This window comes from Boleophthalmus pectinirostris, unplaced genomic scaffold (assembly GCF_026225935.1).
Source record: "Boleophthalmus pectinirostris isolate CB_2022bp ecotype Guang Dong unplaced genomic scaffold, ASM2622593v1 HiC_scaffold_20, whole genome shotgun sequence".
In the NCBI taxonomy this organism is placed as follows: Eukaryota; Metazoa; Chordata; class Actinopteri; order Gobiiformes; family Gobiidae; genus Boleophthalmus; species Boleophthalmus pectinirostris.
The window spans coordinates 24,962,021-25,106,199 of NW_026571153.1; the positions used below are offsets into that span (position 1 = coordinate 24,962,021).

The 144,179-nt window shown below is 40.7% G+C and overlaps 2 protein-coding genes and 1 pseudogene across 2 annotated transcripts; 2 read left to right on the forward strand and 1 right to left on the reverse strand.

Moving 5' to 3' along the window:
- The first annotated feature begins 28,974 nt into the window (after positions 1-28,974).
- Positions 28,975-85,765, forward strand: htr2cl1 (5-hydroxytryptamine (serotonin) receptor 2C, G protein-coupled-like 1). Its single transcript, XM_055156199.1, is given in 7 exon segments — positions 28,975-29,380; positions 53,389-53,589; positions 68,169-68,332; positions 70,604-70,748; positions 80,754-80,992; positions 85,188-85,500; positions 85,503-85,765. Coding segments are annotated over 7 exon segments (1,731 nt in total).
- LOC129409964 (5S ribosomal RNA) lies at positions 56,780-56,897 on the reverse strand (annotated as a pseudogene).
- Positions 85,766-114,974: 29,209 nt separating the features above from the next.
- Positions 114,975-137,646, forward strand: zgc:109889 (uncharacterized protein LOC553542 homolog). Its single transcript, XM_055156279.1, has 10 exons — positions 114,975-115,107; positions 116,615-116,749; positions 127,701-127,854; positions 128,801-128,918; positions 131,172-131,240; positions 132,530-132,574; positions 133,136-133,312; positions 134,496-134,716; positions 135,362-135,744; positions 137,489-137,646. Exons 1-10 carry the CDS (start codon positions 114,975-114,977, stop codon positions 137,644-137,646), a joined length of 1,593 nt encoding a protein of 530 aa, XP_055012254.1.
- Positions 137,647-144,179: the final 6,533 nt, after the last annotated feature.

Consider the following 144,179-nt stretch of genomic DNA (forward strand, 5'->3'; position numbering starts at 1 on the left):
ACACACTCAGAGAAACTATGATGATAATTGTAAAACTGAGAACGTTTGTTATTTCACAAGAGTGTATCAAACTGTAGCCCTTCGTATGACTCAGTGCCGATGAAGTAGCTCTCAGTTTCAAAAAGGTTGGTGACCCCTGAAATAATCAGATCCAGTCCACAAAACCGCACTGTTAATCCAGTTTCAAAGTAAAAAGGTGAGAGTAGTTCCTCACGTGTGTCTGTTTATATCCACGCAGTGATAGTGACTCTACTTCCTGTGTACTTTATCACCAACCTTTTATGCTTTAAAAATCATGTATCTTTACCAAATTTCACAAGAAATAATAACACAGTTTTGACAGTTTTTCTTATCTAAACTAGACATACAGAGCTCTGATCTTTTGAACACTTCTCTAGTCTCAAAGTGAGTGGTTTTACTGTAGACAGGAAACAGCTGACGTGATCCCTCCACAACTTTATATCCTGTGGTCCGCACACATATCCCACTGCAGTCTTGGCGATTGGAGATTTTAAGTTTAATAAGATTCTCCTCGAGTCTGTGATGTTCACTGTTTGTCGCATGTTTAAAACCGAAAAGTCCTTTACTGTAGTGCGTGGCGGCTCACTGCGTAACATCAGAAACGTGCAGATTTGACTAATCAGAATTAGCACTGTGACTTAAAACTGTTCCCAACACTAGGGGGATCGATCTTGATTTAGGGACAAAATAGTCAGTGTTGGGAAGGTTACTTTTAAAATGTAATCCCCTACAGATTACAGATTACACACCCCAAAATGTAGTTTGTAACGTAATCCATTAAATTACTTAAAGTGAGTAACGTAATCTGATTACTTTGGATTACTTGATATTGTCATGTTTTTTTAAACGACATGAATGTAGCAACCACATCCTGAAAATTCTTGTTTGTTGTCTTCAAATTGTCTGAGCCCAAATCTCCATGAATAAACAACTGTTTACTGTAGAGAAACAAAGACCACGAGATCTTAATATAAGAGGTTTTGTCTGTTAAAAGACAATAACAAGATCAGTCTTTCCTTCACCATATTAAAAAATATTATTGATAGAGAAATTATTTTTTATATGAGATCACCTTAAATTATGTCAACCTACTGTTAGGGTGTCATGTTGTTTTAGTCCTGGTTTAGTCCTGGTGTTAGTTCTGGTTTAGAGGCGCACAGGGGGAAGCGCGGTTTACGCGAGAAAACACGTTCCTCACGCGGCGCACGAGACGGCGGTGTCCGCGCTGTAACTACGGAAGGAGACGTGGTTCGCGGGTTCTCAGGTTGATGACGATGATGAAGTGTGTGTGTGTGTGTGTGTGTGTGTGTTGTGTGTGTGTTTGTGTGTGTTTGTGTGTGTGTGTTTGTGTGTGTTTGTGTGCGTGTCCCTCATGTGGCAGGTCACTATAGGACAGTAGTGCAGATATTATGAGTCTATGCAGGTTGTTTTCACCAGTGCCAGTAGCTCCTGTTTCACATTTAAGTTGTAGGCGATTTTATATTTGTTTTTTTTTATATATTTATCTCACATCGGGAGAAGAATTTCCAAGACACAAATGCGTTTTTACCAATGCACTGCTGCTTCCACTGTGTGACTGACACCGCCAACTTTAACATGACGTTTACATCGCTCTTACTGTCGCGTTCTGTTTGGGCTTTCAGGCAATGAGTGGAATTACCTGAAATAAAAAAATTTATAATTGCGAGGTAGCACAAAATGTGAAAACAGGAAAATACCGCCTCATTGAAACAGTAACTGTAACTGAATACAGTTACTCATAATTTGTACTCTGATTACGTAACGGCGGTACATGTAATCTGTTACTCCCCAACACTGAAAATAGTGAAATAAAAACACCAGGATCATGTAGAGCGGGGTAATACGAATATTTTAAAACCAAAATGATGAGCCTAACAACAGCAGTTACAAAGAGAGGGGCAACGTTTTTTTCAATAGAAAGTGAAATGGAGCCAGAGTCAGTGGAGCCAAATCTTGCCCATATTCACTTCCTATATGGAACAAGGCGGCTAGCGGGTTAGCTATGTCCATTTATATATACAGTCTATGCTTTTGGGACAGATTTTGTTTAAACACTTGGAAAAAATAAGGTAGAGGCCCTTTACTAAAGTGAATAAACCTGCATGATCAGTGCTTTTGTGCTTCAGCTGTGGTTGTGGACACGTGGCTCTGGTCCTGGTTCAGCCCCGGAGCCAAACTTTTGTAACATCAGGCAGAAAATGGTCTAATCATAGCAAACCTTTGAAATGTGATTGCTCTAAAACGTGATGCAGGCTCAGATCTGATGAAAAGAGTTTGAGGAATTATAGGGGGAAAAAAAGAAAAAAGCCTCGGATCATTTCATTCTGGTGTCTTCTGATTTGGTCTTGGTTTAGTCTAGCTACAATTCTACTTTACCCCTGGTTCCAATTTTGTTTAGTCCTTGTTTAGTCCTGGTTCAGTCCTTGTTTAGTCCTGGTTTAGTCCTTGTTTAGTCCTGGTTTAGTTCTTGTTTAGTCCTGGTTTAGTCCTTGTTTAGTTCTTGTTGAGTTGTTTAGTCCTTGTTTAGTCCTTGTTTAATCCTGGTTTAGTCCTGGTTTAGTCTGTGTTTAGTCCTTGTTTAGTCCTGGTTTAGTCTGTGTTTAGTTTAGTCCTTGTTTAGTCCTGTTTAGTCCTGGTTTAGTCCCCCAGTCCTTTAGTCCTGTTTAGTCCTTGGTTTAGTCCTTGGTTTAGTCCTTGTTTAGTCCTGTTTAGTTTGTTTAGTCCTTGTTTAGTCCTGGTTTAGTCCTTGTTTAGTCCTGGTCTAGTTCTTGTTTAGTCCTGGTTTAGTCCTGGTTTAGTCCTTGTTTAGTCGTTTAGTCCTTAGTTTTAGTCCTGGTTTAGTCCTGGTTTAGTCCTTGTTTAGTCCTTGTTTAGTCCTGGTTTAGTCCTGGTTTAGTCCTGGTTTAGTCCTTGTTTAGTCCTGGTTTAGTCCTGGTTTAGTCCTTGTTTAGTCCTGGTTTAGTCCTTGTTTAGTCCTGGTTTTAGTTTAGTCCTGGTTTAGTCCTTGTTTAGTCCTTGTTTAGTCCCTGTTTAGTTGTTTAGTCCTGGTTTAGTCCTTGTTTAGTCCTGTTTAGTCCTTGTTTAGTCCTGGTTTAGTTCTTAGTTTTAGTCCTGGTTTAGTCCTGGTTTAGTTTAGTCCTTGTTTAGTCCTGGTTTAGTCCTGGTTTAGTTTAGTCCTTGTTTAGTCCTGGTTTAGTCCTGGTTTAGTTCTTGTTTAGTCCTGGTTTAGTCTCTGCTCGTCGTGACAAATATTTCAGAGGGATTATAATTACCATGTTTTTGCACCTCGTTTTAAAAAGCTGTATTTGGTGCATTGGAGCGTCCAGAACCGGCTCAGACCAGAATCCAGCCGACAGTTCAATTCTCCTCTGTATTCTGCTGCTGTGCCCTTGAGCAAGACATGAATCCATCTTGCCTAATAGGATATGCCATTGGTAAAATAGGTTTAATAATATTTATTAATAATTTAGTCCTGGTTTAGTACTAGGCATGTGTACTTTACTGAAATGGATACTTTTTTACTTTTACTTCACCACATTTAAGAGCACGTATCTGTACTTTCTATTTTACTATGTATTTCTTTATACATTTTTGTTATTATTGTGTGAGACCTGCTGAAAAGGCTGAGGGTTTATTTTTAACACCGTCGTAATCTGAGCAAATGAAATCAAACTGAAATAAAAAATGCAAAAAAAAAAAAAAAGATAGACTTAGTTGTTTCTGTTGAACAAAATCCAGCAAAAATCCAGTACTTTTTACTCATTAAGCACTTTTAGTTAAGTAGATTTTTTCATGTGATACTTTCATTTGAGTATTTTTTGCTCTGGTATCTGTACTTTTACTTAAGTAGCAAAATGTAGTACTTCTTCCTCTACTGCTGGGAACCACACTGAGCTCAGCTGAAGATTGTGTAATTAAACCAACTGCACTTTGAGTCCAATTAAGTCAAACGGCCGCCCGGAGGCAGCTCTATAAACATCTTACGCCATATTTCTGCGTAATAACAGACCAATCCAGACACGGTTTTCTCTCAATATATTCTCCTGCTAGTGTTAGCAACAGGTTGATTGACAGCCTTGTTGCTAAGCGCCTGCTCCCTGCTGAAGTAACAGTGTGTGTGTGTGTGTGTGTGTGTGTGTGTGTGTGTGTGTGTGTGTGTGTGTGTGTGTGTGTGTGTGTGTGTGTGTGTGTGAAATGCAACTTAACATTATGGGTGGTGACATCACTCTTAGTGCACCTTCACACCGCACACCGGAAAATGAACCAAAATTGGTCCGACTGATGTATATCCAAGACTCCTGCTCACAGTGGGTCGACTGCATGTTGCTCGGGGATGCTGAGGCTCACCCGCATGCCAGACCTCTTGGAAGACTTTCCCACAGAGCTCCTCCGCAGGGCACAAACAGTGTGGGCCAGTCCCAATTCCTTCCTTAAGCGCCGGGGCCCACTGGCCTGGTGCACACACAGGACGACCTGGTTGATCTGCCAGTAGCAGATGCTTGTCTCAAAGATTAAGCCGTGCAGGTCTAAGTCCACACGGCCACTACAGGAAAACTGCAAATGGCTCATTAAATCAGCTCTGGTTCCTTTGATCACTCTATCGTTACTTGGACCACGTTCTTGGGCCACAGTTCCAGGTTCGCCCCATGTCTTCTTCACTCACTACAAACAGGAAATGAAATATTTAGTGTCCCCTCCCATGATGCAGTTGGAATAGTTGGTTTGAACCCAAGTTTGTGTTCTTACCAGACGGTAAGAACACACCAGAGACTCTGGTGTGGAGTCAAGCGGACTGAGACCACCTCTTTATTGAGGTCTCTAGTGTAGATTCGAGTGTGATTGAAGCTTTCACATCAATGAAAACAAATCAAACTAAGAGCTCCTGAATGGAACATTTGGTGCACACCAACTGCTGTCGCTGTGAAGGCACCCTAAAGTTCTATTATGCAGTCTTTGAACCCACAAACTGGTTTTGTCTTGGTTTAATCCTTTCATGGTGAATTATCTTGTGTTACAGCTGACGGCAATTACTCTGAGCTGGTTTAGTCCCAGATGGGTCCTGGTTTAGTCCTGGTCTAAAGGATTGTAGACTGGAGATCACTTCAAAGGCTTTGTTGATTCCTGGTTTGTTCCTGGTTTAGTCCCACACCTACACTGTATATAACCCACTAGCCACCGCGTTCCACACAGGAAGTGAGTACGGTCACCCTTCTGGCTCCATTGACTTTGGTTCCAATTCACTTTGTATTGAAAAAACATCTCCTCTCTCTCTGTAACTCTGTCGCTGCTGTCACTCTTGTCATTTATGGTCTTAAAATGTTTGTATTAACTCACTCTACATGATCCTGGTGTTTTTATTTCGCTGTTTTGTCAGTAAATAAATTAAGAACTGTCCAAGCACCACAGGAAGGAGCCCGTGCACCACAGTTTGAGAAACACTGGTCTAGGACATTCCTCTTCCTCCTACATTTGGCATTATACATTTTATACCAGTGTATTTTTGTTGCTGTACCCTGAGAGCTGTTTTGAGCCTCTTGTTTACAGAATACACTCTTAGCTTTGTAATCCTTTGAAACACGCCTCACCTTCTCCCACAATGCCACAGCGTCTCTCCCAAAATGCGGTTTTCTGAAATGTTTTATTTTTTGACGTTTTGGGCCAAACTTGCTCCAAACGGCACAAAAACTCAGCGATTTCATCATATCTTTATCTCCTCACCGATGACGCTCACAGTGAGAGTTTCGGTGTTGTTGAGCAAGTCTACAAGTGACAGAAACCTCATGTGACAATATGAAATGATTTGAACATTTGTGTTTCTTGCACCGCTCCTTCACATAAGATTTAGTTTATTCCATTTTTGTCTTTCCTTTTTGAAAATATCAGATTAGTGCTTTGTTTAACTACTCTGTACTTCTACTTTAATGTTATTTTGAAGTAACTTAGCTCTTACTTAAAGGTGCACTGTGTAACTTTTCTTGTGGAGATGTCTACTGTGTGTTCGTCTTAATGAAGATGCTATTGCTTTGCCTGGAATGTTCCACAGTAAGGCTTTAACTCTTTCCCCCATGAAGACGACATTTGGCGACCCCCCTGTTCCCTTAATGATGTGTTTTGACTCCTCCGCTGTTTCACTAAAGACGTGATTTGACGACCATTAGAAACAGCTCGGTTTTTCACATGTAAACAGAGACTGTGATCGGTGGAGCCACTACAACCCACACTAGGACTGACCAATAGGATTCAAGGATACGTTTTCACAGTTTTTTTCCGAAGTTAATCGAAGTAGTGATGGTGGTAGCTTCCGGAAAAAACACAACACGAAACACGTGCAATGGAAAGATCGCGGTGCTGCGGCGCACAGTTTTAGAAATAATGAGGAGCAGGTGTATTTTATGGATAAGTTTAGAGAAAGTGACTTTTATAGATTTGAAAGTGATGATGAAGTTGATTATAAAGTGGAAAACAGAGATAGAGACGGACTTTCAGATAGTGAATCTTACGAAGACGAGAATGCCAGCTAATGCGTCTATATGGAGTCCTGCGATATCCCAACAAACTATCTGGGACTTTATACTCGATTATGAACCAAAATTGCCTTGAAATCTAGATGTTGCCCTGGCTAGTCCTTTAAAATATTTCAGTTGTTTTTTCCAAAATGTGATGTATGACAGAATCACTACAGAAACAAACACTTATGCGGAGCTCTGCGCACGAGAAAGTGACCAAGATGACAAATACTGGACACCCACTGACGGGGAAGAGTTTTATTATTATATTATTATATTTTTAATAAGCTGAATGAGTTCAATAAGTTAAATGAGTTGAATAAATTAAATAAGCTGAATAAGCTAAATGAGTTGACTAAGTTAAATGGAAAAAATGAATTAGGTCCACATAGTTGAACAACAAGTAAAAACAGGTGCACACTTGGCTATATTGTATCTGGTGATATGAAATCTGTTTAAATACTTTGACAAAGTATATTTTAATTTTTTTTTTTTTTATGAATATAATACTCAGAACATGCAGATATCAGATGCTGAATGTAGTTTTTTGTTTTCAATTTTGCACCTGACAAGGTAAACTCTCCTTTTCAGTGAGCTATTATACACCTATAAATGAGTTGAATCACATTTAAACATCCATAAATGAAGAGTTCAGAGTCTAAGGTTTCCAGAGATACAAATATGTCTGTGTTACAATGACTTAATGAGCAGTGATGTTTATGCTTTAAATGACCTTGAAACATAGGTATTCTTGCTGTGTTCGGGGTCGCCTCTTCACTGATCTGACCAGTAACGTGGCCGGGTGACATCATTGAGATAGTAAGTTTAATGCAATACTGTGGGACATTCTCTGCAAACCGATAACATATTTTTGGAGACAAGCGGGTGATGGACCCTCTGCCAGAAACATTACCCTGTGCATTTTTAAATATGCACTGTGTCACTTTTCTGGTGGAACGTCTGCCACATGCTTGTTTCCATGGAGATGTTGACGACTGTAGGCCAAAACTCATCAATCTCCAGAAACAAACAACGGTAAGAATATATGTTTTTTATGTAGTTTAGTTATACAACATTTATAATTGACTAAATGCAAGATGGGTTTAATGCTGTATTGTGGAACATTCCATGCAAACAATAACATCTCAAAATGGTTGAGTTCTCCTTAACAAAAACATTACATCATACACCTTTATCTTATCATAACTTATATCTTTACCAAGTACTTTCTTTGGCTACTTACTTACTAACTACTACTACTTTTACTACTACTGACTACTACTACTACTACTACTACTACTACTACTACTACTACTACTACTACTACTACTACTACTTACTACTACTACTACTACTACTTACTACTACTACTACTACTACTTACTACTACTACTACTACTACTACTACTACTACTACTACTACTACTACTACTACTACTACTACTACTACTACTACTACTACTACTACTACTACTACTACTACTACTACTACTACTACTACTTACTACTACTACTACTACTACTACTACTACTACTACTACTACTACTACTACTACTACTACTACTACTACTTACTACTTACTTACTACTACTACTACTACTACTACTACTACTACTACTACTACTACTACTACTACTACTACTACTACTTACTACTACTACTACTACTACTACTACTTACTACTACTACTACTACTACTACTACTTACTACTACTACTACTACTTACTACTACTACTACTACTACTACTACTACTACTACTACTACTACTACTACTACTTACTACTACTACTACTACTACTACTACTACTACTACTACTACTACTACTACTACTACTACTACTACTACTACTACTACTACTACTACTACTACTACTACTACTACTACTACTACTACTACTACTACTACTACTACTACTACTACTACTACTACTACTACTACTACTACTACTACTACTACTACTACTACTACTACTACTACTACTACTACTACTACTACTACTACTACTACTACTACTACTACTACTACTACTACTACTACTACTACTACTACTACTACTACTACTACTACTACTACTACTACTACTACTACTACTACTACTACTACTACTACTGTACTACTACTACTACTACTACTACTACTACTACTACTACTACTACTACTACTACTACTACTACTACTACTACTACTACTACTACTACTACTACTACTACTACTACTACTACTACTACTACTACTACTACTACTACTACTACTACTACTACTACTACTACTACTACTACTACTACTACTACTACTACTACTACTACTACTACTACTACTACTACTACTACTACTACTACTACTACTACTACTACTACTACTACTACTACTACTACTACTACTACTACTACTACTACTACTACTACTACTACTACTACTACTACTACTACTACTACTACTACTACTACTACTACTACTACTACTACTACTACTACTACTACTACTACTACTACTACTACTACTACTACTACTACTACTACTACTACTACTACTACTACTACTACTACTACTACTACTACTACTACTACTACTACTACTACTACTACTACTACTACTACTACTACTACTACTACTGCTACTACTTATTACTACTACTACTGCTACTACTTACTTACTACTACTTACTACTACTTACTACTACTAACTACTACAGCTACTACTACTGCTTACTGTTACTGAATGAAGCCCACACAGAACATAACAGGAAATTTTTTTTTATTTTATTTTATTTTTTTATATTTTATCGATTCCCTAACCCTAACCCAGCCCAAGGTTTCATTTGTTTTCATCCCTGACAGCTTGGACTGCTCAGTAGTGCTTTTCCTCAGAGTGGTCATCATGTGATCACAGAAGGCCACTAGTGTCAGGAATGAACACAAAATCAACCTTGGTGTGAAAAAAGATTGTGTTATAATAAACGATGGGGAGACCACATGAACGTCTTTGGACTGAATCATAATTGGCCTTGATTAGGGTTAGTTAAACTGTGATCATGAGCCGCTCTTATTATCACAAGTGGAAGTTACTTCAAACTGATTTCATCAAATGAGTCCAATTATGGTAAAAAATAAACCTCTTCACATGCGGGTGAGCGCTTTGATAATTGACAATGTTTTTCTAAACGTAGGCACTAAAACAGGAGAGCTTTTATGAACAAAAAGTGTTTTCTTAAAGGATGGACATTTTAAAAGTGCATTTTGTAGCAGACCAAGCTGACTGTGTTGTGATGTCACTCTGAAGGGGGAGGGACTTCGAAACTGATTAAAAATGTTAATATAATCATTATTTTTTTCTACAAATTTCTAGTTTTTAAAATAAAAATTGTGATGTAAACAGTGTTGGGGAGTAACAGATTACATGTACCGGAGTTACGTAATCAGAGTACAAATTATGAGTGTTCAGCCCCGGAGCCAAACTTTTGTATTATAACTGTATTCAGTTACAGTTACTGTTTCAGTGAGTGGTAATTGGATTACAGTTACTTTATTGAAATAAATGGATTAGACGGCGGTATTTTCCTGTTTCCTTTTTTCACATTTTGGGCTATATCCCCTTTTGTTTTTTCTTCTTTTTTTGTTTTTTTTGTTTGTTGTTGTTTTTTTTCGGTAATTCCAATCATTGCCAGAACCAAGTCTAAACTTCAGCTAAACCAGGTCTAAAACCAGGTTTACAATCAGGACTAAAACAGGACTAAACCAGGATTAAATCAGGACTAGAACAGGTCTAAACCAGGACTAAACCAGCTCTAAAACAGGTCCAAAACAGATCTAAAACAGATCTAAAACCAGGTCTAAAACCAGGACTAAACCAGGACTAAAACCAGGTCTAAACTAGATCTAAACTAGATCTAAACCGGGTCTAAACTAGATCTAAACTAGATCTAAACCAGGTCTAAACCAGGTCTAAACCAGGTTTAAACCAGGTCTAAAACAGATCTAAAACCAGGTCTAAAACCAGGACTAAACCAGGACTAAAACCAGGTCTAAACTAGATCTAAACTAGATCTAAACCAGGTCTAAACCAGGTCTAAACCAGGTTTAAACCAGGTCTAAACCAGATCTAAAACCAGGTCTAAACCATGACTAAAACAGGATTTAACAGGACTAAACCATGCTGCGTGGACGTGTCTCCTCCACTTCTATCAGTCATATTTTTAATACGGCAAATCAAGTAATCCAAAGTATTCAGATTACGTTACTCACTTTAAGTAATTTAATGGATTACGTTACAAACTACATTTTGGGGTATGTAATCTGTAATCTGTAGGGGAATACATTTTTAAAGTCACCTTCCCAACACTGGATGTAAATATATTATAATAGCAGTTAATACTCCATACACGTGTAATAGCGCGTCTTTAAAGTGGTGTTACTCTGTGTACTCCTCTTTCCTGTGTATTTGTTTCTTTATAACCCAGATTACTGTGACTTTAACCTGCTGCTGTGCTCTTTAATCCCAGACTCTCTCCTGCTGTTTCTCATAATGTTTAATGGCCTCGTTATTGTGAATTAATACAGTATGCATGTGGTGGGTCCTGGTTTAGTCCTGGTTTAGTCCTGATTTAGTCCTGGTTTTGTACTGATTGTGCTGATTTTAATGGAAAGCATTTTGGTCACCTTGAGAGTTGTAAAGAGCTCTAACTAAATACTGATTGGATTAGTCCTGGTTTAGTCCTGGTTTAGTCCTAGATTGGTCCTGGAGTTGTCATGGTTTAATCCTTTAGCGGCGAATAGCAGACTACAGTTACTTTTTTGAGCGCTGGTTTAGTCTCTGCTTACACGAGAACACTTACGAGTAAAAACGACAAAATATTTTATCGGAAGTAACAGCGTTTTCGGAGCTTAAAAACACGAAAATCTGAAACCACCCTCCAGAGTGGAAAAGTTGAATATGCTCCGCTGTAGTGTCTCCGTCTACACTGCCCAAGACTCAAAACACGGTAGGGTAAACAGAAACAAACATGTCGGATCATTTCCATGCGTCAGACCTTCAAATTGCTCTGGCAGCTCTAATAAACTTAAAGGAGGCATCGCAACAAATGTACAGAATATGCAGAGATACTATTAGTGAACAGAGAAGGATCTGCAATCACCTCTGTCAAACTCTGGATGCACAAGTTGGTCACAGGTGAGACAGATGGATATGGATGAAACCTGGAAGAACCAGTCGATAAGTTTGTTAAAGGAGTAGCTGATGAAAATGCGTGGTGTGAAAACTTCCGTACGTCCAAAGATGCCCTTGAAGCTTTAAGTACAAGCATACACAAAGGAACTCCACACACTTTTGCGTCACCGTATGCACGCAGATTTCCTCCCGAAAACGCTCGTCTGAAATAAATAAACAGTGAAGACGCTGCACCACTTTTGCGTCTTCTGTTCAGACCGTCATCATATAAACGTAGCCTTAGTCTCAGATGAGTCCTGGTTTAGTTCAGGTTTAGTCTTGAGAGACTTAATCTTTAATCCTGGATTAGCCTTAATTTAGTCCTGTTTTAGTCCTTGTTTATTCCCGGTTTAATTCTTGGTTTAATGGATTGCAGACAGCAGATTATTACAGTGGCTTTGAGCCCTGCAGAAACCGAGGGACCTGACGCAAAACAGCTGCGCAAATATGAGAGTAAAGTAAACATCATGCATAATTTGCGCTGGATATTTTGCAGATTGGCCTCCCCCACGCTGCTGCGCCACTAAACCAGAACTAAACCAGGTAGGTCTAAAACAGGTCTAAAACTAACAGGTACCGGCTCCTCCCATACGCAAACCTTTGCAAATATGCGGGCGGAAGCGGGACAAAATATCGCAGATGCGGGTGGAAGCGGGACCGAAAATTACAATTCTTTGCAGGAGCAGGACTGCACAATGCGGGAGTGGGACTGAAAATTCTGTCCCGCGCAGACCTCTAATCCCTGGTTCATTCCTAGTTTAGTCCTGGTTTAGTACTGGTTTGGTTCTGGTTTAGTCCTGGTTTGGTCCTGGTTTAGTTCTGGTTTAGTCCCACCCATAGACTTTATATGTTAATGGACAGAGCTAGCATAACATTGCGTATAAGAAGTGAGCCCAGGCGCGATTCTTCTCCATCAACTCCAATTCAACTCCAATTCACTTTATATTGAAAAACGTTCATCCGTGTCTCTGTAACTGCTGCTGTCCGACTCGTTATTTTGTCTTGAAACGTTCATATGAACTCGCTCTACATGATCCTTTTTATTTGGCTATTTTACCCTTAAGTTAAGATATGAACATTAATAACAGACAGATCAGGCTCCTTTTTCGCCAAGGTCACTCCCACTAACATTACAACAGGTCTGACTGACAGCCTTGCTCTTGATTTCCTCTTCGGTTGCTATGATACTCGCATTCAGAATTCCAACTTGGCTCCGAATTTGCCTCTATAACCGCAAGCCTCGATGAGCTTCATTTGACTGGAGCTGAACGTTATGGGTGACGTCACACTCCCTTAGTCCACGTTTGAACACAGTCTGTGGGCCCGTGTTCTGGTCTGGTCGCAGTGTAATCCTTCAGTGTTATAATATCAGATTAGAGCGCTGGGTCAGAGGGTGTGGGTGCTCATCATTCGCACTTGTCTCTCGTCAGATTTATTCATTTGTCTAATGACTGTCGTCTGTATGAAAGCAGCTGGCCGCTCTCAAATGTCCTTCAGGGTTAAAAGTTTTTCTGTCTGTTTAATCTGAATGTAAAATAATGCTGTGTTTTTGCTGTGTTTTGTGTTTCCAGGCAGATAATGTATGGGAGAGGAGCAGCAGACTGATCCGAGACGAAGGGGAGAGAAGAGGGGCAAAGAGATACGTGAAGTGAGTCATTTCAGTTTTTCATTTCAGTTTCTTAATATAAAATAACATCAGTAATACAGTGTCTGTAGTCCTGGTTTAGCTCTGGTCAGTATAGCATTTTTAAAGGTCCTATGTGAGCTTTAAACCATGTTAGAATGATATTAGCTACCCAAAAAGGTACCTGGAATTGTCTTTTGTTTCATTCCCACATGTTTGAGTAACTCTTTATTATTAATCTGTCTACGTTTTTACACTTGTGGGTAAAAACGACAAAATATTTTATCGGAAGTGCCTTTCGTTTAGACGGTGACGGCGTTTTTGGGGCTCAAAAATGCAAAAATCTGAAACACCCTTCAGAGTGGAAAAGTTGAAAACGCTCTGCTGTAGTGTTTCTGTCTACACTGCCCAAGACGCAAAACTCTGGTCAGATCTGCTCACGTCACGTACGAATTTTCATCATATGCATGCAGTACACAGAAACAAACACAATGGATGACATGCATAACCCACTGAATTCCACACAGTTTCGCGTCACCGTCTGCACGCAGATTTCCTCCCGAAAATGCTCGTCTAAATGCGAAATAAAAAGCAACCCCGCCTTTGCATCTTCTGTTCAGGCCTACATCTCCAAAGCTCAATATGCTCTGTTCCACCCTGTGATGTCATGAAGTGGTAGTTTTCAAGTTAAAAGCTTCTTTTACCTTTAGACCCCACTTACACTGAAAGGAATTTGCGTATTGCGGGATCCCTGTATCCGAAACGATCTGCGTCTACACACGTCATTTCTGTGTCCGCAATCCTTCCCTATCCACACAGCTTTGAGCATATTTGTTTACGTTTTACAGAAATGAAACTTAAAACCGCATGGCTTATTTGCATAAACTGCGCTCAAAACAGCTCACTATTGTGCGCTGATGTGGTTCAGCTTCTGTCGGACTAAAGGACACGACTCAGTGGAATATGAGTGTTTTTTCTGTGACAGAGGGGTGTTCTGCTGATGGTGAGTCTGTTCTGTGCTTCTACCGCGTTGGAGATGATTCATGTTAAACTTTTCAGAGATTATACGCCTGCAGGTCGTACACATTAACCGTAAATATGAATATATGATAGCCTGTTAGCGTTTTGGCGGTGAATTAGCGACTTAGCGGCACGTAGACCTACATCAGTATCAGCATTTTCAGGCGTCCACATAGTGCTGGATCAGATCTGTACTCAGATGAATTCGTGAGAGCTGGCGACACCAGATCGTTCCGTCTCTGGAGCCGTTTTCAGTCGGATTAATGTGGACGAACACTGCATCTGCAACGAATACGACTTGAATACATACTAGTGTGGATGGGGCCTTAGTTCAGCAGAGTTTCACAATTCCAGTGCCGAAATTGTGTGAAAGTGAATGTGTATGAAGCTTAAAAACACAGTGGAGCACTTCTTGTATCACCGCATGACATCACAAGGTGGAACAGTGTTTTCTGGGAGAAGTACTCAGCCTAAATGTGCAGGGTTTGTGTGTTAAACATGTGTGAATGAAACAAATCACAACTCCAGGTCTGTTTGTGATGAGGAAACAACATTAGAACATAGATCAGAAAAGAGTGTAATACCGGCATTTGAAATAAAAATGTCCAAAAGAGTAAGTTTATTCTTTTTAAATTGTTTACTTGATTGATTTTTAAAGCATACACAGAATTTTAGAGTGAATTACTAACACACACACTCTTGTACTTTCCATGTCTTTGTCTAATGAGGTGTTTTTTGTGGTGGTGCATGAGCTGCTGATTTATGGAGATTTTCATTTTGTTTTCCTTTTTATTTCTTTTTTATAGCAATTGTGAGAGCTAGTTGGAAGAAAGTGTGATTTGGGATTTTGAGAAACAGGAAAAATCACCTCATATTGCTGTCATTGAGGAGAGCAGTTTTGAGAGCTCCTTCATGACTCCAGAGCAGAAGCACCTGCGCAAAGCCAATATGAATCAATGAGATATATAAGGAACGAGAGACACCGTCGCCATGGAAACCCATAGTAAAGACTGTCCAGCTCCAGCAGACATGTTGTGAGTGTAGAATTCAAGTACTCAGACAAACAAACTACTTTATCAAATCCCCATGTTGTTCCAAATGAATGTGAACAAATATTAAAGAAAACAGACCTTGTGATGTCATGTGGTAAAACAGGAATCGCTCCACTGTGTTTTTAAACTCCATATTCCTTCATTAGAATCATTTGGAGGATTTCAGCCCTGGAATTGCCAATCTCTACTGAACTTAAGGTAAAACGTAGTTGTTCATTTGAAAACGACCATTACATTTTGAGCTTTGGAGATGTAAACAGACAAACAATAACTCAGACATGAATGAAACATGTGTGAATGAAACAAAACACAACTCCAGGTCTGTTTTTGACGAGGTTACAACATTATAACAGGACTTAAAGCTCCCAAGTCAATTTTGTGTAATATAGGACCTTTAAACACTTGAATGAATGAATTCTGGCCTTGTTTTTACATTATTTTCAGTCTGAATTTGCCTCTTTTTTTCCACTCACAAGATGGCCACCACATTTGCCACGAAGTTAACCTCACGAAGTTAAGCGCGGCCTTTAAGTCCTGGTATCAGCAACTATTTACGGGTACTTGACCCGGTGCAAGACTCTGCTACAGCGCGTAACCTCTCCCTTCCTTCAGCATGTCCAAAAGTCCAACTTTTTGTGCGATGGTTTGCATCTTCCTCTGCCTTTTGGGTGCAACCGCAGGAGTTTTTGTCGATGCAGAACGTTTCGTCGACATTGTGGGTTTTCTCGGGGAGAAAATTTTCAAACATACAGCACTTCAGAATCACACTGCTAGAGATCGAACACTTATGTAAATCTGGCTGAACACATTCTGTACTGTACAGGAGACAGGAGTCCCTTAGCCAATCAGGACGCAGCGAGAGGAACGCAATACGCATTCATACACTGTAAAAAAAAGCATGCAAAATTCCTCTTTAAAAAATTCGCAAAACAGCGAGCCCGCGATATTGATACTGTATCATCACATTAAACCATATTATATATCGATATTCCGATATTTTTGCACATCCTTGATACATGATACATAAGCCACGATACAATACATACCTCGATACAGTGCTCTTTTGAACTGATACGATATATTTCAAATCGATTCGATACAGTTCAGTAAAGAGTAAAGGCTAAATCGTGGCTGTGATACTAAAAGTCTTGAGCAAAGTTCATATGAAACACACACATTTTAATCATCAAAACAGTGAAAATGTCAAATGTGTTGTATAACCGAGTTTCCTTCCTCTAACAACAACAGAACTGTAGAACTGTAACAAAATAATTTAATAAAGTATACCAAAAAAATACTCTTGGCAATATATCGATACAGCAGCCCACAATATCAATACTGTATCATCACATTCAACTATACAATATATTGATATATTAATACTTTTGCACTCCCCTTGTCTCGATTAAATCCTGGATTAGCCCCAATTTAGTTTTGTTCTAGTCCTGGTTTAATGGATTGCAGACTACACATCTTTTCAGTGGCTTTGGTCAGTCCAGGTTCATTTTTTGTTTAGTCCTGCTTTAGTCCTGCTTTAGTCCCGAGTTAGTTCTGGCTTAGTCCTTGTTTAGTCCTGCTTTAGTCCTGGTTTAATCCTGGTTTAGTCCTGCTTTAGTCCTGCTTTAATCCTGCTTTAGTCCTGGTTTAGTCCTGGTTTAGTCCTGCTTTAGTCCTGCTTTAGTCCCGAGTTAGTTCTGGCTTAGTCCTGGTTTAGTCCTGGTTTAGTCCTGCTGCTTTAATCCTGCTTTAGTTCCAGTTTAGTCCTGCTTTAGTCCTGCTTTAGTCCTGGTTTAGTCCCAAGCTTTAGTTGCTTTAGTCCTGCTTTAGTCCTGCTTTAGTCCTGCTTTAGTTTTCCAGCTTTAGTCCTGCTTTAGTCCTGCTTTAGTCCTGGTTTAGTCCCGAGTTAGTTCTGGCTTAGTCCTGCTTTGTCCTGCTTTAGTCCTGCTTTAGTTCTGCAGTTTAGTCCTGCTTTTAGTCCTGCTTTAGTCCTGGTTTAGTCCTGCTTTAGTCCTGGTTTAGTCCTGCTTTAGTCCTGCTTTAGTCCTGCTTTAGTCCTGGTTTAGTCCCGAGTTAGTTCTGCTTTAGTCCTGCTTTAGTCCTGCTTTAGTCCTGCTTTAGTCCTGCTTTAGTCCTGGTTTAGTCCTGGTTTAGTCCCACACATAGACTACACATGGACATAGCAAACCTGCTGCTGCCCAAGATCTCACAGTTTTAATCATAAAAATCTGCATTTCCACAATATTATTTATAGCTGCCCACATCTGTGTTAAATATTATTGACCTCACACAACATTTCACGCAAAATATTTACAAAAGGAAAAAATGCATTCCACAGAAATCACCTGAATAGAGAAAAAAAAAAAACCCTGCTTCATCGCCATGGCAACAGAAGCGTACTGTATTCTGTCAGTGAGCGACGAAATGACCTTGGACACGTAACAAAGTGTAAATTCTAATTCAGGATTTTAAAACTGAATTGGAAATGCACCGTGACTCCTCTTTCTCTGTATGCACATCATCATCTCTCTCTCTCCTTATCTCCTCTTCTCATCCCTCTCTCTCCTCCTTCATTTGTTTCTTTCGTTCCTCCTATTTTTCTCTCTCTCCTTCTTGCTCTGCCCCTCCTCCTTCGACGTCTCTGCCCAGTCTCCTTTTCTCTCTCTCCTCTATCTTTCCCCTTCATCTCTCTCTCCTTTTTCACCTTCCTCATCTCATTTTATGTCTCTCTCTCCTCTCCGTACCCATGTTTTCCTTCTCTCTCTCCACTCTCCCCCTCTTGTTTCCATCTTCTCTCCCCTTCGCTCTCATCTTTCTCTCCCTTCCTTCTACCCCACATGATGATCTCTCTCTCTCCATCTTTTCTTTTTCTCTCTATCCATCCATTTCGCCTCTTCGTACCCCTCACTCTCCTCCTTTCTTCTTCTCTTCTCTTTTATCTCTCTTCCTCTCCCTCTCTCTTCCTCTTGCTCTCACCCTCCTCCTTCGACGTCTCTTTCCAATCTCCTCCTTTCTATCTCTTCTCCTCCTCTCGTCGCACCTTATTTTTCTCTCTCCTCTTCATACCTATGTCCCTCCTTTCTTCTTTTCTTTTTTTTTCTCTCCTCTCTCTCACCACCTCATCTCTTTTCCCTCTTATCTCCTCTTTTCACCTTCCTCCTCTCCCTTTATGTTTCTCCTCTCTCCGATTCTTTTCCCAATCTTCTCTTCCCCCTCGTTCTCATCTTTCTCTCTCCTTCCACCCTTCTACCCCTTGTTCTGATCTCTCTCTCTCCATCTTTTCTCTTTTTCTCTATCTCCCCCCCTCTCCTTTTTGTCTCTTCATACCCCTCACTCCCCTCCTTTCTTCTTTCCTTTGTCCCTCTATCTCTCCCCCACTCTTCTTCTTCTCGCTCCCACTCTCCTCCTTCTTCCCTCCTTTCTTCTTTTCTCTCTCTTTCCTCTCTCTCTTCGCCTCATCTCTTTTCCCTCTTCTCCTCTTTTCACCTTCCTCCTCTCCCTTAAAGCCTCTCTCTTTCTCTCCCCCTCTTTTCCCTATCTTCTCTTCTCCTCGTTCTCATCTTTCTCTCTCCTTCCACCCTTCTACCCCTTGTTCTGATCTCTCTCTCTCCATCTTTTCTCTTCCTCTCTATCTCTTCCCCCCCTCTCTCCTTTTCACCTCTTCATACCCCTCACTCTCTTCCTTTCTTCTTCTCTCTCCTTCTTGCTCTCACCCTCCTCCTTCAGCTTCTCTTTCCAATCTCCTCTTTTCTATCTCTCCCCCTCCTTTCCCCCTCTTTTTCATCTTTCTCTCTCCTTGGCGCTCCCCCTCACCCCTTCTCCTTCCATCTCTCTCCATTTTTTCTCTCACTCTCTCTTCATACCCCCGCTCCCTTCTTTCTTTCCTTTTTCTCTCTCTCCTTCTTGCTCTCTCCTTCAACATCTGTCCGAATTTTCCTCTCCTCTACCTCTCTCTCCTATCCTTCTTACCTTTCTCTCTCATTTCCCTCCTTTCTCTCTCTTCCATTTCTCCCCCTCTTTCACCAGTCTTCTTTCCTCCCTGAAAAGTCCACATTTTGCAGAATAGGTCTGTGGTCATCCCGACTCCTCACCTCCCACTGTGCAGCAGAGCAGGCCTTATCTTCCTCATCTCCTCCTCCTCCTCTCTCTACCTCCTCCCCCTCTTGTCTTCCTCTTGTTCGAAAGCGTTTTATCTCTGCTCCTAAATGATTCCCGCGGTGCTGTGAGGGTTCAAGTCTGATACTGTCTCGGAGTCGTGGAGATAGACCAGTGTTCTCTCCCCGCTCGGACACCGCCTATTAACGCCCTTTGGTTCGCTCTTAAAGGTTGAACCAGACCTGATTCTTTCTTCTCCTAAGACGTGAAAAACAGAACATTCGTTTTAAAGCTCCTACATTACGCGAAACTAGGGATGGGCATTCGATTCGATTTTCTTAAATCGATCGTCGGGAGAATTAACGAACATTTTTATATTAAATTTATCATCATTATTATTACTATCTGCACTACTAATCTGCATAAATAAACTCAACTTTACGACATATAAACCGTAACCACTCTAGAGCCACATCAGCCCGTTTGACATTATAATGTGTTTAATGCAGCTTTGCACAAGTCTCACAGAAACAAAACTTAAAGGTTGTATAGAGGATTTTCCAAGGAACGAGAAATCCAGCGACTGTTTGTCCTTTTTCAAATGTTGCGCATGCGTGAAACCACCCCCCTCCCCTACAGCTCCTACGTAGAAACACCTCCTCCTTATGCCAGAAACAGGTTTGTTTCTAGAAAACAAGTACTCAGGGAGAAGAGCGAAACGGGGAGCAGGGAGAGGAGCAGAGAAGGGTGCGCGGAGATTCAGTGTGAATGAAGCTACTACTACAACACGCAGCAGCAAGCGGACTCTTTCTTTGCATTGAAAATTACGTTTTCAGACATAGGATATCACATTTGTGTCTTGAAAAACGTTTGTCTAGCTCTTGGAAATAAAGTACGTTTTCAAAATAAGCAGAAGTTTCCTGTCCAGGAGTAATTTGGCGACCAACGCGTCAGTCTTTAGACCCTTCGTCTGCTTCAGTCGCGCCATCGCTGGAATGAATCTTCAAGAATCACCTTAGTTTGGCTTCGCTGCTTTTCCCCTTGTCTTCTTCTTTCAGCGACCTCAAAAATGGACTTTCTTTTGCGGCGAACTGCTCCTGGATTCTTGTCGCCATTGCAACAAACTTTGTGCAAACTGCGAGGAAGATATAGGTCAAAAAAAGCCGCTAAGAACTGTTGCGTTGGTGGAGTAAACAGCGTCTGTGCGTCTGTGGACTGCGTGACAGTCGTACGTAAACCACGTACCGGCGGCGCGCAGGCAAGTCAGTTACGCTAGAAACGTAGGGAGATTGATTGACAGCCTGTCAGCTAACAGACAATGAGGCAATGTTGTTATCTATTGGCAAATGTTTAGCCCCACCACGTCCAGAGTTGATGAATTTTTATTCTTTTTTTTTTGGTCATCATAATTACAAGGCTACTGCATCTCTATAATCCATCATTGACAACTTGAAACAAAAAAAATCCTCCATACAACCTTTAAAACCACATGGTGAATTTGTGAAGAAAAACACAGCTCTTGTGCGCTGATGCGGTCAACTTCTGTCGGACTAAAGGACATGACTCAGTGGAATAGGTTAGGGTGACCATATTTTCGTGTTTGAAAACCAGGACACTGTACGGGGGGTGGGATCATATGGGGCCTCCTCATCGACATTGAGCTACTCTCACCTGGCAAAGCTTTTTCATGTTTTTCGGTGAACTCTGAGGTCCCTGGCACCACCACTGGACACCCGAAACATATGTGCTGTTTTGTACACTGTGCACATGGTCTCACACTTGTCCCAACCTGTACAGAAACTGGAGAATTTCTTGTACAAGTCATCGTTAAATGGGCATTTGCGCTTCGGCATGTTGCAGGCTGACCGACTGTTTGTGTCTGCTTGCTCCTTCTGAGTTACAGACGCTACGAGAGATGCTCAGTTTAATGGCCCAATGAAAGGTAATGAAAACCCGAACATTTGCATAACTTTATAAAAAAAAAAACCCAAACTGACATGCCCGAGGAAAAACGTCACCCTACGCTACGCACAGCAACTTACATTCGGTTTGTCGATTAAAAATGAACGTAATCGATGAAATTCTTAATGATCAATTATCGATTAATCAACTAATCATGCCCATCCCTATGCTAAACTGACTCTTTTGTGTAACTTTTCTGGTGGAGGGTCCGTCAAACCCTTTTCTCCATGGAGGTATTGGAGGTTATATCTTTGTCTGGAATGTTTCACAGTATGGTATTAAACTTTACTATCTTCATGGAGACCAAACCAGACAAGTTACAGGTCAGATCTGTGGAGAGGCGATCTCACTCACAGTCAAAATGTCTGTTTTTCTAGGTATTTTTGAGCTGTAAAACCACCTGTGATTGAATAAACATATAAGGTAGAGCTGTTTAATGTCACACTGTGGAATATTCCAGAAATTTCAGCAGAGAAATCTCCACAGAAATAAGCAAGTGACAGACACCGTACCAGAAAAGTTCCACAATGCACCTATATGCAATATTATAATGTTGTTACTGATGAGAACAAGCTTTTCCTCGCATGTTCGTTAGTTTCTGCTTGAAACAGAAATAAAGTCCCGATAATTTACTTATTCGAAAGTCATACTTGTACAAGGAGTCTGTGCTGACATTCCCATGCAGAGACTGAATATTTACACCTATACAATGATTGTTATATGCAAACTATAGTGGGAGGCGACCGTGGTTTAGACTTAGTGCCTCTTCGTTGGTCAGCCAGGCGTCTTTGCACGTTGCACAATCTTCTCCGATTGTGACAAGGATCCCCCAGTTCATCTCACTGCCCTTACAGGAGCGTCTTGCTGGTCTGATCAGGGTGATGAGTCGTGAGTCACCATATCTCTGTCAATAAGTCCTTGCCCTATTTAGTTAATTGATTAGACATATAGATAGAAATAGAATATCTTGTACATGAACTGAACCTATCTCTGCATCCCTCAGCTGTAATCTAGTCCCTGTTTTCTGGGTCATTGTATCGTGAATTATAATAGTACAATAATAAAATATAGCAGTACAATAACTGTAGAGCAGCACATCAGTTACATCATAGAAGTAGTTATACACCACCTAAGCTGAGTTATTTATCCTGACATTACCTCCTCAAAAACATACCTGGAGTTGTGTTTTGTTTCTTTCACGCATGTTTGTTTAATCCTGTATTATTATTATCATCCCTATGTGACCTGTATCTGATCTTAATGACTGAATTTTTCAAATGCGACCCAGTGCTCCTAAACCGATACATATCTGATCTTTTGACATGCGACTTCAGTCTGAACGGCCAGGTCGCATTCATCCCACCTACACATCACAAATGTACACAAATGTTCTTCTTGTCATCCGAAAATTGTGTATGAACTCTGTGTGAGTGAAGCAGTGAAGCACATATTAATCCCACCACTCTTGGCTACGACTCTGCACGCACACGTTCTTTTCTACGGACGTTGCTGCCACTGCCCCACAAAACGCCACGGCCAAAAACCTCATCCTTCTCCTTTTCAGGATCGTCCTTATGTTCCGGCTCCTGTACGACAACAACTTTAAAATCATGCATTTAAATTTCACACTGGAGATCATGTACAAGTCAGATTTAATTGGAAATGTGAAGGATCTTGCAAAAAAAATCAGAACTGAGCATTAAGTCCTGCATTCTGAACCCCAAACCTCAAAATGCTCTGTTCCCCCTTGTGATGTCATGAAGTGGTAGTTTTCAAGTTAACAGCTCCATTTTAGATTTAGTTCAGTAGAGATCAGCAATTCCAGGGCTGAAATTATCCACATGATTCTAGTGAAGGTGTATGGAATTTAGAATAACTCTAGGTTTTATTTGGCACGTTTTACTTTCATCAGACTCTTAAGCGTACTTGGTTTCGACAGCTCCTTTTTATTTCTTCCGTTTGTGCTTTAATTTGTCGCTCGTAACGCCAGTATAAAGCTCTCCCCGGTTTATTTTTGGTTCCTTTTTGGTTTATTTAGTCTCCTTTGGTCCCACTGCGCAGGTACACAACAGGTACAGGGACTTAATGAAGCCGATCTCTTTCATATGAATCACTGGAGTCATCTCTGTCTCCACACTCTGCCTCTGGATACATGCACGCTTTAATTATACTATTCATTTACACAAACAAAACACACACAAGAACGTTAAGGTAAGAAGCATGAGTCAGTCTCTCTGTGTGCGCTGTAAAAGACGGAGTATCTAGTTACCGTCATGTACAAAGGTGGTAGAGCAATCAAAAGCAAAACAAAACAAAAAAAAAGTATGAGCAGCTGTGGAGAAAGTACTGAATTAATAAAGTACGCAATTACGAGTACAAGCACTGCTGCTAAAACTGTATTCAAGTAAAAATAGAAAGTACGCAAGAAAAATACAGCTTGTTTCTAGTTTCTTTTTAACACCATTTTAGAAGCATTTTAGATCAGGCTTTTATATCAAGCATGATCAGTCTAAAAATGCCAAACTGAATCGTTATAAACCTCAATCTGCCAATCAGAGCTAACAAGGCTCTGTGGGTCACTCTGATTTGACCTCAACGTGATATTCCTGCTTTCAATTATCCTTCCGAATAGGTTTTACGAGGAAGTTGCCTAGCGACACACGAGACACACCCTTTTTCCTGGGACGGCGTGACTCGGACCTCAGTGGCAGAAAAAGTCGACCGAACAAGGATTCCGAGTTAGAATCCAAGATGACTGCGCTCATTTGTGACATGTTAATACAAAGTGTTTTCATTGTGTTTGGACACTTTGGTGGTTTAAATGACAATTTCACTCACTTGAATTACTGCAATACCTTACTGCGTCTGTATCACTGCCTGTGGGTTTGGTAGTCAGTGTTGTGGTGAGGTCAATATTGAACAAATACTTGATTTAATGGGTGTTAATGTCCCTAAGGTTGTAACGGAAGAGAACTCTTAACATAAAATGAAGTGCAAATTTCAAAAATCGAATTAATTAAAGAAGCAGCGTTTTCATAAGATGAGGGAATAGTCATAATCATAATCCACGCAGTCCGACATGCGAAACATAATAATACAATTCAAGCTCAGATGTGACGTCAAATCCGAGGTCCAAGTGGGACTTGAAAGATAAGAGAACACAGAGTATCTATCTGGGATGACTCTCACTGAAAACATTCAGAAAACACTGTATGCAGTGATGATTATTTGAATCTGATTGGTCTTTCGGCGTTGCCATGTTTATTTCGGTCTGTTTGGGCGCTTCAAACCTCAGTGCTGCTCTGTGATTGGTCCACAGCTCAAACTATCCTTTCGGAGTGCACTACAAGACAAATCCTTGTCAGTTTGTGAACTCAATAGGCTCTGTTCGCTCTTACGTCACAAACCAGGAAGATGTTTGGAAACATGCGATGACAGCTTCTGGAGGGCTTTGTTCATGATAGCAAGTCTAAGGCTACGTTCACACTGCAGACTGAAGTTCCCAAATCTGATTTTTTGGCCCCTTTGTGACCTGTATCTGATCTTTTAATGACAGTCTGAACAACACAGATCCGATTTTTCAAATGCGACCCAGGCCCCTTGCATATGTGCTCCTAAAACTGATACATATCTGATCTTTTGACATGCCACTTCAGTCTGAACGGCCAGGTCACGTTCATCCCGCCTACACGTTATCAACAAGCGACAAATGTACACAAACGTTCTTCTCGTCATATTGTTAATGTTAATGAACTCCGTGTCACTGAAGCGAAGCAACTCGCTGTCCCACCACTCTTGGCTACGTCTCCACATCCACACGTTCCTTTCAGCGGACTGTCCCACAAAACACCATGGCCAAAAATGTTGTCCTTCTCCTTCTCAATCTCCTCCTTAAAACAAGTAAGTTGTTCATGTTCTGGCTCTGGTACAAGAGGAACTTTACAATCTTCAGGTGCTCAATGCTCGCGTCCATGTTTGGACAACTTTCGTAAACACAGAGCACGCTCACTGAGGTTGACGTCGTCGTGTCTCCAGTGCACATGCCGGACACTTTTGGGCCATTTAATGTTCACACTGGAGTCACATACAAGTCGCATTTAATTGGAAATGTGAACGACCTCGCAAAAACATCGGATTTCACAAAAAAAATATAAAAATCTGAATTGAGCGTTAAGCCCTGCAGTCTGAACATAGTGTAAATCTAGAAAAATGGGAAAATGGTCCAGTTTTCTTCATCTCCATGTCACGGTCAACAATTACAACCACACCTCAGTTTTCCACACTGACACACAACACTGAGCGCACTGGGTACATGCGATTAAAGAGATGAGGCACCAAATTCAAGATGATTCCAAACAGCACATACGTATACAGTCTTCATTTTACCTCTGATCACATTTACTTCAGTGGGTTTTATCACAGTCGGTCAGTGAGCCCAGTGTCAGGAACTACACCAACAAGTTCTCACCACATGTTTCCAAACTTCTTCCTGGTTTGTGACATAAGTGTGAGTACAACTTATAACTGTGTGGATGTATAAGATCAAAACATTAAATAATGCATAAAATCTTATATTTTGAAAGGAAATCAAGTCAGCAAATCTGCAATCTGACAGCAAAGATACAAAGAGTTCTGACCTGTCTCCAGCTCGGGTTAAACTACAGAAACTCTACAGCGATTTGATGTCCTGTGAACACAAACTGCTTTGATTTTCCTTCTGTAGAAAACCCCTTCTGTCAGTGTAATATCTGTATTTTTGTCTGGATCTCCCCTTCACTCGTGTCCCTGTGGTCTTTCTCAGCTGCTGCTCTCACTTTCACTGTTCTGGAGTCTTCCTCAAACTTTCGCCCACTCGTTTATCACAAGAGTCTGTTTGGTTTTCACAGTCTCCTGCTGATTCAACACTCAGAAACTAAAAACATATGCACCAACTGTGAGAGACAATATGACTGCTCTGGTCCAAATGGCGTTATCCTTGTACAACTTTTGACAAAGAATACATTATCAAAGGACCTATAGACGCTGATTGTGATTTATGTTATATTGTTTCCTCATCAAAAGCATACTCTACCTGCACACACCTTCACTAGAATAATTTGGATGATTTCAGATCTGTAATTGTCAATCTCTACTGAATTAGACAGACAGAATAATAATAAAGGTTTACTCAAACATAGGGCTGTGCAAAAATATTGAAATATCGGTACAGTGGTGCCCCGTTTATCGTGGGGGTTACATTCTAAAAATAGGCAAAATCCACAAAGTAGTCATCCTTATGTTTCTGTTCTGTTTCTATCTGTTTTAAGGACAGTTACAACCCTTTTTGCATCCTTCTTAAAACGTATTGCTGCTGTCGTCCTTATGTTATTTTTCTCCTTCTTTATGTAACGAATTGAAGATTAATTTATTCCGTAATGGAGCCCTTCAGCGCAGGGTCCTGGACAGGTCCATTTTTGGATTATATCAAAGTTAAACCCGCCCGGACCCATTAACATTCCACCTTTTACCCACTCGTGCCCATGATAAATCACAGACAGATTAAAAGCATTCTAACTGAAGCATCCATCAGAAAAGTTACGACTTCAAGAATTACAATCACGAAATGAATTGAAAGGGTTACGCTTTCTTCAGTACGAATATGAATTCACAGACGTGACTCTAATGTCATCATTTCACAGGCACTTTTGCGCCGCACATGCCACGGACTAAACTAAGACTAACCCAGGACTAACCCAGGATTGATTCCAGGACTGAAAATTGTACAAAAAAGAATCAGTGAGGTTGTGAAAGGTGAACCGTGTTATAGTGAGGGACGAATGTTTATCGTATAGTTTAATTTGATGATACAGTATCGATATCGTGGGCTGCTGTATTGATATATCCACCAAGAGCATTTTTAGGTACAGTATATTTTACTAAATGATTTTGCGTAAGAGCTACAATTGTGTTGACATTTTCACTGTTTTGTTGAGTAAAATGGGTGTTTTTCATATGAACACTGCAGAAACTTAGTGGACTTAATAGACTTTTAGTATCACAGCTTTGATTTAGTTTAGACTTTTGTTTTTCCAGGGTAGCCGCGGGGTCTTAAAAGTCTTTTAAAAAAGTCTTAAATTGCATGATCCTAAATTAAGGCCTTAAAAAGTCTTAAATGATGTTGTCCAAGTCTTATGTTTTTCACAAAGATCCAAAATTTCATTAGACTATTTTTTGTAAACTCAACCGGACTGCAGTGCAATGTTAAACGGAGGGAAAAAAAAAAAACAACTACATGAAATTAGGTAACGTGAATGAACATCTAATTTGGAGTAAACAATACTTTGGTTTCTGGTTCCGGCGGCAACGAGTAAACGATCAGTAGAGTGGAGGAAGATGTTGGAGGGATCATGGGGAAGTGTAGGTTTAGTCCACAGTGGCTCTTAGATTGTATACATATATATGTATAGTACCGGTTGTTGTTTGGTCATTATTAGAATTGAATTTGTTTTGTTTTCTTCACCCACATAATGGGCACGATGTTGGTCTTAATTTTCATGTAAGTGGTCTTAAAAAAGTCTTTAAATAGTCTTAAATTTGGCGTAGTCAAACCTGGGGATACCCTGTTTTCACTGAACATTATTAAATCAATTTGAAATATATCATATCGAATCCTACTGACTCAAAAGAGCCATGTATCGAAAAGCGTATCGTATTATGGCCTATGTTTCAAGGTATGTATCATATCGGCAACGTCGTAAACATGCCCATCTCTACGCAAACGTGTGTGAATGAAACAAAACACAACGTCCAACATTAAAACACGACTTAAAGGTCACACGAGTCAATTTTGCGATTCATATGACCCTTAACACACACTTTTGTTTTGTTTGTGTGTTTCAGATTTTCCCCGTCACCTCGGAGACGACCTTTGCTTTTTATTTGAATCTACCATTTCGTCTCCTCGTTTATATAAATCTACAGTCTGTGTGAAATAAACCAGCCTTTCTGTCAGATGATGGATATGACTCACTCTGTCTCCCGATGCAAACTCCAACCTATTCTGCCCACCACAACTTCACTGTGAGAGACTTCCAGGTCAGAAAACCAAGAAATCACTCGTCTACAATGCAAGAACTACTGCAACTGCAAGAAACAGGACTATTACAACATAAGAGACAATGTACAATTAAGTTCAGCTAGCAACTCTTCACTGGAGTAAAAATACGATCGCGAAAGTTGGGGTTAAGACTTGATACATGCTTCACAGATTTTAACTTTCTAAATGCTATGAAGACCGAGAACCAACAAGCAAAAAGTCCATCACAAAACACAAAACTGCTTCTAATTCTTCCTACTTTTGATATTTTTTGTTAGAAATCAAATTAAATGTTGCTAAATGCATTTGACATCCACTTCTTTCTTATATAACCCAAATATTCGTAGTGAAATTGTCGAAGAGTTGAGCTCCAGAGACGGGGGCAGGTGTTGACGATGCGTGGCCCAGCTCGAGCCCTCATGGCTGGGTACGGCACCACCACGTCGTCCCTGGAGATGGACGGGAGATTGGTCTGGCCCCCGAACAGCACTTTGGACCTGAACCAGACCAGGCCGGGTTGGGTGAGCCCGGAGATCTCTGTGGCAGCTTTCGGAGAGGCTTTCGATAATTTCACGCAGGAGGCGGTGACGAGCAGCGCGCTGAAAGAGAAAAACTGGCCGGCCCTGCTGATCCTCGTCATCATCGCGCTGACGATCGGAGGGAATATTCTGGTGATTTTGGCGGTTTCGTTGGAGAAAAAACTACAGAACGCCACTAACTTCTTCCTGAGGTCGCTGGCGGTGGCGGACATGTTGGTCGGGATCCTGGTGATGCCCATCTCCCTCATCAACATCCTCTACGGTCAGTCAAAAATATGTTATCCTTTATTTCACCCAAATTGAACTGAGTACTGGGGGATTTCAGATGACATCACAACATTTTATAGGCGCATATTATTTAATACAGGGGGGCAGCTAAAATATTGTATTTTCCGGGCTATTAGACGCGCTCTTAAGCCTCCAAACCCATCAAAAAACGATTGCGCGCCTTGCAATCCAGAGCGCCCGATACACGAATCCACTCGGGTGTCCCAGCACGACTTCAGTAAACTACAAAGCCGCGCCACCCGCAGCGCACGCAAACACACACGGAGCAGACAGCGACCGTGCAACGAAAAACACCCGCAGCCACACTCATCACTCCACGCGGACGAGGAACGGAACGAAGGAACGAACCAAAAAAGCGAGTGCAATGTGCCACTTCTAGACACAACAGAACAACTGAGTCACTGCGAACACGCCGACAATCCAGCGGTCCCAGACAGCACCCTCCCTACACGCCACAACTGAACAAAGCCCAGAGTCACCGTGAACGCACCAAACAAAACCACTCACCCATCCAACTGTTGTGTTTTGTTTAAAGTCCGGTGCGGTTTATTTATGAGTGCGCCTTATAATCCAGAGTGCCTAATAGCCCGGAAAATACGGTAAATGTTGCTATAATTTTGTTTTTATTGCAATATAGAGCATTCATAGCTCTGAGTGCAGGTTTTTTGAGTATCCCAAATAAGTCAGTTATAAGTCAATACTAACCCGGTTTCTCATAACTGGGAAACTGTAGCTGCGATATTCCGACAGTAACTGGGATACTGTGGCATGTATGTGCAGTATCCTGACTACTGCTACATAAAGTTGAGTGTGCATGCGTCCAAAAGACAAACACTATCTAGACTTTTCATTACAATGGTAGCTGACATAAATAAAGTGACCAACATAAATAAAGTGATCGACATAAAAAAGTGACCATACATGAAATGAGTTAAATAAAGAGCTGCAATGAACCTGCACACGTACAATCTGCCTGCGTATGACCTGCACACGTATGATCTCTGAAAAGCTTAACATGAACCATCTCCAACGCGATACACACACAGAACAGACTCACCATCAGCAGCATATCTCTCTGTCACAGAAAGAACACTCATATTCCACTGAATTGTGTCCTTTAGTCCGACAGAAGCTGACAGCATCAGGGCACAAGGAGTTTTTTTCAGCGCTTATAGATTATTAGCCATGTGGTTTAAAGTTTTGTTTCTGTAAAATGTAAACAAATGTGATCAAAACTGAGTTATATTATCAAACGGGCTGATGTGGTTTTATAGTGGTTATGGTTTATATGTTGTGAAGTTGAGTTTATTTATGTTGAGTTTATTTATTTATATTTAAGATTTTAATTAAGAATCTGCTGCAGTGTAGAACTTGTACTATAGTATTTGGAAACTTTGGGTTTGATCGGCGCAGTGGATTGTGGGATACCTCATAGCTCCTTACCACTGACCAGGAAACTCTCGAGCCTCCTACACTAAAGGAGCTCATGGTTGTTTGTATTTTTCTTGATTTATTAAATATATATCTTTTGGGCATTTGTAAGGTTGTGTCAGGAAACTGGTATATTACATTTGATCATGTACACAGGGATATCACCGGTTTCTCAGTGCGCATGTAAACCTCATTTCCCAAACACGGCCATAACCGGGATATGGATAATAACCGGGCTACTGATGTGCATGTAAACACACTCACTGTTAGAAATGATCAGGTTTAACTTTTGTGTTTTTACCTTTCGAATTAGAACAGATTCTAGATTGTGATGATGCTCTCCTCCCAGATGGAGGCAAGAGACAGTTTTATTTATTTTTTTCCTATAGATTACTCTGTACTCTTCCATGAAATATACAAAAGGTAAATTCCCAAAGATGGAATCTGATCATTTCTACCTGATGCAATTGCTGGTTTCAGATGACATCACAATGTTGTATAGGTCAATATTTAATACAGATGGGGGCGGGTAAAATGAATAGTTTTCCCACTCTTTTTCACTGACAAACTTTTCCATGACTTTTTCATGACCTAAAATGAATTTTCCATGACTTTACAGCACATTACATGTGTAGAATTGATCAGACTTTTCGTGCTAAATATGAAATGTGAACCCTTTCCACTCACCTTATGGTTTGGTAGTATAGTTTTTTAACATTCAAAATACTGTCAGTGTGTTTATTGTCGTCTCTTTTAAACAAATGATGCTCAGATGTTCGGAAATAATCATAATAGCCTAACGATAACTTCACAGAACACTGTGGTTGCGTGAAAGAGATACTAAAATTCCATGACTTTTCCAAAACTTGACAAAAATGAACAAAATTCCATGACTTTTCCAGGCCTGGAAAATGACATTTTCAATTTCCATGACTTTTCCAGGATTTCCATGACTGTGGGAACCCTGAATATTGTTCAGCTGCAAATTTTTATTGTAATACACCATGCGCTTGAGTTTAGTCAATAAGAAAAACAATCAGGTTCCATATTTGGGAATTTACTTTTCCAATAATGGAACTTGACTCCAAATTCCTCCGTTAACTGGTCGCCTTGACTGGCTTCACTGGACTGGAGCCAGATGCTATGGGTGATTTCTTTATATAGTCTACAGTTGAACCTGATCATTTTTACTGGTGACTAGACCCAAGAGCTCACTGTTTTACAACACAAATCTACATTTGAACAACACAGCTGCCCTCATCTGTATGAACTCTGACAGGACAATAGTGTGTTGATGAACCCGCCTGAAACCCAGTGTTTTAAATGTGCATGGATCTGTGTATCTATCTCTCCTCCCTCTCTCCTTCCTCACACTCTCCCCCTTTCTTTCTCCCCTTCCTCTGCCCCTTTTCCTTTTTCTCATCTTCCTATCTCTTTCTACAATCATAAAGCAACCCCCCCCCCCCTTCTCTTTTTAATTCTGTCTCTCTCTTTCCATCTCTCTCTCATTAATGTCTTCTAACCCCCTTTTTCTTAGTAATTCCCTTTCTTTCTTTCTTTCTTTCTCCCCTTTCATTTATGTCCTATTGTTTTTCCTGTATATTTCAGGCTCCACTCTCGTTCTCGATAACACGGGATAATTAACGCGACTCTGAAGTGTAGCTGTGCGCGTTCAGCATTAGCGCCCACGTTAGGCTAACAGGAGCCTAAAGTGTGTAAACATTTTCATCACAAAGCTACAAACACATCACGCTCCACCTGAAAATGCCACACTGCGGAACATTTCCAGGAGGCGCAGATAAGCAGATGGTTTGGATGATATAGGCGTACATGACATTTCATTTCAAAGAGTTTTCGATTTAAAGAACTTAAAATGCAGACCTCAAAAACAGCTATGGGGGTTTGTTTGGGATTAGCATAACAATAATCAGATATTTTTGCCTGTAAATGTCTTGAACTTTGTTTGGAAGTTTACATCTGCTATAAACTATTCTTGGAGCATTTGGAAATACTCCTTATGGACAGTACTTATAGGCTGTAAGCAGGACCAGACTGGCAATCTGTGTGTTCTAGAAAAGTCCAGAACGCCCGTCAACTCTTCCAACAGCAAATGGCTCTAATATGATCATCTGACCATTTGTCAAGCATAAATTGCATAGGCCTAAAAGACGACAAAGAAGTGTGGTTACTCGTTGGTTTTAACACATGTCAACAGTGTTGGGGAGTAACAGATTACATGTACTGGAGTTACGTAATCAGAGTACAAATTATGAGTAACTGTATTCAGTTACAGTTACTGTTTCAGTGAGTGGTAATGGGATTACAGTTACTTTGTTGTCATGTTTTCACATTTTGGGCTAAACCAGGACTAAACCAGGACTAAATCCAGGACTAAACCAGGACTAAACCAGAACTAAACCAGGACTAAACCAGAACTAAACCAGGACTAACCAGAACTAAACCAGGACTATACCAGAACTAAACCAGGACTAAACCAGAACTAAACCAGGACTATACCAGAACTAAACCAGGACTAAACCAGAACTAAACCAGGACTATACCAGAACTAAACCAGGACTATACCAGAACTAAACCAGGACTAAACCAGAACTAAACCAGGACTATACCAGAACTAAACCAGGACTATACCAGAACTAAACCAGGACTAAACCAGAACTAAACCAGAACTAAACCAGGACTAAACCAGGACTATACCAGAACTAAACCAGGACTAAACCAGAACTAAACCAGGACTAAACCAGAACTAAACCAGAACTAAACCAGAACTATACCAGGACTATACCAGAACTAAACCAGGACTAAACCAGAACTAAACCAGGACTATAAACCAGAACTAAACCAGGACTAAACCAGGACTAAACCAGAACCAGAACTAAACCAGGACTAAACCAGAACTAAACCAGGACTAAACCAGAACTAAACCAGGACTAAACCAGAACTAAACCAGGTCTAAACCAGGGCCAATTTGAAGAGAACAAACATGAATTTTCAGGATGTGGTTGTTACATTCATGCAGTTTTAAAAAACATGACAATATCAAGTAATCCAAAGTATTCAGATTACGTTACTGAGCTGAAGTAATTTAATAGATTACGTTACAAACTACATTTTGGGATATGTAATCTGTAGGGGAATACATTTTAAAAGTCACCTTCCCAACACTGCACGTCAAAGATGTCGATCAGAAAACATAAGGAGGAAGGTGGATGGGAAAAGGTTAAAGACAAAAAAGCTAAGTCATTTCAAAATGAAGTGATTGAGGTGTTTTTGTTAATAAACAATCAGAAGTAGTTCATCTTTCTGTGTTTTCTTCAATTACTTCAATCCAATCCACTTTTCAATTTCTATCCAATTTAATTTAATATAACACATTTTACAAACATGACACTTTCCAAAGAGCTGCACAGACAAATTAATACAACAAAAGACAGTAAATCATAATTAAAAACAATAAATAATAAGTGTTAAAATGCATAAAGCTAAAAGTTATAAAACAATGAATAAAATAAAACGGTAACACTTTATAATAACTACACCTTATTTAGCATTAATAAAGCATGAACAAAGGCTTAATTAATAATGATTCACGCTTAGTAACTACTTAATTACTACCTTAATTAGCACTTGCACTTAATTTGCCTGTGCTGTAAATAGTTACTCATAATTATTTCATACTTAATTACTCATGAACTAACCATTTGAGCATTTATTAATCATTAAGTAAGCAATGAGAGAATGATTTACTAATAATGCAATACAATGATAATTCAGGCAGCTGTTATCTGTTAGTTAAGTCTTTCTGAGAGCTTTTCTAAAGTGAAGAATAATTATCCTTTATTAAACATTTACTAAGCATGAATCATTATTAATTAAGTCTTTGTTCATTTTTAATTAAGCCTTTGTTCATGCTTTATTAAGGATAAATAAGGTGTAGTTATTATAAAGTGTTACCAATAAAACAAATAAAAGACACAGAGGATCACACAACTCATGCGGTGTTAAAAGCCAGTGAATAAAAGTGGGTCTTAAGACGAGACTTAAAACACTCCACTGTGGGGGCTGTATTTCATTATTGATTTAATGAAATCATTAAATATTAATTATTTAAATATCAAAATCCCTCCCTCATGGTAGGCCTATTTGTGGGGGAAAAGTCCAGGGCTGTTTTTTTTTTTTTTTTTTTTGGTTCCAGTCTGTTCCTGGCTGTAAACCTGCCATGAAACAAGCAAAGAATAGCAAGAATACAGAATACGTACAGAATACAAGGTGTTTTTGAGCAACTACCTTTGTTATTAAATATCTTCAAAATGGATTAACTCCTTGGAGATAATGCCATACTCTATCACAAAGCCATAACATCTCTACGGAGACAAGGTATATTTATCAGGAAACTTTGGCGTTTTCTGGGTACATTGACCTGGCCAGTATCTCTAGAATAACAGAATAATCACTGCAGATTTTGGTGTGTGTTTAACTTTACAGAACAAGAGAAACCTGATCTTCAAAAACACACACTTTAGTGAATCAGTTGTTTCGAAGACAAAGTACAATAGATTTTAAAATAACTCTTTAATATTCTCTCTTTCATTTCTGTATTTGCTACATTAGTTTGCCCTTTTTGCATAATTGTCCTTGTCAAAACCTGCTCAGGCTTGAACAATCTGAGAGATCAGATCACTCACATCAGATTAACTGTTTACCTGACATGGCATAATCTGATAACTCCAGAAATCAGATTATGATCAGAGTTTTGGTGTATCTGAACAAAGCCAATGTGGGCGAAACTTTAAATCCCCTGTTCCTTGGATATTTACATATGCGTGCACTATTTAACAATGATTTTCAGATAAATGACATTACCCATTTGCATTTTGGTTTCATCATGGTTTCCACGGTGAATATTTCTGCAGGTAATACATTATCAGTGTGTCCATTGTTCACAGGGACATTAGCACAGAGCCAGATCTAAATGACGACAGTGTGCTTTCACATTTAGATCATTTGTTATGTTAAAAATGTTTGACCAAAGGAGATAAACTACAGGGAGATATGAGAACTCCCATAAATCAGGAGGTTAGTGTGGGACAGCGCCGCTCTGAGCTGCATTCATAATGAGGATGTGTCTTAAATAAGTAAAAAACAGAACTAGTGCATTTAAAAAGGTCTGCAGTGGTCCGAAGTTATTCCTTATGCGTTCTGGGCATTCACTGAGATGAGTTTATAAAAGCTTTCCACAAGTTTCAGAGACCAAACTCTAATAATCAGGTTCAACGTTTGCGAATTTTCCTGTTGGATAGAGTGACCAGGCGTCCCCATTTACTCAGGACAGTCCCAGTTTTGAGCCCCGTGTCCCCTGTCCCAGCAGATTTATCCAAAACCAGTGATTTGTCCCAGTTTTGTACAAGAAATGTCCCAGGTGTCCCTATTTTTAACCAATTTGATCCTTGCCAATGGTAAAGAGAGGCAGAAATTGTCATTTGTTTTGGTAAAATACAGACAAGCTGCTTAAAAACGACAAAAACTCAAAGAAAATGTGACTATACTGACTCACATAGTAGTCGTGAATAAGTCATGACTTGGCTAAGTGCATAACAATTTTATTATTATCAACCACTCCAAACCAGGGGTGTCCCAGTTTGTGATTTTGACAATCTGGTCACTCTACTCTTTCATGGCAAAGTACAATGTCATGAATATCAAAAACTGTCTCTTGTCTCCAGCTGACATGAATTCATAAATCTGATACAATACAATAGAATACAAGCTACAGTATTTGTTTGCACGTGTGTTGTTGAACCTGATTATTTATTGGTTTGTTCCGACACCAATACTGGTAAAGGCAGTAGCTCAGATCCTGCACATGTCTCAGGTATCAGTGTCGGCGAGTTCTCCGACCAAATCACCGTTCCGACACTACTCTGTATTTTCCAGAATGAAGACCAGCAGATGTGAGCAACGGCTGTTAACATCTGAGGGTAATATCAACACTAGCGTAAATACAGACTGTGGAGGCTCTGCGGACATTTAAAATAGGTTAATAATGACAGAAAAGACATTTATGTAGGGTCAGACAGACATCCCTACTACCCGGGACAGTCTCAGGTTTGAGCCCTGTGTCCCCTGTCCCAGCACATTTATACAAAACAGTGATTTGTCCCAGTTTTATACAAGAAATGTCCCAGTTGCCCCTACGTTTGACCAATCTGATCCCTGCCAACAGTAAAGAGAGGCAGAAATGATCATGTTTTTATGTAAAATACAGAAAAGCAGCTTAAAAATGACAAAAACACAAAGAAAATGTGGCAATACTAACACACGTTTGTCACGAATGGGTTGAGTGCAGAACAATTTTCCTTTATGCATTTGTTTCACAATTTTATTATTACCAACCACCACAAAACTGAGGATGTCCCAGTTTTTTATTTTGAAAATCTGGTCACCCTACATTTGTGTTAACATTTTGAAGCCTTCATTTAGCCTTTAGTGTTGATGTTCAACTTAGAGCCTGTCCACACGAAACAGTGAAGTTTGTATTTGTTTCGTCCACACGAAGCCGGCATTTTGGGTCGGCGAAAACTGTGTTGATTGAGAACGGGTTCCAGAGTGGAGAAATCTGAGAACGGTCGCGTTGCGTTGTCGTGTGAACAAGCAAACCGCAATTTTTGGAAAACAATGACGTAGCGACCCTGTCATCTCCAGGGTCCTCCGATGCAGCAGAACTAGAACTAGCCAAAGCGTTGCCGCAGCTCGTTGGGGCAGCTTGTATCTTACGGACCCACTCCCATCACCCGGCAAACGAGACACGTTGTTAGCACTAATGCTAACAACACACACTACACAGATTATGCACACGGATCAATAACAAAGATTACACACAAGTAATTAAACTGTTGGATTTAGAGACCAAGTTATTCTAATAATTCTCATCCAAATCTTGTGGCATATGTATTACATCGTTTTCACTCAGTGCTCTGTTGTCGTCTGGACATGAATATTTATTGATGCGACACGTGTGGACGCACATTTTTTTCAGCCCGTAAAAAAACAAAATCCAGGAGTGTTGTCGTGGGGACGTATCCTTAGTAAAATAAGTCCAACAACAGCACAAACACCATAGACTGAATAAAGAAGTGGACTAAGTGAGTGTGACGTCCTCCATAGCATTTGGCTCCAGTCAAGTGAAGCTCACGATGCTTGAACGGTTACAGGAGCAAATTTGCAACCAGGCTCTATATTTACAGATAAGACTTTTTTAATGGACAAAATAGCGAAATAAAAACACCAGGATTATGCAGAACAGGTTAATACAAACATTTTAAGGCCAATATGACAAGGCTCACTGCAGTTACATTGGAATACTGTGGCCCCCTCTCTCTGTACGTCTATGGGAGTCAGGGCCATGCTCACTTCCTGTTTGGAACGCGGCGGTTAGTGCGTTATCTATGTCCATTTATATACACAGTCTGTAGACTAACACAGACTCTGTTTACTCTGTGTAATTAGCTATGTGCTCTGAGCGTCCTTTTACAGGCCTCACTGTTGTTTTTGTTGTCAAAGCTCTGTGGTAAAAGTGACAAAGGAAAAAGTAAAAGGGTTTAAATCAGCACATCTCATCATCAAGACCATTATGCATTTGACTAATACCTTAGTCCTCAAAATCTCTTTAATTCTTTTAAATTTTCCTTAGAGATAGCCTTTTATAACAGCTATTTTTTGCTTTTAACGGTCTACTTCTTCACACTATGAGGTATCAAAACAACACTAATTATTTCTATTAGTGACCACATCCAAGAACTCAGTGTATTACAACAAAAATCTGTGCAGTTTTCATTTTAGCTGCTCCCACCTATATTAAATATTACTGGCCTATAGAATGTGATGTCATCTGACACCCAGCTATAGGATTTTCTATAGGATTTGTTCTTTCTATAAATCCTGTGTGCGCAGTGGTGAAGTGTTGTAGAGAATCCTATAAAATCCTGTCACATGTTCTTGAGCTTTGGATGATGTTTGGACGACCTCCAGGTCAACTCAATCACACATATCTCCTCTATCAACACACCAGGCCCTGTGTGAGGGAAGGGGGAGGTACAGAGGGAGAGGAATGTACAGAGAGAGGGGGCTGTACAGAGAGAGTCCCATTCACACTCATGATAATATAATGAGATAACACAATTACACAATGAAGGTTATTAGTATGTGGCATTTAGCTGAGACATATTGAATGTCTTGAGTTTTTTCCAATGGCAGTGGAAACTGAAATTAATAACTTAAAGGTCCTATGTTAAACAAAATTGACTCTTGTGAGCATGTTATAATGCTGTTACCTCCTCAAAAACACACCTGGAATTGTATGTTATTAGGTTCTTTTTTCAGACCAAGAGTTTTGTTTTCATACATGATAGTTTCAACTGCTCACTAGCAGCACAGACACGATGTCAAAAAATGTCAGGTATGAAAACAAACTCTTAGCCTGATTAATCAGCCGATTTCCATGAAGCCGGTTTCCACCCCCTGGACGGTGGGCAGGTACTTTTTGTATTTAACCAATCACTGCTATTTGGTAGTGACATATGTAATGCGCCAAACCCCATAAGAAGAAGGGCAATAACGTCTTTCCAGTGATAAAATTCATCAAACATTCTCTTTGTTCCAGCTTTAAATCCTCGATTTCGGGACTCGTTGCCAACACAGAATGTATGGCTTCATCTACATCCATCTCACGCTTGAGTTTGATGTCATGTGTTTACAGCTCTTCGCGGATTGGGCGGTGCGTGGTCTACAACTTCCGGGGTTCTTGCAAACCGTCTAGTGTATTCTGATTTCTGACCTAGTCACTGGAGAGAAATTAAACTGAGTGGAGGCACTAGGTGGCGTCAGCCTGGATAACAAAGTTTTGGTTTGAAAAAAAGAACCTGATAATATAAAATATCAGAAGACCAAATGAACCTCATTGGACTATACCTGGAGTTGTGTTTAGTTTCAGTCACACGTTTGAGTAATCCTTTATTTTGAGTCTGTCTGAATCTCCTAAGCTCAAAATGCTCTGCTTCACCTTGTGATGTCTTGGAGTGGCAGTTTTCAAATGAAGAGCTCCTTTTACCTTTAGTTCATTAGAGATTAAATTGAATTGCAGGGCTGAAATTATCCAATGATTCTAATGAAGGTGTATGGAGTTTAATAACACAGTGGAGCACTTTCTGTATTACCACTTGACATCACAAGGTGGAACAGTGTTTTCTGTTTGAGAGAAAAAGTCAGCCTAAATATACATGATTTGTGTGTTACACATGTGAATGAAACAAAACACAACTCCAGGTCTGTTTGTGACATAGATGAGATAACATAGATGAGAAAATAGCGTAATTAAAGTTGCTCTGTGTCTGATTCAGGGTCCACTACCTGCTTGTATTCACAGTCGTTTTATTGCTTTACCTCAAAATATTCACACTATAGCATTAAAGACATACAGTATATCTTACATTTATTACATTTTCAAAGAGGAGGTATTACGCAAAATCGACTTTCTGAAGCTTTCCACCATGTTATAACATTGTTTTCTCATCAAAAACATGCCTGAAGAGGTTTAAGATGCCATCCATGCATGTTTGAGTAATTTAGCGATCTCTCTTGAGCCCTCCTTACAGTTAGGTGTAAGATTCTGCACAAGGCTCCTCCCCCACAAGCCTACATCACGCATGCTGCCATACAACAAGTCTCCAGAAATATACAAAAACGTTAAACAAAACTATAGACTACAACTTCACAAACCTGATGCTATGTGCAGTATAGTCTCATTAGCAGGATGCACGCTGACTGTGTTGTGACAGCGCTCTGAAGGGGGAGTAGAGCAGAATCTTTGTCCTTTCCTCGTCTTTGTGGAGGCAGATAAGTTTAATCCTGTACTTTATCACAATGTCAAATTAAAGTTATAACAGATTGTATAACTTCATATCATCTTTCTTGGCTCTGCTCCATCGGGTTAGTGAGAAAACCATTCTAAAAATCCTCACTTCCATCATTTACATTTGAAAGTGACTCCGTTTAAAGCACAGAGCAGAATTAGAGTCATTTTCAATTTGGGCTCAATGGGTCTCACGCTGTGTAAGAGAATAAACCATAAATGTTAGAGCCATTTTAGGAACAAACTGAGCAAAATTATGCACTTATGCTAATTCCATTTTAAAGGAAAGTCAAACAAATTGTAAAAGTGGGACTCTTGCGTACAGATCCAGTGTAAAAAGGTTATTTTAAAAGTGCATTAATGCTGCTCTGTTGCTTTGATTTGAATGTTTTTAGCTCCAGTCAAATGAAGCTCATCGAGGCTTGCCGTTGTAGGAGTGAATTTAGAGCCGAGTTTATTTGGAATTCCGACTGTGACCGTCCTAGCAACCAAAGAGCCAGTCAGGGGCGTGGTTGTTGAAGGTAATTCCCATTCCCGGCAGGCGCTTAGCAACGGTGTCAATCAAACCTGTTGCTAACTCTAGCGGGAGTGACCTCAGGAAAGTAGGTGCCCGATTTATTTGTTTTTAATTCTTGATTTATGGACAATATGATGAAATAAAAACACCAGGATGTAGAGTGGGTTATACCAACTAGGGGTGGGACTTGAAAGGTTGTATAGAGGATTTTTGACACCACCTTCTTCCTTCACAGCTCCTTCAGTAGAAACATCTTCTCTCACCTCCTTACTCTAGAAATCACGCTTGTTTACAGCCAGTGCGTGTTCAGAATTACTGTTGAAGTGACCTGTCTAGAAGTAATTTAGCAACCGATGCATTAGTTTTTAGACCTTATGTCTGCTTCATTCGCGCCATCGCTGGAAGGAATCTCCAAGAATCACCTCAGTTTGGCTTTGCTCCTTTTCCCCTTCTCTTCTTTTTTCAGCGACCTCAAAAACTTTCTTTGGCGGCGAACTGGTTGTGGATTCTCGTCCGCCATCTCAACAAACTTTGTGCGAAATGTGAGGAAGTTACAGTTCGAAAAAGCCTCTAAGAATCGCTGCATAAACCACGTAATTCCCACACGCCACCAAGTCAGTTACACTAGGGAGTTTGATTGACAACCTAACAGCCAATAGAAAATGAGGTAGCCTTGTTTTCTATTGACTGATGTTTGTCTGGCCTCACTATGTCCACAGTTGATAAATTTTCATTCTTTTTTTTATTTTTTTGGTCATCATAATTACAACGCTGCTGCATCTCTGTAATGGTATTTCAAACTTTCATTGACAATTTGAAACAAACAACAACAAAAAAATCCTACATACAACCTTTAATTAAAGTGTTAAACGATTAATTAATAACAAAGAAAATAATGCATTAAAAATATTAACACATTTTGTCACAGTTTGCATGCCAAACAACAGGGAACATTTGTCAGTGCACCATGTTGTGGCACACCAATTATACTGACACACACAGTTTTGACTATCCTAGAGCATGGCATGAAAGTATGCTGGGTGTGCTGGACGGTACATTTCCATTCAAAAAACTACTTGAGATCGATTTGACAAAGGCGTCGTTTATTGCAAACTGTGCAGAAAAGAGTTTGCATATCACAGACGCACCTCAACCCTACGATACCATTTAAATGCAAAACATGTCACACACGAGCACAGAAACTGCTGGAGCTGCTGGCGGTGGCAGTTCTGGTTCAAAAACAAACCAGAGGTGTCAGCAGCCCAAACTCAAACAAATGACTGGCTGCAGGAACAAAATTAATAAATGAGTAAGGCAAATATGGTTACACGATTAATTGAGATTAATTCATTACAAAGCCTGTAATTAATTCAAATTCTTTCTTTATTTATTTTTTTTATCAATTCCGACCCCTAATACCAACATTTTAAAACCAAAACATGAGGCTCACTGCACAAGTTACAGAGAGAGGGGGTGGCATTTATTTCAACACAAAGTGAATTGGAGCCAGAGGTGCTGGAACCACAAGCATGCCCGTGCTCACTTCCTATTTGGAACACAGCGGCTAGGGGGTTAACTATGTCCATTTATATATACAGTCTATTAGTATGACATTAAACTTACCTATCTCCATCAGTGTGGGGAGTAATGCATTATAATAGTAACAATTTACAGTAATGCATTACTTTTTGCTGTAACGCAGTAATGTTCGGCATTACAAGGGAAAAAATAGTAATATTTTACTCGGTACAAATGTAACTAACGCGCGTTACAATGTTTTTTTTACCTGGATTGAAGTGGTGGGTTTTTCTTCATACAAATTCGCTAAAATCACCTCGATATCAGCAGCGGTGAAACGCCGGAGATGCGCCTCGTAGACCTTCAGGTAACCGCGGGCAAAAGGACTGACAAAGAACTCCACGCTGTTTAGACCTGGTTTAGACTTGGGTCAGTTCTGGTTTAGACCTGGTTTACACTCGTCCCTCCCTCTATCGCAGTTCACTTTTCGCGGTCTCGTTGTTCAGCAGATTTTTATTTTTTTTTGTGCAATTTTGCATGCCCTTTTTTTTTTTACATTGTATGAATGCGTATTGCGTTCCTTCCGCTGCGTCCTGACTGGTCAAGGGACTCCTGTCTCCTGTACAGTACAGTACAGAATGTGTTCAGCTGCCAAATTTAAATACATGTTCAATCTCTAGCAGTGTGATTCTGAAGTGCTGTACGGTTGCAAGTTTTCTCCCCAACGAAACCCACAACGTCGACGAAACATTCTGCACCGACAAAGGCTCCTGCGCTCGCACCCAAAAGGCAGAGGAAGATGCAAACCATCACACAAAAAGTTGGACTTCTGGACACGTTGAAGGAAGGTAGAAGTTACGTGCTGTAACAGACTCTTGCACCGGCTCGGGTACCTGCAAATAGTTGCTGAAATCAGGGCCGTGAGCCCGAGCAGCAGGGTCCATAAAGAGCGATCGGCGACAGCCGCTCTTACCTCCATGAGGTGCGGAGCAGAGCCGCTCCTTTCTCCTGCGGTCACCTTCGAGCCCGTCCCTACAGTGAGTCCTGTTTTAGTCCTAGTTCAGTTCTGGTTCAGTCCATATACAGAGCAAAAGTTATTTTGATGAGAATAACTTAAAGTAATGCAATAGTAATGTAATGCCTTACATTTACTGTACAAATACAGTAATATTGTAATGTAACAAATTACTTTGAAATGACAGTAATAGGTAATAAATAACACATTACAGTTTCAGAGTAACTTGCCCAACAGTGATCTCCATGGAGACAAATGGGTTTTTAAAGGTCTTTTACATACAGAAACACCTGCAAATGAATAAATGAAAAGTTTAATGTCGTAATATTGGAATATTTCAGGCAAAGCAGTAACATCTCCATGAATACAAGCTGGTTGTGAACCCAATCCCATTTATAGACGTGCCCTTGAGCATAACAATGACAAGCTCTCTAATCATTAAAGCTAGACTATGTAAATTTTTGTGGGGGATCTGCTGTCTGCTTGTCTCCATAGCATGTTTATTGCTTTGCCTGGAATATTCCAGAATACATTAACGTTGTCTTGTGTTTTTGTACGTAAAAAATCAGCGGCGGGGCGTCAGGGCCTTCAAGACCTTCTCTGCTGCCCTAAAAAATATCTGAATCACAGACTGTTGTTAATGATATTATTATTAAATAATTCCAAAATGGTCTGTCTGCTTCCTGTCAGAGCTTTTCCGATGGTTGTGCTGCTTCCACACATGCATTTTCATATTAAAGCATTTGACCAATCACATTTCAGCCGTCACTTGCTGCCAGGCAGAGTCAGAGTCAAAGAAGTGTCCCTGAGGCCTTCCCAATCCATTCTGCAGGTCCTCAAACACAAAATAAATGTCCATGAAACTGTTGCTTCAACCAATCAGATTTTGAGTTGATATCGCCAGGGCCTGCTAGCACGCGTACGACCACGTCACCAGATTCAGACCCGTTGATTGGACAGTCAGAGGACTGACTGTCCAATCAGAACTTAATCAGGACTAATCTTGGACTTGAGAGAGAGCGAGAGAGAGAACAAGCGTGTAGCACCGTGCGGAGCCGACCCGACCGATGGCAAGGAGCCGAGCTCCGTGCAGCACAGTGGAGCAATGGCACTGGAGCGGTCCTTTCGTCTGTCGTCACCCGACAGTCTACGCGGGCGTACCTTCGGGTCAGTCCCGATGAACAATCCTGGTTTAGTTCTCATTTAGTCCTGGTTTAGTTCTGGTTTAGTCTTGGTTTAGCACTCCAGTGTTCCTCACTTCTTCTCCATGCACCGTGCACTCCCCTCTGCTCACTTCTCTGTGCACAGAATCTCCATGGCTCTTTATACTGTGTTTCTATATGATAAAATGCTTTTATAACCATAAAATATTATTGAGGAGTGGATTGTTTCAGACTGAGCATTACTGAAGGCCGAGGTGTGAAATGCACGCTCTGCCACAGGTAAAAATATGCCAAAAAAACATGCATTCTTACTGTGAGTGGATAAATGCAAGATAGATTAGTGAAATGCTGTACTTTGGAACATTCCTGGCAAAGCTATACCTGTAGAACCGAGTGTCAGACCCTCCACCAGAAAAGTTACATATTGCACCTTTAATATATTTGTACAATCAATGCCAGATTTTGAAATGGAGGGCATCTGATGTTAAAAAAAAAAAAAGCACTATTGGCTGAATGTACCCTATAGGACTCCAGATGAGTTTTGCAGTGGTGTATATGAAGGTCCAGCGTTGGTTTAGGTGCACTTGTTTTGTTGACCCCTGGGGCGAGTTTCATTTTGTGTCTCTGCTCCGTGAGGGGTCAAAGGTCAGAGATGGTGTGAATTTGGGATGGCGGTTCGAGCTGTGGCCCCACGGTGGACATAAGGGAGCGAGGAAATGCATTCTAGGAAGGGGGAAAAGAGAAGGAGACATGTGGCAGATTAGTGTTTCGAGGTACAAGATTCTGCATTATTAGATTTTTTTTTTCTTTTTAATATGATGCCAACAAAATAATAGCATGAGCAATAAAAAAATAAAAAATAAATTTATGCCATGTGTTAAAACAGGAAGTGCTCCACTGTGTTTTTAAACTCCATACACCTGCACTAGAATCAGCTGGATCATTTCAGCCCTGGAACTGCCGATCTCTTCTCAACAAAAAATAAAAAGTAGCCGTTTACTTGAAAACGACCACTTCATGACATCACAAGGTGGAACAGATTATTTTCAGCTTTGGAGATATGGACAGAGGGTTACTCAAACATGTGTGAATGAAACAAAAAACAACTCCAGGTCTGTTTTTGAGGAGGTGTGGCTTAGTTTAGTTTAGTCTTTATTTGAAGGGACATGATTATATAGTTTCCATCTGCAGTCCCTGATTTACAGAAATAAATTATACAATGAAATTATAGCTCACAAAGCTTAACGCACACAAGAGTAAATTTTTTGTAATATAGGACCTTTAACCATTTTCATTGTTCCCATCTATATTACAATATTAGAATGGAGTGATTTCATCTGAAATCCAGCAATAGGGAAAGGAAATAAATGCTTGTTTTCAGTCTCTGCTTTGGCATCATTCAATATCGATGTATCAATATTGATGTATCAAAACTTAAAGGTATAATATCGAAATCAGTATCAGAACTAAAAAACCTGCTCTGCGCAATTGAAATGCAGTTTTGATTTATAATGATGTAGCTTATTATAAAAGCTCTTAAAAGTCTATTTAAAGATGCATTCTGTAGCATTTCTGTTGGAAAGTCCGTCAAATGTCTCCATGTAGATGTTATTACTTGATTACTTTTTCTGGAATGTTTCACAGATGGTATTATACCTTTTCTATCTTCATGAGACCAGACCAAATCAAGTTACAGATCAAATCTGTGGAGAGGCGACCCTGCTCACAGTCAGAATGTCAGTTTTTTCTAGGTATTTTGGAGCAAAAAATAAATAAACACACACACACACACCTGTAATTGAATAAATATAAAGAAGAGGTATTTAATGTCATACTGTGGAACATTCCAGGTAAAGCAATGACATATCCATAGAAACAAGCAGCTGACGGACCCTCCACCAGAAAAGTTACACAAGTCACCTATAAAGGCTATAGCAGGGGCACTGCATGGACCATACCCCCTCCCACAGGTCCCCCTCCTCACACCACACGGATCGTCCCCCATCCCGTATGTTAAGAGGTCTAAAAACATTTCTAAAAACAGGTCTAAAAACAGATCTAAAACAGGTCTAAAAACAGATCTAAAAACAGGTCTAAAAACAGATCTAAAACAGGTCTAAAAACAGGTCCAAAACAGGTCTAAAACAGGTCTAAAACAGGTCTAAAACAGATCTAAAACAGGTCTAAAAACAGGTCTCTAAAACAGGTCTAAAACAGATCTAAAACAGGTCTAAAAACAGGTCCAAAACAGTCTAAAACAGGTCTAAAACAGATCTAAAACAGATCTAAAACAGGTCTAAAAAGAGATCTAAAAACAGATCTAAAACAGGTCTAAAACAGATCTAAAACAGGTCTAAAAACAGGTCCAAAACAGGTCTATCTAAAACAGGTCTAAAACAATCTAAAACAGGTCTAAAACAGGTCTAAAAACAGGTCTAAAACAGATCTAAAACAGGTCTAAAACAGATCTAAAACAGGTCTAAAACAGGTCTAAAACAGATCTAAAACAGGTCTAAAACAGGTCTAAAACAGATCTAAAACAGGTCTAAAAACAGGTCTAAAACAGGTAAAAACAGGTCTAAAAACAGGTCTAAAACAGGTCCAAAACAGGTCTAAAACAGATCTAAAACAGATCTAAAACAGGTATAAAACTGGTCTAAAAACTCCCTCCGGTCTGTGAAATATTGTCTGACATAAAACTAGTCTGTGGCTCAAAAAGATTTGGGGATCACTGGGCTACAGTATCCAACAAAATGTGGATCTGTGCAATTGAAATCCAACTTTGTTTAAGTTTATAATGAAGGACCGTTATTATAAAAGCTGATAAAAGTCTATGTATATAATATGTGCCCTTTAAACGGTAATGCCCAGTGCAATTAAAGTGCTCTGCTCCGTGTGTAGGCTCCATTCATGATTAAAGCACATGTCCTTTCACAGATCCTCATGTGGCCTTGTTTCACACTGGCTCTGATGTACTATGCAAACGGACTGCAGCATCCCATCTTAATATTTTATCACGTCCTTTATCTTTAATTATCTGTTTATTAATCCATTACAGCCAGGGCATCTGATTTATTGATACTTGCATCGGATGTCATCAACGTTCTATGGCGGTGTGATGCTAACTGTAGGTACTGCTCTCTCTGAGGCTTGTTAGACTTTAATCTAGGCTTTGTTTTAGCATAATCTGGGTAGAAAAAAACTGACTTATAAGTGGAACTACAACACGTGCGTATCTTTTTTTTTTGTAAGGTTGTTCACATGTCCAGTTAAATGCGACTTGTACATGATCTCCAGTGTGAGTGTCCCACATAGGCACTGGGGGACACGATGATGACACACGCAGCGAGTTTGCTCAGTGTTTACGGAAGTCGCCTAAACATGGACACAGCATTGAGCGCCTGGAGATTTTAAAGTTGCTGTAGGAGCGAGAACATGTACAGCTTATTTGTTTTAAGGAGGAGATTGAGAAGGAGCCATGGCGTTTTGTGGGACAACGGGAGCAATGTCCGTAGAAAGGAACATGTGGGTGTGGAGTGGTGGGATTGCGATGTGCTTCACTGCTTCACTCACACAGAGTTCATATACAATTTTCTCATGACAAGAAGAGCGTTTGTGTACATTTGTGACGTGTAGGTGGGATGAAAGTGACCTGGCTGTTCAGACTGAAGTCGCATGTCAAAAGATCGGATATGTATCGGTTTCAGGAGCTCATATCCAAGTGGCCTGGGTCGTATTTGAAAAAAATCGGATCCGTGTCGTTCAGACTGTCATTAAAAGATCAGATACAGGTCACATAAGGATGAAAAAATCAGATTTGCGTCACTTCAGGCTGCAGTTTGAACGTAGCCTTAGTCACTCTCACCTTTTTATTGAAAATCAAACTCCTAAACAGAACCATGAACGTGTGTATTCATCATAGTCTCCTGAAAATGTGCTGTTTGAATCCATTTTGTATTTTGAGTATATGAGTTGTCAGACAATTTTTTTTTTTTTGCAGTGTTTGCTAATGTGTCCACTTTGTCACCATGGCAACTGCTGAAGATTCCACAATGCACATGCAGTACACGCAGAACACCCATAGTATGATGCACCGTATTTTCCGCACTATAGGGCGCTCTGGATTATAAGACGCACTGTCACTGAATGGTCTTTTCAAACTTTTTTCACAAATAAACCGCACCAGACTTTAAACAAAACACAACACTTCGATGGGTCAGTGGGACTTTGTTTGGCACGTTCACGGTGACTCTGGGCTTTGTTCAGTTGTGGCGTGTAGGGAGGGTGCTGTCTGGGACCAATGGATTGTCGGCGTGTTCGTAGTGACTCAGTTGTTCAGTTGTGTCTAGAAGTGGCACATTGCACTCGCTTTTTTGGTGTTTGTGTGTGCTGCAGGTGGTGCGGCTTTATAGTTTACTGAAGTCGTGCTGGGACACCCGAGTGGGTCCGTGTATAGGTTGCTCTGGATTGCGGGGCATGCGCTTTTTTGATGGGGTTGGAGGCTTAAGAGCTCGCCCTATAGTGAGGAAAATATGGCAACTGCAAAGTATCAATTTAACATCGAAAAGAAGAGATTGTTTAAACAATTACTGTAGATACAATTGCACAATTTTTTTTTAATTTCTAACCTCTGTTCCACCTTGTGATGTCATGTGGTAATACAGGAAGTGCTCCATTGTGTTTTTAAACTCCACAGTAGAAGTTCAGTAGAACCATTAAGACCAAACTTTACTCAACTAAAGATAAAAGTAACTTGAAAACTACCACTACATGACATCACAAGGTGGAGCAGAGCAATTTGAGCTTTGGAGATATACACAGACTAATAATGCAAGATTACCCAAACATGTGTGGAGAAACAAAACACAACTCAGCTAAAAGCTCACAAGAGTCAGTTTTGTGTAATATAGAAATTTTAATTAATAATGATTCTTTTTATTGTTGCGCATCCACAAATGAATTCTTGCTTTAGACATTTTGTATGCCTCTTCCGTAACATCTCATCATTTAATCTCCGTATGTTAATTCCCGCTTTATCTTTTATCGCTATAGTAACACATTTCTACACTCATCTTTACCTGATTACCCTGGGGACCTTGGGAGCCTCCTGTGCATTTGATGTGTGTTTTTTTAATTAAAGCCCTGGTCCCTGGAACAGACCGGGCTTTCTGTACTGATGCGTTCAATGCACACAACTAAAAATAGACACCGACTCAAGGTAATGGCTAATTTTCATTCAATGTGTTAATTGCAATTGATTTTTAATGGTCCTTGGCTGAAGCAGAGTGAGGCTTGTATATAGAGCCAGTGTCCAATTAAAATGTTTAATCAAACCAATTAAGCTAAGCCAAGTTGAGTGTCCACTGCACCATGAGTATCTAGTTACAAGTTTTTGTTTTTGTTTTTTGGTCATAAACACATGCTCTTGAATAAAAGATAAATGGATATGTTTAATGACATACTGTAAAACATTCCAGGTGAAGCATCTCTTAAAATCTTCATGGGGACAATCAGACTTTCACCAGAAAAGTTACATAATGCATCTTTAACTGACAGAAATACTATAATTAACATTGTGTTCTAGAGGGAAAAATTAGGAAAGTTTTTATTGCAAGTTTTGGTAAATTTTTCACTTCAGTCACAGTTGCCTGGGGTTGAGTTCGGGGAGGCGTGACCCAACTTTGTGATTTCGTGGGCGATTTGGAGTATAAGGAGCAGAAGGAGTTACGGACACAGAGGCCCAAGATACAAACTCAGGAAATAGTGAAAATAATTATTACTCACCTCCTGAAAAGTTGTAAATTTAAATGGCCCATCTCATGCGAACTCTTTTCACATTGTATCTTCTGCACATGTACAAGCACAATTTGGGTTTTGGAACATCCATTACACAATAGTTATGAAATCTTACTGATTTCTTGGAGGCATCACAGACCAGGAACTATGAAAGGCCGACTATTGCTCATCCCCCAAGCCCGTCCTAACACAGGCTCCACCCTCCAAACGTGACGTAGGCTCTGAGTGAGCCGCCCTTCCTCCGCCCATCTCAGGGAGGGAGGGGGAGACAGACGTGCACCCTGATAGCGGCAGGAATAAACTTTTATTCATCATGGTGATACAGCACGTTCAGCCGCATGTGTTGGACCCAGAATTGGACGAGAACTTTTGAGGTTCATGAAGAGCAAGTTCCGCGTCGACATCAACTGAACATTACTGTAAAGTATTAATAAACACTAGTAGATAAACGTTTTATATCGTGTACACTGCAGTGTAGAACAATGAGCTTATGCTGTCGCTTTTGTTTAGGTGTTCATGTGGAAATTGTCAGCCGATGCAGAGTGGAGGCGGTGGAGCGGGGGAGGGGGGTGGGTGCAAAGTGCTTTCTGTTACGTCAAACGTGTCATAGATGTAGCTGCCGCGTCATCGTTGTAGCAGCTTTAGTTTGTTGTCACGTGGGAGGGTGGCAGAAATATGCTGCAGTTTGTAAAAATTGCAGCAAAAAACACATATACAACATATACAAGGCCCACACATCACTCTTAGAAGGTAGAAAGCTTTGAAAAGTTGATTTTGCATAAGATGGGCCCTTTAAACTGCAGGGTCTCATCCACATGATCCATAGAATTTGTCCTCTATAATAATGGCATCTAGTCCACAAAACCTCTTCAAATGTAAAAAGACAAAATTAGTTCCTCAAGTGTGTGTGTTTAGCGTACGGATCAAGGTGAAGCTGCAGATTAGCGATAAAACTCTACTTACTATGACCTTTAACGTCAACCTTCTGTGCATAAAAAATCATGTATCTGAAGTATTGCACCACATTTAAGTCATAATCATCAACAAAGTTTGACTTGTATCTAAACTAGAAGTGCAGTGCTCTGATCTTTTGAACACTAAAAGGGCCCATCTCATGCAAAATCAACTTTTCAGAGGTTTCTACCTTCTAAGAGTGATGTGTGGGCCTTGTATATGTCGCCAAAGTCGTTTTTAGATTGATTCAGCGTTTTTAACAAATTTCAGCATATTTCTGCCACCCTCCCACGTGACAACGAACTAAAGCTGCTACAACGATGACACGGCAGCTACACCTATGATGTTTTTGACGTAGCAGAAAGCGCTTCGCACCCACCCCCCTCCCCCGCTCCACCGCTTCCACCCTGCATCGGCTGACAATTCCCACATGAACACCTAAACCAAAGTGACAGCATAAGCTCATTGTTCTACACTGCAGTGTACACGATGTAATAAATTTATCTACTAGTGTTTATTAATACTTTACCAATCAGTAATGTTCAGCTGATGTGGACGTGGTGCTTGAGCTTCGTGCACCTCAAAGTCCTCGTCTGATTCCGGGTCCAACACATGCGGCTGAACGCGCCGTATCACCATGATGAATAAAAGTTTATTCCTACCACTATCAGGGTGCACGTCTGTCTCCCCCTCCCTCCCTGAGATGGGCGGAGGAAGGGCGGCTCACTCAGAGTCTACGTCACGTTTGGAGGGCGGAGCCTGTGCTTTCTCAGGACGGGCGGGGGGATGAGCAATAGTCGGACTTTCATAGTTCCTCGTCTGTGTCTGTCTCCAAGAAATCAGTAAGATTTCATAACTATTGTGTAATGGATGTTCCAAAACCCAAATTGTGCTTGTACATGTGCAGAAGATACAATGTGAAAAGAGTTATGTTGCATGAGATGGGCACTTTAAGAGTCTCAAAGCGAGTGGTTTTACTGTAGACAGGAGCTGATACAAGATGTGCTCACAGTTTTAGACTGTTTTACGCAGCCGTATCACTCAGCAGTCTTTGTGATTAGAGATTTAAAATATCATGCAATTCTCCTTATGTCTGTGTTGCACATTTAAAAATTAGTTTAAGAGTGAGAAATCCTGTATTGTGTGGCAGCCTTAAGACTTTAATCTGATCTTTGTATTAACACAATCTGATCATAAAGAATTGACTGATTTGTGTTTGTAAAATAAGTCATAAAAATACAATCACTCATTCACGCAGTCATCCATACATACAATCACATAACAGTCATTCATTCACACACTGAGAGTGGTAGCAGGGTACAGTAGCTCCAAATAATTTCTCTTGTGGATCAATAAAATTTGTCTAAGTCTAATCACAAGCTAGTATTAGACAACAGTTTTTCAGTTAGTCACTTTCACCTTTTTGTTGAAAATCAAACTCTAAACAGGACCATTAACGCTCACATTGATCACAGGCTCCACTGTGGTTTAAATCCATTTTGTATTTGTTCATACATTTCCAGACTATTGTTTTTGTCTGTTTCCTCTTCTCCTCACTCGTTTCTCTCTCTCAGACTACACCTGGCCCATCTCGCTTTCTTTCTCCACCTCTCCTCACCTGTTCTTTCTCTCTCTCCTCACTTGTTTCTCTCTCTTTCCACAGATTACGCCTGGCCCCTCCCACTCTCTCTCTGTCCCATCTGGATCTACCTGGACGTGCTCTTCTCCACGGCGTCCATCATGCACCTGTGCGCCATCTCCCTCGATCGCTATGTGGCCATCAGGAACCCCATTGAGCACAGCCGCTTCAACTCCAGGACCAAAGCCATGCTCAAGATCGCAGCAGTGTGGACCATCAGCATAGGTAAGACCAGAACCAGACCAGGACTAAACCAGGACTAAAACAGGACTAAAACAGGACTAAAGCCATGCTCAAGATCCTATATGTATAGTCACAGCTGTGTGGAGATGGTCCAGACGGCTGTGACTATACCAGGACTATACCATGTTTAGTCCTGGTATAGTCCTGGAATAAACCAGGGGACTTCAAAGAGATTCACTTGGTCTTCCAATATAATTTCCAAATAAAGGCTCATTTTGATGGACCAGTGTGCTGTTTACACATACTTTGACATGTTTTCAATTGCAAGTCATCATTACGGTGATTACGGTCCTTGAAAGTTGACTCCCTCGTCCCTGTTTACTGCCCTGTGTGCTTGTTTCAGGAGCTCAGTAATCTCCTTAATCCAGGTCTAAACCAGGACTAAAGCCATACCATGGCTGTACCAGCTTGTCAAAGCCTCATTTCATCAGACCTCAGAAGTTAAGCAGGGCTGGGCCTGGTTCATTTTTGGATGGAAGACCACTGGAAAACCATGTGCCACAGTGGGGCACCAGTGCTCCCTATATAAATCCATTGATTCATTAATTAATGATTAACGCTCAAGACTGCAGCAGTCTGGAAAGATCAGATCTCTCTCTATCTCTCTCTCTCTCTGTCTCTCTCTCTCTTCTCCTCTCTCTCTCTCCCTCTCTCTCTCTCTCTCTCTCTCTCTCTCTCTTTCTTTCTTTTCCCCATTGATCCTAAAGTTACAAACTTCTTGAGCCTGTTGAAGGCCTGCCAAGATAATTACTATATTTTTTGCCATTTTTGTGTAAGAAGAAGATCTGAGCTGTAGAGTTGAATAAATCACTTCTATGGCTAATTATCGGTTCAGGCTTTTTAATGAGACTGTCTATTTAAAAAGTGGTTTACTGGGATTATCCCGCTTTGTGTCACTGTCATAAAGTGTTTTCACTATTATAGTTTAACACAGTATCTCTGTGTAGTAATATATAATATGTGCTTTCATGACAAGCCTATGTGGGTTTGTTCAGGTTCAAAGTAGAGGTCAAACAGCTTTACAACTACATAAAACCACCTGCGCCAATACTTTTCTCTCCATTGATCTTAAAGGCACAATCTCCCTCCTTAAGCCTTGGGTAGATTATACGTCTCAGATCGGTCAATAGGCTCTTGTGCACACCAGCTCCTATAGCTCGCCCACTGTGTCTCCAAGATAGGTTTTATCAAAGCGTAATATATGTACTAAACTACCCATTAAAATACAAATTACTCAAAGGTGCACTGTGTAACTTTTCTGGTGGAGGGTCTGACACCTGCTCGTCTCTTTGGAGATGTTGTTGCTTTGTATGGAATGTTCCGGTATGGCATTAAACCATCTTGCATTTACTCACTAACATGGGTTTTTATTGACTTAAAAACTTGCATTCTTACTGTGAGTGGGCTCGTCTCTCCACAGATCTGCCATGTAATTTCGCCCTGTGATGTCAGCTGTAGTCTCTGTAGAGATAAACGTAATTTCATACTGTGGAACACTGCAGGCAATATCTCCACAGAAAGACAACAAGTGTTGGATCGTTCACCAGAAAGGTTACACAGTGCACCTTTAATGTATAGACTACCAGAGTATTTGTATAAATATAATAAGTTTGTGGTGTTGTTTTAATATTTAATATGCTTAAAAACCATAGACTAAAGAAGTGGACTAAGGCAGTGTGACATCACCCATAGCGTTCTCTCCAGTCAAATGAAGCTCATCGAGGTATGTAGTTATAGGAGTGAATTTGGAGCTGAGTTCCATATTAGGAATTAAAACACAAAACATGTAGATCAGATTAATACATTTTTAAGACCAAAATGACAAGCCTGACCGCAGCAATTACAGGGTCTGTTTACAGGAGAATGCTTGCGGGTAAAAACGACAAATATTTTATCAGTGTAACAAACAGGCTGGTTTGTTACCCTAGAACCACACTTAGCACCTTCACCCTTCACTAGAGCACTTTAAAACACTGCACTTTCCTAGCACACAGCACTTTTAACATATTTGCACATCACAAAATAAATTGCACACAATTGGTTTTAAAAAATATTTATTGGCTTTCCTTTAACCATTTTTTATTCCTGAGGCACAGCACTTTAATTGGAAGTTGCTTGTCCCTGGAGGAAAAGGGAGACAATAACAAATTACATTTTAAATTGACGTTGTGCAATAAATATGGTGCAATATCTGTTTTAGAATGTTTTAAGTGTTGATGTGTTTAGTGTATTTTATTGTGTTTTAATGAATGGTGTGAATCTGCTTTTACTTACCTCCTCCTTTTATCTTCTGTCCAGGTGGGAAAAGAGTCCCCCGGAAATGAGCTCCCTCTTTTATGGTTCCGGGCTGGACCACGTGTAACATTTTGTACAGGGGTTTTAGGTTAGGTGTTTTATTGGTTTATGGGTTTTAACATTTAATTGGTGTAATGGTTTTAGGGTTTTATGTATATAGTTGGTGGTTTTAATAGTTATCTGGGTTTTGGGTTGTTTTATGGAGGTTTAGGTTTTAATTTTACGCTAATGATAATTTTAACCATCCCTGTTTTAGCATAGTGGTTTTATCCAATCAGTAGGACCAGCATAAAAGGCGCCTTCAAGATCAGTCTGTGTTCTGCTGCTGGAGAGGAAACTGCTGCCTGCCTTCGTTTTGCACCCTGCACTTTTTGCACTTGCACTTTTGTAATCATTGAAAAAACAAAAGTAAACTGTGGACCACAAGTACCGGTCTGTGTCTGGATTTGTTTTTTACCTTGCTCACTGAACCCCAAGCTGCTCACGGTCAACCTACGTTACAATCAGAAATGCCTTTCGTTTAGACGGTGATGGCGTTTTGGGGCTTAAAAACACAAAAATCTGAAACTACCCTCCAGAGTGGAAAAGTTGAATATGCTCTGCTGTAGTATTTCCATCTACACTGCCCACGACTCAAAACTCTGGTCAGATCAGCTCACATCGCGTACATGTTTATGTCACATACATCATCACCTCACTCTACACCTGGTTGTGGTAAACTACTATTGTAGCCACAGCTGCCCTGGGGCAGACTGACAGAAGCACAGCTGCCATGCCAATCGTCGCCATCAGTCAGGCACACACCACTTTCATACTAGGCAATGTGGGGTGAAGTGTCTTGCCTAAGGACACAACAACAGTTATTACCACTGACGCCCCACTGTGGCACCTGATTTTTCCAGTGGTCTCCCATCCAAGTACTAACCAGGCCCGGCACTGCTTAGCTTCTGAGATCTAACGGGATCAGGGTTTTACAAGCCCGTATGACCACAAGCAGGCGACGCCATCAGTTACAGGTTAGATCCAAAAAGAGCAGACTCTCCTTGGTATTTTGTAGCAATAAAAACACCTGCAATTGAATAAAAGCAAAACCCATCACCAGAAATGACATAGAGAGAGTACCTTTAAAAATAATTGTTCTAACATTTAATGGAATAAACTCTGACGTTTTTTTTTTTTTGTCTCAGAAACCTGAAAAACAGAACTAGTCCTTTTTAACCATTTTGTAGTGGTCCAAAGTTATTCTTCACTTACCTTATGCATTCAGAGCATCCTAATTATTCACTGTGAAATGTATAAGCATGTTTTACCATCAAAGCAACAATAAAGTGTATGCTAACATCGCATCAGTGCTACTTCCTGATTTGCGGACAATAAAATCCTTTTATAAATAGACATAGATTGTACACAACTTATCTTTACCTCTGGAGCTGCTTATGCAATACATCTGTACGGGGCAAGACATGTTTTTTTTTGCATCTTTCTTTCTCGGGGCCCAAACCCAGTGGCCTGTGGTGTGAGACAGCCTCTTAATGACTTGTGGGGCCCCCTGCTGTTTCGGAAAGGTCTCTGCGTGTGGCGCGTTCAGGGATTGTGGAAAACGTGGCTTATAACACTCCAGCTGTCCCGGAGCTGCTTAAACTCAGGTCAAGTGAGGACTCATGAAAATATATGCAAAGTAATAGGAAGTAGTAATTATACTGATTGTGATTAAATCTGTTCCCCTCCAGGTACTACTGCTACTACAACAACTATAACTATTAAAACTCGTACTATTTATATTGCTGTTACTACTACTGAACCACTTACTACCTATACTACTACTGTTTCACATGTATCACCACTACTACTACTACTACTACTACTACTACTACTACTACTACTACTACTACTACTGCTGCTGCTGCTGCTGCTGCTGCTGCTACACATTTTTTTTTTTTAGTATTCGTATTTTTACTGTACCTACAGCTTCCTCTACTACCCTTTCTCCTAATATTACTACTACCACAACTAGTACTATTATTAAAACTCTTCTACTACTATACTATATACTATATACAATATACTATACTACTACTGCCACTACTACTTGTGCACTGACTATCAATTGTACTACTGCATTTGATATACAACCACTATATTGTATATTGAAGCACAACATCTGCTACTACTACTACTACTACTACTTCCACTATTACTACATCTGCTGTCACTACTATTACTACTACATCCGCTACGACTACTACTACTACTACTACTACTACTACTGCTACTACTACCACTACTACTATGTCTGCTACTACTATTACTACAATTATATTTACTATTACAACTACTACTACTACTACAACTGCAACTATTAGAACTAATACTATATATATATATCGCTTCTACTATGCAGCTTTTACCAATTATATTTCTACCACTTCACTACTTGTGCTGCCACTCCTTTTTGTATTGGGGTTGTCCACTGTATCTACCACTAGTACTACTACTTCTACTACTACCACTACTGCTATTACAACTAGAACTATTAGAACTAGAACTATTTATATCGCTACTACTAAACGACTTACTACTATTTGTACTACTATTGTTTCACTAGTATCACAACAACAACAACTACTACTACTACTACTACTACTACTACTACTACTATTACTGAAACACATTTTTTTTGTATTCGTGTTTCTATTGTACCTACTGCTTCCCCTACTACTCTTTATATATGTTACTACTACCACAGTTAGTACTACTTTTAAAACTCATACTACTACTGTTACTACTACTTCTGCACTTACTATCAGTTGTAGTACTGAAGTTGATATACAGCCACTATATTGTGTACTGAGGCTTCTAATATCCAAGGCTTACACTACTACGACTACTATTGCTACTACTACCACTACTACTACCGTCTGCTACTACTATTACTACAACTATATTTACTATTACTACTTTTGCTGCTACTACTGCTATTACTACTACTACAACTACAACTATTAGAACTAGTACTATTTATATTGCTACTACTATACAGTTTCTACCAATCATACTTCTACTACTTCTACTGCCACATATTTTTTTAGTATTCGTGTTTCTACTGTACTACACTTTCTAGTAATGTTACTACTACCACAACTAGTACTACTTTTAAAAATCAATACTACTACTACTACTGCTACTACTACTGCTGCTGCTACTACATCCTACTGTTAGCTCTTCTTACATACTACTTTCATCCAATATGTACATGGGAAAAAGTCAACATTTCTGCACTCAAATTGACTTTTCATTAGTGTTTGAAAGTACACAGCTCAAAGGTTAAAACTGTACTCCAAATCTCCATCTGATATTAAAGAGTTCATATTAAAACCAGAGGCAGAGCAGCACCAGGAGGAAGTGGAGGAGAAGTAAGAGGAGGAGGAGAAGGAGGAGGGAGAGAAGGAGAAGGAGGAGGAGTGGATGATTTTATCTCCGCTGAGTTAATTACGCTTTATGGCCTTAAACAAAAACAGAGAGATATTAAACAGAGATAAGCACTCATATTATTACTGTCTGTGAGGGCATTATTGGTCCTTCTATCGTCATGTGAAGAAGCGGAGGAGGAACCAGAGAAGTACTTGAAGAACTGTGTATCCTGTAGCTTCTTATTGTAAAAAAAAAAGTAGTAGAATCCCAACTGAACCTGTGTCACCAGAGCCTTAACTTGCAGACAGACGTCACATACAGGTTTGTCTCCTTTTAAGTATGAACATTTGACTTTATTTGAGTAGATTTAACTTGACAAGTCAAATGATCTAACAATGAATAAGTGTGTTTTTTCTTCATTCAAGCAACATTAGACTAAGTTTCTAATTGTAAATGCACATTTTCTTATCTGATGACGGTCTGAACAGGAGATACAAAAGTGGCATCGCGTCTTCGCTTTTTATTCCGCGTTTAGACGAGCGTTTTCGGGAGGAAATCTGCGTGCATACAGTGACGCAAAAGTGTGTGGAATTGGATTGGTTATACACGCCAGGCGACTCGGCGGTGACACTAGGTGGTGATGTATGTGACGTAAATGCGTACATGACTTGAGCAGATCTGACCAGAGTTTTGCGTCTTGGGCAGTGTAGACAGAAACGCTACATGGGAGCGTATTCAACTTTTCCACTCTGGGGGATGGTTTCAGATTTTTGCGTTTTTAAGCCCCAAAAACTCCATTACTGTCTAAACAAAAGGCACTTCCAATAAATTATTTTGTCATTTTTACTCTTGTTCTCAGATATACAGGCCCTTAAGTGTAGAATATTTTAGTATATACAATTATTACAAGTATTTTCATATTTTAAGTACAAAAAGTCTAGTTCCATTGACGTGAAATTGACAGAAATCATGTTAAAACTTTGTTAATTCAAGTAATCTTAACTTGGGTATGTTGTAGTTGTTGCAGTGTGGACAGACCAGGCCTCATGTGAAAGCTCAGAACTTCCAGAATTCCCTCCCTGAGCTGCAGAGGCTGCACTAGCACTGACTCATGTTTGGCTGTAGGTGCTGAGGTTTAGGTAGAGCCCATTCAGATCAGAGAGAGACATTTAGATTTAAACACACTGGATTTCAGCACTGACCCTGGCAGTACAAATGAGAAAATTCATGTGAGGCTCATTCTGCTTTCTGATTGGATAATCATCTTGAACCAAAACACCAAATTATAACATAAACAACTCAGCATCATGTCCAATGTTTTTGTAATTAAGAATAAATTTGCATTACAATTGTTATCAGTAAAAACTATGTTTGATTTTAACATGGGGACAGGTCAAGATTATGAAATTCAAAGTCTAAATGTTGCCTACAGTTACATTAAAGGTGCAGTTTGTAACTTTTTGGTTGGGTCCATCACCTGGTTGTTTCTATGGAGATGTCTTTGCTCTGTCTGGAATGTTCTACAGTATGATTTTACACAGCTCTACTTTACATTTATTCAATTACAGGTGGTTTTATAGCTCAAAAACAGGCATTCTGACTGTGAGCGGGATCGCCTCTCCACAGATCTGAACTGTAACTTAGTCTGGTTTGGTCTCCATGAAAATTTAAAGGTTGTACATGATACTGTGAAACATTCCAGACAAAGCAATAACATCTCCAAGGAGAAAAGCGCCACTAGAAAAGTTACGCAATGCACTTTTCATTATATAATTGTATTAAAGTCACACGTCTGCGTTTGGTGCACAGATATGATGGTGGTTTGGTGTGAGCTGATGGAGCTCATTGGTGTGTTACATAATCACAATCGGACAGAGCCGGTTTCACAGTGTGGGTGGAGGTGCAGTTGTATTTCTGAAAGAACAGGATGTTTTGGAGGAGGCAGATCAGAGGAAGATTCATTCACAATTTGACCTCGAAACGGTTTGATATGTGAGTAAAAATCACATATGAAGCACTCTTCTGCTTTAATTCTCTTTTAAACACGCTTTTGGTGTCTTTAGGGTAATAATTTCATATTTTATAACTTTAAATAATGTTTGTTTATGGAAAATTTACTTTATAAACTTCAGCTTTGTTTCCAGGGAGCTCCCCCTGTAAAAAGTAAAACTGAAATCCATTTGGTGATAGTTTATGGGTTTGAAAACTGCACAGACATTTGCAGTTTTTTTCTATAACGTCACAATTCAGGCAAAATCTCTATGGAGAATGTTCCAGAATATAGTTTTAACTTTTTATTTCTATCTAATCACTCAGGTGACGTGTGTAATGAGAGTACATGTCTGACCTGTACATTTTAATACTAATGTCAGATGGGTGTGTTTTACAGTGTATGAGTGAGAGCTGCATCTGGGAGTGGGTATTTTAGGCTTTTGTCATGTGAATGACAAAAATTATGAATTGTGCGGGTGATGTGGCAGGCCTTGGTCCAGAAGGGGACTGAGGATGGAAATTAGCTTTGGCTACAGTCCTGCATATTTGCAAGTACCATATTTTTCAGACTGTAAGTGGCTCTGGAGTATAAGTCACATGAGCCAAAGAATGTGTAATGAAGAAGAAAAAACATATATAACTTCGCACTTTTTGGAGGAAATTTATTTTATAAAATCAGAAACCAGGAGTCGACATTTCATCTTGAAAGTCAAGTTCTAGTAATAACAATAGAACAGAGAACAACAGACTGTTAACGTCACAGTTCTTCAGATAAATATAACATAAACAACAGAACAGAACAAGTTTAACAAACTCTCCATCTCACTCCAAATCACTCAATTCTTCATCCTCAGTGTCACTTCTGAACAACTCTGTGACCTCCAGAGGTAAACAGAGCGCTGCTTCCTCTTCTGTGTAGCTCATCTGACTCATCATCAGTTCCAGTTAGAATTATTTGGGCCTTTCTGAATCCCGACAGGATGGTTTCGGTGTCACTGAAGTTCAGGCTTTGTTGATCCATCCAATGACTTCCAGGAAAGTTGCATGGTGCATCCTCCCGGTTACTGTGGAGCAGTGTTCTCCATCCCTGCTTTCCACCAGTCCCTCATAAGTTTCTCCAAACTTTCTTTCTGCTGCTCAGTTACCGTTTTTGGCTGAATATTTCACTACTTGCAGCAGGACAGTGGCTCTTTCTGCAAGAGAAGTAAGTGAGTAGCAGATACTGACACACAAACCTAGAGCGCCCTCTCATGGCTGTCAGTGTGAACATTTTAATTATAATTATAAGTATATTATAAGTCACACCGGTGTATATCTTGTCTTATCTTGTCTTTTAATATACATTGTCCCTTTAATATATAACTATATACAAATACAAATGAATACAAATACAAATTATGCATAGTTTTCTTCTCTCAAACAGAAAACACTCTGTTCCACCTTGTGATGTCACGTGGTGATACAGGAAGTGCTCCACTGTGTTTTTAAACTCCGCACAACTTTGATAGAATAATGATTTCAGCTTTGAAATTTTCAGTCTCTACTGAACAAAAGGTAAAAAAGGAGCTGTTAACTTAATGCTTCATGACATCACAAGGTGGAACAGAGCGTTTCCACACAAGTCCAGGTCTATCTGTGATGAGGAAAGAACATTATAACAGATCAGAAAACAACGTAACACTGTACAATTGTAACTATACAATTAGATGGAAATAGAAAGTTAAAACCATATTTCGGAACATTCTCCACAGAGAGTTTGCCTGGATTGTGACGTCATAGATAAAACTCCAAACTTCTGTGCAGTTTTCAAACCCATAAACCATCACTGAATGAACTGTTTACTTTTTAAACATTAATTCCGAGGTTGTTTTTGACCAGTAAATAAGATTATAACTTGACTTAAAGCTCACAAGAGTCAATTTTATGTAATACGGGACCTTTAATTATCCCGTTCCCGTCCGTTTCATAATAGCTTAAATAAAAGATGCATTTGTATTCCAAACTCATTTGTCTGAGTCTGAGCTCCTCCTCCGTGTTTTTCTTTTCAAACGGCACAATCACACAAACCATAATGCCATTTTATCTTTTAGAGAAATCTATCGACCCATCCCTCTCTCTCTCCTACTCTGTTTTCTTTCTCTCTTTCCTTCCTTGTCTTTCGCTCTCTCTCGTTCTCTTTTCGCTCAGTCTCTTTAGAAATCCCCGGTTCGATGACATCTGATTAAACCCACACTCGTCTCTTCTTCTCTCTGCACACACTTTTTCCCCACTATCTCTCTCTCTCTCTCTCTGCCTCTCCTCTTCTCTCCGTCCTTCTCTCTCTCTCTATCTCTTCTGCAGTGCTGTGATTGCAGTATAAAGGACTTATACGATCAATGAGCCGGGCTTAGCTGTGAAACCTCCTGTTAGCTCCTTTACCTCTTTGTGATAGAAAAACAAACTACTCTCCTCTCTCTCCGTCCATCCCTCGCTCTCCAGCTCTCCGCCTACTCCTCTCTACCTGCTTCTCTCTGCTATCTCTCCTCCTTTCTCCTACTCTCTCCATCCCGTCTCTCTCCTCTCTTTTCTCCTTTCTCCCTCTGTCCTCTCTCCATCTCTCCTTCCCTCTCTCTCTCTGCTCTCCTTTCTCTTCTCCAACCCTCCTCTCTCCCTCTTTCCTCTCTGTCCATCTCTGCATCTGCATCCCCACTCCTCCCCTCTCTCCTCCTCTCTTTCTCTTCTCTCCTCTCTCCCTCCTTTCTACCTCCCTCTTCTCTCCCTTTGCCCTTTCCTCCTCTCTCTCACCTCTCTCCTCCTCTCTTTCTCTCTCCTTTCTCCCTCCCTTTCCTTTCCCTCCCTCTTCTCTCCTCTGTCCTCTCTTTACATCTCTCCATCCCCCCCTCTCTCCTCCTCTGCCCCACTCTCCTCTCCTTCCCTCTCTCTTTCTCTCTCTCTCTCCTTTCTCCCTCCTTCTTTCTCTCCTCTCTCTCCTCTCTCTCTGACCTTTCCTCCTCTCTCTTCATCTCTCTCCTCCTTCCTTCCTCCCTCCTCTCTCTCTTCTCTCCCTCCCTCCTCTCTCTCCTCCGTCTCTCTCCTACTCTCTGCGTCTGTCCTCTCTCTCACCTCTCCTTTCTCCTCTCTCCCTCCGCCCTCTCTCTCTATCTTTCCATCCCCCCCTCTCCCTCCTCTACTCCATTCTCCTCTCTCTTCCTCTCTCTCCTCTTCCTCTCTCTCCTCTCCTCTCTCTCCTCTCTTCCTCTCTCTTCCTCTCTCCTCTCTCCTCTCTCTCTCCTTCTCTTCCCTCTCTCTCTCTCTCTCTCCTCTCTCTCCTCTCTCTCCTCCTCTCCTCTCTCTCCTCTCTCTCTCTCTCTCTCTCTCTCTCCTCCTCTCTCTCTCCTCTCCTCTTCTTCTCTCTCTCTCCTCTCTCTCTCTCTCGCTCTCTCCTCTCTCTCTCCACTCTCCTCTTCTCACTCTCCTCCTCTCTCTCTCTCTTCTCTCCTCTCTCTCTCTCTCTCTCTCTCTCTCTCTCTCTCTCTCCTCTCTCTCTCTCTCTCTCTTTCTCCCTCCTCTCCTTCTCTCTCTCTCTCTCCTCCTCTCTCTCTCTCCTCTCCCTTCTCCTCTCCTCTCTCCCTCTGACCTCTCTCTCCATCTCTCTATCTGCATCCCCACTCCTCCCCTCTCTCTTTCTCTCTCTTCTCCTCCTCCTGTTTTCTTATACGACAGAAAAACAAACTGCTCCGTTCATGTGTTTGCTCCTGGAATGTTCCACAGTACGGCTTTTATTTTAACTGTCTCCATGGATACAAGCACACAGCATCACCGGGCCACGTTACAGGTCAGATCTGTGGAGAAGTGGGCGCGCTCACAGTAAGAACGCATGTTTTCGCTGTAGTTTCGAGGAATAAAAACACCTGTAAATGAAAGACAAAATAAGATATACAGTATTTGTTTAATGCCGTACTGTGGAACATCCCAAGCAGATGACGGACCCTCCACCAGAAAAGTTACACAGTGCACCTTTAACAATAATAGGCAGTCTCTCTCCATTGTAAAACTGAACTCAATTTATTCTTGTCAGGTTGAATTCTCTTTACGGTTTAGTGTTTTGTTGAAGTTTTGTTGAAGCTACAGGATCCACTTTTTTTTTTTTTTTCATCCGATCTTGCACTTCCAGAGAATCACGGGAAGTGAGGAGGAGGCTGCACACTGCACTGACATGATTGAAAGAGAGAAAACAGAGAAGCAGGCAGAAACAAGACGACAAAAAGACGATATAAACAGAAAATAACGCTGACGTGATCTTCTGAGAAAACGCTGTATTTCCTGTGACGGCAATTTACCAGTATATGTTGAGTGGACATGCTCACGTCTTCGGGGTTGAGTAATAGCACCACTTTCTGAAGCTATTGTGAAAAAAAAATCACTTTTGTTTATTTATACGGACGGAGAAGATGCTGAACGTTGTGTCAGTTTTTGTTCCATGTGGATAGGTCCAGTAATTACAGAGAAATGAACCATAAACCAGGTCTACAAATCTGCAATCTGACAGTTACACAGCAAATTCCACCACAGAGTTCTCCAGATCCGAGTAGATTCTACAATGTGCTGATGTCCTTTTCTGGTCTTGTTGTGGTCCTGTTTAGTATAAGCAGAGGTAGAGCCGTCACAACCCAGGGAAGAGTGACATTATTGCAAAATAATATATTGAATATTGAAGTAGTGCCATATTTTTCAGACTATAAGTCACTCCGGAGTATAAGTCGCACCAGCCAAAAAATGTGTAATGAAGAAGAAAAAAACACATATATAAGTTGCACTGGACTATAAAGTCGCAATTTATTTTATAAAAACTGAGACAAGGAACCGACATTTCATCTTGAAAGTCAAGTTCTAGTAAAAACAATAGAACAGAGAACAACAGACTGTTAACGTCACATATGAACAGTTCTTCAGATAAATATAACATAAACAACAGAACAAGTTAATCAAACTCTTCATCTCACTCCAAATCACTAAATCCATTCAATTCTTCTTCCTCTGTGTCACTTCTGAGCAACTCCACGACCTCCAGAGGTAAACAGACGCCGCTTCCTCTTCTGTGTCGCTGTCGTCAGACTCAGCATCAGTTCCAGTTAGAATTATTCCAGCCTTTCTGAATCCCGACAGGATGGTTTCAGTGTCTCTGAAGTCCAGGCCTTGTCGATTCATCCAGTGACTTCCAGGAAAGTTTCATGGTGCATCCTCTCGGCGTCAGAAGTTTCTCGCTCACTCCAAACTTTCTCAGATTTCGGTACTTGCAGCTTGTAATCTGCAAAATATGATTTTCTGTTCAGTCTTCTCAGTCGTCTTTATAAGTTTGTTTAATTGTTAAATTGTTCAGTGTTACAGAAGTAATGGTGCAACCGACTGAGACGATACAGACAGAACAGAGGCTCTTTCTGCAGGAGACATGCGCAGTAGAGTGAAGTGAAACAGTTACAGGAATAATACTGACACACAAGCCCAGAGCCTCTCGTGGCTTCAGTGTGAAAATGTTAATAGAAACATCACACGGAGTATAGAGTATAAGTCACAGGAAACACCAAGACCACGAAAAAAGTGTGACTTATAGTCCGAAAAATACAGTAAGCACAAGTACAAAGTAGTTGTCCAAGTTACTCAAGTCAGAGTAAAAACCTGTTCAATCCCAGGGCAGTGCTGATGTAGTTCTAGTTTTGTCCTGGTCTAGTCCTGGTCTAGTCCTGGTTTAGTCCTATTTAGTTCTAGTTTTGTCCTGGTCTAGTCCTAGTCTAGTCCTGATTTAGTCCTGGTTCAGTCCTGGTCCAGTCCTGGTTCAGTCCTGGTCTAGTCCTGATTTAGTCCTGGTTTAGTCCTGGTCTAGTCCTGGTCTAGTCCTGATTTAGTCCTGGTTCAGTCTTGGTCTAGTCCTGGTTTAGTCCTGGTCTAGTCCTGGTTCAGTCCTGGTCTAGTCCTAGTCCTGGTCTAGTCCTGGTCTAATCCTGGTCTAGTCCTGGTTTAGTCCTGGTCTAGTCCTGGTCTAGTCCTGGTCTAGTCCTGGTCTAGTCCTGGTTTAGTCCTGGTCTAGTCCTGGTCTAGTCCTGGTCTAGTCCTGGTTTAGTCCTAGTCCTGGTCTAATCCTGGTCTAGTCCTGGTTTAGTCCTGGTCTAGTCCTGGTCTAGTCCTGGTTTAGTCCTGGTTTAGTCCTGGTCTAGTCCTGGTCTAGTCCTGGTCTAGTCCTGGTTTAGTCCTGTCTAGTCCTGGTCTAGTCCTGGTCTAGTCCTGGTCTAGTCCTGGTCTAGTCTTGGTCTAGTCCTGGTCTAGTCCTGGTCTAGTCCTGGTTCTAAGTCCTGGTTTAGTCCTGGTCTAGTCCTGGTCTAGTCCTGGTCTAGTCCTGGTTTAGTCCTGTCTAGTCCTGGTCTAGTCCTGGTCTAGTCTGGTTTAGTCTGGTTTAGTCTGGTCTAGTGGTCTGGTTAGTCTGTCTGTCCTGTCTAGTCCTGGTCCTGGTTCTAGTCCTGGTCTAGTCCTGGTCCTGGTTTAGTCCTGGTCTAGTCCTGGTCTGGTTTAGTCCTGGTCCTGGTCCTAGTCCTGGTCTAGTCCTGGTCTAGTCCTAGTCCTGGTCCTGGTTCAGTCCTGGTTTAGTCCTGGGTCCTGGTCCTGGTCTAGTCCTGGTCTAGTCCTGGTCTAGTCCTGGTCTGGTCTGGTCCTGGTCTAGTCCTGGGTCTGGTCTAGTCTGGTCCTGGTCTGTCTGTCTAGTCCTGGTCCTGGTCCTAGTCCTGTCTAGTCCTGGTTAGTCCTGGTCTGGTCTGGTCCTGGTCTGGTCCTGGTCTGGTCCTGGTCCAGTTCTCTCCTGACCTTGCGTGTGACCTTGCGTGTGTGTGTTGCAGGTGTGTCTATGCCCATCCCTGTGATCGGGCTTCATAATGAGGACAAGGTGTTTGTGAACGGGAGCTGTGTCCTGAACGAGGAGAGGTTCATGCTCATCGGCTCCTTCGTCGCCTTCTTCATCCCCCTCGTCATCATGGTGGTCACCTACTGCCTCACAATACAGGTACCACGCGCGCTAGCTGGAGGCACTGCTCTGTCTGAAGCTCTCATCTTCAAGTTAGGGTTTAAAGTTCTCCTACACAGGACCAACAACGCTTGTATTCATCTTTCTTCTCTACTTTTTTCTTCTTCCTCCTCTTCTCCCTCTCTTCTCCTCCTCACTTCATCTCTCCTCCTCTCTCTCCTCCTCCCCCATCTCTTTCTCTCTCTTCCTGTCTCTCTTTTTCCTCACCCTCCTCCTCCTCTTCCTCCTCTCTCTCTCTCTCTTTCCCATCTCTCTCTTCCTCCTCCTCTGTCTTTCTCTCTCCTCTCTCTTCCTTCCCTCTCTTCCTCCAATCTCTTCTCTCTCTCTCCTCTCCGTATCTCTTTCTCTCTCTTCCTCCTCTCTCTTTCCTCTCCCTCCTCATCTTCCTCTTTCTCTCTCTTTCATCCTCCTCTATCTCCCCTCTCTCTCCTCCCCTTCCTCTTCCTCTTTCTCTGTCCCTCTCTCCTTTCTCTCCCTCCTCTGTTCTCCTCTCTCTCCCTCCTTCTCTCTCCGTCTACATCCCCCCTCTCTCCTCTCTCTCTCTCCCTCCTCTTGTCGCTCCTCCTTCTCTCTCCTCTTCCCAAATCTCTTTCTCTCTCTTCCTGCTCTCTCTTTCCTCGCCCTCCTCCTCCTCTCCCTCCTCTTTCCCTCTCTCTCCTCCCCTCTCTCTTTCTCTCTCTCTCCTCTCTCTTCCTACCCTCTCCCCCCTCCCTCTCTTCCTCCATTTTCTCATCTCTCTCTCCTCCTCCCCATTTCTTTCTTTTCCTTCTGTCTCTTTCCTTGCCCTCCTCATCATCTTCCTCTCTTTCTCTCTCTCTCTCCTTCTCTCTCTCTTCTCTCCTATCGCTTCTCCTCTCTCTCCTCCTCCCCCTCTCTTTCTCTCTCCTCTCTCTTCCTTCCCTCTCTTCTTCCAATCTGTCCTCTCTCTCTCCTCCTCTCCATTTTATTCTCTTTCTCCTCTCTCTTTCCTCTCCCTCCTCCTCCTCTTCCTCCTCTCTCTCTCTCTCTCTCTCTCTCTCTCTCTCTCTCTCTTCCTCCTCCTGTCTATTTTCCTCTCTCTCCTCCTCCCCTCTGTCTTTCTCTCTCCTCTCTCTTCCTTCACTCTCTCCACTCCCTCTCTTCCTCCAATCTTTTCTCTCGCTCTCCGCCTCCCCCATCTCTTTCTCTTCCTCCTCTCTCTCTCCTCATCTCTCTCTCTCTCTCTTTCTCTTCTCCCCCTTCTAATTCACGCTCCTCTCTCTTTCATCCTCCTCTCCATCTCCCCTCTTTCCTCCTCTTCCTCCCCTTGTTCTCTGCCCCTCTCTCCTCTCTCGCCCTCCTCTGTTCTCCTCTCTCTTCCTCCCCTCTCTCCTCTCTCTCCTCTTTCTCTCTCTCCTCTTTCTCTCCCTCTCCTCCTCCTCTCCCTCCTCCCGTCACTCCTCCTCCCCCTATCTCTTCCTCTTCCCTCTCCCTTCTGCTCATCTTCCTCCCCTCTCTCTCTTTCATCCTTCTCTCCATCTCCACCCCCTCTCTGTCCCTCCCTCCTCCTCCTCCACCCTTCTCCCGCCCCTCTCCTCTCTCCCTCTTCCCTCCTCCTCTCCCTCTCTCTATTCCTTCCTCTCTCTCTTCCTCCCTCCTCCTCATCTTCCTCCCCTCTCTCTCTCTTTCTCTCTCTCTTTCTCGTCTCTCTCTTCTTCCTCCTCCTGCCGCTCCTCCTCTCTCTCCTTCTCCCTCCTCTTTCTCTCTCCTCTCTCGCCCTCCTCTGTTCTCCCCTCTCTCCTCTTTCTCTCTCCTCCTCCTCCTATCTCTTTTTCTCTCTTCCTCTTCCCTCTCCCTTCTGCTCATCTTCCTCACCTCTCTCTCTCTCTCTTTCTCGCTCTCTCTTCCCTCCTCCTCTCCCTCTCTCTATTCCTCCTCTCTCTCTTCCTCCCTCCTCCTCATCTTCCTCCCCTCTCTCTCTCTTTCTCTCTCTCTTCTCGTCTCTCTCTTCCTCCTCCTGTCGCTCCTCCTGTCGCTCCTCCTCTCTCTCCTTCTCCCTCCTCTTTCTCTCTCCTCTTTCTCTCTTCCTCTTCCCTCTCCCTTCTGCTCATCTTCCTCACCTCTCTCTCTCCTCTCCCCTCTCTCCCTCTTCTCCTCCCCTCCTCTCTCTCTGTCTCTGTTCCTCCTCTCTGTCCCTCCCTCCTCCCTCCTCCACACTTCTCTCACCTCTCTCCCTCTCCCCTCCCTCCTCTCTTCCTCCTCCCCTCCCTCTCTCTGTCTCTCCGTCCTCAGGTGCTCCAGAGACAGGCCACAGTCTTCTTGTCTGAGACCAGGAGCTCCTCTCAGCAGCCTCTTCATCAGTCGGCCCTGACCTCCAGCCTGCAGCCCCCTCCCACCTTCTCCATCCCCCAGATCAACACCCTGGCCCCCCCAGAAGGTACACCTCACTCACGCCTCCTTCTCTCCACTCAACCAAAATCTATTCAGGACTTTTGTGGAGACTGCAGCCTATTAAAGGTCCTATATTACACAAAATTGATTCTTAAGTGCTTTAAAGGTGCACTGCGTAACCTTTCCCACCTGCTTCTCTCCATGGAGATGTTACACAGTATGTAGTGATGCTGCGAGATCAAATTACCATCAAACTGTGTGCACATGGGAAAAACTGTCACGCAAGATTTGATCCTCCATCTGTACATTTGCTCTGGAATGTTGCTCCTCCACAACGTTCAGACTGCAGCCTGAAGTGAGCCAAATCTGATTTTTTCGTCTCTATGCTCCTGTATCTGATCTTTTAATGACAGTCTGAACGACACAGATCTGATCAAATGTGACCCAGGACACTTGGATATGTGCCCAGTCAAGCAGAAGTAAACATCAAGGCCAAACATTCAAGTTAATGCATCTGATATAAAAATGTATTGAACAGATACATATGTACTCTAGTTTATGAAACTGTTGACCTTTTTTCTGTACCATTTTTGGTTCTAAAGTCACATATGTTTTAAACAGACCATGTATGAAACATGGAACAAAAATTATTTCCCAAATTTCACAGACCCAAAAATCATGTCAATAAATGGATGTATTTCATCATATCTTGTGTTATTTGATCTTTGAACTGTTGATGAAGGTACAGGATTAAAAAAAAAAAAAAAGTATTTAAAATGATAAAAATTTGCTTAGAAGGACTGACATATTTTATAGAAATAGTTTCCTTTCATTTTGAAGTAATATTAAAGTATTCAGAAGAAAAAAGCTGACAAATTATGTAAAATCATGCACCTTCTACTTGCTTGAACAATTTTCCCTCCGTTACTTTTCCCTCCGTTACCATGACCTTTCTTAATAAAAAATCTCATGACTCAAAAAGTAAGAGGTTTTTCAACCTAATCTTGTACCATATGGTAGAAAACTATATGAAGCAAATATTCAAACCAGTTTGTTAAGGATATGGTAAGTGAGAACCAAGAGTTATCACTGTTTGGATTTATTGCCCAAAAAGTGCTGCATATTTCATTCCCTCTGTTACCGACATGAGTTTTTAAATTTTTTGTCAACAACTTGAAAGAATATCACAGGTTTAACTTGACCCTGTTGGAGTGTAACTCTTTACATTCTGATACTTTACTTATTTCAATAGTCCCTCTAGTTTCTGAATAAGAGACATTTGAATGTCAAAAATCTGCCCGTTTCCCTCCTTTACCACTTGACTGGACCCATATGTGCTCCTAAAACCGATACATATCCAATCTTTTGACATGCGACTTGAGTCTGAATGGCCAGGTCACATTCATCCCACCTGGTCAGCTGTTGTGAATTAACAAGCTAGTCAATACAGCCCAAGGCCAACTGAAGTAGGCCACTGAAGACATGTTTCCTGAAGACATGTGGTACTAGTAGGCAGAGGCGGCGCTACCATTAGGCAAAAGTAGGTGGCTGCTTAGGGCCCCCAAACCTAGAGGGGCCCCCAACCGATTGCCCTCAGTGTCACTAATGGCTGAGGTCTCAGAGCAATTAGATTTTCTCTTAATATGACATTAAATGAGAGTAGTTTACTTTTAAACAATAATCATAAGGAAAAATCATGTGTAATGAATGTAAACAAAAATGTAATTGTACTGGGAAAAATAAGACTACTTTCAGTTCTGGTTATCTAGTAGGCCAGGAAGACAAGTTTCCAATCCACCATAATTCAAATAAATAGAGATGTGCATGTCTCAAGAACAATGGGGAAAAACAGACAATAAATATATATAAAAAAAATAAATAAAATAAAACAATGTGCATAATAGTGAGGCAAGTAGGTGCTCATAAATGTACACAAACGTTCTCCTCGTCATACGAAAATTGTGTATGAACTCTGTGTGAGTGAAGCAGTGAAGCATAATCAGTGCTAAAGTTGGTTTAAAAAGATCACAAAATAATATAATCAAAGACACCCACATCTAATTCACCCATGGACAATGTGGAACAGGCAGTGTTTTCCACACTTAAACATTGTTTGAAAAATATATACAAAGAGATATTTCAGCTTTCTTCATCCATAATAACTCAGCTCACTTTGAAGAGCGCTTCTCTCTCTTCAAAGTGAGAAAGAAGAGAGAGAAGCGCTCCTCCTCTGTCTGTGTCTGTCTGCACTGAGCGTGTATGACACAGGCAGTTTTCAGGGAGAGGAGCTGAGTGACATAAAAGTTTAAAATGAAGTGTTATAACATATTGTAGGCCTATATTGAGTATATTGTAATCATCAGTGGTGATGCGTGTGTGGAATTGGTGTTTAAAGCATAAAGGTTGTTTAATCCATCAAAAGCAGATAATGAAAATGACTTAATTTTGTCATTTTTATAATTCTACCAACACACAAAACCCATTCACAACACAATATATCAAGAAATTAAACCAATTCAAAAGCATGAGACCAAAACTGTGACTTGATCTGATTGGAAAGTGCTTCAAAATCTTGTGCCTCGCCTCATCTTGTGAAAATTCTGCCTCTGCCACCCCTACGAGTACGACATCACACTTATTTATTTCTAAGGAAACAGCAGGTAATGCCACAGGGTCAAGTTACACGCAAGATCTGTGAAGAGGCAAGCTCACTCACAGTAAGAATGCAAGTGTTTAGGTCAATAAAAAAAAAAAATTAGGTCAAGAAAAAGGAAGATGGATATGTTTAATGCCATACCAGGACAAACCAGACCGAGCAACAGTATCTCCATGGAGACAAAGCTCACACAAGTAAATGTTTCATAATACAGGACCTTTAAAACTATAATGAAATACTCAATACCATTTTATTTTTTGGTTTTATGGCGACTTCTGCTCTACCACCTAAGCCACTGCGATTGTGATAATGAATTTGAAACCTTTCTGATCTTTTTCTGGTGTGGGATTATGATTTGATTTGATTTTGTTTTGTCTGGGTTTAATCACAAACCTCCGCAGACCTCCACGCTCTTCTCAAATTGAACCTCGTGTATCTCTGCAGCTATTTCTGTGTCTCTGGAGATTAAACTGCGACTGCCATTTCTCATCGGTGTGTTCAGTAACGCTCTAGTCCTGGTCTATTCATGGTTTAAGCCTGGTCTATTCATGGTTTAGTCCTGGTCTAGTCCTGGTTTAGTCCTGGTTTAGTCCTGGTTTAGTCCTGGTTTAGTCCTGGTCTTGGTCTTGCCCCAGTTTAGTGCTGGTCTAATCCTGGCATAGTCCTGGTTTAGTCCTGGTTTAGCCCAGGTCTAATTCTGGTTTAGTCCTGGTTTAGTCCTCATTTAATCCTGTCTTAGTTCTGGTTTAGTCCTGGTTTAGCCCGGGTCTAGTTCTGGTTTAGTCCTGGTTTAGTCCTCATTTAATCCTGGTTTAGTTCTGGTTTAGTTTATTCCTGGGTTTGTTCTGGTTTATTCCTGGTTTAGCCCTGGTCTGGTCCTGGTCTGGTCCTGATGTAGTCCTGATTTAGTCCTGTTTTAGCCCTGGTTTAGCCCTGGTTTAGTCGTAGTTTAATCCTAGTTTAGTCCTTGATTAGCCCTGGTCTAGCCCTGGTTTAGTCCTGGATTAGCCCTGGTTTAGTCCTGGATTAGTCCTGGTTTAGTCCTGGATTAGTCCTGGTTTAGTTCTGGATTAGTCCTTGATTAGCCCTGGTTTAGTCCTGGATTAGTCCTGGTTTAGTTCTGGATTAGTCCTTGATTAGCCCTGGTTTAGTCCTGGATTAGTCCTGGATTAGTCCTGGATTAGTCCTGGTTTAGTCCTGGATTAGTCCTTGATTAGCCCTGGTTTAGTCCTGGATTAGTCCTGGATTAGTCCTGGTTTAGTCCTGGATTAGCCCTTGTCAAGTTTAGTTCTTGTTTAGCCCTGGTCTAATCCTGGTCTAGTCCTGGTTTAGTCTCTTGTCTAGTCCTGGTTTAGTTCTGGATTAGTCCTTGATTAGCCCTGGTTTAGTCCTGGATTAGTCCTGGTTTAGTTCTGGATTAGTCCTTGATTAGCCCTGGTTTAGTCCTGGATTAGTTCTGGATTAGTCCTTGATTAGCCCTGGTTTAGTCCTGGATTAGTCCTGGTTTAGTCCTGGATTAGCCCTTGTCTAGTTTAGTTCTTGTTTAGCCCTGGTCTAATCCTGGTCTAGTCCTGGTTTAGTCTCTTGTCTAGTCCTGGTTTAATCCTGGTTTAGTCCTGGTTTAGTCCTTGATTAGCCCTAGTCTAGTCCAGGTTTAGTCCTGCTTTAATCCTGTTTGTGGAGATGAAAGTGTGAATGCCATTTCTCGTGTGTGTTCCATAACGCTGTGACCTGCTGCCGATCTGATAAGGACCAGAGCGTCTTTAACTCAAAATTCAATTAACTTCTGCTCCAGCTCTGAGATTTGATTCTGGAGTTTAGAGACGCTACAGCGCAAAAGAAAACATTTGGGTCAAGCTGTAGTCAGTACTTTTACTTGAGTCACTTAAATAAATTGTACTTTTCTGAGTACTTTAATTTACTTTATTATATTCTCACTGAGCAGAGCAATAACTTTATAAAACATGAATATAAACTTGCACAGAGGAGGTAGATGTGATGTCATCCTTGTGCGTTTTGGTGCCTTGTTTGCATCACTGTAAAAGGTCAAAGTCTTTGTTAACACGATCGCCCAGACTCACCCATCGGCGCTGTGTCACCCATGGGTGCAGAGTTTCTCGGGGTAAGGAGGGATTTCAAGGTTTCACGGCACCAGAGGAAACTTTTGTATTTCGTGTTCAGCTGTGGGCATATGTGACCTTCTCCAAAACACTAGTACTGGTACGTGAATTCAAAGTAAAGTGCAGGATTGAAAGAACCTGTATATGCAAATGAATCTTACATTGCCCCTTTTCACAGACATATATCTTTTTGAGTTTGTACTAATGTGAATTTTGGAGCCTAATGAATATTTAAAGAAGACATATTGTGCTTGTGTATGCTGAAAGGGGGGACAGTAGCTCCGTTGGTAGACTGTTTGTCCATTGGCCCACAGGTTGGCAGTGTGATTTCATTCCCCACAGATGAATGCTGTTGTTGTGTGCTTAGGCAAGACACTTAACCACCCCCTCGCCCCCTAGTGTCTGCGTACGCCGGTGTGTGAATGGGAGAGTGGTTCCTTGATGTAAAAGAGCTTTGAGAGTCTTGAAGGTGGAAAACTGATATAGAAAAATGTGAAGGGGTCTGTTGTCTTAAAGGTTGTATAGAGGATTTTCCAAGGAACGAGAAATCCAGCGACTGTTTGTCCTTTTTCAAATGTTGCGCATGCGTGAAACCACCCCCCTCCCCTACAGCTCCTACGTAGAAACGCCTCCTCCCGCCTCCTCCTTACGCCAGAAACAGGTTTGTTTACAGCCGGTGCTGCACATGACTTGTAAACAACTAACTACAGTGTTGGTTAGGCAAGACGGAGAAGTGAGGAGCAGGGGGAAGAGCGGATCGGGCAGCGGGGACAGGAGCAGGAAAGGGGTGCAGAGAAGGTTGCGCGGAGATTCAGTGCGAATGAACTAGCTACAACACGCAGCAGCAAGCGGACTCTTTCTTTGCATTGAAAATTAACGTTTTCAGACATAGGATATCGCTTTCGTGTCCTGAAAAACGTTTGTCTAGCTCTTGGAAATAAAGTACGTTTTCATAATAAGCAGAAGTGACCTGTCCAGGAGTAATTTGGCGACCAGTGCGTCAGTCTTTAGACCCTGCGTCTGCTTCAGTTGCGCCATCGCTGGAATGAATCTTCAAGAATCACCTTAGTTTGGCTTCGCTGCTTTTCCCCTTGTCTTCTTCTTTCAGCGACCTCAAAAACGGACTTTCTTTTGCGGCTAACTGCTCCTGGATTCTTGTCGCCATTGCAACAAACTTTGTGCGAACTGCGAGGAAGATATAGGTCAAAAAAAGCCGCTAAGAACTGTTGCGTTGGTGGAGTAAACAGCGTCTGTGCGGTCTTGCGTCTGTGGACTGCGTGACAGTCGTACGTAAACCACGTACCGGCGGTGCGCAGGCAAGTCAGTTACACTAGAAACGTAGGGAGTTTGATTGACAGCCTGTCAGCTAACAGATAACGAGGCAGTGTCGTTATCTATTGGCAAATGTTTAGCCCCACCACGTCCAGAGTTGATGAATTTTTATTCTCTTTTTTTTGGTCTACTGCATCTCTATAATCTATCATTGACAATTTGAAACCAAAAAAAATCCTCCATACAACCTTTAAGGGCCCAAATTTGGAACCTCTGCCTATTAATTAATATTTTGGGGGGTCCCGTGTGAGAATTCTTGCCCCAGGCCCCCAGATTTCTGTTGATGGGCCTGACCGTAAATCATTATGTAGATCATCACATTTTAAAATGCAATATTCATCAATCAATCAATCAATTACTGTATTTTCTCCACTATAGGGCGCTCTGGATTATAAGGTGCACTGTCATAAAATGGTCTATTCTCAAACTTTTTTCACAAATAAACCACACCAGACTTTAAATGAAAAACAACAGTTGGATGGGTCAGTGGGACTTTGTTTGGTGCGTTCACGGTGACTCTGGGCTTTGTTCAGTTGTGGCGTGTAGGGAGGGTGCTGTCTGGGTCGCTGGATTGTCGGTGTGTTCGCAGTGACTCAGTTGTTCACTTGTGTCTAGAAGTGGCACATTGCACTCGCTTTTACTGTTTGATCCTCTGAAGTCGTGCTTGGACATCCGAGTGGATTCATGTATAGGGCGCTCTGGATTGTGGGGCGCGCAGTCATTTTTTGATGGGGTTGGAGGCTTAAGAGCGCGCCCTATGAAAATACAGTAAACTTTATTTGTAAAGCACTTTTCATACATTTGAAATGTAGCCCAAAGTGCTTCACATGCAGCAGAAAAAAAACACCTCATTGTTTCATTCATACATACAGCCCTTTAGACATAAACATGAGACATAAAACTCCTAAAGTTTATAGTAAAAAAAATGGAGAGCTAAAATAGGATGGAGACTAAGTAAAATAATAATAATAACAATAATAATTTCATTTAAAACAAGTATAGTTTCAATTAAAAGCTAAATTAAAAAGAGACGCAGCGGACCTCAGCTCCTTCAGTTGACTGAATGTCGCCTCACCATGAGTTTTAATTTAGACTCTTGGGACAGTTAAAAAATGAGACCTGAGGACCTGAGAGTCCGAGAGGGCTCATATGATCATAGCTGATCAGATAAATAAATATGACTAAGACCGTTAAGAGTTTTATAAATCAATCAAAGGACTTTAAACTCTATCCTGAAGCTCTAAAACAACTTAATGAAAGGAACAAGTCTGCTGACTGTGAGTATAAAGAAAGAGTCATACGGCTGTTGGATCCTTCGATGGATAGCTGCAGATCACTCTAAGGAGCCATGGATTTTTTTACATTTTTATTTATACCAATTTTTATTTATTTTATTTAACCTATGACATACATAAAATCGGAGAATGAAGTGCGCACAGAGCAGTGGGTGTGTTCTGCTGGAGGTGAAAACAGGAGATGAACATTAGCATCGACACACACAGTTGCACCTTTGTAAACACGATGAGGAGTCGTCCAGTGAACACAGCTCCCTGTCCACTGATCTGCCACCAGTCAGGGATTTTAGAGAAACTCTGTAAAAAAAACAACAAACAAACTCATAGGCATTTTATTGATAGTAGAAATGTCTACACTGACTGTCCCAGAACTAGTTATTATTACAACAACTCCCCCTTATGTAACAGATAATACTCCCTACAACTGTACAACAACTCCCCCTTATGGAACAGATAATACTCCCTACAACTGTACAACAACTCCCCCTTATGTAACAGATAATACTCCCTACAACTGTACAACAACTCACCCTGATGGAACAGATAATACTCCCTACAACTGTACAACAACTCACCGTAATGAATAGATAATACTCCCTACAACTGTACAACAACTCACCCTTATGAACAGATAATACTCCCTACAACTGTACAACAACTCACCCTTATGTAACAGATAATACTCCCTACAACTGTACAACAACTCACCCTTATGGAACAGATAATACTCCCTACAACTGTACAACAACTCATCCTCATGTAACAGATAATACTCCCTACAACTGTACAACAACTCACCCTTATGTAACAGATAATACTCCCTACAACTGTACAACAACTCACCCTTATGTAACAGATAATACTCCCTACAACTGTACAACAACTCACCCTTATGTAACAGATAATACTCCCTACAACTGTACAACAACTCCCCCTTATGTAACAGATAATACTCCCTACAACTGTACAACAACTCACCCTTATGTAACAGATAATACTCCCTACAACTGTACAACAACTCACCCTTATGTAACAGATAATACTCCCTACAACTGTACAACAACTCACCCTTATGTAACAGATAATACTCCCTACAACTGTACAACAACTCACCCTTTATGTAACAGATAATACTCCCTACAACTGTACAACAACTCACCCTTATGTAACAGATAATACTCCCTACAAACTGTACAACAACTCACCCCTTATGTAACAGATAATACTCCCTACAACTGTACAACAACTCACCCTTATGTAACAGATAATACTCCCTACAACTGTACAACAACTCCTCCTTATGTAACAGATAATACTCCCTACAACTGTACAACAACTCACCCTTATGTAACAGATAATACTCCCTACAACTGTACAACAACTCACCCTTATGGAACAGATAATACTCCCTACAACTGTACAACAACTCACCTTATGTAACAGATAATACTCCCTACAACTGTACAACAACTCACCCTTATGTAACAGATAATACTCCCTACAACTGTACAACAACTCCACCCTTATGTAACAGATAATACTCCCTACAACTGTACAACAACTCCCTTATGTAACGGATAATACTCCCTACAACTGTACAACTCACACTTTTATGTAACAGATAATACTCCCTACAACTGTACAACAACTCACCCTTATGTAACAGATAATACTCCCTACAACTGTACAACAACTCACCCTTATGTAACAGATAATACTCCCTACAACTGTACAACAACTCTCCCTTATGTAACAGATAATACTCCCTACAACTGTACAACAACTCACCCTTATGTAACAGATAATACTCCCTACAACTGTACAACAACTCACCCTTATGTAACAGATAATACTCCCTACAACTGTACAACAACTCACCTTATGTAACAGATAATACTCCCTACAACTGTACAACAACTCACCCTTATGTAACAGATAATACTCCCTACAACTGTACAACAACTCACCCTTATGTAACAGATAATACTCCCTACAACTGTACAACAACTCACCTTATGTAACAGATAATACTCCCTACAACTGTACAACAACTCCCCTTATGTAACAGATAATACTCCCTACAACTGTACAACAACTCACCCTTTATGTAACAGATAATACTCCCTACAACTGTACAACAACTCTCCCTTAGGGAACAGGTAATACTCCCTACAACTCCCGAGAAATTACTATACTTTTATGTTTTATTTTGACTTGTACATTTACATTTATATAATTACTCCTTATTTGACACCAGTTTCTTGCTCTTTTTTGCTACTTATTCAAAATTTCTTATGACCATTTACACTTTTTCCTCATTGTTATTGTAATATATTATAATGTGTGAGCGACTGTGTCCATATCATTTCCCTTGTGGATCTATAATGTTTGTCCAAGTCTAAGTCTAAGCTAAGAAAAATATGTGACTGAATTGTCTCTGGATTTTGGTGTTTTCTGTGTTGATGACTTAGATAAAGTTAGTGCCTTTTAGATTCAGACAACTGCAGACTTATTTTGATCTCAAGAACTGCTTATCCAATATATCTGATCAAATGCATGGAAAAAAAACAAAAAAAAACAGCTACAGCTTCATTAATTGCCAGTTTCATGTCTTTCTCTCATCTCTCTTTGTCTGTGTGTTGTGTCAGATCTGAGGCCTTTGCCCCAGAGTCGGCGTAATACCCTGGGCTGCCTGCGGGGGGCGGATGGGGGCAGTATCCTGAGGAGCATCTCGGTGGCAGACAGCATCAGCGTCCTCCCGTCCTCAGAGGGGGCGTCCCAGCTCTCCTCGCCCGCCACGGGGCACCCGCGGGGCAGCAGCAGCGAGGGGGGCAGCGGCCGCAAGGGCATGATGCAGGCCATCAAGAACGAGAAGAGGGCGTCCAAGGTGAGAGGGGGGAGGGCGGGGGGGGGGGGGGGGGTCAGAGGGGTAAGAGGGCATTTAAGGAGAGAGGGGGAGCGAGGGAGAAGAAAGGCAAGAGTGCGTGATGCAGGCAATCAAGGCGACCGAGCGGGAGCCAGTAGTGTTGGGGGAAAGACGCTTATGATCCGGCCCACTTCCCAGTTGCTGCCACACCCTTGCTCATGGGCACAAAGGCGAGGGTGGAACATAATAGTAACGGTTGGCGTTGAATCCCAAGGACACCACGTATGACGGGACTAAGTTCGGGGGCGTCAGCGTTTCGGAATGTCAAAAGACCAGCATTGTCTCCGAAACTGAACCTGAGACGGGACTGGAGGTGATCTGGGAACTGGGAACTGACCAGCTCTAGCTCCGCCTCCAGAGAGCTCACCAGCTCATGTGATTGGATGAATTTTGGATTTTCTTTTTTGGATTTTGAATATTTTTGGGTAAATCACAACTGCAGATAACTTTAAATGTTTTTAAATGAATTAAACATTTTGAGAATAGATTTGAATATAGAGTTAGAAGTGTGAGGGATAGACGGGGAGAGAGAGGTAGGGAGGAAAGAGATAGAGGGAGAGAGAAGAGAGATTGAGAAAAGAACAAGAGGAAGAGAGGGCAAGAGGGCATCCATGAGGAAAGAGATGGAGGAGAGAGGGCATAATGCAGGCAATCAAGAATGAGAAGAACGTGTCCAAGGTGAGAGGGAGAGAGAGAGAGAGGAAGAGGAAGAGCAAGAGGAGGAAGGGAAAGAGAGTGTTTAGGGCGAGAGGGGAGAGGGAGGGAGGAAGAGCAGCAGTGGACGCAAGGGCTCGATGCCAACGAGACAACGAGAAGAGGACATCCAAGGTAAGCGAGAAAGAGAGAGAGACAAGGAAAAACAAAGAGGTGAGAGGAAGGAGGGAGAGACGGAGGGTTAAAGGTTCAAATCCAAATCCACTATATCAAGTATACTATACTATCCACTAATATATATATATATATATATATATATATATATATATACATATACATATACATATATACATATACACACACATATATATATATATATATATATATATATATATATATATATATATATATATATATATATATATATATATATATATATATATATATATATATGCTTTTATATAACTGCTTTGTTTGAAAAATGGGATATATATATCCCATTTTTCAAACAAAAAGTTTCCAAAGTGCTGCACAGAGATCATGAAATGAAAACAACAAAAAGGTAAACTGCTAAAATTTGGTCATAGCAGTCCTAAAACAATAAAACCAGTCAAATCAAATAAAAGAAAAACCATCCTTCCATTTTCTTCCACTTATCTAGGGCCAGGTCATGGGGGCAGCAGTCTAAACCGAAACTCACAGACTTCTTTCACCACACACACCCCACACATTTTCTCCAGCTCCCCCAGGGGGACTCCAAGGTGTTCCCAGGCCAGCCCAGAGACATAGTCCCTCCAGCATGTCCTGGGTCTTCCCCGGGGTCTCCTCCCGGTGAGGTATGCCCGGAACACCTCTCCAGGGCATCCAGGAGGCTTCCGGAACAGATGCCCGAGCCACCTCAGCTGGCTCCTCTCAACAGGGAGGAGCAGCGGCTCTACTACGAGCTCCTCCCCTGTGACTGAGCTCCTCACCCTATGTCTAAGGGAGCACCCATACACCCTGCGGAGGCATATCATTCGGCCGCTTGTATCTGCGATCTTGTCCTTTCGGTCATTACCTAGAGCTCATGACCATAGGTGAGGGGAGGAGAGTAGACTGAGCGGTAAATCTAGAACTGGTTCTCAACCAGAAAAAAGGTGTCTTGCCCTCTTCGGGTGGTTGGAAAGTCCCACAGGGGTGTAAATCTGGATGAGGTCTGAGATGTACTGTGGGGACAGCCCATTCAAAGCTTTAAAAACAATAAAACAAACAATAAAAAGGTTGAGTAGTTGCCAGAGTTTTTGATCTGGCAGCATATTTCATTTTTGATCTGGCAGCGTGTTCTGTTTTTGTGCCTCTGGCCGACTGAAGCGTTTGGTTACATTCACTCCTGGTACATTTGAACACTGCAGCCTCCTTTTGTTTCTGCGCTCTGCTTATTCCAATGATCCAAAGGATTTTACATATAAAATCCATTAAACGTGGAGAATCAAGAACCATTTCGAACTTTAAAAATGAGACGAGCACCAGACACATTTGGTGTTTGTTGTGAATACTGATACTTTGCAACTGATGTCATTGTCAACATTCCCTGGGGGTGTGATGCTAACTGAAAGCACTGCTCTATCTGAGGCCTGCTAGACTTGAATCTGAGCTCCAGTTGAGTTTTTCAGTTAGTCACTCTCACCTTTCTGCTGAAAATCAAACTCTTAAACAGGACAATGAACACTGGGACTGATCACAGGCTCTTAAATCAATGTTGTATTTTTCAGACTTTCAGGATTCATTCAGGATCTCAGAGCTGCAGTATGTAACTTCTAAGATGTTTGTCTCCATGGAGATGTTACTTCTTGCAGGATTCCCACAGTCATGGAAAGTCATGGAATTTTGTAAACTCAATGAAAGTTTTGGAAAAGTCATGGAATCTCTCTCATATCTCTCTCATGTGTTCTGTTAAGTTATCATTTGGCTATTATGATTATTTCCAAATGTCTGCACCTTTTGTTTAAAAGAGACGACAATAAATGCACAGACAGTATTTTGAATATTAAAAAAAATACAAAACCATAAGATGAGTGGAAAGAATCTGTGTATCATTCGTTCATAAATTTTTCAATATAAAACCAAAAATATGAAAATGAAAAAAAACAACAGTTTTATTCATTATAATGGAAAAATGGATAACGGCTGTTTCCCGTTCCCTTTTGTGCCGCTTACGGACTGAACCAGGACTAAACCAGGACTTAACCAGGACTAAACCAGGACTAAACCAGGACTGAACCAGGACTAAACCAGGACTTAACCAGGACTAAACCAGGACTAAAGCAGGACTGAACCAGGACTAAACCAGGACTTAACCAGGACTGACCAGGACTAAACCAGGACTTAACCAGGATTAAACCAGGACTAAACCAGGACTAAACCAGGACTTAACCAGGACTGAACCAGGACTAAACCAGGACTGAACCAGGACTAAACCAGGACTTAACCAGGACTGAACCAGGACTAAACTAGGACTGAACCAGGACTAAACCAGGACTTAACCAGGACTGAACCAGGACTAAACCAGGACTGAACCAGGACTAAACCAGGACTAAACCAGGACTAAACCGTTTTCAGTCCTGGTCTCAGTCCTGGTCTTGGTCTCGTTCTCAGTCCTGGTCTAGTCCCTATCTAAGTCCTGGTCTCAGTCCCGGTCTGGATCCGGTCTGGTCCCTGGACCTGGTTCAGTCCTGGTTCAGTCCATGTGCGACGCAAAAGTCCAGCATTGCAGTTTAAGTCACGTAAACGGGTTGTTATCCCTTTTTTTCCATTATTCATTTAAACACAAAATCAAAAACTGAAAAAAACAAATCATTATCCGTTTTTTCATTTTGGTTTTGGAAGCAAATAATGAAGAAAACAGTTGTTGTTTTTCATTTTCTTATTTTTGGTTTTATATTGGAAAAAAAAAATGAACGAATGATAAAGAGATTGGAAAGGGTTAACATTTCATATTTAACCCTAAAAGTATGTCCAATTCTACACATGTAGGTGCTGTAAAGTCATGCAAAATTCACTTTAGGTCACGAAAAAGTCAAATTTTGTCAGTGAAAAAGAGTGGGAACCCTTTTGTTTTCTTGGAATGTTCCACAGTAGCGCATTATACATATCTCTCTTGCATTCACTCAATTTCAGATATTTTATAGCTCAAAATACATTAAAAAAAATTGAACTGTTACGATGTGCAGACTCGCTTCTCCATAGATCTGACCATTAACCTGTCTGTTGTATTTGCCAAGTTTATTTCCATACTGTGGAATAAACAAAACAAAACAGTAATATCTCCATGGAGACAAGGATGGAGCCACTTTTCCATCAGAAAAATTACACATTACACCTTTAAAACTCACCATGGTAACTAAACACCACCATAGAGATTCATGCAGAGCACCCCCAGTATGATGTCACAGCAAAGTATCAGTTCCTTTCATGACTCTGCTCCTCCATGTTTTTATGTGTGTTCTTTTGTTGTTTGTTCCAGGTGCTGGGGATAGTCTTCTTCCTCTTCCTCATCATGTGGTGTCCGTTCTTCATCACAAACGTCACTTCAGTTTTGTGTCGGGATTCGTGCGACGAGTCTCTCCTCCACGACCTCCTCAACGTCTTCGTGTGGGTGGGCTACATCTCCTCCGGGGTCAACCCTCTGGTCTACACCCTCTTCAACAAGACCTACCGAAGAGCTTTCTCCAACTACATCCGCTGCCGGTACCGAGCGGGAGCCAACAGCGCGGGGGGAAAGACGCTCCTGGTCCCGCCCCCTTGCCCGTCGCACTCCGTCACGCCCTTGCTCATGGGCACGAAGGCGGGGTGGACCGTAATAGTAACTGCAGGAACGGGCGGAATAACGGGCGGCTGGCGTTGGATCCCGAGGACACCACGGATGACGGGACCCAGTTCGGGGGCGTCAGCGTTTCGGAATGTCAAAACATCGGCGTTCTCTCGGAAACCGAACCCGAGACGGAACTGGAGCCGGAGCTGTCAATCATCAGCTACGGCCCCGCCCACAGGGAACTGACCAGCACTAGCTCCGCCTCCAGAGAGCTCACCAGCGCCGTGTGATTGGACGAATTTTGGATTTTTTTTTTGTTTTTGGATTTTGAATATTTCTGGAAAAATCACAACTTCAGATGGCTTTAAATGTTTTTAAATGAATTAAACATTTTGAGAATGGATTTTCGACAAAAGTTTGAATATAGAGTTAGAAATGTCAGTGCAACATGCTTAGGTGTAGTGCATGTCAAAGCGCTTGCCGTCATTCAGTGGTGGATTACAATGATTTTAAATGGAGGAGCACTACTACCAAAAGGTCACCGGTTCAAGTCTCCAAGTTGCATGTGGATTTTCTCCCAGCAAACCAAACCAAAATCATTTTCAGACTTAAAAATGAGCACGGAAATTGGAAAGTCCAGGTGGAAAAATGTAAAACGGATATTTACAGAGGAGGAGGAGAGAAAAAGAAAGAGAGAAAAGGGGGTTGTGAAGGAATGTATCAGACCTGTGCTGAGTGGTGGAGCAGCACTGCCCCCTGGTGGTCACACACAGAACAGAAGTGTCATTTCAAAGAGCTAAAGGTGCGACTGAGGCCTGGGGTCCAAAACATGTCAGGTGGGAAAGAAAACTGTGTTTAACTAAGAAAGAAATCAGTCTTCTGTTTAAAGTGCATATGACAGGTTAGAAGTGACATGACAGGTTTGTTACTCATTTCATTAAAACATTCAGCGGTGGAAGAAGTACTCAATTACTTTTAGTACTTAAGTGAAAGTACAGGTATTGGAGCAAAAAAATAACTAAAAATACTTAAGTAAAAGTATTAAAGTACCTGTTTAATAATGTACTTAAAGAGTAAAAGTATTTTGAGGTCTTACAAAGCTTCAAATGTAGAGATTTTGATAATGATTTCTGTTTTTTTTTTTTTTTCATCTGAAACAATTGAATCTATATATTTTTAGCTGTTTTTATTTGTATATTTTTGTTTGGTCAAACTATGGACATGTTTAAAACCCTCAGCCTTTTCAAACAAGAGTAAAAAAATACTTTCACTTTTCAGTCCTGTTCAAAAATGTAGTGTAGTAGAAAGTACAGATACCTGCACTCAAATGTAATGAAGTAAAAGTAAAAAGTACCCACATTACTACTACTTAAGTACAGTACTTAACTTTTATTTTGTTATGTTTCACCACTGAAGATAGTTAACGTCAGTGTACTCAAGGTTTTACAAAAAAAATCTCACATAATTCTTTTAGTTTTTAAAATTTTTGAGAAGTATCATTTTACTTTCTGGTTGGACACAGGCAAATGTGCCATACATAGAGGTAATTCCATCACTGTTACCTAGCAGCACAATATTTATGATAACACTAATAAAAATAAATGACATCACCTTTGTTTAGTTAAAGCTACCATCTGTAATAACATGTACAGGATTCACATCTGCCATCTACTGGTGAAAAAACGTGCATATGGTAGCTTTAAATGTATTTTTAAATGGACAGAAAGATATTTTTTTACCTACCAACCATAATTTAACAAGGGCCAAAACTTGTCTAAATTACACAATAGTTATGATTAGACTAATAAAAATAAATGACAATGCCTTTATTTTTTTTAAATTAAGGTTTAAACTGTCAGAAAAAACGCCTTCCTCTGCGTAAATAATCTCTGTGTTTTGGATGGAGTTTTCTATGTTGATGACATACCGTATTTTCTGCACTATATGTCATTAAATGATCTATTTTCAAACTTTTTTCACAAATAAACAGCACCGGACTATAAGGCGCATTAAACGAAACACAACAGCTAGATAAGTGAGTCAAACTTTATTTAACGCGTTCACAATAACTCTCAACTTTGTTCAATTGTAATGCGTAAAAAAAATACTGTCTGAGAGCAATAAATTGTTAGTGTTTTCACAATAACTCATAATTGTTCAAACAGTTGGGTGATTACAGCGTCCAGCACGTCCACATCCCTCTCGTCATTATCAGAGTCAGTGTTGGTTACTGTTACCTGCAGTTCAGTGATGATTCTGGTCTTGGTGAAAGCTCAGACCACAGTTGATACTGATCCTTAGCCCAGGCGTCCACGATCCATTGGCAGATCGCTTGGCGCTGTCTCCCTGTCTTGGTGTCTTCTTCCCACGCAGCTCACAGTTTCACTTTATAACAGCTTTGAGTTTAAAGTGGGCGTTGTAAGCTTGTCTCTTGACAGGTGCATTTTGATATTAAAAGGAATCACAGTATGTATTACTCCTCGATGCTCCTGACTACAGTAGCCGTAATGCTACAAGTGGTGCGGCTTTGTAGTTTACTAAAGTCGTACTAAGACACCCGTACAAATTCATATAAAAGGTTCTCTGGATTATAAAGCCCGCAGTCGTTTTCTGATGATATTAAAGGCTTTTAAGTGCGTCCTATAGTGTGGAAAATACGGTAGGTAAAAGGATTCTGTTTTAGATCTCAGCCCTACTTCCTGTGTAGTTATACTTTCTTCTCAACTTCCTTTCACAAACGGACACTTAACTGAAGTAAAAATATGATAAATATTGACCACAGGTACAATCCCACTAAACCAGGTCAGAATTTTTAAAAACGTGAAAACCTGTCATATACACTTTTATCAAGAGAGACCTAGAACTGAGACTCATGTCCTTCTGCATTTTGAGAAACATATTTTACAATTTTAATGCAATAAAACAAAGTGAAATGTGGCAGGTTTATTCATACCAGTGGCAAATTTAAACATGAAAACCAAATATATTCATAATTTCATTTTTTGGTGTATTTTAATTTCAAATTCAGATTGTACTTTACACTTTTAAACCTGTTTTATATATAAAAATACCACTATCAGATTCTAGGATGTGATGGTGTCATTCTCTCAGATGGGGGCAAGAGATTTCATTATTGGTTACATTGTGATTTACCATGAAATCTCCAAAAGCTAAATTCAAAAATGTTGAACCTGATCATTTCTATCAGTGACTAGACCCAAGAACTCAGTGTATTGATACTTTGCAGTGACATCTTCAAAAGTTTAGATTGTCTGAAAACTGGAGAGTAAATACAAAAAAGAACAACACATTTTCAGGAGCGTGTGATCAGTATGAGCGTTCATGGTGCGGTTTAAGAGTTTGATTTTCAACTAAAAGATGAGAGTGACTAACTAAGTGACTATAATTTTATGCATGAGAGACTTGTTTAACAGCACAAATCAGCTCACCTGCTGTAGTCCCAACCACATCAGCTCTTTCTGGTCAATTTGTACCAAAATACATTGTGTTAGACAGAGCAGAGCCTCCAGTTAACATCACACCTCCAGGGAATATGGATGATGTCAGCTGCAAAGTATCAATGACAACAGAAATCAGCATAATATTCATTTAACTGCCCCCATCTGTGTTAAATATTACTGGTCTATAGATACATCACGAATTTCGGAATTCCGGTCACTGTGCAATTCATACTGGGAAGGATTTTCTGAAAAAGTGAGCATCAAACCTCCATGTTTGTTTTCCCAGTGGGATGCGTCTATTGACAAAGTCAGTCTTTTCTAGTCTTTTGAAACATTTCGCTTGTGTTTCTATTTCTGATATTGTCATATTTTAGTTTTGGGATTCGGGCATCATAATTGTGTGGTTGTTGGATCCTAACAGCGGAAAACGGCTCAAGAAATTTGTTTGTGAACTCCATAACTGCAAAAGGGAATCAGATGTGTGTGACTTCAAACCTCCGTTCAGTTTCCCTTCTCAGTGGAATTGAAAAATAGTGAAAGGTGAAGGTGATGGGCAGTATTGATCCACAGGAAGGATGAAAAAGGAAACCTTTAACTGCCTTAAAACATCCCGAGTTTGCAGCGAACATTTTGTATGTGGAGCAACAACAAAGCAAAACCCCGACTCCTCGCTCCACCTTGGTTATGAATTTAAAAAGTCAACGTCAAAGCGAAAGGCACCAACTGTTCACCAAGAAACACCTTCCACTGCAAAGTGACCAAGACGTGATGTTGCTGTAAAACCACAAGAACAAGAAAGTGCAGCTCAGTCTGTTTGTCTTCTGCACCTCTCACTTAACAAATGGGATCCTGCTTTAATGACGCTCCACATACAAAATGTTGGCTGCAAACTCGGGATGATTTAGACAGTCAAAGGTTTCCTTTTTCATCTTCCCTGTGGATCAATACTGCCCATCACCTTCACCTTTCACTATTTTTCAATTCCGTTGGGAGGGGAAACATTTTGAACAGAGGTTTGCAGTCACACACATCTGATTCCCTTTTGCATTTATGAAGTTCGCAAACTTCCAAAGCCCATTTCTCAAGCCATTTTCCGCTGTTAGAACATCCAACAACCACACAATTACGATGTCCGAATCCCAAAACTAAAATATGACAATATCAGAACCAGAAACAAAAGTGATATGGTTCAAAAGACTAGAAAAGACTGACTTTGTCAATAGACGCATCCCACTGGGAAAACAAACATGGCAGTTTGATGCTCACTTTATTGTGCAATGACCGAAAGTCCGAAATTCGTGATGCATCTATAGAATGTTGTGACATCATCTGAAACCCAGGATGAAAACAAAAGATTTAAACTTTAGGTGGAACAAAAACACTGTGAAAAACATTTGTACAACTCCATTTTGTAAGAAGAAATCTGCCATTTTAAAAACAAGAGATTACACTGTTTCCATCTTTGCATTAAGGCTGAATGATTTGGGGAAAAAATATCTTATCTTATATATTTTTCTGACATAATGATTGTGATTTATGTTTTAATAAGAGGATTCTGTTCAATGTTCACATTCGTGGCAGTACTTTATGGTACTTAAAGATTTATTGTGTAACTTTTCTGGTAGCCTGGGTCTGTAAAACTGCTTTTTTTTTTTTTTTGCTTTTTTTTTTCTGTGGAAGTGTTATTGCTTTATCTGGAATGTTTCACAGTATGGCATTAAACCTTTCTCTCTTCATGAAGAAAAACCAGACCAAGTTACAGATCAGATCTGTGGAGAGGCGACCCCGCTCACGTCAGAATGTCTGTTTTTCAAAGTATTTTTGAGCTATAAAACCACCTGAAACTGAATAAATGTAAAGTAGAGTTGATTAATGTCATATTGTGGACCATTATACTCAGAGCAAACACATCTCCATAGAAACAAAGAGGTAACGGACCCACAGCCAAAAAGTTACATAGTACACCTTTTTAAAAATGCAGTGTTTTTTTATTGGATTGAAATGAATCCTACAGCTCTAATTCACACACAAACATTTTCAAACATAGAAAAGCTGGTTTAAGTGTCTTGCCAAAGGGTAACGATGGTATACAGGAATTGCAGGAATTGAACCGCTAACTTCTACTTCCAACTCAGTGTTTGAGTCACGGATCGATTCATGTGACGCTTGTTTTTTGGGACCCCAGGAGCCAAAGTCCTGCCTCTCCACAGACTCTAAAGAACTGATAAATGTCCTCACGTTTTTAATACAAAACAACAGTGGTACCAGCACCACTCTCTCTTAAAGGGGAGGTCTCATGAGCTAAGGTTGGCCAGTCGGAAAATAGACAGTGCATGTTAAAGGTAATGTTCAACAGGTCCTCTCTGACTATCTGCTGTTTTGTTTTTTTAAGGACTTATATTACACTATTTTTTAATTGATGTATGTTCTAATGTTGTTTCCTCATCACAGACAGACCTGGAGTTGTGTTTTGCTCCACTGTGTTTTTAAACTCCATACACCTTCACTAGAATCATATAGATCACAGGTGTCAAACATACGGCCCGGGGCCAGATCCGGCCCTCCAAGACCTTTAATCTGGCCCTCGGCTGATTTTCGCCTAAAATATTTTAATCATATTTTCTATTAAAATATTGTAAATTTTCTGTGGTGTTTATCACAGCATCGTCTCCAGCGTCTCTGTACGTGGCCCCTCCCACCAGAGCAGCACAAATGAAGACTTGTCTCTTTCCAAACGCTCTTAAAGGACGATCGTTTTGACCGTGACACCCTCATCAGCAAAATGTCCAAAATGAGAAAAGTGGAGCAGAGTGCAGAATTTTACAAGAAAAATTGACTTATTCCTGTTTACATACAAGTTGATGTTAAAACTTTGTGTTGAAATTACATTTTTCAGGTTTCAAGTTTCAGGTTGTTCATAATATTATAGTATTTTGTAAAAGAAAGAGTTCATCAATTAAAAAAGATTTCTGTAATAGATTTGTGTTTCTCTGCACAAATATTAGAATTTATTGTTATTTTTGGGGTTTATATGACATGAGTTTTTTGATTCGGCCCCTTTGGGATCAAAGTAGGTTGGATACGGCCCCGGACCAAAATGAGTTTGACACCCCTGATATAGATCATTTCAGCTCTAGCATTGCCAGTCATAGCTGAACAAAAGGTGAAAGTTGTTAACCTGAAAACTACCACTTCATGACATCACAAGGTGGGACAGAGCATTTTGAGTTTTGAAGATGTAGACAGACTAATAATAAAGAGATACTCAAACATGTGTGAATGAAGTAAAACACAACTCCAGGTCTGTTTCTGAGGAGGTAACAAGAGTCAGTAATGAATAATGTAGGACCTTTAATGGAAAATGTATAATTAGAGTTTTTAATTGATACCATTCTTTTTGATTCACTGGATTCAGGGACAGTACTTTTTGTTGCGCAATATTTTTGATGTGGAATTATTTTGAGTTTGAGTGTACTAAAACAATTTGTTGAGTCTTGGTTTATTCATGTTTTAGACTTTGTTCAACCCTGGTTTAATTTGTGTTTCAGAACTCATTTAGACCTGGTTTAAGCCTGGATATTTTGACATGTTTGCGTCTTGGTCTAAACTTGGTTTAGACTTGGTTTAGACCTGGTTAAGACCTGGTTTAGACCTGGTTTAGTCTTGGTTTAGACCTGGTTTAGTTTCCTGGTTTAGACCTGGTTTAGACCTGGTTTAGTCCTTGGTTTAGACCTGGTTTAAGACCTGGTTTAGTCCTGGTTTAGACCTGGTTTAGACCTGGTTTAGACCTGGTTTAGTCTTGGTTTTAGACTGGTTTAGTCTTGGTTTAGACCTGGTTCTTGGTCTAACCCTTGTTTAGTCCTTCATGTAGACCTGGTTTTAGTCCTGGTTTGGTTTAGACCTGGTTTAGTCCTGGTTTAGACCTGGTTTAGTCTTGGTTTAGACCTGGTTTAGTCCTGGTTTAGACCTGGTTTAGTCTTGGTTTAGACCTGGTTTAGTCCTTGGTTTAGTCCTGGTTTTGGTTTAGTCCTGGTTTAGTCCTGGTTTAGACCTGGTTTAGACCTGGTTTAGTCCTGGTTTAGACCTGGTTTAGTCTTGGTTTAGACCTGGTTTAGACCTGGTTTAGTCCTGGTTTAGACCTGGTTTAGACCTGTCCTGGTCTAACCCTTGTTTAGTCCTCATGTCGACCTGGTTTGAACACCACAGCACAATCCTTCTTGACGGTGTGTGTGTGATCAGAGAGGACCTGGGAGCTCATCTCAATGGAACTGGATACAGAGCTAATGCTAACGCTAACGACTGGCTAACTCATGTCGCTGTGTGATTCTGTGTTTTCTGTCTGTACCAGATCTGAGTCACATGATCACTTTGCTCCTCGCCTCTCCACAGAGCTGGATATGAACCCAAACACAACCGAACAGCACAAGACCTGAGCTTCAGAATCTGGGATCAGCAGAATCGTCATCAGGGTGGTTATTTTTATCGTTTTTATCGCAAAATGAAACTGAATTCTGTTAACTGGTCAAAAGTCTAAAGGGAGAAGAAAACTACCCTCAATCTAACATCCTCTAGTTGTTTACGATAAGGAGGATTATTACTGAAGTCTATTAAACTAGCGGGAGATGTTTGGAGTGGAGACTCATATATGCATGTTTAGAGCCTCGGGGACAGAAGGCCCCTAAATGCTCTGTTATTGTTATTATCTGTTATTATCTGTTCATATCTCGTTTTAGGGACAAAATAGTGAATTAAAAACTCGAGGATCACGTAGAGCAGGTTAAGACAAACACTTAAAGGTCAGAATAACAGACAGCACCAGTCGGCACAAGTTCACTTTCCAGTCTCTACCTATATTTTTTGACAGATACACAGGGTTGATTCAGTTAATTCTTCCCAAAATATTCACCGTATTTTTAAGTCACTCTGGAGTATAAGTCACACCAGCCAAAAAATGCATAATGAAGCGGCATTTCATCTTGAAAGGCAAGTTCTAGTAAAAACAATAGAAGAGAGAACAACAGACTGTTAACGTCACATATGAACAGTTCTTCAGATAAATATAACATAAACAACAGAACAAGTTTACCAAACTCTCCATCTCACTCCAAATCACTAAATCCATTCAATTCTTCTTCCTCTGTGTCACTTCTGAGCAACTCCACGACCTCTCAGAGGTAAACAGAGCACCGCTTCCTCTTCTGTGTCGCTGTCGTCAGACTCAGCATCAGTTCCAGTTAGAATTATTCGGGCTTTTCTGAATCCCAAAAGGATAGTTTTGGTGTCACTGAAGTTCAGGCTTTGTCCATCCATCCATTGACTTCCAGGAAAGTTTCATGGTGCATCCTCCCGGTGTCACAAGTTTCTCACTCACTCCAAACTTTCTTTCTGCTGCTCGATTACCATTTTTGGCTGAATATTTCACTACTTGCAGCTTGTAATCTGCAAAATATGATTTTCATTTTGGGGGTCTTTCTGTTCAGTCTTCTCAGTCGTCTTTATAAGTTTGTTTAAATGTTAAATTTTCAGTGGTTCAGAAATAATGGTGCGATCGACTGACATGATACAGACAGAACAGCAGCTATTTCTGTAGGAGACATGTGCAGTAGAGCCAAGTGACAGTGGTACAGGAGGAACAGGAGCAGATAGTGACACACAAGCCTAGAGCCTCTCATGGCTGTTACACAAACTCATCCACCTCCCTGTTTTATAACAAACTGGATAAGAGATCAGTGTAGACACATTTCATTTATACATTACCCTCTTCTCACTAAAGTGTTCAAATAAAGATTTATGCAGATTCTTCAGGCAGCTGGTTGGCCCAAACTAAATATCAGCCTTTGTTTTTTAGTTTTAAGGCCAATTACTGATCTGCTAAAAAGGGCAAATATTGGCCCGCTTTATTGGCCAACCAAAATAGAATCATTCTTGCTCTAGTCAGAATTGAAGAAGCCTCATACTCCATAAAACTCTTGTCCAGTCACAGAATTCAATGTTCTTTTGAAATGAAATGGTTTTGGAAATAGTCACAAACTCATGTCTCTAAGTACCAAGCCCTCCGTCTGTCCGGTCTGGGTTAAATATGAAGACAATACAAATGGACCACTCTGTTTTTAAAAAGAGGAGAGACAAAGAATCCATGATTTGACTCAGATCTGGTTTTGTACAAATAGAAGTCTAAGCTCTTTATTGACAAAGTTGCAACTGAAGCAAACTCATTCTCAGAATCCAATCATGACCATTTTTACTTATAAATGTAATAATGTTTTACTTTTAACAAATGACTATTCTGTTTAATAATACGCAATAGTATTTTACAGTTTTTTATATTATTTGTGACTAAAGCTGTAGTATTTATGCAAGCACAAATCTAAAATTGTAACATGTAATTTGATAGCTTTGAGTAACATTTTGAAAAAAATTAAACTGTAGTTTTCAGACATCATATCTTTACTGCTATTTAAGTAATATATAGTACAGTGTAACAGTCCTCTTAAGCCAGGCGTACACTGTGCGATTTTTGGCCCATTTTGAGATGATGTTTCACTTGTGCGACTGTTTTTAGGATGGAGTTTTGGCTTAATCGTGTGTCATGCTTTGTGTAGTATAGATGGGGTAACGAGAAAAGATGAATACCTCAGGGTTTCGCACTGCTGAAGTATGTTGTATAGTTTGAGAACATGAATCGCGAGCTGTGAACTTTTAAACCCTGAAATTTGGTCGCACAGTTTGAGCTGCGGTTGAATGAAACGATCGAAAATACCGCACAGTGTACACCTGGCATTACTTGAGTAAAAGTTGTGATGACTCTTCCCACTGTGAGTAAGTCTTAAGTGACAAAAGCTTCATGTGACAATATGAAATGATTTAAACATTTGTGTTTCTTGCACCGCTCCTTCAGAAATGATTTAGTTTGTCTCATTTTTGTATCTATCCTTTGAAATCACCAAATTGTGTGTATTATTTGAAGGTGCATTGTATAACTTTTCTGATGGGTGTCTATCAAATACTTTTCTCCTTGGAGGTGTTATTGCTTTGTCTGGAATGTTTAACAGTATGGCATTAAACCTTTCTATCTCCATGGAAACCAAACCAGACCAAGGTACAGGTCAAATCAGTCAGAATGCCTGTTCTTCTAGGTATTTTTGAGCAGTAAAAACCTCTATAATCAGTGTTGGGAGTAACGTGTTATAAAAGTAACAAATTACTGTAATGCATTGTTTTTTGCTGTAACACAGTAATGTAAGGCATTACAGGGAAAAACTAGTAATATTTTACTTGGTACAAATGTCAGTAACAACAATAATAACATTGCAATGCTTTTTTAACCTAGATTGAAGTGGTGGGTTTTTCTTCCTACAAATTTGCTAAAATTACAGCGATATCAGCAGCGGTGAAATGCCAGAGATGCGCCCACGTAGACCGTCGGGTGACCGCGAGCGAGCTGGGCTAAACGCAGCTGATGCCCAATTGCGCCTTACACACCCCCTGTTCCATGGGTTCGGGGTTCTCTCAGGGGCGGTCCTAGATTCCAAGTTCTAGTCCAAGATTAGTCCTGGTTTGGTCCTGGTTTAGACCTGGTTTAGTCCTAGTTTAGACCTGGGTTAGTCCTTGTTTAGTCCTAGTTTAGACCTGGTTTAGTCCTGGTTTAGACCTGGTTTAGACCTGCGTCAGTTCTGGTTTAGTCCTGGTTCAGTCCGTATACGGTGCAAAAGTTCAGCATCTTACACACAGTTATTTTGGTGAGAGTAACTTAAAAGTGCTGCAATAGTCGTGTAATGTCTTACATTTTAAATACAGTAATACTGTAATGTAACAAATGACTTATGACAGTAACAAGTCATAAATAACACATTACAGTTTTAAAGTCACTTGCCCAACAGTGTCTATATTTGAATAAATATAAGGTAGAGCTGCTTAATGTCATACTGCGGAACATTCCAGGCAGAGCGATGACATCTCCATAGAAACAAGCAGGTGACGTATCCCCAACCAAAAATTTACATAGTGCAACTTTAACGTTCTGTGCTTCAAATTATGTTAACTTCAAATTAGAAATCAGTCGTTTTGTTTAGACATTTTTATCAATGTTAATACTTTTTACTTCTACTTGTTTTAATTCTACATAAGTACAATTTTAACGACTTTAATCCTCTGATAATTCTAATGACATTGTCAATAAAGAGCTTCATAAACAATAGCCTGAGTTTTAGGTGGTACCAGAGTGGGACAAACCTGATTTTCACCTCCACTTTTAAACCAGCAGCGGCGGCCATTTTGGATCTGTAGTTTCATGAAAACACATTGGGTTTGTCACACTCGCGGACACCTAGCGCTCGCGGCTAGCTAACTTTACGTGTTCTTATGTTACCCAGTGCTGTTCTTTATTTTTTACTTTTTAATTGTAAATGTTTGTCTAAAAATATTTGGGTTTATAAAGTGCAAATATAACACAGGCCACACAATGTATATTTTATTTTGTGTGATGCAGCTATTTATTTATTAAAAATATAATGTACAAAAGTGGTCGGTGAATTATTTTAAGATGAGTGGAAAATAATGTTGGGAATAAGAGATGGAATGGAGAGATTACATACAATTACTGACAAAGATAAAACAAGAAATATCTAAACAATACTGTACATATGTTTATTCTTCTCAGGTTTGCATTTATTACAAGTACTGACCACATTCAGCCAGAAGATGTCACTAAAGAGACATTACAAATCATCACTTGTGAGCTTTTTGTGACGTTATAATGTTGTTTTCTCAGCAAAAACACACCTGGAGTTGTGTTTTGTTTCATTCGTGTTTGAGTAACTCTTTATTATTAGTCTGTCTACATCCGTGTATCATTCGTTCATTCATTCAAAATAAAACCAAACATAAGAAAATCAAAACACAACTATTTTCTTCATTATTTGTCTCCAAAACCAAAATGAAAAAAAAAAAAAAAACAGATAATGATTCGTTTTTTCAGTTTTTAATTTTGTGTTTGTCTTGAAATGAAAAATGGAAAAAAACGGATTCCTGTTTACGTGACTTACATGACTTATGTGACTGTGATGCCGGACTGAACCAGGACTGAACCAGGTCTGGGACCAGACTGGGACTGAGATCAGAACGTAAGCCAGGATTGATAGCAGGAACAGGACCAGGACTGAGACCAGGACCAGACCGGGACTGAGACCGAGACCGAGACCAGACCAGGACCAGACCGTGATTGAAACCAGGACCATACCGGGACCAGACCAGGACTGAGATCAGGACTGAGACTGGGACCAGATGAGGAGTGAAAATGGTTTAGTCCTAGTTTAGTCCTGTTTTAGTCCTGATTGAGTCCTGGTTTAGTCCTGTTTCAGTCCTGGGTTAGTCCTGTGTTAGTCCTGGTTCAGTCCTGGGTTAGTCCTGTGTTAGTCCTGGTTCAGTCCTGGGTTAGTCCTGTGTTAGTCCTGGTTCAGTCCTGGGTTAGTCCTGTGTTAGTCCTGGTTCAGTCCGGCATCGCAGTTTAAGTCACATAAACAGGACACAGCTGTTATCTTTTTTTTTTCTGTTATTCATTTAAACACAAAATCAAAAACTGAAAAAAACAAATCATTGTCTGTTTTTTTATTTTGGTTTTGGAGATATAATAATGAAGAAAATATTTGGGTTTTTTGTTTGTTTTCTAACTTTTGGTTTTATATTGAAAAATGAATGAACGAATGATACATGGATTTATCTACATCACCAAAGCTCAAAATGCTCTGTTCCACCTTGTGATGTCATGAAGTGGTAGTTTTCAAGTTTACCTTTGTTTTGTAGAGATCGGCAATTCCAGAGCTGAATTTATCCAAATGATTCTAGTGACGGTGCATGGAGTTTAAAAACTCACTGGAGCACTTCCTGTATCACCACATGACATCACAGGGTAGAACAAAGTGTTTTCATTTTGAGAGAAGAACTCAGCCTAAATATGCAGTGTGTGTTAAACATGTGTGAATGAAACAAAACACAACTCCAGGTTTGTTTGTGATGAGGAAACAACATTATAACATATAGAAAAGAGTAGAATATAGTCTCTTTAACCCATTCATATGTAATAGGAAATAAGATCTATATTGTATTTATTGATATTTATTTTTAGTCAATTTCAAACAGTTTTGACAGTTATAAAAGTGCATTTAAATGCTCTTGTCCGTATTGTAAGTATGGTTTATATATACTCTATATTGCCTATATAAACTTCAAGGTTCTGTTACGTTTGAACTGCGTCCCGTTAGTTTCAGCACCACGGACAGCGTCTCACCTCTGATGCCATTACGCACGGGCCAAACAAGAACGTGGTAACAGCGCCACTCTGTGGACAAAGAAGAGACTGAATTTGGCTGTTTATTCTGATTCAAAGCTCATGTTCACCTTGTAGATATAATCTGTAAGGAGATATATTCTATTGTTGCAAGAAGGAAGTAAAACTGAAATGATAAGCAGTGATTAAAGGATCCATATGTAACTACTGAACCTGTGTAGCCACAACTTTAACCTGCGGATAAATGACACATGCAAGTTTTGATTGATTGATTGATTGATTGGCTGATTGATTAATTTGTTCTTATTTCGAGTTTGTGCCAAGAGAGAAACAATAATCATGTATACTACATATACTACAGAAAGAACAGAAAAGCACATTTCACTGGGAAGAAAAACTTATATTAACTTATATTATTTATTCATGACATAGTTTCAAAAATAATGTGGTTGCTTCTGTACATTTATCACGGAACTTAACCAATATCTACATATAGCAAAATAAATTACATATTATGCATGTAAAATATAATTTTAACCCCAAAACCTTTTTTTTTTTTTTTTTTTTTTTTTTTCCATTTTGTACTGTACACATATATATCTATATACATTCATTTTGTACCGTACACCCACCCGTTTACCTCGTAAGGATACAGAGTTATGGAATTTTAAAATAAAAATCTTCACATAGTCTACATATAGTTTATTATTACAGCATTATGACATGGCTAAAAGCTCACAAGAGTACGTTTTACGTAATATAGAACCTTTAAGGCGCGCTTCTCCCTCCTCTCCATACCCCCGTTCCAAGCCCCGTCCCCGGCCTCCCTGACCCCCTCCTCCTCCTCCCCCTCTTCCTCTCTCTGTCTGTCCGCTCGTATTTGGATCCCATTCACGTTCTCGGTGCCGCTCGCTGAAGTGGGTGGCGGCCTCGGTTTTCATCGGAAATGCTCGGAGCACTTCGGAGACGCACGCGTGCTGCTGCGGCTGCGTCTGATCCAGCGAAAGCGTCAAGCTCCGGACAAACAGCGGCGGAAACGCGAGCACACGGAGCGGGATTTCACAATAAAGACGATATGCGCGAACAATTTATGCGAAAAATGCTACTCAACATTAACAGTGTATTTCTTTGCTTTTTTCTGCCTAATTTGTGTTCGTGGACCGTCAGTCTGATCCCAAACTCTGTATCAGTGATAAATATCAGCGTAGCCTACAAAGTCCGTATTGTTAACCGATTTTCTACTTCTGTTTACTTGAATGTTTTGGTACAAACTAATTTTTTTGCAGAATTCTAGAGTTTTGCCAGACTGTAACAGGTCCAAACACCTTCACTAGAATAATTTTAGCTCTGGAATTGCCAATTTCAACTGAGCTAAGGTAAAAGGCAGCTCTTGAAAACTACCGCTTCATGACATCACAAGGTGGAGCAGAGGATTTTGAGCTTTGGACATGTACACAGACTAAAAAAAAAACAACTCCAGGTATGTTGTTGATCTGGTAACAACATTGTAACCTTGTAGCCCACAAGGAGTTAATTTTGCGAACCTTTAAACGCGCACGTGATGTTTTACTTTGTCAAACCCACCGGAAGCTCCTCTCCCCCGCCTCTCCTCCAGCTTTACGCACGGCTCTCGACGCTCGCTGCCTTGGAAACGGGACCCAGATTTTACACTTCAAAGGCTCTCTCCTCCTCCTCTGTCTCGTTTTCTCCTCTCCTCCGTCTTTCCATCAGCGCTCCATCTTTCCTCTCCTCCGCGCAGCGCCATGGATCCGCTACGAGAGGCCGCCTGACCGACACCCGAGCCCGGAGAACCCCGCGCCCGGAGACGAGGCGTACCGACCCCCGGTGCTGCGTGCATCCCGCTCCAACGCACCCAGGTAACGCGCTTCCCGATCGGCTTCACATGTGTCAACAGCGCCGCGCACATGGCTCCGTTTGTGTTCGTTTTACGTCGTTGTAACCGAGTAAACCGCATTGTGTTTCGCGTTTATTCCTTTCGACGTTTTCCTGCGACGTTTTCATCACTCGCCGCGCTGTGGGGTTGGTCAGGTGTCTCAAAATGTCACCGCTTGGCTTATACCCGTGGCCCGGTTGTTTGGCACGGTTTGGCCCGCTCTGGCACGGGTTAGCGGTGAGCAGGGAGCGAGCAGCGGGGTTGTTGGAGGTGTGCTCGGGATTAGCGCCGCTTTAGACCGCTGCCGTCTGTTCGTTTGCCCAAAATACTCACACGGTCCACGCCTTTTCTCTGAACCGGGGGAATCGGGGACGTGACGGGCCTACGTAACGTACCACTGTTTACGGTTACACCCTCCGCTCCCAGAGGAATACCTGAGGACAAGCCGAGAAAGAGGCCACTACTACGGGGTAATAAAGGACAATCTGTCTCTGTGGGCACGGCTCCCGCTCTGTTTTTGTTTGGTGACTGCGCGTTTTGCATCGCAGTGATAGAAAAAGGAACTTTCTATAGCCACATGAAACATACAGACTGATCCACTGGGCAAATACTGTATGATGCACTACCTGAAGCCCAGGACCTGCAGCCAAACATGGATCAGTGTTAGTGCAGCCTCTGCAGCTCAGGGAGGGAATTCTGGAGGTTCTGAGCTTTCACATGAGCCCTGGTCTGTCCATTTACTAAGAATGAGACAAACTCTGTGGGCTCAGTTGTGATAGTTGGACATTTTACCAGAGGCTACATGCACTTGCCATAATTAGACAATCACTGACCAGACCTTTGGCATTTTTTGTCCTAACAACATGAAACTTGGCACTGCACACACCCGTCCCATTAGGATGACACCCTCTGAATTTGAGATCAGTCAGATGAGTGGTTTGAGAGTTATTTGTGGAACAGACAAACACACACACACAGACGTTCCTTGAATGAATTGATAGATATTTTGTGCTTGGTTCAGTGTCATTTATTTAACTTAACTGGGGGATAATCCACCCACATTGTTGACTAAACATTGTCTGGAATGTTCCACAGCATGGCATCTCTATTTCCATGGAGACAAGTAGGAAATCTCAACAGCCCAAGTTGTGGATCAGATCTGTGAAGAGGCGAGCTTTCTCACAGTAGAATCCACGTTTTTCAAGATATTTGTTTAGCAGTGACACCTGTAATCTTATTGAACTGCAAGATAAATCATTTTAACAGTGGGAATTGGCAAAGCATTATTATCTCCATCGAGACAGGCAGGTCGTCAACCTTCCATCAGAAAAGTTACATACTGCACCTTTAATTGATGTCCCCTTCAGTCCCAGCCCAGAGGGTTTGGAGGCAGTGAGAGGAGAAAGCCAAAAATCAGATTAAAGTTTTATCACATTTATGCAATTGAATGAAAGACTGATGGTGTCCTGCTTTTCCACGGACAGAGATGTGTTTAATGCTGAAACAACAACATCTCCATGGAGACAAGGAGGCAGCAAACCCTCCATCAGAAAAGCTGCACAGTGCTCCTTTAAATGTAGCCAAAGATGGTTTTAACCTTGGTAGATATAATAGCTGCATAACTGGGTATCATTCATTTTTCAGAGAACTGTCTAGACTCTCTTTTCACTGCTGCACCAGAAAGTATTTCATTAAAATTCAGATAAAGCAAAATAATTTGGAGCCTGAATAAGCTCATTTAAACATTTACAGTTGCACCATGTAACCTTTCTGATGTGTGCTCTGTCACAGGATTGTCTCCATGGAGATGTTATTGCTTTTCCTTTCCAGGGACCTAGAACGAGCACTTCATCAATACTTTCTGAAGATGTGAGTCTGGTCACCGGTGAACCTCCCAGAGTTCAGATGGGTGTGATTGACAGGTGGATTAGCCAATCAGGGTCTGTCCAAATCATAACTTTCTTATGAGGAAGGAAGAAAGGAAAAAAAAATATCGTGGGGGACTGAAAAACATGGACAATTTCTTCAGAATCATTGAGCGAAGCACTAAACTCTTAACTTAATCTGAGGAGAAGGAAATGTGGGTTTGTTTGTAAATGATGGGTGGCCAATGAGCTCCTTTGTTTCACATGTGTCACTGAAATAAACAAATGTGATTGGCCGATCATGTTCTGTGGTTTTGGCTCGAGGTGTGACAGAGGACGTGGGGATCAGACTCACATCTCTATGTATATTAAAAATTAAAATAGAGATGCTTACGCTGTAAAAATAGAGATGCACCTCCTGTATTGTTCCACAGTATGGCATTAAGACAATATTCAATAGATGCACCAAGAATTTCAGACTTCCGGGGATTGCACAGTACATACTGGGAAGGATTTTCCGAAAAAGTCAGTATCAAACCGCCATGTTTGTTTTCCCAGTGGGATGCGTCTATTGACAAAGTCAGTCTTTTCTAGTCTTTTGAACCATATGACTTTTGTTTCTGGTTCTGATATCGACATATTTTAGTTTTGGGATTCGGACATTGTAATTGTGTGTTTGTTGGATGTTCTAACAGCGGAAAACAGCTCGAGAAATTTGTTTGTAAACTTTATAAATGCAAAAGGGAGTCAAATGTGTGAGACTGCAAACCTCTGTTCAAACTGTTTCCCTTCCTAATGGAATTGAAAAATAATGAAAGGTTAAGGCGATGGGCAGTATTGATCCACAGGAAAGATGAAAAAGGAAACCTTTGACTGCCTAAGAAATCACCCTGAGTTTGCAGTGAACATTTTGTATGTAGAGCTCCATCAAAGCAGGATCCCGTTTGTTAAGTGAGAGGTACAGAAGACAAACAGACTGAGCTCACCCTTTCTTGTTCTTGTGGTTTTACAGCAACATCACGTCTTGGTCACTTTGCAGTGGAAGGTGTTTCTTGGTGAACAGTTGGTGCCTTTCGCTTTGGCGTTGACTTTTGAAATTCGTAACCAAGGTGGAGCGAAAGATCGGGATTTTGCTTTGTTGGCTCCACATACAAAATGTGTGCTGCAAACTTGGGATGATTTAAGCAGTCAAAGGTTTCCTTTTTCGTCCTTCGTGTGGATCAATACTGCCCATCGCCTTCGCCTTTCACTATTTTTCAATTCCGTTGAGAAGGTTTGCATTCACACAGATCTGATTCCCTCTTGCAGTTATGAAGTTCGCAAACAAATTTCTCAAGCCGTTTTCCGGTGTCCAATTACGATGTCTGAATCCCAAAACTAAAATATGACAATATCAGAACCAGAAACAAAAGTGATATGGTTCAAAAGACTAGAAAAGACTGGCTTTGTCAATAGACACATCCCACTGGGAAAACAAACATGGCGCTTTGATGCTCACTTTTTTGTTCTTCCCAGTATGCACTGCCCGATGACTGGACATCCAAAATTCTTGATGCATCTATTCCAAGTGACTACATTGCACAGATCTGACCTGTAAGCTGGCCCGATTACCCTTTTCCTTCTTTGGAGATGGATACATTTAATGCCGTACTGTGAAGCATTTCAGGCAAAGTAATAACATCTCCATAGAGACAAACAGATGACATTCCCTCCATCAGGAAAGTTACACGGTGCAGCTTTAACTCCCCTGTGAGTTGTGCTTTAGCCCGACCCGGCCTCTCTGTGGATTACATAAGAATCAGCTGATTTTGTGTCTGTACAAAGACCACTCTATCTCCTCTGAAAGACTCTCCTCTTTCACTCTCTCCATCCTCAATCTGAGAACGGCTATTTTTACCACACCTTTGGTTTTCATCCAGAGTGCCATCCCTCTCTCCTCTCTCCGTCTTCTCTTTCTGTCTCTGCCTTTCTTTCTCCCTCTCTTTCACTGTCTCCCTCCTTCTGCCTCTCCTTCTCTCTCTGTCATCCTCTTTCTTTTCTCTATATCTGTCTCTCTATGTCTCTCCTTCTTCCCTCTGTGTTGCTCTTTTTTCTTCCACCCTCTCTTCTCTATATCTGTCTCTCTCTCTCTCTTTCCCTTCTCCCCTCCATCTCTCTTTCTCTCTCTTTCCCTTGTTGTCCCTCTCTCTCTTCCTAACTAATCTACTTTCTCTGTTTCTCCTTTTCTCTCTCTTCTCTATATCGGTCTCTCTTTCCCTCCTCACCCATCTCTCTTTCTCTCTCTTTCCCTCGCACTCCCTCTCTCTTCCTCTCCTCTACCACCATCTTCTTCTGTCTCTCATTTCCTCGCTCTCTTCTCTATATCAGTGTCTCTCTTTCCCTCCTCGCCTCTATCTCTCTCTTTCTCTTTTTCCCTCATTCTCCCTCTCTATTCCTCTCCCCTGCCTCCATCTTTTTCTCAGTTTCTCCTTTTTTTCTCTCTCTTTTCTCTGTATCTGTCTCTCTCTATCCTCCTCCCTCCATCTGTCTTCTCTATATCTGTCTCTCTCTTTACCTCCTCCCCTCCATCTCTATCTCTTTCTCTGCCCTCTTTTTTTTTCTCTGTCCTCTCTCTTTGTGTCTCTCACTCACTCTCTCTCCCTCAACGTTTCTCCTATATTTGCTCTCTTCCTCTCCTCTCTGCTCCCCCTCTTTTCTTTCTCTCTTTTTCTCTCTCGATGTCATTGCTCTTTTGTAAATAATTCAAACACAGTATCTATTTCTCATAACTGCTAAAAGTACGAGAAAAGCAAGCGTTTTAAAGGGACACTGTGTAACTTTTCTGTCGGAGAAATCAAGAAGACGGAGACGCTTAATGCAAAACTGTGAAACATTCTAGTCAAAGCAACAGGAGAACCACGGAGACGAGCAGAAAACATGAAAAAATACAGAATGATTTTCTCTTAGAATAATCTTTTTGCTGTTGGTAAAGGGCCAGTCCAGTCTGCGCCTCCCACATAGACTGACTCCTCTGTCTGTGCGTATTTATGTAACATCTGAGCCATTTAACATGATTTTAAAGGGCCCATTTTATGCTATTTTCTGGTCTAAGGTCTAAATTATAATGTTGATTCCAGGTTTGTGTGTGTTTTTATTTCACATGTTTAACACACAAACCCTGCATGTTTAGACTGAGTTCTTCTCTCAAACTGAAAAAGTAGTTGTTGTATTTTCTGCACTATAAGGAGCTCTGGATTATAAGGCGCACTGTCATTGAATGGTCTATTTTCTAACTTTTTTCACATATAAACCGCACCGGACTATAAGGCGCATTAAACGAAACACAACAGTTAGATAAGTCAGTCAAACTTTACGCGATCACAATAACTCTCAACTTTGTTCAAATTGTAACGTGTAAAAAAAATACTGTCTGGGACACTAAATTGTTAGTGTATTCACAATAACTCATTGTTCAACACGCCCACATCCCTCTCGTCATAAACCGAGTCAGTGTGGTTACTGTTACCTGCAGTTCAGTGATGATTCTGGTCTTGGTGAAAACTCAGACCACAGTTGATTCTGATCCTTAGCCCAGGCGTCCAAGATCCATTGGCAGATCGTGGCGCAAGTCGCTCGGCGCTGTCTCTCTGTCTTGGTGAATGTGTGTTCGTCTTCTCTCATCCACTGCTCCCACGCAGCTCGCACTTTAACTTTATAATAGTCTTGAGTTTAAAGTGGGCGTTGTAAGCGTTGACAGGTGCATTTTGATATCAAAAGGAATCACAGTATGTATTCCTCCTGATGCTCCTGACTACGGGAGCCATAATGCTGCAAGTGGTGCGGCTTTGTAGTTTACTAAAGTCGTACTAAGACACCTGAATAAATTCATATATAAGGTGCTCTGGATTATAAGGCGTTCAGTAATTTTTTGATGAAATTTAAGGCTTTTAAGTGCACCTTATAGTGTGGAAAATACAGTACTCAAATGTGTGTGAATGAAGCAAAACACAACTCCAGGTATGTTACTGATGAGGTAACAACATAATAACATGGCTTAATGCTCACAAGAGTCAGTTTAGCATGTTTTTATTACTCAGAAATATCTTGAAAAACATGCATTTTCATATGACCAGTAGGAGTGTGCAAAAATATTGAAATATATTGTATTGTTTAATGCAGATACAGTATTGATATCGGGAGCTGCTGTATCGATATATCACCAAGATTATATTTTGGTATATTTTACTAAATTATTTTGTAACAGTGCTACAGTTTTGTAGCCTGATTTATCAGCCGGTTTTACTTGGTTTCACTTCGTACAAACCATCTGACCTCATAGCCTTAGATTATGTTTGCTCGACAGGAGGCGGGTACTTTTTATCATTTAACCAATTGTTATTTGGTCGTGACGTATGTAATGGTCTATTAAGCTTTTCCCAGATCCCACAGGAAGAAGGGCAACAACGTCTTTCCCCTTGATAAAATCAAACATTCTCTTTGTTCCGACTTTAAATCCTCGATCTCTGGAATCATTGACAACACAGAATGTCTGGCTCTTTGCTGATTGGCTGGTTCCCAAACTTGCACTTCCGAGGATTTTGCGAACCGTCTAGTGTATTCTGATTCCTGACCTTGAGCAGAGACACTAGGTGGCGCCAGCCTGGGTAACAGTTTTGTTGCTTGTTTAGAGAAAGGAAACAAATTTATGCAACACATTTGAGACATTCACTGTTTTGATGATGAAAATGGGTGTGTTTCATATTAACTTTGCACAAGAAGTGGTTTAACAGACTCAGGATTTAGCCATTATTTATTTTATTGAACTTTATTGAATCGATTTGAAATACATCATAATGAATTGAAAGTGCACTTGTATCAAGATATGTATCGTATTGTGGCCTCTGTATCGAGATATGTATCGTATCGGCCACTTCTTAATGATACCCTGCCCTAATGACCAGGCTTGCCTTCCCACAGATGTGACTTATAACTTGGCTTGCTGGCTTATTTGCTTGACTTTATTCAGTAGAAATTGGCAATTGTAGCGCTGAAATTATCCAAATTATTCTAGTGATGGAATATGGAGTTTAAAAACACAGTGGAGCACTCCCTGTATTACCACATGACATCACAAGGTGGAACAGAGTGTTTTCTGTTTAAAAAAAGAAGAACTCAACCTAAATATGCAGGGTTTGTGTGTTTAAACATGTGTGAATGAAGCAAAACACAACTCCAACGTCATAACATAGATCAGAAAATAGCGTCAAATGGGCTCTTTAATGCCACGCTTAGGAACATTTCAGGCAAGACCCTCCTCTGGAAAAGTTACATAGTGCAGCTTTAACTATATATGGGGAAACCTCCTCTTGTATTGATCATATAGCGCTCAGAAAAATCAGTACTTTTTGCAGTTCTCTTCACATCAGACCTTTACATCTCCACATATGATTATCTCTCCTGGCCCGGGTGCCACTCCTGAGTCAGCACCCCCCCCTCCTCCTCCCATCTCCACGGTGATCGATCAGCCTGCCTCCCGTCGCCGCGGTGACTGTTGCCGGGGGCGACGGGGGCAGGTGCGCTCGGTGATGACTCGTCGATAAGTGCGGACGCGATGAGAGGGAGAGTGATGTATGGATGATTTCAGACCGAGGGTACTGGCCTGCGTATCCATGGACACTCAGAGACGCAGAATTATCTCTCTCTTTCTGATTAGTCATTTTTACTGCTGAAGGTTTGTTTCATTCTATTTTGTACATTGACAATAAATAATCTAATCTAATAAGTAATCTTAGTGATCTAAGTACGCAGTTTGAACTCTCCCTCACATATATATGAAGCGAGTCTCCATGTTAAAGTATATGACATGTTTATTTCATGTTGTCTATATCATTGTTTCTTTTTTCAAACTTTTTTTCTGGGGCCCCATATTTTAAGTCACAAACCTTCACAACCCAAGTCAATAGACATGATTTGTAAATCACAAAATAGTGGATTTGACCATTATTGAACATTAATGAGGATATTTTATTGTTGACTGAGTGATCGTGTCTCTCTGAACAATTAGTATTCCTCAAGGTTTAAACAATGAAAAACAGTCATTGAAGCAGCAATAACAGGATCCATAAATCGCTTATTTGGACATTAAATGTAGCCCATTTCTTTTTCTTTTCAACATTCAATTAAACCAGCAATACTGGAACAAAATAGTCAATAAAGTAATAATAAAAAGATTAGAAATTGTACAAAACATCTCTTAACATTTCAAATTTCTGATGAGATAGGTGGGCCTGTCTGCGTTTTTGTAGCGTGTTCCAGTTCAGATCAGAGTATTCAGTCTGTTTCTGTGCTTTGTCTGCATTTTGGTGAGCACAGAAAATCCCATTTCACACATATATGTAGTAATGAAAGGAATAAGCATAAAAATACTGGCCTTACTGAGGACAGGATATTCTGAGGAAATGCTGATCCAGAGTGACGATAAGGTCACAGATCCATGTATCCATGTGTATATTACAGACTTACATGCACATCGTGACAACGTGACTCAAAATAAATCTCTTGAGACCTATTAGTCATTTAAAGGTGCACTGTGCAACCTTTCTGGTGGAAGCTCCGTCATCTGCTTGTCTCTGTGGACATGCTATTGCTTTGTCTATCTCCAGGGAGACAACTATTGGATACATTATTCATTCGTTCTTTTTTTTTTTTTTTTTTTTTAACAGTATGCCTGTGTAAGTTACATAACAAACACAAGCATATATACATGTACATATGATGAGACCATTTCTGTTGCTCAAAAGGAGTAAGTTGAAGTTTAAAAAAGGTATTGTGTCCTACCCCAATAATAATAGTTCAGATCTGTTTAGCGGCAACACTATTCACAGAAGGAATTATTGTATGTTGGAGCAATAAAAACACCCGTAATGAATAAATCTTAGATGGATATGTTTAATGTCATACCACAGAACATTCCAGGGAAAGCAAAAACATCTCCATGGAGACAAGCACGTGATGGACCCTCCACCAGAAAAGTTGCGCAACGTAGTTTAAAGGCCCATATTAAGCGATTTTCTGATCTATGTTAAAATGTTGTTTCCTCATCACAAACGGACCTGGAGTTGTGTTTTGTTACATTCACACATGTTTAACACACAAACCCTGCGTATTTAGGCTGAGTTCTCCTTCTCTCAGACAGAAAACACTCATGCGATGTGGTAATACAAGTGCTCTACTGTGTTTTTAAACTACATACACTTTCACTGGAATCATTTGCATGATTTCAGCTCTGGAATTGCCAACTTCTGCTGAACAAAAGGTAAAAAGTTGCTGTTAACTTGACAACTACATGACATCACGAGGTGGAACAGAGCATTTTGAGCTTTGGGGATGTAGACAGACTAATAATGCAGTGAATAAAACACAACAGAACTCCAGGTATGTTTTTAGCTATTGAAATTCTACAGTGTTGTTTTCTAGTCTCGGTTTAGTCATTTTGGTATAGTGTCCTGGTTCAGTTCTGCTCTTTATTTCTAGTTTCGATGTGCTTTGACCCAGTCTGTGTCTCTTTCCCAAATGGAGCCCAGTGCAGAGAGAAAGAGATGGAGGAGAGAGAGTAAGAGAAAGAGAGAGAAAGAGAGTGAGAGGGTCATGGAACTGTGTGCGCATGAATGCCTCCTGATAGAGCTGAGAGAGACACTTTTATTATGTGAGGAGAAAGAGAGGGGGAGAAAGAGGGAGGGAAGAGGAGAGAGAAAGAGAGAGAGAGAAGGGGGAGAGAGGTAGAGAGAGAGAAAAAATGGGTAGAGAGGAGGAGAAAGAGGGGAAAGGGGTAGCACAAGGGGGTATACAGATGAAGGCAGCGAAATGAATATTGTTTAAATGCAGATTTTTGTTGGAATACAGTGAGAAATGATCAGGTTCAACATTTGTGAATTTACCTTTTAGATATTTCATGGTAAACTACAATGTCCATTTCTAATCAGTAACTATCTCCTGTTCCATTTGAATTTTTCTTTTCTTGTAGGATCCAGTCTTCATTAGTTTAGAGATACAACTACAGAATAAAACAAACAATTATAACATAGTAGCTAAAGTTACTAGAATCTTAAGTAACATGAAGTCAACTGTGAATTTCGTAAAGAACACATACAGTGCTTGTGTTTGTTGTATGGTTATAATCTGTAATCCGTGGATCATTATGTTAGAATTTGGATATTTTAAATTGCAATATTCATCTAAAATGATTCAATAAAATAAACAAATCCGCTTTCTTCTGGGTTAGAAACTGTGGTCTCATTTCCTAGTGAGCCAGAGTGTTGGAGACGTGTGGAGACACTTTTTTAAAATATTCCATCCAGTCCTTGTATTTGCAGAGGTCGCTGGTGCTAGGCTAGTGCATGTCTATGGCCATAGTTAGCCTGCCACTAAAAACAGTCTTACCCACTCCACAAAACACCTGAAGCAAATCTATAATTACACCAGACTGTCGATGTGAATGTCTGTGTTGATTAATTTTAGAAGTGAAACCAACCTTGCATTTGAAGGATTTATGTCTGAGCAGCAGCGAGTTGTACTTCCTGTTAGAAAGCTTGGCAGGGGTGAACTGATATATGAGAAAATAGTCCCTCAACATGTGATGATTCATGTGAAGCAAGGTTAGTTTTATTTCTAAAATGATTCTATCAACACAGACATTCACATCGACAGACTGGCATAATAATAGATTCGCTTCGGGTGTTTTGTGGAGTGGGTAAGACTGTTTTTAGTGGCAGGCTAACTATGGCCATTGACATGCACTAGCCTAGCACCAGTGACCTCTGCAAATACAAGGACTGGATGGATTATTTTAAAAAGTGTCTCTCTCACACTCTGGCTCACTAGGAAATGAGGTTCTATGTCCAAAATTCTGAACTGCCCCTTTAAGAAAATAAAATTGGAGGACAAAATAAGTATAGAGCAATGGGTAGTTGAAAACAGGGCATGTTGGAAAAAACAGAGCAAAAAAGGACCTATACTTCGCTGTTTTCTGATCGATGTTGTAATGCTGTCTGCTCATCACAAACATAACTGGAGCTGTCAGATGAAGAGAAGAGGCAGAGCGTTTCACTGGCTCATAAAAAAGTTTAAAAGTAGCAGTGCAGGTGCTTCACGAAGGCCATCCTGCTGGTCTAAACACTTTGGCCTCCCTCCATGTAATAAAGAACTTTTAATATATTTAGTCACTGTGCCTCAGGTTTGTACCTTACCCACTTTACTTCTACATTTTCTTCATTTAGGGCTGCATTTTGTTAACATTCTTGGAGTTGTGTTTGGTTTCATTCACATGTTTAACACACATCCTGCATATTCTGGAGATGTAGACAAATAATAAAAAATGAAGAACCATACAAAAATCACTCCAAATACAACTTCAGATGAGTAAATAGTGGAAACTGCGGTTAGACGCTCAGAAAACGTTCTCTGTAAAATGCCAACTCATTTGTCGACTTTTAAATGGCAGCAGATTGTCCCATGCAGATGCAGGTCCTACTGGGCGTTCTGTCTGAGCAGCTGGAGCTCAAACATCCCATTGTGCGAGTGTCCTTGAACGCACCAGTGGCTCTGTAGCTGTACAGTATAACCTCAGCTCAGGTTCGTCGCAGCTCGTTTAAATGCCTCATTAACACTCCGTTATAATGAGAGGCTGCGTGTCCTTGTGGAAGACGCACAGAGCACTTTGATTAGGCCCGTCGTGAAAACAAAATTTGAAGTACGATAAATTATAGCATTGAAAGTACTTTATGCCACTGACGCAATAACAATAATGCAAGATAATCACAGTAAACCATTTTTATATAGACAGTGTCATTAAAAGGCCTAAGCTGCAACTAATAAATCATAAAATGTACCGATACATTTAAAGGTCCTATATGCAAAACTGACTTGCAAACTTTAAGCCATACTCGGAGTTGTGTTTTGTTTCATTCACACATGTTTGAGTAATACTTTATTATTATATTAGTCTGTCAACATCCCTAAAGCTCAAAATATGCCACAAAATGTTCCACCTTGTAATGTCATGCAGTGGTAGTTTTCAAGTTAACAGCTATTTGTTATTTTTAATTTTTTTCAGTAGAGATTGGGAATTCCAAGGCTGAAATTATCCAGATGATTCTAGTGAAGGTGTATGGAGTTTAAAAACCCAGTGGAGCACATTAGAACAGATAAAAAAATAGCGGTGTTGTAGTATCGAGACTGGACTCAATCTTGTCTTGGTCCTGAAGACGCTTGGACTCGGTCTTGTCTCAGTCTTGAAAGTGTTTGGACTCGGTCTTGTCTCGGTCTTGAAAATGTGTGGACTCAGTCTTGTCTCGGTCTTGAAGGCGCTTGGACTCGGTTTTGTCTCGATCTTGAAAACGTTTGGACTTTTTCTTGTCTCGGTCTTGAAAACATTTGGACTTTGTCTTATCTTGGTCTTGAAAATGTTTGGACTCGGTCTTGTCTCGGTCTTGAAGGCGTTTGGACTCGGTCTTGTCTCGGTCTTGAAGGCGTTTGGACTCGGTCTTGTCTCGGTCTTGAAGGCGTTTGGACTCGGTCTTGTCTCGGTCTTGAAGGCGTTTGGACTCGGTCTTGTCTCGGTCTTGAAGGCGTTTGGACTCGGTCTTGTCTCGGTCTTGAAGGCGTTTGGACTCGGTCTTGTCTCGGTCTTGAAGGCGTTTGGACTCGGTCTTGTCTCGGTCTTGAAGGCGTTTGGACTCGGTCTTGTCTCGGTCTTGAAAGCGTTTGGACTCGGTCTTGTCTCGGTTTTGAAGTCACTTGGACTCGGTCTTTAAGGCACTTGGACTCGGTCTTGTCTCAGTCTTAAAAACGTCAGTTTTGTCTCAGTCTCGAGGCCTGACACTTGACTAGGGATAAAATGGAGATAGATTTATAAAAGCATTCATATATATGTGCCAAAATAACTATAAAATACAAATAAATGTTGAAATTTACAAAGATGGTCTCGATTATGGTCTTGATGGGCCGTGGTCTCGGTCTTGTCTTGGTCTCGGCTTTTAAAATTCTTGGTCTTGTCTCGATCTCAACCCTCAGAGGTCTTGGTCTTGTCCTGGTCTCGGACTGGTCTTGGTCTCGATCAGTGCGGTCTTGACTACAACACTAGAAAATCGAGTAATATGGGCCCTTTAACTGAAGTCCACACTGACCAAGAATAACTGTCCTATATACAGATGGTCCAAATTATGTTAAGCTCTGTCAGACTAGTTCTTCTTTAAAGCAGTGGACCAGATTTTCAAACTATGAAAGAAAGAAATCGATTTAAAGCAGACATATTGTGTATTTGTTTCCTCTTCAGTTATAATCTAGGACACTGTGGATTATGATGTTATAATTTGGACATTTAAAATCACAATATTGATCTAAAATGACTTGATAAATGAAAACTGACAAGTCAGTTTTGCACAATGTTTCTTTTAAAACTTGATCCTGTCTCTCATAAACGCTTTGTACATCTCCAGTATTCCCATGTGTGCATGTGTATTATTTTTCCTTCTTCCATGTTTTAACGCTGTTCCCTCATCAAAAACATGCCAGAGGAGATTTTAGATGTCATCCATGCATGTATGAGTATTTTAGCGATCTCTCCTGGGCCTTATTCAAACACTCCTTGTTAGCTGTAAGATTCTGTACAAGACTCCGCCCACAACCCTACATCACCCATGCTCCCACACGACAATTCTCCAGAAATATACAAAAACATGCTACAAAAAAGTGGAATGCACACTGATTGTGTTGTGATAGCGCTCTGAAGGGGGAGTGACTTAACAAAGGGAGAGGAGAATCAGAGAATCAAAAACAAACAACTTACAAAACCTGTTAATCCGTTGTTTTAGTCGAATATAGCATTTTCAGAACAATAAAAGGTAACATGGTGATCTAAATATGTTAAGTGTTAGGAGTTCATACCCCACAGAAGTAAAATAGCCGCTCTTTAATCAAAACTTTTCCTCGTTGTTGTTGTTGCAGGAGTGAGACAAGATGCCGCTGGTGAAGAGGAGCATCGAGCCTCGGCACCTGTGTCGTGGAGCTCTGCCCGATGGCGTGACCAGTGAGCTGGAGTGTGTGACCAACTCCACTCTGGCCGCTATCATCAAACAGCTGGGCAGCCTCAGTGAGTACACACAATATCACCGTCAAATCACACTTTTACGGGCCTGTAATGTGTTCTTGTCAAGATGAATGCCCTTTACATCGTGTGTGGTAAAAACAATCATGTAAATATATTCATTTTACATAGCATTTTCACAGGTAATGACCATAGACTGTGTATATACATGGACACGTCAAATAGGAAGTGTTCATTGAGGCGTTTCTGGCTCCCATTGACTTACACTGGAACATTGTCGACCGTCTCTGTAGCTGCATCAGTGAGCCTCGTCATTTTGGTCTTCAGTGTTCGTATTAACGCATTCTACATGATTCTGGTGTTATTTTACTATTTTATCTGTAAATACATTTCTATTTCTAATATTGAGCTTGGTTCCATATTCGCCCCTGTAATTGCTAGCATCGTGAGCTTCATTTGACTGGAGCCGAACATTATGGAAGATGTTAGACTTTTTTTTTTCAAATACTGTATTTTTTGGACTATAAGACACACTTAAAATCCTTAAATTTTCTTAAAAATCGACAGTGCTCCTTATCATCTGGTGCTCCTTATGTATTAATTGTAGTTGTGCTTACTGACCTTGAACCGATTTTATGTGGTACATGGCGCTCAAAAATCTGTCAAAATGTTTTAGTACAACTTTGGCAAACTACAAAGCCACACACGTTGATGGATTGTCGGAGCATTACAGCTACCGTAGTCAGGAGGCTCACGGAGTAATACACTTTGACCAAGGCAGGGAGGCAACGTCGGTCAAGTTATGCCACGATCTGCCAGTGGATCATGGATGTCTGGGCTGAATTATTCTGAATGCGTTGAATAAAGTTTGAATTATCTGACTGTTTTGTTTTGCTTAATGCATCTTATAATCCGGTGCACCTTATGCATGAAAATATTCAAGAGAATTCAACATTATTCATATTGCACTTTCTAATCCGGTGCGCCTCATAGTCCGAAAAATACAGTATGCAGTGTAATATACAATGAGATAAACAATAACATTGCTAGAGGGTTAAGAATTTATATTCTCCAGGCTCAACATGTACAATATCTGCATTATACATTATAGAAATGTAGAAAAATAATGAATATATTCACATTTTATATTTCAAATTCCATACAAAGGGAGAATTTATATAAGCGAACAAGAGGGACTGAAATACAGCAAATTTGGGTTTCAGATTTACAACAATGGATATGAAATTTTGATTAGGATTAAGTTCAACACATATATATTTTTGCAGGAATATGTTTCTCAAAAATACCAAAAAGTACATATTTTACATTAAATTGTAGGTTTGTATCAAGTTTTCTATTCACAAACAAAAAATATGTCTATAATTAATGCTAAATTGACTGATTGGGAACCCACGGGAACCCAACTGCCTGACACTATCCCAGACACTTCATTCTCTGTCAAGGTGCATTTTCAAAAGAGACAGAAAACACAACCAGCAGCAGAGATTGAGAACTTTAAGGAAACAACATTTGTCATGTGTTTGTGTGGTAGGTCGTCACGCCGAGGACATATTTGGGGAGCTGTTTAATGAAGCCAACAGTTTCTACCTGAGGATGAGCAGCCTCCAGGAGAGAGTGGACCAGCTGGCCGTGAAGGTCACCCAGCTCGACTCCACTGTGGAGGAAGGTACGGGACCAGTCTATAGCACACATGTGGTTGGTTTGTAATGGTGTAGTTATGCTTTAGTCCTGGTATAGTCTTGGTTTAATCCTAATTTAGACTAACCCAAATGGACAAATATTTATAAGTCCATTTTGCTGTTGAAGGTTAAATTTCGACCTGCTTTAGCCCTTTGTTAGTCATTGTTAGTCTGGTGGTAAATGTGGTTTAGTCCTAGTTTGACCTCTCTCCAGTGGTAAAATAGAAACCTTGGTTGTATGTTTATGCGTAACTCGAGCAGTCAATGGTCTGGATTTTTCTCTGTATTTATAAAGGATGATTCGAACACTGTAATTGTGTGGTTGTTGGATGTCCTAACAGCGGAAAACTGCTCGGGGAATTTGTTTGTGAACTTCATAACTGCAAAAGGGAATCAGATGTGTGTGACTGCAAACCTCTTTTCAAACTGTTTCCCTTCCCAATGGAACTGAAAAATAGTGAAAGGCGAAGGCGATGGGCAGTATTGGTACACAGGAAAGACGAATAAAGTAATCTTTGACTGCCTAAATCAGGGGTGTCAAACTCATTTTGGTCCGGGGGCCGTATCCAACCTACTTTAATCCCAAAGGGGCCGGATCAGAAAACTCATGGCATATAAACCCCAAAAATAACAATAAATTCAAATATTTGTGCAGAGAAATGCAAATCTATTACAGAAATCTTTTTTAATTGATGAACTCTTTCTTATTATAATATTATAATATTATAATATTATGAACAACCTGAAACTTTAAGAAAAATTCAATTTCAACACAATGTTTTAACATGAACTTGTATGTAAATAAGAATAAGTCCATTTATCTTGGAAAATCCTGCACTCGGCTCCACTTTTCTCATTTTGGACATTTTTCTGATGAGGGTGTCTGGTCAACAGTCAAAACGATCGTCCTTTAAGAGCGTTTGGAAAGAGACAAGTCTTCATTTGTGCTGCTCTGGTGGGAGGGGCCACGTACAGAGACGCTGGAGACGCTGTTATGCTAAGCACCGCAGAAAATTTACAATATTTTAATTGGAAATATAATTAAAATATTTTAGTAGAAAATCACCCAAGGGCCACATTAAAGGTCTTGGAGGGCCGGATCTGGCCCCCGGGCCTTATGTTTGACACCTGTGGCCTAAATCATCCAGAATTTGCAGCGAACATTTTGTATGTGGAGCGCCATCAAAGCAAAACCCCGGTCCTTCGCTCCACCTTGGTTACAAATTTATAAAGTCAACACCAGAGCAAAAGGCAACAACTGTTCACCAAGAAACACCTTCCACTGCAAAGTGACCAAGACGTGATGTTGCTGTAAAACCACAAGAACAAGAAAGTGCAGCTCAGCCTGTTTGTCTTCTGTACCTCTCACTTAACAAACGGGATTTTGCTTTGTTGTCGCTCCACATACAAAATGTTCACTGCAAACTTGGATGATTTTTTTTTTATCTTTACTGTGGATCAATTCTGCCCATCGCCTTCACCTTTCACTATTTTTCAGTTCTGTTGGGAAGGGAAACAGTTTGAACGGAGGTTTGCAGTCACACACATCTGATTCCCCTTTTTACATTTATGGAGTTCGCTAACTTCCAAAGCCCATTTCTCGAGCTGTTTTCCGCTGTTAGAACATCCAACAATCACACAATCACAATGTTCGAATCCCCAAACGAAAATATGACAATATCAGAACCAGAAACAAAAGTGATATGGTTCAAAAGACTTGAAAAGACTGACTTTGTCAATAGACGCTTCCCACTGGGAAAACAAACATGGCAGTTTGATGCTCACTTTTTTGGAAAATCCTTCCCAGTATGTATTGCGCGATGACTGGAAGTCCAAAATTCATGATGCATCTACTGTGGCCTATTGTGTACGGGTGCTTTCTTAGACAAATCTCCATAAACTCCTTCTCATGTGCTCCGTGTGCCCTGAGTAGCACCTCTGACAGTGTGAGCGAATGAATAATGCATGTCATATTCAGCACTATGTTAGACTAATGAATTATATTACCATCATAAGTGTATTACATTATAGTCACGCCGTATCCGCTCACACGGTCTCATCTTTAAAGCGACCGCACACGGCTGTAACGAGAGCTTTATTAGATCCTCCATAAACACTCTGCACACTCTGATTAAAAGTACAGTCTCAAATACAGGAGTACAGCGGCCCCAGAGGATCTCATTTAAAGACATTATCCATCTGTTACTGGCTGCAGATGGAGTTTGGGTTTCACTTAGAGCTGCTAAAGCCACGTCTGAGTGAAGTTAAGTGTTTTGTACAGAATATTGGAGAATTCAGTTTCAGACATACACTCACACAAATCTACAATGTCATATTATGGAACATTACAAATATTACAGACCATTGACCGGAAAAGTTGGATAGTGTAGCTTTAATATACACTACCGGTCAAAAGTTTTAGAACATCCTAATTTTTCGAGTTATTTAAGCTTGGAATGGTACAAAGGTAAGAACTGAACAGACAGAGGTTTAAAAAAAAAAAAAGATAAAAGATACGAAACACAAGTCCAAGTTCTGCCAAAACTACCTCAGGAAAAAAGAACAAGATGGTAAAGCTTGAAAACATGGGGTGTTCAGCACAGTGTCCAGACTTAAACCCCATGGAGCTGATTTGGGATGAACTGGACAGAAGAGTGAAAGAAAAGCAACCTACAAGTGCCACACATTTATGAGAACTTCTGCACCTGACTTTGGAAGAACTTTCTGAAGAGTAAATGTTAGTTTATCTAAACATTATAAACAAGAAGAAAAGACAAGAGATTAATTCAGTTTTACTCGCGAGGAGAACGGGCAGAGAGTGGGCATCAAAACCAACAGTCTCCACACGTTCTGATGCCTCAAGGCCGTTCTCCTCTTTTTATTTCATTAGGAGGCCCTAGTTACAGAATGATAATTCTCAAGGGGAAGGGGAAACAGCAAAGACATAATAAGAAACTGGTGCAGCTATGCATAGTCCAAACACATAAAACATGATTAACAATCAGGAGGTGCCTTAGGTATGGACAGAATAACTCTTGCATGTGTGACAGTGGAAGTTGGCTTCATGTGAGGAATCATCTCGAGGTTCACTACAGCGATAGGACACTGCACACAGTTGTCAAACACACAGAAGTTATTCAACAAGTGACAAGTGATTGGTACATTATAAATCAAAGAATTGTATACATAAATGGTTAACTCATAGGCATAGAATATCACACAAGTATTTAGCAAATATGGGATAATAAAATTATTCTGACAATATTCAATTTCTACTGTAAAAAAAATGTCATGAGTGTGTTCAGCTTTTAGATCTGAATACGTTTTGGTCAACAGTAAACAGTAAAAAAACAGAAAAAAGTGTGGTGTTGTAAAACTTTTGACTGGTAGTGTATCTGTCCCCAGATACGAGATAAACATGTTTAAATCAAACATAGCTTCTGCTGGTAACTATTGTAATTCTGATTTATTTTTCATTACAAAAACATTGGAAATGATGGCCAAATTATTTATGTTATAATTTGGTGTTTTGGTTCAAGACGTTTATCCAATCAGAAAGCAGAACGAGTCTCACATGAGTCTCTTATTTGGGTTGGCAGTTTCAATGCACCGGTCATGCTGCAACCTGCTCCCAGACAACATAAAAACTGTTTTGCATAAGTGAATTCAAATACAACTTAGAGGTCAAATGAATTTTAAAAAACAATGCTCCTGAACCACTCTCAAAATCATGTGCGTTACCAGATGTGCAGTAAAAAAAAGTAATTGTATTTCTGATAGAGGGGTTAGTATATGGAACAATCTGAGTGATGATTTTTTAAAATTATAAAGCATCATGTTTTGAAAGATAAATCGCTCTGAAATGAATGGATTATGTCTCAAATTTAGTTTGTTTTAATTTATATTTTGTCTCATACACTACTGGTCAAATGTTTTAGGACGCCACTCTTTCTCTTTTACTGTTGACCAAAACATTACCAAATTTTTAAGTGTCTACCTTTGGCAGATATAACAGCTGAACAAACTCGTGGCTCTTTCTTTTTAACAATAGAAATCAAATATTCTTCAGAAAGATCTTCCCAAGTTTGTTGCACAAGTTCTCATAAATGTGTGGCACTTGGAGGTTGCTTCACTCTTCTGTCCAGTTCATCCAAAACCAGCTCGATGGGGTTTAAGTCTGGACACTGTGCCGGACACTCCATATTTTCAAGCTTTACCATCTTGTTCTTCTTTCCTGAGGTAGTTTTGGCAGAGCTTGGACTTGTGTTTTATTATATTTTATCTTTTTGTTGTATCTGTCTGTTCAGTTTTTACCTTTGTACCATTTCAAGCTGTTCATTGGATTTGCACGACTTGAACTGCAATAAATAACTGGAAAAAAGAGGGTGTTCTAAAACTTTAGACCGGTAGTGTACTTACAATAAGTTGTAAGTGAAATTGTAAATGCAAACTTGTTGTTCATACGCTGCTTTCTTCCTTGGAATTCTGTCATTGTTTAAAAGGGTTTGACTTTAGAAGTACTTTTTACTTCAGCCTAAACCCTTTTGGTCATGATCCATGGGGTTGTAGTCTATGTTTTGTTTTGTTTTGTAGTACTGCAAAATGACCAAATAAAAAACTACTACTACAGTCATGAATCAGTGCTAGTGCAGCCTCTGCAGCTCAGAGGGAATTCTGGAGGTTCTGAGCTTTCACATGAGGTCTGGTCTGTCCATGTACTGACAATGAGACAAACCTGGATGTGTCCTCTGTCTGCAGTGTAAAGCTCTGGCAACACAGGCTCAGTTGTGATTCTAGTTCCTTTTTTAAAATATGAAGAATGCAGGTTACAGACAGTTCCATCTGAAAAATAAACAGATGACAAACAGAGATACAAGAGATTCAGAAACGCGGAAACGGCAGCATTTCTAAATCAGAAATATTGTAGGAATGTCAGACTCGGCATGTGACCCAAACTCACATGAGTCTGATTCATGAATCTCTGTGGGAAAAGGCTGAAAATGATCAGATCACACTAACACTAAGCACACTCACACAACATGACAACAACGCACTAACAAGACACTAATAACATGGTCATAATCAGTGTTGGGAGTAACGCGTTATCAAAGTAACAAATCACTGTAATGTGTTGCTTTTTGCTGTAACGCAGTAATGTAAGGCATTACAGGGACAAAAATAGTAATATTTTACTTGGTACAAATGTCATTACAATGCTTTTTTAACCTGGATACAAATTCGGTAAATTAATCACTGCAATATCAGCAAACCGTGTAGAATGTCAGGACCAGCACAGAACTCCACGGTCTCTGGGTTCTCTCAGGGGCACTCTTAGTCTTGGTTTGGTCCTGGTTTAGTCCTGGTTCAGTCCTGGTTCAGTCCTAGTTTAGTCCTAGTTTAGTCCTAGTTTAGTCCTAGTTTAGTCCTGGTTTAGCTCTGGTTTAGTCCTGGTTTAGTCCTGGTTTAGACCTGGTTTAGTCCTGGTTCAGTCCTAGTTTAGTCCTAGTTTAGTCCTAGTTTAGTCCTAGTTTAGCTCTGGTTTAGTCCTGGTTTAGTCCTGGTTTAGTCCTGGTTTAGTCCTGGTTCAGTCCTAGTTTAGTCCTAGTTCAGTCCTAGTTTAGTCCTAGTTTAGCTCTGGTTTAGTCCTGGTTTAGTCCTGGTTTAGTCCTAGTTTAGTCCTAGTTTAGCTCTGGTTTAGTCCTACTTTAGCTCTGGTTTAGTCCTGGTTTAGACCTGGTTTAGTCCTGGTTCAGCCTGGTTTAGTCCTAGTTTAGCTCTGGTTTAGTCCTGGTTCAGTCCATATACGGCGCAAAAGTTCAGCATCTTCACAGTTATTTTGGTGAGAGTAACTTAAAAGTAATGTAACAGTAATGTAATCTCTTACATTTTAAATACAGTAATATTGTAATGTAACAAATGACTTTGAAATGACAGTAACAAGTCATAAATAAATAACTCATTACAGTTTTAAAGTCACTTGCCCAACAGTTCTTATAACACACTAACAAGACATGTAATAACTGTCTAAGCTACAGGTACAAGTGTTATTAAAACTGCATGACACTAAGACATGTGAAGTTCTCCAATACTTAAAGAAGTTTATTTCAGCCTCTGACCTGGTGGTTTGTGGTTCAAACTCTGTTAGACAATTAAAAGTGTCATTTGTGCCTTTGGGCAAAACCACATGACCTACATGTGGAACAGGGAGTCGCTCATCAGAGGGCGATCGAGTGAATGAAACGCATTAGGAGATGAAGAGAGAGAGACAGAGAGAGAGAGAGAGAGAAAGAGAGAGAAGAGGGAGGGAGAATACAGAGGGGGAGAGAAGAGGAAAGAAAGGAGAGAGAGAGAGAGAGAGAGAGAGAGAGAGGGTGGTGAGAAAAAAGACTGAGGAATGAGAGGAGGAGCGAGAGAATAGAGAGAGAAAAGAGGAATGAGAGGGGAGGAGAGAGAGAAAGAGAAGGAGAGACAGAAGGAAAGATAGAAAGAGAGGTGCAGAGAGACTGAGGAATGAGAGAGGAGGAGAAAGAAAGAGAGAAAAAGAGAGAAAGATAGACTAAGGAATGAGAGAGGAGAGAGAAAGGGGAGCGAGAGACTGAGGAGAGGGGGGTAGAAGGGAGGAGAGAGAGGAGAGAGGGAGGAGGAGAACAAAAGGAGGAGAGAGAGGGGGGGAGAGGAGTGAATGAATGTTGCTTTATAGGAGAAGATGAGAAAGAGACAGAGGGGGGTGGGGATTGAATGAATGAAGCCGTGAGAGAAAGAGACAGATAGAGAGAGAGAGAGGGAAGGAGGAGGGAATGAATGAAAATCTCATTGGAGAGGAAGAGACCAGAGGGAAAAAAAATGGGGCATGGAAGAGTCAAAGTGGGAGAGACAGTGAGAGACGGAGAGAGGAGATGAGAAAATAGACAGAAGGAGGTGGAATGGAGAGAGGAGAGCGACAAAGGGAGAGACACAGAAAGAAAGGGAGGAGGCGTGAAGGGAGAGAGACGAGGAGAGAGAGAGGGGTGAATGAAAGACGCATTAGACGCTGGTTCGAGGATTAGACCCTGGCCTCGGGGAGAAGAGATGTGAAAGAGTGTGTGAACGGACTGACAAATACTGAAGAGAGAGAGAGAAAGGGAGGGAGGGAGAGATGGAGGGAGAGAGAATCAGGAGAGAAAGAGAAAGGACAGAGAGCAGAGATGTGAAAGAGTGTGTGAACTGAATGACAAATACTGAAGAAGGAGGGACAGAGGATGGAGGAAAGAGGGAGGGAGGGGAGAGAGAGAGAGTGGAGAAAGGGGCTGAGAAGGAGAGGGACTGAGGAGAGAGAGAAAGAGAGAGGGAGGAGCAGAGGGAGAGGAGAGAGGGTAGTAGTAGGAGGAGGAGACGGAGAGGGAGGGGGAGGAGAGAAAGACAAAGGGAAGAAAAAGGAAAGACTGAGGAGGAGAGAGAAAGAGAGGGAGGAGGAGAGAGAAAGAGGGAGAAGAGAGAGTAAGAGGAGGACAGAGAGATGGAGTAGAGAGGAAAGAGTGGATAGGAGGAGGAGAGAAAGAGGGACGAGGAGAGGGAGAAAGAGGAGGAGAGAGGAAAGAGAGGGAAGAGAAGGAGAGAGAGCGACAGAGGAGGAGAGAGGAAAAAGTGAGCAGGAGGAGGGGAGACAAAGAGGGAGGAGAGAGGAAAGAGTGAGTAGGAGTAGGAGAGAAAGAGAGAGAAAGAAGAGGAGAGGGAGACAGATTAGGAGAGAGGAAAGGGTGAGTAGGAGGATGAGGAGAGGGAAAGAGGGAAGAGAAGGAGAGAGACAGAGGAGGAGAGAGACACAGGGAGGAGAAAGGAAAGGATAAGTAGGAGCAGAGAAAGAGAGGAAGGAGAGAGAAAGAGGGAAGAGGAGAGGGGGGAGAGAGAGCAAAGAGTAAGTAGGAGGAGGAGAGAGGAGGAGAGAGGAAAGACTGAGCAGGAGGAGGAGAGAAAGAGAGGGAGGAGGGAGAAAGAAAGAGGGAAGAGGAGAGAGACACAGGGAGGAGAAAGAAAGGGTGAGTAGGAAGAGGAGGAGAGAAAGAGAGGGAGGAGAGAGAAAGAGGGAAGAGGAGGGGGGAGAGAGGAAAGAGTGAGTAGTAGGAGGAGAGAGACAGAGGAGGATAGAGAGATGGAGTAGAGAGGAAAGAGTGAATGGGGAGGAGAGAAAGAAGGAAGACGAGAGAGAGATAGAGGAGGAGAGAGGAAAGAGTGAGTAGGAGAGAAAAAGAGGGAAGAGGAGAGAGAGGGGCGAGGAGAGGGAGAAGAGAGGAAAGGGTGAGGAGGAGGAGAGAAAGAGGGAAGAGGAGAGGGAGAGGAAAGAGTGAGTAGGAGGAGGAGAGAAAGAGAGAGAAAGAGGGAAGAGGAAAGAGACAGAAAGAGGAGAGAGGAAAGGGTGAGTAGGAGGAGAGAAAGAGGGAAGAGAGAGATGCACAGGGAGGAGAGAGGAAAGGGTGAGGAGGAGGAGTAGGAGAAAGAGAGAGAAAGAGAGAGAAGGGAGAGGAAGGGCAGAAGGGGGTGTAGAGATTTGACAGTATATAATTTCACACACAAAAAAAATGACCGTTGTCTAATTTCTGGAGATAAACTCAGTCAAAACACAGATGTTTCACTTTGACTTCCCACTGATAATCAGATTTCATCATGGGTTATCTGATTACTCCAGTTATCTGATTATGAGTTTAGCTGCTCTGGTCTCATTATCAAATCTGTTTACGTAATGAGACCAACTAAACTACAATTACTTTACAGTGCCATTACGCTGGGGGTGTTCTACATGTATCTCTGTGGTGGAACGTTCAGTAGTTACCATGGAGACACAATGCAGACATTCATAAACACTGTCAGACATTTAAGATTGTCTGAAAAAAATACAAAATGGATTTAAACAGCACATTTTCAGGAGCCTGTGATCAATACGAGGGTTCGTGTTCCTGTTTAGGTGTTTGATTTTCAACAAAAATGTGAAAGTGACTAACTGAAAAACTGTTGGCTGATGCTAGATAGCTTGTGACTAATTTTATGTGTGAGAGACTTGTTTAAAGGCACAAATCAGCTCACATGTTGTAGTTCCAACTAAGTCAGCTCTTTCTCGTCAGATAGTGTTAAAATAAAATCCTCAGACAGAGCCTACAGTTAACATCACACCCCTACGGAATGTTGATGATCAGCTGCAAAGTATCAGTTGGCCAGTACAGTGTTGTGATGCCAATTGAAACCCAATGAAATCTTCAATTCCAAACACATTCTATCTATCATTTTGAGAATTTGTCATTTTTATAGGTCTGAAAAATGGACTCTTGTGAGATTTAAAGGGATAGTCCAGAATTTTGGACATTGGCTCACTAGGAAATGAGGCCCTGAGTGTTGGAGACGTGTTGGGACACTTTTTTTAAATATTCCATCCAGTCCTTGTATTTGCAGAGGTCGCTGGTGCTAGGCTAGTGCATGTCAATGGCCATAGTTAGCCTGTCACTAAAAACAGTCTTACCCACTCGACAAAACACCTGAAACAAAACAATTATAACACCAGACTGTCGATGTAAATGTCTGTGTTGATAGAATAATGTTTGAAATAAAACTAACTTTGTATCACATGAATTGTCATATGTTGAGGGACTATTTTCTCAGAAGCAGCAGGTAAGATAGACGCTAGGTGATATCAGTCCGCCGCTGCCAAGATTTCTATCAGGAAGTACAACGCACTGCTGCTCAGACACAAATCCTTCAAATGCAAGGTTGGGTTTACTTCTAAAATTATTCTATTGACAGAGACAGTCTGGTGTGATAATAGATTTGTTTCTGGTGTTTTGTGGAGTGGGCAACACTGTTTTTAGTGGCAGGCTAACTATGGCCATTGACATGCACTAGCCTAGCACCAGCGACCTCTGCAAATACAAGGACTGGATGGAATATTTTTTAAAAGTGTCTCCACACGTCTCCAACACTCTGGTTCACTAGGAAATGAGGCCCTACGTCCAAAATTCCAGACTGTCCCTTTAAGTCATGTAATAATGTTGTTTCCTCACCAAACACATACCTGCAGTTGTGTAATCCTTTATTATTAGTCTGTCTACACCTCCAAAGCTCAAAATGCTCTGTTCCACCTTGTGATGTCATGAAGCAGTACAGTTGTTTTCAAGCTATACCTTCCTTTTACCTTTGACCTTAGATTTGCAATTCCAGGGCTGAAATCATCCATATGATTTTAGAGAGAAACTGTATGGAGTTTAAAAACACAGTGGAGCCCTCCATATATTACCACATGACATCATAAGGTGGAACAGTATTTCAGCCGAATTAGTGTGTTAAACGTGTGAATGAAACAAAACACAACTCCAGGTCTCCATTATACCACACTGTAGATCAGAAAAGTGTGTAATATGAGCCCTTTAAAATTTTAAAACCTCTGCAAATAATGCTAAGTGGATATGATCTATAAGCGAGCGAATACTGTTTTCTCCTTTTTTCTTCACTGCGTAAATCTATAAATCTGGTGCAGAGGACACAGGAGACACAGAAGGAGCATAGGAGCCTATCAGTATAACACATACCCTCTGTATGTGTCACGCTGGAGTTTATGATCTGTCTTTAGGGAGAGAAAACCTTGAATCACAAAATGGCGGCTGCATATTTCATAAATCAAACGGAAAATCGCTCAGAGCAAAGATTAATATTTGACAGGTTAGAAATCAGACAGCTGTGCGGAGCTCAGAGGTTCATCTTTAAAGCTGCACTGTGTAGCTTTTCTGGTGTAGGGTCTGCCACCTGTTTGTCTCCTTGGAGATGTTTTCCTAGGTATTTTTGAGCTATAAAACCATCTGTAATTTGAATAAATATAAGGTAGAGCTGTTATAATGTCATACTGTGGAACATTCCAGGCAGAGCAATGACACAGTGCACCCTAATTTCCAAAAGTGACATGTCTCTCTCTCTCTGCAGTGTCTTTACAGGACATCAACATGAGGAAGGCCTTCAAGAGCAGTACCATCCAGGACCAGCAGGTGGTGTCACGTACCTCTGTGCCCAACCCTGTGGTGGAGATGTACCACCGCTGTGACAAACCTCCTCCTCTAAATATACTCACCCCGTACAGGTAAGGCAGCCTCACCCATCTTCACCCGTCCTCACCAGTGAGCACTAAATCTAACCAAAACTCTCACTCCGCTAAATATACTCAGAGCGTCCAGGTGCGACACAGCTTCATGCCCGTATCTCTTTATTCTGCCACCACCCACATCTGACTCAAATCGGACCTAAATGGCTTCCAAGATTTCAGTTTGGTTGATATCCCATTTTAGTCTGTACATTTGTATAATAAGATTACCTGTTCAGTCAGAACCACATGCTTTGACAAAAGATGAGTGGATGTGGAGGGGTATTATGTATTCCTGATTCCAGCGGGAGTGATTGACAGGTGGATTACAAACAAACACGGTGGTTTACACATAAAAATGGGGAAAAAACATTATAAAGGACTGAGAAATAGCACAGGTTTTTACAGAATTAACAATCAAAGCACCAAGCTATGATTTATCTCAGATAAAAGAAGTTACATATTTTGTTCTGAATGAGAATTGTCTTCCACATTTGAGACACATATTAGCGGCTGGCTGGACCGTCTCGAGTTTGGAAGGAGGTTTTTCATGTTCTATTGTCCAGGTCCAGTCCCTTGTGGATTTGAACAGAATGTAGAAGGCTGGTCAGGCAAGTAATAACATGATTTACTAGCCAATGTTGGCCCAAGATGCCGCATAATATTTGGCTTGTATTTTTACAAAACTGTTCTGTAGTTACAAAACATATTTGGATCATTTTCTACCTTATGTTGTTTGTGTTTAAAGGAAATAAAATATATTTTCTCTGCACTGGTATCAGTTGATATCGGGTATCGGCAGCTACTTAGAAACAGAGCATCAACATCTGCACTGGAGCTGGAAGTGACTAAGAACAGTAGACAGTGCTGTTACAAGGACATGTACAGCGTTTAGTAACAGAAAAGGTAGATTTAGTTCCTCTTTAATATTTTTGTTTTTCCACAGGGACGATAAGAAGGACGCTCTGAAGTTCTACACCGATCCTTCATATTTCTTTAACCTGTGGAAAGAAAAGATGCTCCAGGCAACAGAGGACAAACGCAAAGAGAAGAGACGACAGAAGGTAAAAAGGGAGCGAGAGAGGGGGGAGAGGAGAGGGAGAGAGAGAGAGATTGAGGGGGTGAGAAAGAGGGGGAGAAAGGACAAAAGACAAAAAAGAGGAGGGAAGAGTGTGAGAGTGGTAAGAAAGAAGAGACGTCAGAGTTTATATGGATGGGGGAGGACAGGAAAGAAGAGGATATAGAGAGGGAGGCTGTCCAAAGACGAAAAGGAGGGAGAGAAAGGGTGCGTGTGAGAGAGAAGGAAGGAGTGCAGAGAAAGACATCAAGGGTTAGAGGGTTAGAGAGAAAAGGAGTGAGGGAGTACCAGAAGACTTATTGTAGAAGATAGTGAGGAAGAGTGAGAGGAGAGAGAACAAGAGACATTAAAAGATACAAAACAGGGGGAGGAGAGATGGAGAGATTGCTTTTGGTTTTTTTATACATATACATACATATATACATGTTAATTGTTTGCAAATGTCTGAGAAACACGTGGCTTAGACTAATCTTCCATCTCCAGTTTTGTTTCAAAGTTTATATTTCAGATTTGAGTTTGAGTTTTGTCTCATTTTTACCATTATTTAATTTGCTGCTTTTTGCCTTTTTATTTTGTTCACACTGAAAAAGATTAAACCATAACAGCAGCGGAGAGTTCATTTGGGCTTTTACCAGTTAAATTTAAGTTCTCAGTTGCCACTCTTAGATTATTGATACTTTGCAGTGATACGGAGCAGTGCCTCTAGTTAGCAACACACCCCCTGGGAACTTTGATGATATCAGCTGCAAAGTATCAGTTTCACAAATCTTTAACTTTGAAATAATTTTATATTTTTTATGCAGTAAATTAATATCTTGTATTGACCATATAATGTCCGAACTGAACGTAATTTCGTAGTGAGATTCGGCTGTTGACCCATTTGAATCGCTGCTGGGAATTCATCTGCCAATTTCAAACTAATGTGATTGTTCATATATTTCTGTTGCCTCCCTTGTTACAGTCAAATCCAGTTACAAAACTATACTTAAAGGTCCCATATTACGCTATTTTCTGATCTGTACTATAATGTTGTTTTCTCATCACAAACAGACCTGGAGTTGTGTTTTGTTTCATTCACATGTTTAACACACAAACTCTGCATATTTAGGCTGAGTTTTTCTCTCAAACAGAAAACATTCTGTTCCACTGTGTTTTTAATCTCCATACACCTTCACTAGAATCATTTGGATGATTTCAGCCCTGAAATTGCCAATCTCTACTGAACTAAACCTAAAAGGAGATGTTAACTTGAAAACTATCAGTTCATGACATCCCAAGGTGGAACAAAGCATCTTGAGCTTTGGAGATGTAGACAGACTAATAATGAAGAGTTACTCAAACACATGTGTGAATGAAACTAAACACAACTTCAGGTCTGTTTTTCATGAGGTAACAACATTATAACATTGTTTAAAGCTCACAAGAGTCATTTTGGCGTAATATTAGGACTTTTAAAATGCTTGTACTGGGAACCGTAGCCCCTTTAGCTTCGCCTGTCTGGTCCCTGATCCTGGTTCAGCTATTTAGTCCAGGGTCCCAGTCTCTGGTACTCGGTCCCTGATCCTCACCCGGTCCTGATCCTGGTTTAACTCTCTAGTCTGTGATTCTGGCCATTGGTCCAACTGACCAAATTCTTGGCCCTGATCTCTGGTTTCTATAGTCCCTCGTCCTGGATGTGGTCTCACTCTTCAGTTCCTGATCTTGGTTCCTATAGTCCTGGTCCAGTCCTGGTCCAGTCCTGGTCCAGTCCTGGTCCAGTCCTGGTCCAGTCCTGGTCCAGTCCTGGTCCAGTCCTGGTCCAGTCCTGGTCCAGTCCTGGTTCAGTCCCTGATCCTAGTTCTTGGTCCTGGTTAGTCCCTGATTCTGGTTCCTAGTCCTCAACCCCAGTCTAAGGATGCACTCACACTAGCCCAGTCGAACCGTGCCCAGGCACGGCATGTTTCAGACTTTGGCTGAGAGGAGGAGGTTGGCCAAAGCACGGCACGATTGCTCATGTATGCGCACACACATCACTTTACTATACACGCCCTGTGTGTGCGCTGATGTTACTCATATGAGGAAACCAGAGATTAAACTCCACTCCAAAGCACACGGCAAAATGTCCTCGATTCCACTTCCCTGACTCCTGGTCCTGGTTAGTCCCTCGTCCCTGATCTTGGTCCCTGATCTTGGTCCCTGGTCCTTGGTCCCTGGTCCCTGGTCTGATCCTGGTCTAACTGTGCAGCTTGTGTCTCCTCAGGGCTGCCCCGCCCACCCCGGCAGAGCACAGTCCAGACAGGCCCCACCCCGGAGCCCCTTCTCCGTAAGAGCGCCCCCTCTCTGCTGTGGCCTGCACCGCTCCCTGTAGTTTAGCCCCTCCTCTTCTCTTCCTTTCCTCCTCCTCTCCTCCCCTCTTCCCCTCCTCCTCTCCTCTGTCCTGTCTGCTGCACTCTCCTTCCAGAATACAGATCCATATTTATGAGTTAAAAGGACTTCATATTTATTGTATATTATTATTATTAATGTTGTATATTGTATATTGAGTATTAATGTTCATTCTTATTTTATAATCTCATAGTAATAATGTCATCATTTCAGATGGGGGGCAGGGCCCTGTTTAATTCTATGGGATATTTGTTTAGAACTGGCTCCACAGACTTGTCATAGTAATCTTGTTTTAAAGTCCTTTGAAATGACAACAGTCAGTGAATAATGGCACTGCTTTCTGAAGCTACTGTGGAAAAAAATCATTTGACTTTTGTTTATTTATACTGACGTTGAACTTCGTGCCAGATTTTGTTTCATTTGGATAGGCCCGGTAAAATACTCAAAATAAATCAAATGTATAGATCAATAATATTGTGAGTCCTTTTAACTCTTTTAAATCCTGTCCCTGATCTCACAGCTCTGCACTCAGCCCTGTGTTCTCCATGTTTGTTTGTTTGTTTTGTTGCATCTCACCCCAGTCTTTGTCTCACCTAAAGTCTTGGTCTAAACCTGAGTCCGGACCACAAGTCCAGACCCCGGGTCTGACCCCAGGTCTGACTCCGGGTCTGGACTTGTTGTCTGTGGTGGTGCAGCCCAGTCTGAAAATGACAAGTCTTCGTATCAGGATTGATAATCGATTAATTTAGCAATTATTCTTTTGATTTTCATATGACTTTTGAGCAAATGAATAGGCCCAATCATTGTTGTGTTTTTCATATTTTAATACATTGCAATGGAGTTATAATAACTTATATTACTACTTACTAAACTCTTCTTACTTTTTCCCTTGTGTACAAAGAACATTCAAAGTTCCCTGACTGTGGTCCCATGCACACTCAAATCTAACTATTATTCAGATTTCTGGAGTTATAAGAGTATACGAATAAATGAAGCCAATTTTGAATTTGTGTGATAATAATAAACTGAAATTAAGTGATTTTTTATTTTTTTTTTTATTTTTTTCAGACTAGGCTGCTTCTTGTGTGTTTAGACTTTTGTGTGATGATGGTAGTAAGTGAGTGGAGTAGACTAATGCCCTCTGGTGGTGGTGAGGAGCAGGTGATCTGATTTGGGCCAGATCACTTAACTCTCCTCATTGTTCTTATTTTTATTTTATTTGCTTATTTTTAGGAGCAGCAGAAGCAAGTTGAAGAACCAGGACGAGAGGTCAAGAAGGTCAGTGCGCACAATCATACAACTTCAAATAATTATTCAATTTAAATATTTGTTTGTGGCTTAAAAACATAAATAATAAGTTTAAACAAACTAGAAATGACAAATATGATGCAATGTGTAGTTTTGTGTAGTAGTTTTATTAGCGGGAGGCACACTGATTGATGTGATGTGATTTGCTCTGATGGAGGACAACACAAAGGAGGCAAAGGAGGGGGAGAAACTTATAAAACATGTTAATATGCTGTTTTTTGTGAATATAGCTTTTTGAAAACAGTAAAAGGTAACATGGTGATCTGAATATGTTATGTGTTGGCAGAAGTAAAACACTCCCTCTTTAACTATTTAACTGTAATACAATCGTGACAGTTTTGATACACTTTTTTGGCAAGAGTAATGCCAAACTGTGGAACATTATTGGCAAATCATCTGCATGGAGATGAGTAAGTGATGAACCCCCTCCAGAAAAGTTACCTAGTGCCTCTTTAATATACATATCTGTTTGCCTGTAGTTCAGTGTATGTTTTTTCTTATTATTTAGAATATAAATAAACATGTTTTCAGGTTCGTAAGGCTCGTAACCGCCGCCAGGAGTGGAACGTTCTGGCCTACGACAAAGAGTTCAGACCAGACGCTCGCCTCACCCCCTCCCCCTACCACGGGATGTCCTCTGAGGGGTCCCTGAGTCCAGACAACAGGTACAACTCACCCCCATCTCACCCGCTTCTCACCCCCACCACAGCTCACTCCTTTCCCCTACCATGGCATGTTCACTGAGGGGTCCCTGAGTCCAGACAGTTTGTCCTGATTCTCTGAATGTGAATTCTGACCTTGATGTTAATAGAAGATGAATGCTGCCCTCTTCTGGACATCTTTTTAACAGCTTTTTATATGGCTTTAATCGACATAAAACTCTGAATCTGAATCTGACAAAATCGACACAGAGACAAGACATGTACATAGTGTTTGTCCACGGAGCACAGCAGTTTAAATTTGTGATTCCCAAAGTGGAGGTTTGCACAAAAATAGACAAAATGGACGAGGAACTGTTTACAGACTTTTAAAACACCATGTACACAGTTTATTGATTGATAGCATTTATATAGCGCCTTTCAAGATACCCAAAGAGCTTTACAGTTCATTATTCAGTCACTCCACACTCAGTGGTGGTAAACTACTACTGTAGCCACAGCTGCCCTGGGGCAGACTGACAGAAGCAAGGCTGCCAATCTGCGCCATCGGCCCCTCCGACCACCACCATCACTCACACACACACCTTTCATACTAGGCACTTCATACTTGCCACTGGTGCCCCACTGTGGCACCTGGAGTGGTCTCCCATCCAAGTACTACCCAGGCCCAGCCTGCTTAGCTTCTGAGATCTGACGGGATCAGGCTTTTACAAGCCGTTATGGCCACAGTTTCATAGTTGATTTTGTGATTAGTTCCTCTTTAAATCTGTTCTGCAAAAAATGTTTCCCTTATCATTTACCCTTTCAAAGTTGTATTTGGAGTGATTTGAGCAATATTTAATTGCTGTGTTTACCTCATTCTTCAATTTTGTTTTCTTAATCTGTAATATGCGTAGGATTCGGCAGTGTCACATTATCATTTTAGTATAAATGAATCAAAATCCATGGCTCGCTGGATATCCATAGGAGATGCCAACAGCTGCACAGCTCTTTGTTTGCTGATGGCGTCTGCTGTGACGTCAGCTCCCATTGGGCACCACAATTTTCTAACGCAGAACTTAGAGAACTTGTTTCTTTTAGATGAACATTCGTGATTTAAATGTATAAGTGATAAAATAATGATCCACGGGTGTCATAGATTCTAACTATACAGCAGACACAAGCACTTCTTCTTTAATAAAATAACTCCTCCTTCCTCTTGTCTCTTCAGCCCCAGTCACTCGTCCTCTCAGGCCGCTCACCCTCAGGACCACAGCCGTGACCACCTGGGGGCGCCACAGACCCAGAGCCTGGACCGGGTGCTGAGGCCGACCCAGCCCACACCAGGGTCCGCAGCGGCGTCCGGGCGACACGCGGCATCGCTCGGGAGGACGCCCTCTGCACACGGCACGCAGCCCGATCACATGGTCAACGGGCCTCGCCAGCAGTCTGTCAAAGAGTACAGGGCCCATGGGTGAGTGTATATGTGGATTCAAGAGGAGTTATTTTGTGTGACTGTTTAATTTAATTGTGTTTAAAGGTCCTATGTTACTCAAAATTGACTCTTGTGAGTTTTTTAGTTGGTTATAATGTTGTTACCTCATCAAAAACATACCTGGATTTGTGTTTTGTTTCATTCAACGTTTGAGTAACTCTTTATTATTAGTCTGTCTACATCTCCTAAGATCAAAATGCTTGTTCCACCTTGTGATGTTATATAGTACTATTTTTCAAGTTAAGCCTAACTTGAAAAATGAAGTATGAATGAAGTAGAACTATATACCATCACAACTTTTTACCCTTTGTTCAGTAGAGATTGGCAATTTCAGGCCTTAAATCATCCAAATGGTTCTAGGGCAGGTGTATGAAGTGTAAAACACAGTGGAGCACTTCCTGTATTACCACATGACATCACAAGGTGGAACAGAGTGCTTTCAGTTTGAGAGAAAAACACAGCCTAAATATGCAGAATTTGTGTGACATGTTTGAATGAAACAAAACACAACTCCATGTATGTTTGTGATGAGGAAACATTACAACATAGATCAGAAAATAGTGTAATCTGGCCCTTTTTAAAAAAAATCTGTTTTTAACCCAGTCTCTGTTCCCTCTCCTGTAGTGGTCAACCGTCCACCATCCCCGAGTACTACATCCCCCCGGCTCCTCCCCCTCCTCCCCCCTCCATGCCCTCCGCTCAGGCGCCGTACGACTCCTCCGTGGCTCCACCCACCGCCGCCTCTATCCCGCCCACTTCCTCCGCCATGTCCCGCCCCTACTCCCCCTCCCCCTCCCCTCCTCCCGTCAACTACGTGCCCTCCCCCGCCCACCCCCCCTCTGGCGCTCCCCCCGCTGCCCCGCCCCCTCCTCCACCGGGCGGCCCCGCGGTGCACCCATCCCCGCCCCTCGCCCAGCCTGACTCTGCCCCCCAGAGGAAGTCCACCATGTTGGGCATGATCCCGATGAGCGACGCTCGTTCAGACCTGCTCGCCGCCATACGCAGAGGTGCACAGCTCTAACTTATACACTTTTTATATCAATCTCTCCTCTCTCTCTTTCTTCTTACCTCTCCTTCATTCTTTTACTCTCCTCATTTCCCTTGCTCTGTCTCTCTCTTCATCTCTTTCATTTTTATCTTTTTTATAACTCTGTCCTCTCCTTTTTTATCTTCTTCTATTATTCCCTCTCTCTCTGTACATCTCTCACTGGCCATGTTTACATGAGGATTTTTAATTCCAAATTAATTGTTCTTAATTAAATGGTTCTGAATTAAAATATTCTCCGTCGAGTTTACATGGAAATAATAATTCCAAATTAAGGTTTACATGGGAAACACATTAAATCACCTTTATTTAATTCCGCTCAACGTCTGGGGGTCAGGAAGGGTTCTGATTGGACACGGACACGAATGCATTTACGTCGACCGGAAGAAAACACACACTTCAGCTGCTACCAGGTTTTGTGTCATCTTGGTTTGTTGTTACACCATGGACACAAACATGATCCAAACTTTTTCGCAGTCGTTCCGATGATAATTACGCAGCAGTTTCAGAATTCTATCATCTTGCTTTATGTCTGTCTAGCTGGGCTGGCGCCACCTAGTGCCTCCACTCAATTTAATTTCTCTCCAGCAACTAGGTCAGGAATCAGAATACACTAGACGGTTTGCAAAACCCGGAAGTGTTCTGGCACCAGCCAATCAGCAAAGAGCCATACATTCTGTGTTGGAAAGATTCCTGAGATCAAGGATTTAAAGCCGGAACAAAGAGAATGTTTGGTGAATTTTATCAAGGGGAAAGACGTTATTGTCCTTGATTTGGGATTTGGGAAAAGCTTAATATACCAGTTAGCCCCGTTATCGGCGCATTACATACGTCACGACCAAATAGCAGCAATTTGGTTAAATGAAAAAAGTACCCGCCTTCCGTCGAGGGAACGAATAATCCTAATGCTGCAAGGTCAGACAGTTTTTACAAAGTGAAACCAGCTGATGAATCAGGCTTTACATCTGTCAGCTGAGGAGGAGAAGGGAAGATTGTCGGACAAGGGAAGAAGAAGACAAATGGCTGCTCTACCTCAGCCCATTCCCGCTCGCAAATCCAAAGAGCAGTGGATGAAAGTCCCAAGAGAGAACTGGTGGAGCCGGATCATCCGGATCGCGTCAGAAGGGCGACAAAAATGAGCATGCGCTGAGCTACCGGAATTATTTTTAAGAAGAATAAATGTTTACATGATCAAGGAATAAATTAGTTCGTCTTTAAAATAGGAATAAACCACCCACTTACTTCAGAATTAAGTTTAATTTAATAATCATTGTCATTAGGAATTAAGTGTTTACATGATCTTTTTAAAGCAGAATTTCATTTTTATTCAGAATTCAATTATTTTTATTCGGAATTAAAGCTCTCATGTAAACGTGTGGACTATCTTCCCCCATTCTCTCTCTCTATCCTTTTTTTCTCTCCATCTGTCTCTCTTCTCCCTCTCTCTTTACATCTCTCACTGTTTTATCCCATTCTTTCTTTCTTTCTCTGTCTCTCATTTGGTCATTTGTTTGCCCATTGATACAGAACAGTGATTAATTATTGCCAGAACTACTTGTGCAGTTTTACAAAAATAATGCTCGGCAGTTTGCATTAGAATTCTTACTGACCGTGGTGTAATCCATGTGAACTTTAAACCATGGTCAGGTTAGAATATTCCGATGTCTCCTCTCCCACTGAGTTTTCCATGTTGCTTCCGGGTGCAGGGATCCAGCTGAGGAAGGTGCAGGAGCAGCGGGAGCAGGAGGCCAAACGCGAGCCCGTGGGAAACGACGTAGCCACCATTTTGTCTCGCCGCATCGCCGTCGAGTACAGCGAATCGGACGAGGACTCTGAAATGGACGACAACGAGTGGTCCGACTGAAGAGGGGAAGGGAGAGGGAGAGAAAAGGGGAAAGAGAGAGAACAGGGGAAAGGGGGTAGGGGTGTGCTTATACTAGCTCAACCGAGAGAGTTCAGTGAAATCAGACAAGGACTCGGAAATGGACGACAGTGAGTGGTCCAACGGAAGAGAGGGACAGAAAAAGGGGGGAGAGAGGGAGGTGTAAAGAGACTGAGAGAAAAAGAGACTGGGAGGGAGAGAGAGAGGAGGGAGCATAGACTGTATAAAGGAGTGGACTAAGTGTGACGTCACCCACAGCGTTCAGCTCCAGTCAAATGAGACTAGCAGTTATAGCAGCTAATTTGGAGCCAACTCCATATCGGGAATAGGAAATGACTTACAAAATAGCAAAATAAAAACACCAGGATCATGTAGAGCGGGTTAATACGAACATTTTAGGACCAAAATGAAGAGTCTGACAGTAGCAGTAACAGAGAGGCAATGTTTTCACAATGCAAAGTGAATCGGAGGCGATGGAGCCAGAAGCGCGCCCATGCTCACTTCCTGTTTGGAACGCGGCGGCTTGCGGGTTAGCTACGTCCATTTATATATACAGTCTATGGGAGAAAGAGGGAGTGAGAGAGAGGAAGGGACACATCAGCCCCTTTTACGCAGAGAACGTAACGATACCACTAGAACAATGCACTATACTTTAAATTAAATATCTTAAACCAAATAGGACGCATCTTCAAAATCAGAATGAGCGATCTGTGTAAAACGAGCTAATGTGACTCTAGCATAAAAAATAAATAAAAGTAGGGTTTGGTTATTTCTCATCATTTTTATAATAATTATTCTTAAGAGTAAAGTGGAACCACTCATCTGTGCATAGTGCCATTCACACGCTTGAGACCCACGATTGCCGCTTGCGACTCTTACACAGACTACAGAAGCTCTTGTTGCCTATGACGACGCCTATTTCTAACCAAGCCCACACTTTGTATAAATAAAACCAAGCTAACTGGAAACGCCAACGACAATTAGCAATATTTGGTGTTTACAAGACACATGGTAGAGCACAATTCTAAAAAACTTAGTGCAATCTTAAAGCTGCATTGTGGAACTTTTCTGGTGGGGGTCCGTCTAATTCTTTTCTCTGGGGATGTTATTGCTTTGTCTGGAATGCTTCACAGTATAGTATTAAACATTTCTATCTTCATGGAGACCAAACCAGACCAAGTTACAGGTCAGATCTGTGGAGAGGCGACCTCACCCACAGTCAGAACGTCTGTTTTTATAAGTATTTTTGAGCTATAAAACCACCTGTAATTGAATAAATGTAAGGTAGAGCTGTTCAATGTCATACTGTGGAACATTTCAGGCAGAGCAATGACATATCCATGGAAAGAAGCAGGTGACGAACCCCTAAACAAAAAGTTACATTGTGCAGCTTTAACTTTACTCTTCTGCCAAATGAGAAGGCTGTGTTAAGTCAGTCTCAGTCAGAATCAGGGAGAAATTAGCTGATGAGTCCAGGAGCAGAGGCAGATGATGTGTTATGAGGAAAATATGTTTATGAAATATTCAAACTATTATTCTAAAATATGCTTATGTAATTCAAAATACCTTAAAGAACACATATGATGCAAAATGGACTTTTCTTTTCTTAGCTTTTAGCCTTGTTATAACGCCGTCCCCTCGTCAAAAACATACCTGGAGTTGTATTTTGTTTCATTCATGCTTGTTTAATTTATTCATTAATCCAAACTCGTCTTCTCAGAGCCTCAAAAATGCTCTGTTTGCATTTTGCCTGTTTAGTTGCGTCATAGATAAAACTCTAGACTTCTCCAGTGCAGTTTTTAAGTCCATAAACCATCATTGGACTCATTCCACAGTCAAATTTTTTTCACAGCAAACACATGCCTCTATTTTTTTATTGTTTACTTATTAATTTATTTTATTGTATTGTAGTTTGCTCTTATATAACATACAACAATAAAAATCACACCAAATAAAAAAAAAAAAATAATAATAATAGGTGCAGGAAGAGGCAAAGCATAGCACTCACCGGGGTTAAGGGCATCATCTGTTTACTTTCTGTATGTTAATTCCAGTTGCTGACAGCAGGGGGAGCTCATTGGAAAGCTGTGAAGTTTATAAACATATTTTCCATAAGATGACATTATTTTAAGTTAAAAAATGTGAAATAATTATCCCAAATTATCCCAAAATCATGTTTAAAAGAGTTAAACCACAAGAATGTACCGTATGTGTTCTTTAAGATCTCATCACGACTGTTTGTGTCCAGACCTTATAACACTGCGTCTACGAGGTGGCGACTTTAGTCAAAACTGAAAACAACTAGCATGCCAACTGTTTATATTTACCTACTGTAGCATGCTATCTGCACTTATATAATCATATTTGTCTAAACTATATTATATATGATAATATAAAAAAGCACCCAAAATACATTTAATCAGATGTATTTTAAAGCAATGCACACACCCAGATAATAATGAATAATTTGTTTTATTTTTATGTTTCACTAGTTGAATTTGAGTGCTTCATTTGTGTGGAAAGTGTAGTAAAATTCATGTATTAATGTTATAAATTTGTATTAATATCGTGCTTTTCATACACACGGTAACTCAATGCACCTTACAAATACAAAAATATTGCAAGATATCATATGACTTTATTTACATTATATTGAATTAGAGTGCGCATTAATGAACATTTCTGTGCAAGTTTTAGCTGCGAATCATTGTCAACTGTACTCTGTGGGCATGATGTAGAGATGCCAGCCTCAGCCATACAGAAAAACACAATAGTATATGAAAATTATTGTAAAAATACTGATACTTGGGGGTGGTCTACGTGTACCTTCAGCAGTTACTATGACGACACAAGGCACACAAATGAATAATAAAGCAAACACAGATAGAAAAGTTTTTAGATTTTGGCTATATTGTCATTTAAGAGAGACGAGCCTCAGACAGAGCAGTGCATTAGTTAGCTTCACACCCACAGGGAATGTTGTTCATATTAAAACATTATAAAAGAGATTACGTTCGGACGGGTGCTTCTATTGTCCTGGTGCATGTTAGAAAATAAACTCCAGTCTTTTCAGGTTTTGCCGAAAGTCGTCACTCCTCCTTCTCTCCTGGACGTTCGTAAATATTTCAACTTTAACGCTTTGTAACATAGATATATATAAATATAAATACACATCAAAGCTCAAACTGTGACTCCACCCGCCCAGCTCCGCCCCGTGTGGAAATCAAACGCCACCAGCTTTTCTCATTGCACAAACCATATCATCTGAAACAGAATGTGAAATTTTGAACGTTCATTTGAAGATTTTAGAATTTCGTTCACAAAAAGCAGCAGAGGTGGGTAGAGTAGCTAAAAATTGTACTAAAGTAAGAGTAACGTTACATCAAAATAATAGTCAAGTGGAAATATACAGTAGTGATCCAAGAAGAGTAAAAAGTATCTGGGAAAACTACTACTTAAAGGTGGACTGTGTAAAATTTCTAATGGAGAGTGTGGCATCTGCTTGTCTCCATGGAAATGTTATTGCTTTGTCTAGAATGTTCCACAGTATAGATTAAACCTATCGATCATGACGGACACAAGCGGGTCACAGAGCTACGCTACATTACAAATCAGATCTGTGGAGAATCGTCTCTGTTCACAAAAGGAATTATTGTATTTTTTTGCAGTAGAAACACCTGTAATGGATGAATGCTAGATGGAAATGTTTAATGTCATACTGTGGAACATTCCAGACAAAACAATAACATCTCCATGGAGACAAGCAGGTAGCCGACCTTCCACCAGAAAAGTTGTACAGTGCACTGTGTAACTTTTTGGCTGGGGGTTTGTCCTGTGCTTGTTTCTATGGAGATGTTATTGCTTTGTCTGGAATGTTCCACAGTATGACATTAAACAGTTCTACGCTACATTTATTCAATTACAGGTGGTTTTATAGCTCAAAAATACCTAGAAAAACAAGCATTCTGACTGTGGGTAGGGTCACCTCTCCACAGATCTGACCTGTAACTTGGTCTGGTTTGATTTCAGTGATAATAGAAAGGTTTAATCCACTACTGCGAAACATTCCAGATGATGCAAAAACATCTCCACAGAGAAAAGCATTTGACGGACTCTTACTTCAAGTAGGAGTAAAAGTATACTGCTAGAGTACAGTTTCTTTAAAATGTTGCTCAAGTAAAAGTACTACTCACCTCTGACTAGCTGTGACTATGTGCTGTGCTCTCTCTTTATAACAACGTCACCGCATTTAACTATTCGTATTTTGAAAAAGCAACTACAAAATAAGAAAAAATGGGTTTTCTGAATGCGACTTCTGGTCTATAAATATAACATGAATATAAGCTACAGTATTCTCCCGTATATCTGGACTTGATCACCTGAGTAGACTGTGTAGTGTTTTTAATGTGTGCTTTTATTTTTGAAATGTTCTGCAGTGACTTTTTCGTTTCATTTTTCGACTTTTCTACAGTTAAAAAGAACAGGACAGATGCGTCAGAATAACAGTTTCATACAAGCCAGTTCAAAAGCGCCGGATTTTAGCAGAGAAACAATTTTAGCAGCTTTTTAATGGTCATTTTCTGCTTTTTTGAGTTGAACTCGTGTCTCGCTGAAGTGTAGTGCGTTCATTTTTTCAGACCAAAATAATAATTAATTATAAAATTATACAAAATGTGTAATAAAGTGTATTTATTGAATTTATTTATCACCAGATTTTTATCGGTGACTAAAGACTTTAAAGTGCGTAGGACAGGTTACAATACTTACTTCGCCAAAACATGGAAAACAACATTATTATTTAAGATGTTACTAAGAATCTTGCCTAGTCTTACGTTTATGGATCTAGGCCAGGTCTTTGTCTAATGTAGGTCTAATCTAGTCTTGGTCTAGTCCTGGTTGATCTTTAGTTTATTCTTGCTTTAGTCCTGGTTTAGTCCACGTTTAGTTATGGTTTAGTTTTGGTCTAGTCCTGGTTTAGTGCAGGTTTTGCTTTGGTTTAGTTTTGGTCTAGTCCTGGTTTAGTCTGGGTGTAGTTCTGGTTTAGTTTTGGTCTAGTCCTGGTTTAATCTGGGTGTAGTTCTGGTTTAGTTTTGGTCTAGTTCTGGTTTAATCTGGGTTTAGTCCCGGTTTGGTTTTGGTTTAAACCAGGTTTGGTCTTGGTCTAGTTCCAGTCTAGTCTGGGTCTAGTCTGGGTTTAATTTTGGTTTAGTCCTGGTCTAATCCTGGTTTTGTTCCATTTTAGTCTTGGTTTAATCCAGGTTTAGTTCTATTCTAGTCAAGGGTTAGCCTAGGTTTAGACCCAGTTTAGTCTTGGTTTAATCCAGGTTTAGTTCTGGTTTAGTCTTGGTTTGGTCTTGTTCTAGTCCAGGATTAGTTTTGTTTCATTTTAGCGAAGTTTATAATTTTACTTCCTTGCTCGAAATGAGCAGCAGATGTAACTGTTACCTAGCAACCATAATGTAAACAAGGCCCAAAACCTTATAATTTGACTAATAAAAATTAATGACAACACCTTTATTTTGTTAAATGACGATTTAAACAGCCAAAATTGTCTCAAATTACCAAATCACGATTAGAAAAACATGGAAACCTGTCATATGCACTTTAAACTTTTAACTCGTTGCAATGATGATCAAAACATTTGCACTTAAATGGGTTTTCAATGTACCTGTTATGTAATATAAAGTAATGTCAAAGCTGTACTGTGTAACTTTCCTGGTGGAGGGTTTGTTTCCATGGAGATGTTTATTCACATTTATATTGCCCAAAAATAGCGTGAAAAGTATGGACTGTGACTGAGAGAGAGATCGCCTCCTCACAGATCTGACCTGTAACTAGAACATTCCAGGCAAAGCAATAATATCTCCATGGCAGATCCTCTAGCAGAAAAGTGACACAGTGGAGCTTTAAAAAGATGAAGCGTGGCTATAGTTTACAAATATGATCACATGCAATAGTTTACATAGACATAAAAGTGTAAGTAGGTGGTTTATTTAATGTAGGCTCAACTTATTTAAACTAGAGCTTGTGTCCAGATTTAATGAAGGCTGTGTTCTCACTTTAGTCCTGCTTTAGTCCTGGTCTACTTCTGGTTTAGTCCAGGTTTATTCCTGATTTAGTCAAAGTTTAGTCCTGGTTTAGTTCTGGTTTAGTTCTGGTCTAGTCCAGGTTTATTTGTGGTCCAGGTTTAGTTCTGCTTTAGTCCTGATTTAGTCAAGGTTTAGTCTTGATCTAGTCTTGGTCTAGTCCTGGTCTAGTCCTGGTCTAGTCCTGGTCTAGTCCTGGTCTAGTCCTGGTCTAGTCCTGGTCTAGTCCTGGTCTAGTCCTGGTCTAGTCCTGGTCTAGTCCTGGTCCAGGTTTTGTTCTGCTTTAGTCCTGATTTAGTCAAGGTTTAGTCCTGGTCTACTTCGAGTTTAGTCCATGTTATTCCTGATTTAGTCAAGGTTCAATCTTGGTCTAGTCGAGGTTTAGTCCTGGTTTAGTTCTGGTCTAGTCCAGGTTTATTTGTGGTCCAG

Coding starts and splice junctions, on each gene's coding strand:
- zgc:109889 (XM_055156279.1), top strand. CDS start 114,975: ATGCCGCTGGTGAAGAGGAGCATCGAGCCTCGGCACCTGTGTCGTGGA. Junction 133,313..134,495: donor CGCTTCTCACCCCCACCACA/GCTCACTCCTTT, acceptor TCGTCCTCTCAG/GCCGCTCACCCTCAGGACCA. Junction 134,717..135,361: donor AAAGAGTACAGGGCCCATGG/GTGAGTGTATAT, acceptor CCTCTCCTGTAG/TGGTCAACCGTCCACCATCC.